Source organism: Trichosurus vulpecula, chromosome 2 (genome assembly GCF_011100635.1).
Source record: "Trichosurus vulpecula isolate mTriVul1 chromosome 2, mTriVul1.pri, whole genome shotgun sequence".
Taxonomy (NCBI): Eukaryota; Metazoa; Chordata; class Mammalia; order Diprotodontia; family Phalangeridae; genus Trichosurus; species Trichosurus vulpecula.
In genome coordinates this window covers 85241010-85385188 of record NC_050574.1, presented here as the reverse complement: position 1 = coordinate 85385188, position 144179 = coordinate 85241010, and the positions used below count along the sequence as shown (strand labels likewise).

Below are 144179 nucleotides of genomic sequence, written 5' to 3'. Positions count from 1 at the left end.
AACTTTTTGAACTTCAGTGTCCTCCTCTGTAAAATGGGGCAAACAATGCCTCGCAATACCCCCCTCATAGAATTATTGGGAAGATTAAATGAAACAATATAGAACAAATGTTGTGCAAACTTTGAAATCTTACACAAATATAGCTCTTAATATTACTTTCATTATTACATATCTGTCTCGGGAGGTCTGGATGTTCCACAGTCAGGAATGACTGGAAGTTGAGGAAGGATTTCAAACAATATAAATAATATCTTTTTTGCATTAATGATATGGAGTCAGGCAATCATATTATAGGCAAGGGCTAGATTAGATATTTTCAGAGATCTCTTCCAGAGCTAAGATTCTCTGCTTCTATAGCTCAATGAATACTCATGTGTTTAAAATTAAATGATGTGTCATTTTTTCCTTCAGATCATCTTTTTCCTACCTTCCACAAACATGTACTACCATCAAGGTTCAATTCCTTACCCCTTTTTTTCCTAGGAATTATAATTCCCCCTTACCTGGTTGTTTTATCTGCTCCCATTTTCTCCCCATTTCTAATCTATTGTATATAATATGGCTGGCAAAATAATTTGCCTAAAACATAGTGTTGGCCACGCCATTTGTTTCTTCCAATACTTTAAATATTTCCCTAACACTTGTAGGATAAAGCACAGAATCCTAAGTTTGACATGTAAAGCCAGGTTTTATTTTCAGACTAAATAGACATTAACTTTGCTTGTTTGCCCTCTAACAGTCAAATTATCTTTCTTGTTGTTATCTAACCCAGCTCTCCATTTCCCAACACCACGATTTTCAATAGATCATCTTTTATTCCCATAATGAAATCTTTCCTTGCCTCTTAGAATCCTTAGCATCCTTCAAGGCTGAACTCATATGCCATTTCAACACCTCTTACAGGAAGCCTTTTCTGATTTCTCTTTTTTATGGCTCTCTCCCTCCAGTTCTCTTATATATAATTACTTGTATCTTCCCAAAAGAATTGAAGTTCATTAAGAACAGGGATTATTTTTTTTCATTTCTTTGTATTTACAAGCCTGTAATAGTGATTTTGTAAGTCTAGTACAATGGATTTGAACACAGAATTCCTGTGGTCAATCCTCGATTCTGCTACTTTTTAACTATGTAACTTTGGTAAGTCATGTAATAGTCATTGACTTCAATTTGCCCTTTGGTTAATTGAAAGTGTTGGACCAAATGCTTCCAAGGCATCTTCTGGCTCTGAAAAGATAAAATGTAATAGATGCTTCATAAAAACTTGTTGCATACATGCTTTAAATGTGACTTATTGTATGATATAGTGGAAGGAGCCCTAACCACACTTGGTGTTCAAATATCTATGCAACCTTGTGCAAGTCACTTAAACTTTCCAAGCCTTAGTGTCCTCATCTGTTAAAGGGGGCTAGTGATATTTGTATTGTTTTCCTCCTAAATCTGTTTTAAGGATCAAATCACAAAATTTATATATGTAGAGCACTTTATACACCATAACAATAAACCATCTAAATGTCATCTCCTGGCACCAGCTTGATGTCTTAGAGAATCCTTAATTTCCTTCCAAATTCAGCTCAAATGTTGCCTCCTACAGGAAGCCTCTCTTAATCACCCTACCCCATCCCAGCTTCTAGTGCTTTCCCTCTCCAATTATATTTATTTTGTACATCTTTTGTTTATATGGTTTTTTTTTTGTACAGGCTGTCTCCCTCATAGAATATAAGCTGTCAGAAGAAAGGATTGTTTCTCTTTTACTTTATATCTCCAGTGCCCACCACAGTTCCTGGAACATCATGAGCACTTAATCAATCTTGTTGATTGATTGATTGAATTGACCAGTGATTGAAAAAACTTTCACCTGTTCTCCCCAACCACCACTCCCACCCCTCTCCCTACAAATGAAGCCATATAGCTTCCACTGGTTAACTAAAAAGACTTAGTCATTGTAATTTAATACACGGTGACGTCTGAGTGGTGCTGGAGAAATTTCTTGATTGCCCAGGTGTCTCTGTGACCAAATACCTGTTTTTTCTGGGATGCAAAAGATAAGCCCTGTCTATTGAAACTGATGGTAGGAAATACTACTGCACTGTGATTAGAAACAAAATCTGTTGGACTGTCCAAGGAATTGAATGTGCCCGAAGCCCTTAGAATCAATGCTTTTCAATCTGGATCTCAATGCTTATGGAAGTTGCTTAGGATCAAGGAATAACAGTTCACCATTCCCAGCTCTCATTTCCGTCAGGATAGTCCCTAAATTCTTTGACCATACTTAGATATTACAATATGGAGAGTTACCTGCAAGTCCTTCAGAGCCCCTGAGCCACTTGTGCCACTTCTATCCATTTCTGACATCTATTTAAAAGATTTATTGGGTTGGATATGAAATATTTGCATATACTTCTCACCAGCTGAGGTCCCAAGAGTATGCTAGAGGAAGGGAAGAGGGAGGGGGAATCTAGGAGTAGAGAGGGCAACACTGAATCCATGTGCAGCAATCAACTGGAGATTCTATCCATAGGCTGGGAAAGGGGTACAACTAGAAATTACTTGAAATGAGACCAAGCCATATTGGGGGGTGGGGGAATGCAGAAAAGAAAAAAAAAAGTTCCCCAAGGAAAAGGAAAGAAAGAGTTGTGTCTGGCTGAGCCTGAATCCTCAGGGAGTGTGATATGTTATACCCTTAGGTAAAGCTAAATATCAGCCAATACTGACTGTCTAGCCCCTGGTGCCAACAGCCCATTATTTTATCTCTAGTGTGGTAATATTCAAAGTGCTAACGATTCTTCTAAGTTGGCTCTGGTATTCAAGGGAATGTAAATATCCTGTACCTGTTCACCTTTATGTTTCTTGGGAGTCTTTGGTCTGGGGAAAAAAAGGCCTAGGGAAATCAGATCACTGGCTTCTAATATTTGAAAAATTAGTTTATAGAAGACGAATTTTGCTTTTCTGCTTAGCCCCAGAGGGAGCAAATATGCTCGAGCAATGGTTAAAATTTGCAGAGAGATAGAATTCCATTCAACATAAACAAAATCTCCTTTTCCTTCCTTCCTTCCTTCTTTCCTTCCTTCCTTCCTTCCTTCCAGTCTGTGTCTCTGTCTCTCCCTCTCTCTCTCTACCTCTCTGTCTCTCTCTCTGTCTCTCTATTTCTTTCTTTCTCTTTCCACTTTTTCTTTCTTTCTTTCTTTCCTCTTCCTCCTCTTTCTCCTCCTCCTCCTCCTCCTCTTCTTCTTCCTCCTCCTCCTCCTCTTCTTCTTCTTCTTCTTCTTCTTCTTCTTCTTCTGCTTCGTCTTCTTCTTCTTCTTGTTCGTCTTCTTCATCTTCTTCTTCTCCTTCTTCTTCTAAAACCATTGTTAGAATGGGACCATGGGGAATTTGGTGGAAATAACCATTCCATTTTAGATTTCATGATTGAAAAAGAAAAGACAATGCTCATCTGATATGCGAGCTAGAATTTGAGAGAGTAGCCTTCAAAAGATTTTAAGAAAGCATAGGTTGCCCCCAGAAGAGGAATGAAATTCTCTCAGGAAAGTTCTGAAGACAGGAAGAACCATCAAAATTCTTTAAAGAAACTAATATGGATGCACAAGGAATTTTACTAACCTACTTAGATTAAAAAGAGAGGGAAAGATAAATAGACATATATGTACGTAAAATGGAAACAAGGTCAAGCAAGAGGGGATGATTACCAAAATATGGTCAGTGTCATAATAGTGTCCAGAGTACCAATGCTCAAAATGGGTACTGGTTGGAGAAGAAGACTAAGAATGACAAAATACTTTCTTTGAATTATCTTAGTGAAAAGGAAAGTACCAAAGATAGCTCAAAACACTGGATGTGACAATGGTTTCTGAAAACTGCTGTTCGTTTCTTGCAATTCTTATATTCTCAAATAAAAAATCTTTGGATTGGAAAGATGAAAATAAATGGTTAATAGAGTGTTGATACTCAGATGAATCAAATGATACTCAAATTAACTCTTTCTTGTGGATGTTCCCTCCAGTGATGGAGAGAACCCATCCATGCCTGCCCATCCTATGGTCCCCTTTGTCTGTGTCTCCCATAAATTTTTCCTCAGAGTGTCTACCCAAATAGCTAGGAGGATTGTCTCCTCTTCTGACATACTGAAGATTTCAGTACAGTAAACATTCATTATCCCTTGTCCTTCCCACATAACAAACCAATCTTTTTGATAATATGTATTTCAATATCATCATTTATTATACTTATTTTCAAGTCCTTACTTCTTATGTGTTATATCATGTTCACACCTATCAAGCCCCTCTCCGTTATATTTTGTGTGATTATAGTTCTGACACTAGAGTGTTCATGATGCCCAGTTATTAAAAATAACACTCACTGGAATATTAGTATTAAAAGATAAGCCTTTTTCTTGCTTCTGGGGAAAAAGAAACTTTAGGGCCATCAAATAAGATTTTCCAATTTACTGAAATTGTTACCCAAGTTAAGCAGGGAAATAGGAAGAGAGAATGTTGATGCATTCAACTCATGAAGATTTAAAGTTTAAACAAAATTTCTTAGCAATTGGAGTTATCTTAGAGTAAAATGATATGCTTTGGAAAATAGTGGGATACCTTTTAGTGACAGGATTTAAAGAAATGTTGGATGCCTACTTACTGACTGTAGTATTGATGTTGTTTAGGGTTAGAAAACAGGTACTTCATTGTTCCTTCAAAATCTGAAATGGTATTATACTGCAATTTTTCTATACTAGCTTTCTTCACTTGGTATCTTTATTCTCCACACTTCTGAAGAACTGTCTGTGAGTACAGTCCCTTCTGACAATCCCTTCCATCTACACACCAGATTCTTCAACCTTATGTCTAAAAAAACCAGCATTTTGTAATGAGAAAAGTACTAGACATTGATTCCAGAGATCTGGGCATATTTTTTAACTCTGACATATGTATTCCTAGATATACGTCCTAAATATTCAAGCTCCTTCATCTGGAGATAATAATACTTTGCTTGTATTGCTTACAACATAGGGTAATTGGGATAAAAGTCTTTCTTGATCCTTAAAGCCTTACATCAATATTAATTGGTAACCCAGGAGCCAACATGCCCAGTCCATTGCAATCCTTCTTGGAGTGCCCTCCTCCAACATTTATGTGGATCTAACTCATATGCATCCTTCAAGGAAAAGATAAATACTCGGTTTTCAGAGAAATATTTCCTATGTGACAAAGTTGGGATTTGTGTGAAGGTCCTCTGACTTCAAATCAAGCATTATTTTACTGTACCATGATGCCTCTGAGGTCAATCAACCAGTAAATGGCAACACCGTGATTTCGACCCAATACATAAGCATCTTGACTTCTATTCCAGGCCTAATTTCATTACAACAATCTTTTTCCCAGTATCTTCTTCATGGACCTTTTATTCTTCACCTGCCCTAGTTTTCTTAAAAAATCATTGTTATGATATCATACCGGTCAAATGTAAAGAAATTCATTCGCCAATAGATATTAACAAACAGTTCTCAAAAGAAAAGTTGAAAAATTTTCACAATCATTGAAATGATTGCTTCAGTAATAAATAACAAACAACGTGAAAATTGAAACCATTCAGATTTCACTACTCCCATTTCAATTGGAACAATGGTAAATAGAATGCTGAAAGATATGCTCACCAATGTAGCATTGGGAGAGTTTTCAGCTGATCCAACCTTTTTGGAAAATTATTTGAAATTACAATAAGCATGACTAAAGTTTCCATACCCTTTGACCCAGTGTTCCTACTGCTAGGCTTAGAATTCAATACTGAAGAGCAAAAATAATCATAGTGGCACTTATCTAGATAGCAGAGACCTGGAAACAAAGTAGATGAAATGTCTAAACAATCTGCTGTTCACGAAGATAATGGAAAATAATTGTAAGAATGGCATGGTAAGAATTCAGGGAATACAGGGGTATTTTCCATGACCCTCTTATTAAAAAATAACATCCATAAACACTGACTTAATCTACATAAAGTCTCTTCTTGGTTAGGATTAATTTGTTAGGAAAACAAGAAGGAATAATCTATGTGCAAATATGTTCTCAACATCAGCCTACCCAACCATTTCTAGTCTCTTTTTTCCCTCTCATGCTCTGGGAATTCTAGCTGGCCTGACTGCCCTCCTGGGACAGTGGGGAGGTAAAAAGCACAGGGCAACATCTAGGAGAGATCAATGCTCCAAGTTGTAAGGGGATCCTTGCAAACTTTGCCACCTCCTTTGAGCTCAGTGGTGGGTTCCAGTTTAGAACTCTGTGTATTGCACAACCTGGGTGAATAAGGGGCATGGAAACTGCAGGCCATGGGAAATGGTAGAAAAGTTGGAAAGTGATTGGAAAGGAAATCATTTGGACTTTTTATAATATATAAAGATAAACATAGTTGAACATAGAATCTAGAGCTGTAAGAAACCTTCGAGATTGCCTAGTCAAACTCTTTTATTTTATTTTTTATGTTTTCCTGTTATTTTTTATTTAATATTTTTAGTTTTCAGCATTAATTTTCACAAGAGTTTGAATTACAAATTTTCTTCCCATTTCTACCCTCCCCCTACTCCAAGATGTATGTAATCTGATTGCCCCGTTCCCCAGTCAACCCTCCCTTCTGTCACCCCATTCCTCCCCATCCCCTTTTCCCTTACTTTGTTGTAGGGCAAGATAGATTTTTATGCTCCATTGCCTGTATATCTTACTTACTAGTTGCATGCAAAAGCTATTTTTTGAACATCTGCTTTTAAAACTTTGAGTTCCAAACGCTCTCCCCTCTTCCCTCCCCACCCACTCTCTGTAAGAAGGCAAGCAATTCAACATAGGCCACATGTGTATCATTATCTAAAACTCTTCCATAAAACTCATGTTGTGAAAGACTAATTATATTTTTCTGCTTCCTATCCTATTCTCCTTTAACCAATTTTCTCCCTTGACCCTGTCCCTTTTCAAAAGTGTTTGCTTTTGATTACCTCCTCCCCCTATCTGCCCTCCCTTCTGTTGTCCCCCCCTTTTTATCCCCTTCCTCCTTCTTTCCTGTGGGGTAAGATACGCAATTGAGTGTGTATGTTATTCCTTCCTCAGGTCAAATCCTATCAGAGCAAGATTCACTCATTCACCCCTCTCACCTGCCCCCTCTGCCCTCCCAGCAGAACTGCTTTTTCTTGCCACTTTTATGCCAGATAATTTACCCCTTTCTATCTTTCCCTTTCTCCCTCTCTAAATAAATTCCTCTCTCATCCCTTAATTTGATTTTATTTTTTTAGATATCATCCTTTTGTATTCAACTCACCCTGTGCCCTCTGTCTACATATATATATATATATATATATATATATATATATCTACATATATATAAATATAAAAATACACACACACACACACACACACACACACACACACACACACACACATATATATATATATATATATATATATATATATATATATATATATATATATATATATATATTCCCTTTAGCTACCCCAATACTGAGGTGTCATGAATTATACACATCATCTTTCCATGTAGGAGAGTAAACAACACAGTTCAACTTTAGTAATTCCCTTATGATTTCTCTTTCTTGATTACCTTTTGGTGCTTCTATTGATTCTTGTGTTAAAAGTCAAATTTTCTACTGAGCTCTGGTCTTTTCACTGAGAAAGCTTGAAAGTCCTCTATTTTATTGAAAATACATATTTTGCTTTGGAGCATGATGCTCAGTTTTGTTGGGTAGGTGATTCTTGGTTTTAATCCTAGCTCCACTGACCTCTGTAATATCATATTGCAAGCCCTTCAATTCCTTACTGTAGAAGCTGCTAGATCTTGTGTTATTCTGAATGTGTTTCCACAGTACTCAAATTGTTTCTTTCTGGCTGCTTGAAGTATTTTCTCCTTGACCTGTGAGCTCGGGAATTTGGCAACAATATTCCGAGGAGTTTTCTTTTGGGGATCTTTTTCAGGAGGCGATCAGTGGATTCTTTCAATTTCTATTTTACCCTCTGGCTCCAGAATATCAGGGCAGTTCTCCTTGATAATTTCTTGAAAGATGATATCTAGGCTCTTTCTTTGATCATGACTTTTAGGTAGTCAAATAATTTTTAAATTATCTCTCCTGGATCTATTTTCCAGGTCAGTGGTTTCTCCAATGAGATATTTCATATTGTCTTCCATTTTTGAATCCTTTGGTTCTGTTTTATAATAGTTGATTTCTCATAAAGTCACTAGCTTCCACTTTCTTCAGTCTAATTTTTAAGGTAGTATTTTCTTCAGTGGTCTTTTGGACCTCCTTTTTCATTTGGTTAATTTTTACTTTCAAGGCCATCCTCTCCTCATTGGCTTTTTGGAGCTCTTTTGCCATTTGAGTTAGCCTATTTTTTAAGGTGTTATTTTCTCCAGTATTATTTTGTGTCTCCTTTAGCAAATCATTGACTTGTTTTCGATGGTTGTCTTGCATCATTCTCATTTCTCTTCCCAATTTTTCCTCTACTTCTCTAACTTGCTCTTCCAAGTCCTTTTTGAGCTCTTCTATGGCCTGAGACCAGTTCATGTTTTTCTTGGAGGCTTTTGATGTAGGCTCTTTGACTTTGTTGACTTCTGCTGGTTGTTTATTTTAGTCTTCTTTGTCACCAAAGAAACATTCCAAAGTCTGAGTCTGAATCTGAGGCTGTTTTTGCTGCCTGGCCATATTCCCAGCCAACTACTTGACCCTTGGGTTTTTTGTTGGGGTATGGCTGCTTATAAAGTAGAGAGTACTTTGTCCCAAGCTTCAGGGGTTGCACTGCTGTTTTCAGAGCTATTTATATACAGCAGGTTTTGCCGCAGCTGTGCTTCTCCTCCGCCAAGTACCGCCAACCCAGACCTGACTCAAAACTTAAACAGGCTCTGCACTCCCGCCCAGATCAGCTGCTTAATTCCACCCATCAGGTGGGCCTGGGGCCAGAAGTAACTGCAGCTGTAGTTCTGTCCTCAGAGCTGCATCACCTGTGCTGCCCCCAGGGAGGTGGCTGAACTGTGAACTCCTTTCACTCTTTCCCAGAAGCTTTTCCTACTAACCTTCTCTGTTGTCTGTGGTGTTTGTAGGTTGAGAAGTCTGGTAGCTGCCACAACTCAACAGTTCAGGCTAGGGCCTAATCTGCCCAGCTCCTGGTCTGGTTGGTCTGGGCACAGCCCATGCTGGGCTCTCCTCCCCTCCTCTCCCAGCTCCGTGGGATAGACCTTACCCAGCAACCATTCAGGCTGTCCTGGGCTGGATCCTTGCTTCCCTCTGCTATTCCGTGGGTTCTGAAGTTCTAGAATTTGTTCAGAGCCAGTTTTTATAAGTTTTTGGAGGGAACTGGGAGGGGGGGAGCTCACACAAGTCCCTGCTTTCCAGCTGCCATCTTGGCTCGGCTCCCCCAAATTCTTTTGTTTTAGAGATAAGTAGGTGAGGTTTACAGAGAAATAAGAAGTTACGTGAGGCAAGGTCTCAGGGATTAGAAGCAGGTAAACTATGATTTAACTCAGGCCATCGCAAATGAAAATGAAATTGTTTTTACATTACTCTGTCCTCCTGGAATTGCTCCTCTTCCTGCTCTTCTTCCTCCCCCCTCCTTCTACTCCAGATCCTTCAAGGCCCAATTCCAATTCTACTACCTCCGTGAAGAAAGCCTACTAATACTACACTTGTATTAACTTCTTTCCATCTCTTCTTAACTACAAAAGTCAATATTCAATGCTATTATATATGTATACCTCTTTCACATGCATATATCTCAGTTCCCAACTAAAATGTAAGCATCTTCACTTCTTTTATATCTCAGAGAGAGCTTTACACAGTACTCGTCATATAACAGATGCTAAATAAACACATCCTAATAAATTGGTTTATTCTTTCCTCTTTCCCCTCACTTAGGACTCCTTTATGTACTTCTGTAAAAGATATGTGTCTTCATAATTGAGCTCTCTATACTTGTTTTTTATTTCTATGGTCCTCTTTTTTCTGTTTTTATTTTCTTTTCCCTTCTTTGACAAGGGTTAGTGAAATCATAAACATAATAACTAGCTCATACAGTGTTTTAAGATGTGTAAAGGACATTGTAGCTATCATTTCTTTTGATCCACAGAAAACTAACCCTGAGAGGAAGGTACTATTATTCTTCTATTTTATAGATCAGTGAACTGAGGCAGAAAATAATTAAATGGCTTGCAAGTGTCTGAGGCTGAATTTGAACTCAGGTCTTCCCAATTTTAAGTTCATTGTTCTATTTACTATATCACCTAACTTCTTGCTAATATCTCTAATGTTCATCTGACTCTAAATCAATCAGGCAGCACAAGACAGTAAAAAGAATATTGGATTTGAAATCAGAAAACATGGGTTTGAAATCCAACATTACCAGTTATGAATTGGGTAACTCACTTAACCTCTCTGTGCATCAGTTCTTCTGTAGTTGGACTAGATGGCCTCCAAGTTCCTCTTTGTTCTAAGTCTACAAATTTGTGAATTATTTTTAATCAGCTAATACTGTAGAAGAAAGATATTGGACCTGGAATCAAGGGATCTGAATTTTAGTACTGGTTCTGCCCCTCACTAGCTATGACATTTTGGGCAATCATCCATCTGAGACTCTTTACTATTAACTACAATTAATGAGTTATAAATTGTTTGTAGTTGATATTATACTATTAAGTTAATAGTACTTGACTAAGACCATTTCAGAGGGCTGATAGGAGGTTCAACTGAGAAAAATATCCTCTGGAATGAAAAAGCTAACTAAATATATTTCAGAAGTTGTTAATGTTAATGTTGGAGAAATGTACCAGGTGATGGAGAAGGAAGAAGTGTCACAATATCTACAAAAGACATGTGGTCCCTGATTTCATGGAGGTCATGGTATAGTAAGTGGATTTAAAATATGTACATTTAATTGTATCACAATACAATGGGATGAGAGTCTATTAGAGATGATGTGGCATTTCAGATGAGCATTGTAAACATAGAGAAAGACAGAAACAAGGGAAGGGAGTGACAAATTCACAGAGCATGCTCGATGGACATCAAGTCTCCGAGTTTCGTAAAGTGGAGAAGGCACGGAAGATAGATGCATGAACTAAGGCTAGAATGTAGCATTGTATCTGATTATAGGGGATGTTTAATTCCATATAAAGGGGAAAGAACTTTTTTTCTGAATTCAATATTTACTCGTCAAGGCTCTGAGGCTCAACAATTACAACCTCAATGTTTTTTTTTTCTTTTCTTACAAATGGTCAACTCAAATATCTAATTTATGGTGGGATACATCTTGGCACAATAGAGGACTAGCTTCAGGATCAGATGAACATGTGTTCAAGTCCCAAAATAGACCCATACTAACTTTGTAAACATAAACAACATATTTGACTTCTCATTGCTAGAGGCAACACTTGAAGTTATGATTCAATTGCCAAACAGGTTGTTGAAAGGAGTTTTCACAGCCAGAGTCCATTAGACTAGATGAAATCATAGGCCTAAGACAGAAAGTAGCCACCAAAGAATCTCAGTGACACTATTATAGATTTGTACACTGATTTGGGTAGAAAAATTGGTGTGATTAGTGTATAAAGAAGAACGGAAACAGGAAAGAAGAGGAAAACAAATAGATCTGTCAGGAGACTATAATAATAGCTCAGGCAGGTTACAGTAAAGAACTATACCATGTTGGAGGAAGTGGCATTAAAATAAAGAGGACAGGTATGAGAAATGTTGAAGGGTTTAACTGGTTCATTGTTAAAGATGAAGGGGACAAAAGATTCAAAGCTTCTCCTGAGGTTCTGAATGAGACATTGGGAGAATAGTAGTGCCCCTGGAAAAAACTAATTTTTGTTTTTAACATTGTTTTGTTGTTATTATTCAAGAGAAGCAGGTATAGTAAGAGGAAAAAACTAATGAACTCAGTTGTGGAAATGTTAAGTTTTTCCTGCAAGTGGACCATCGTGATAAAACTATCTGTTGAGTATTTTGGGATTGTAATCCTAAGATCAAAGGTAAGAGACTGGTGTTTACAGATCTAGAGTCATAGGAAGAAAGATCGTACCTCAAATTGTGTAGCTTAATGAAATTACTAAGCAAGAGAAGGTGGAATAGTAAGACAGGTCTTGGAGGAACGCCCACATCCAGTGGTCAGGAAGAGGATCAGGAACTAGGAAAAAAGGAAGGAAAAAGCAGAGACTCAGGAGACTTCAATATCTCTGAAACCTAGAGAGGAGGCATTATCTAATAGGACAGGGTGGCCAGCAATCTCAAATGTTAGATAGGATTCAAGGGGTATGGAATTTTTTTAAAAGGGCACTAGATAAAGTGATTAGGAGATTTTTGAGAATCTCCTTCCTGATTATGTGATAAAATGGTTAGAACCCTGGAATTGGAGTCAGGAAGACGAAATCTAGCCTTGAGCACTTGCTGGCTCTGTGACTCTCACAACCTTATTTGTTTATTACTTATAATAAATAGAAGTTTGTTATTTATAATAATATAAATTATTGTATTATACATTATTATATTACTACATTATAATTATTATGTTATGTAAAAGTTATTATAACCTCAGTTTGTTGTTCATAAAATAAGGATAATAATGTATGTACCTTACAGAGTTGTTTTGAGGATCAAATGAGATACACTAAAAAGAACTTTGCAAAATGTAAGAAGTTATATGAATTAAGCTATTATTATTAACTGTGAATCTGGATTCTTAAGGTGAGAACGAACAATTAATATATAAAGTCAAAGAAGAAGCTAATAAGAACAAAAGGATTATTGAGCATCACTGAGGGGGGCCAGCTGAGGTTATGTGCCATGAAAATTTATTACCTGTTAGTAATCCCTTTGAGCCAGATGTTAGAGACTGCATGTAGAAATCCTTGCATGACCCCAAAGCACATGAGAAAACAGTCATGTGGTCATTTTCTGCTCTTAGTTCTGGGTGTTTGAGGAAGACAGTACTAAAACAAGACACTCTGGATATGGAGTTTAAAGGCCTGGGTTTGAATCCTGGCTACCTGCATAACCTTGGACAAATTGCTTAATCTATCTGGGCCTCAGTTGCTTTTCTAGTGTAGCTGGTGGAGTATAGCATTTTGAATCAGAAGAACCTGAGTTCAAGTTCCACCTCTGATACAATTATGAGACCCTGGGCAAATCACCTAACCTTTCTAAGCTCCATTTCCTCATATATGAAATGTAAAGATAATATCAGCAACCTTACATAGCTCTCTTGGCTCAAATAAAATAAAACATGTAAAATGATAGTATTAATAGAGTTTTCTCCAATTACATGTAAAGATAGTTTCCAACATTCATTTTTATTAGATTTTGAGTTCCAAAATTTTCTCCCTCTCTCCCTCCTTACCCCCTCCTCAAGACAGCAAGCAATGTGATATATGTTACACATGTGTAAAATGATTTAAAACTGAAAGTGCTCTGCAAATGCTAAGAGAAGAAATGTTGTTATTCAATCCTTCAGTTGTGTCCTTATTATGGGGGTTTTCTTGGCAAAGATACTAAAAAAGTTTACTTATTCCTTTTCCGGTTGATTAAGCTGAAGAGAGGTTAAGTGACTTGCCTGTAGTCACACAGGTAGTAAGTGTCTGAGGCCTGAATTTTACTCAGATCTTCCTGACTCCAAGCCTAGCACTCTATCTACTGAGCCATACAGCTGCCTCTAGCAGAAGAGCAGAGTTAGGAAAATGAAGAAAATTGACTAGATGATACATAAGGTCCCTTCAGTTAAATTCAATAAATATGCACTTTAAAGAAATGAAAAAGTGTTTGCTCTCAAAGATATATTCTACCTGAGGAAAATAAGACCATCATAGATGAACATAAACAAAAATATGCACAGTAAATTTGGTTGAAGGTGAAAGCAAGAGGAGATCAGAAAAAGATCTGAGGGATACCTGAGCTATGCTTTGAAGGAAGCTAGGGAATGAGGAGAAAGGGCATTCTGGTTAAGGGCAGAGCCACTGCAAAGGCTGAGAAATGAGAGATGAAATGTCACGTACAGGAAAAAACAAAAAGGCCAGTTTGGCTAAGACATAGACATCCTAACAGAGAGTACGCAAGACCAGTCTGGAAATATAGAGTGGAGCCAGACTGCAAATTGCTTTCAGTGCCAAACAGAGGAGTTTGGATTTAATGCTAGAGAGAGCAAAGAGTCACTAAAACTTCCTGAGCTGGGAGTGTAAGATCTGAGGAATATCATTTTTGTACCTATGTAGAAATGAACAGCACAAGATAAAATTTTGAAGCAGGGAGACCAATTAAGAGGATGAGAGCAGTAGAATAACTGTAAATCCCATAAAACCTTAGGCAAGACTGGAAACCAGGATACTTTTGTTTTACTATCAGCTGAAAGCTCTGAGCCTTCACTATAATGTGAGCGACCAGACATCACAAAATGAGACATTAGTGCCATGGAAAACATAATTTTTGAAGTCAAAATATGCACATTAAAAACTACCTCATATTAAAAAATTATCCTCTTACTCCCTCTGTATGTAGACATCCCCTACACACACACACACAGACACGGACACACACACACACACACACACACACACACACACACACACACACAAGATGACTGCTAGCTTGCTTAACACTCATCCTACAGCTGAAGAAGGACCTTTTTTTTAGATAATTGCATTAAGAGAACACTGAGAGAGGGCTTTTTTCCTGTACGAATATGAACAGACCAGAAATTTTCCTTGTTTCTGACTTTGGATGCTGTTCTTGGTTATTTCCCTATGCCATGGTACTAAATCTTCCTTGGCCAGTGACATTTCAATCAAAAAATGCTAGAGTGAGCTCACATGCAGTTATATTTTTCTGTAATCTGCCTTCTGACTTCCCTTTCCGTTTAGATTCAGTGTCATGCAGATGTTCAGTGGTACCTGCTACCAGCCCATCCATTTCCTCCTTTCCAGTATCCCATGGCTGGAGTCCAGGCATATCTGGATCTCCATCCCACTGCATGTCATGTATGTGATTGCTCTTCTGGGAAACTGAATTATCTTCTACATTGTACAGAAAACCCCTAGCCTGCATGAGCCCCAGTATATCTTCCTGTCCATGCTGGCAGGAACAGACATGGGCATGTCTGCATCCACACTGCCTACACTGCTTAATATCTTCCCCTTTAATCACCCAGAGATTGAGTTTCACAGCTGCCTGGCCCAGATTTTCTTCATCCACACATTCTCTTCCATGGAGTCCGCCATCATTCTGGCTATGGCCTTCGATCACTTTGTGGCCATACTCAACCCAATGCACTACACTGAGGTCATGATCCATCCTCGAATCATTGGAATGGGGATGGTAGCTGTTATGAGGGGTATGGCCCTGATGGCACCTTTGCCCATACTGCTCAAGACACTGCCCTTCTGCAAGAGCATCATTCTCTCCCATTTCTTCTGCTTCCATCCTTATGTGATGAAGGTGGCCTGTGGTTCCATCAGGGTCAACATTATCTATGACTTGGCCCTGGTCTTCTGCTCCTTTGTTATTAACTCTGTGTTCATTGTCCTCTCTTATGCCCTTATCCTCAACACAGTTCTAGGCATTGCTTCCCAAGAGGGACGACTCAAACCTCTCAACACCTGTGTCTCACATAATCTCACTGTTCTCATCTTCTACGTACCACTCATTGCCTTGGCCTTGATCCACAGAATTGGCAAATATCACTCCCCCCTTCCCCACATCACCATGTCCAATATCTTCTTTTTCTTCACACCTGTTCTCAACCCATTGGTGTATGGCATGAAGACTGAACAAACTAGAGTTGTTTGATTTAGGTTGCTGAAGACCAGAGAATACGGGGAAAAGGGAAAAGCAGTATCTCATTAAAGAGACCAATGAAGTTACTCTGTTGGACTGCACTGAGAATTGGAGAAGAAGAATGGGGAGCTGTATTTTTCTTTCAGAATATTCTTTCTCTTCTATTTGACATGAGATTCACCTTCAAAATTCATAAGGTCACAGAATTTTGAATCTAGAAGTAAATTTGAGATTTTCTAGTCTTTGGGTCTTTAAACCATGCCCTGCCAAGAAGTCCATAGATAGATTTCAGGGATCCCACAAACTTGCAAATTTTAACATTTTTTACTTAATATTTTTAGTTTTCAGCATTAATTTTCACAAGAATTTCAATTACAAATTTTCTCCCCGTTTCCACCCTCCCCCCACTCCAAGATGGCATATATTTTGATTGCCCAGTTCCCCAGTCAACCGTCCCTTCTGCCACCCCATTTCCCCCCATCCCCTTTTCCCTTGCTTTCTTGTCGGGCAAGAGAGATTTCTATGCCTCCTTGCCTGTAAATCTTATTTCCTAGTTGCATGCAATAACTTCTTTTTGAACATCTGCTTTTAAAATTTGAGTTCCAAATTCTCTCCCCCCTTCCCTCCCCACCCACCCTCTGTAAGAAGGCAAGCAATTCAACATAGCCCACATGTGTATCAATACGTAAAACCCTTCCATAATACTCATGTTGAGAAAAAAACTAACTATATTTTGCTCCTTCCTATCCTACCACCCTTTGTTCAATTTTTCTCCCTTGACCATGTCCCTTTTCTAAAGAGTTGCTTCGAATATCTATGTATATATATATATATATATATATATATATATATATATATATATATTCACTTCAGCTACCCTAATACTGAGGTCTCAAGAATTATACACATTATCTTTCCATGTAGGAATGTAAACAAAACAGTTCAACTTTAGTAAGTCCCTACTGATTTATCTTTCTTGTTTACCTTTTCATGTTTTCTTGATTCTTGTGTTTGAAAGTCAAATTTTTATTCAGCTCTGGTCTTTTCACTCAGAAAGCTTGAAAGTCCTCTATTTTATTGAAAATTCATATTTTGCCTTGGAGCATGATACTCAGATTTGCTGGGCAGGTGATTTTTAGTTTTAATCTTAGCTCCATTGACCTCTATAATATCATATTCCAAGCCCTTCGATCCCTTACTGTAGAAGCTGCTAGATCTTGTATTATTCTGAAAGTGTTTCCACAATAATCAAATTCTTACTTTCTGACTGCTTGCAGTATTTTCTCCTTGATCTGGGTGCTCTGGAATTTGGTGACAATATTCCTAGGAATTTTCTTTTTGGGATTTTGAGGAGGCGATCGGTGGATTCTTTCAATTTCTATTTTACCCTCTGGCTCTAGAATATCAGGGAAGTTGTCCTTGATAATTTCTTGAAAGATCATATCTAGGCTCTTCTTTGATCATGGCTTTCAGATAGTCCAATAAATTTTAAATTACCTCTCCTGGATCTATTTTCCAGGTCAGTGGTTTTTCCAATGAGATATTTCACATCATCTTCCATTTTTTCATTCCTTTGGTTCTGTTTTATAGTATCTTGATTTCTCATCAAGTCACTAGCTCCCACTTGCTCCAATCTAATTTTTAAAGTAGTGTTTTCTTCAGTGGTCTTTTGGACCTTCTTTGCCATTTGGCTAATTCTGCCTTTCAAGGCATTCTTCTCCTCACTGGCTTTTTGGAGCTCTTTTGCTATTTGAGTTAGTCTATTTTTAAGATGTTATTTTCTTCAGTATTTTTGGGTCTCCTTTAGCAAATCATTGACTTGTTTTCAATGGTTGTCTTGCATCACTCTCATTTCTCTTCCCAATTTTTCCTCTCCTTCTCTAACTTGCTCTTCCAAATCCTTTTTGAGCTCTTATGTGGCCTGAGACTAGTTCATGTTTTCCTTGGAGGCTTTTGATGTAGACTCTTTGACTTTGTTGCCTTCTTCTGGCTGTATATTTTGGTCTTCTTTGTCACCAAAGAAAGATTCCAAAGTTGAGTCTGAATCTGAGTCCATTTTCACTGCTTGGCCATGTTCCCAGGCAACTACTTGACCCTTCAGTTTTTCACACGGGTGTGACTGACTGTAGAGTAGAGAGTACTTTGTACCAAGCTTGAGGGGTTATGCTGTTGTTTTCAGAGCTATTTCTACACAGAAAGCTCTGCCTCACCAGTGCTCCTCCTCCCCCAAGAACCGCCAACCAGGATCATAACTCAGATCTTAAGCAGGCTCTGCTTAAGGCAGGCTTTAGCAGGCTCCCACTCTGATCTGCCACTTAATTCCTCCCACCAGGTGGGCCCGGGGCAGAAGCAACTGCAGCTGTAGTTCTGTCCTCAGAGCTTCACCACCTCTGCTCCCCCTGGGGTGGTGGCTGAACTGAGAACTCCTTTCACTCCATCCCCGAAGCTTTTCCCACTAACCTTCTCTGTTGTCTTTGGTGTTTGTAGGTTGAGAAGTGTGGTAACTGTCTCAGCTCACTGATTCAGGGCCCTAGAGCCTGTTCCTCCCAGCTCCTGTGCTGGTTGGTCCAGGCACAGCCCATGCTGGGCTCTGCTCCCCTCCTCTCCCAGCCCCATGGGATAGACCTTACCCAGCGACCATCCAGGCTGTCCTGGGCTGAATCCCTGCTTCCCTTTGCTATTCCATGGGTTCTGCATCTCTAGAATTTGTTCAGAGCCAGTTTTTCGTTTTCGGAGGGACCTAGGGGGGAGGTCACGCAAATCCCTGCTTTCCAACTGCCTTCTTGGCTCTGCCAAAACCAAACTTCTCAAATCAGGCTTCATTAAAAATGGCCACGGCGGCAGCTTTTTATTGCACGGGATAAAGCACTGGCTGTAGAGTCAGGAGAACTTTAGTTCAAATCCAGCCTCAGACATTTAACCCTTACTATTTATATGACCTGGGCAAGTCACTTAACCCCAAATGCCTAGCCCAAAAACTCAATTAAATTTTAAATGGCTTTGTTCTGACCCAGTTTGTATGCATACATATGTGTATACTCACACACACACACACACACACACACACATACGTAGTTACACATGTAGGAATAATTATGTTTCAGTGCACAGAAGGTGTTCATATGCATATATGTATACATACACATTAAGTGTATTGTGTACAGGCATGATGTATGTGATTTAGTGTGTATGTACCAAAAATACTATCCATGTGAATATGCATACACATATGTCAATGATTATCTGGATATGTATGCATGATTACGTTTATGGGTACAAACTGTATCAACATGCATATATCTACATGAGTATATATATGTCTCCAAATGTATTTGAGTGCATTGTGCACATTGGTTATGTGTTCATATATGTAGCATTCATAGAGGAGATTCCTGCATCTGTTGTTTTTGTTTAGTGATTTCAGTCACATCCAACTCTTTGTGACCCCATTTGGGGTTTTCTTAAGAAAGATATTAGAGTTGTTTGGCATTTCAGAAACAGGGTTGAATGACTTGTCCAGTATCACACAGCTAGCAACTGTCTGAGGCTGGATTTGAACTCAGGTCTTCCTGACTCTACAGCTGGCACTCTATCCATTGCACCACTTAGGTCCCCAGTGTGAGTTAAACTAGATGGCTATCAAGGTATCTTCTGACTCTAATTCTATGAGTGTATGTGCATGCACATTAGCATGTATATGTATGCATGTATGTAAACATGCATTACACATGCATGTTCACATAATGTTCTAAGTTTAGCCATATTAATGTATACTTAAACATTTGCACTTGTATTTAGTGCGTCACTATACGTGCATGTAATGGACTACTATGTCCAATAGATTATAAAATCCTTGAGTGCTGGAAATGTGCCATTGGTATCCTTATTCCTCCAATACTCAGTATAGCCTCATACACCTAGGAAATACTTTTAAAATGCAGTAGAACTAAATATTTAAGTGAATACATACATATTTATGTATTCAAGTGCTTTAAGTGTGCTTATATATTCATATCAGTTATCACAAATATATACATATATATAAGTTGCAATAAGTATTTGAATATATTGTATTATATTAATATATTTGAATGTGCCTATTTCATATGTTTTTTCAAATACACAACATACACATATTTATGTACATGTGTTATCATTTGACTATTCACATATACACATCTTATATTGTTTTATGTAAATGAAAGCACATGCACATTTACAAAGCTAAAATGTGTTTATGCATGTTCATTTGAACCACCTATATACATACATTTACACTTTGTGCATGTATTTCTGAGTGGGTTGTATGCATAAGTATCTTGGTCTGTGGGTGAGCCACAGAGAGAAAGAAGCTCTCACCATTAACAGATGTCATGAGGCTTAAGCTTCCAGTCTGTAACTGGTCCCTGGATATTCCTGATAGGTGAACAAGTGAAGGAGATTTAGTAGCAAGTCAACCTGTCCAATAGTTGTAAATTACAATTGTAGCCAAGGCTAGGGCGCCAGCATGAGGGCTGGCCATGAATGTTGTGTTTTCACTTGATGACTTTCCTCTTCTCTTTAGTACACTTCCCCAGCCACTCCCTACCTGCTGAGCTCTTACTTCAGTTTCCTGAATCTTTTTTCTCAGTCCAGACGCCTTCACCCTTTTCCAAGCTCTGACTTATGTTTTTCACTGTTGTTTCTTGTGTTGGCATTCTTTACTGCCAGGAAACTAAGTTCCTTTAGGTAAGGCTCAATAAAAACTTTTATACTGATTATTTTTATCATCATCTAATCATATCTCTCATGGTTCTGGAACATATTTCTATTCTCACAATATATTATTTCTTACATAAATGAGTTCCCATGCTTATTGGCAACTGCTCACCAATTGGTTCTGATTAATAATTGAAAGAACACATTCTCTCAAATTAATATTTAAATTTTCACTCCCTCTGCTTGGCCTTTGTTGACATTAATGAACCTTTGAAATTCTATACAAGGTCTTTATCAAGGAAAGGAATATAGGGCACTAAAGTCAGAGAACCTATGTCCCATTTATCCTTGGATGGCTAGAAAGAGGTCCTGTAACCCTTGGTCACTCATTCAGTCTCCTAAGATTACATCCTGGGTCTCCTCTTTTCTCTCTAGATAATCTCACTTGGTAATTTCATCTGCTCCCATGGATTCAACTTTCATCTCTATATAGATACTTCCCTAGATTCTCAGCTGCCAGACAGTTAAGGATTTCCTACTGCCTCTTGGACACCTCAAATTGAATCCTCTGTAAGAATCTTTGACTCAATATGTCCAAAACAGAACAAATTCTCTTTCCCACCAAATTTTCCTTTCTTAAAAAGTAGTTGCATAACACAGTTCCCAGCCCATAGCAGGTACTTCATAAATGTACATTGATTATTTGTTTGCAAGGATCAAATGACACAATGCATGTGGCCCAAAAGACACTTCAAATACAAATATAAATATTAAAATAAATATAAATATAAACATAAATTTTGTGGCTTGTAGCCATTAGAAGAGATGTTTTGGAAGATAGCAGCTATCAACTGAGTGCTGAGCATATGCTCAGAACTTTTCCAAGGTGCATCTTAAACCAGAAGTAATAAAGGCTCCTTCACATTCTGCCCTGATGAAATCTATCTGTGAACCTGGATTCATTGTAGTTAAATTATTCTCTCTGTTTCAGCTATTCTTGTGTTTGGTGATATTGAATTTATCACTCGCTCATCCATTTATCACTTATTCCATATCCTTTAAAGATACTCATATTGTTTTCACAATTCTGTGCTTGGTGTTGAAGGGAACACAAAGAAACATCAGACAGAGTGGTCAATCTCCTGGGATTTGAGTTATAGTTGGGAAATTTAAGACAGACATAAATTCAAATGCATTCAATTCAACAAATATTTGCTGCCTGCTAATCAGCCATATCAAAAGTTCATTTGCTGAATGCAATAAGAAATGTTTAATGTTTTACAATTTTTCAGATAGGAAGAAGATCACTTCCACCTTTAGGGTTAGGGGTATCCAAGAGGGCTTCCTGGAAGAGGTAGCATGTGAAATATCAAAAGCCTTGAGTTTTGGCAGGTAGAGGTGTATAAAATTGTCTGGTAGTTTTATATGTGTCAATTTTATCTCTTCAAGTTGATTGAAAGCTCTTTGGTTAAAGGTGCTGTGTTTTCTACCTCTTTAATATTCCTCAATCTCTGGCCGGGAATTGAACATATGTAAAAGACTTTCCTGAATTATGTTTCAGAGAAGGGAAGGAAAGCTAGAGAAATGAAATGATGTGCCATAAGTCTCAAAGGTAACAGGTATTTAGTAAAGGAGAACAAGGAGTTGAACCTAAGCCCCATGACTTCAGATTCAGAACTCTCTTTCCCATGTTGCATCTTACACATCTCTTCAGCACCCTCCTCAGTGCCCAACATCAGAAAGAATACATAGTCAATGCTCATTAAGTGTTTGGTGATTCTCTGGCTGATTGATTAGTCCATCATTTAGGGATTTCTCTGAATGTTTTCATTTAAGTCTCTTCTCTCCTCTGAAACACACTTCCTGCTGTGCGAATGGAGTGACTACTCCCCTGGGGAATGGTAAACGGTAGCCAGGAGATAACTATGCCCATCAGGTGTTGTTGGCATTACCCACTCTGCCAATTATTGATTGATGTTAGCCCCCGCCTCATATTTCTTTCAGCTCTGCCCTCCTGAAAGAAAGTTTCTTAAACTGAAACACTTGCCCATTTCCCAATCCCATGAGGATAAGAAGAGGGAGAAGGTCATTCTCTTTAAGCTGGTGCCTTAACACACTCTATCTAAGAAATTAAATCATCCATTCATAGAATAGAATAAAGCAAAGAACGTTGCATAACGGAGCAGGAAAAAAAGTTTGATAACCCCCTCAGCTTCTCCTAGATGTCGATGAATTTTTGTTTGTTTGTTGGCAAGGCAATTGGAATTTAATGGCTTGCCCATGGTCACACAGCTAATAAGTATCCAGTGTCTCAAGTCAAATTTGAACGCAGGTCCTCCTGACTCCAGGGCCAGTGCTCTATCCACTGTGCCACCTAGCTACCCTGATATGGACCCACTTTCAAAGAATTTACTTACTTTCTTTCATGAATGTAAGTAACAAGATATATTGAATTTCTAGACTAAGAAAAAAAAAACTAGGTAATTTGGGATTTCGTGTATGTCTTCTTTATTTGTACAGAATATCAAAAGTCTGATGCCATTTTGGTTCCTCTATAAGACCAAGAGGAAGAAAACTTCCTGCATAACCCCAAAGATCCCCATATCACAGGCTATGGGTGCAAGCTGAGTCCTAAAGCTAGACCATGGTATTCATTCCTCACAAATATTCACCTACAGCTCCATCTGTCCCTCAAAGCTTGGTTCATTCTCCAACTGTGACTCTCTGAACCCAGAGTCGCCTCTGTAGAGCACTCTGGATCTGCCGGGACTTGAGACTATAAACCAAAGGGTTAAGAAGTGGTGTGAGGAGAAGGTAGGCATTGCTCATAGTAGCATAGAAGAGTGGGGGCATTCCACGGGCATAGCGGTGCATCACAGCCAGGCTGATGAGAGGGAGGTAAAAAATGAGCACAGTGCATAGATGACAGGCACAAGTCTGCATAGATCGCAGGCCACTGTCACTAGATCCCAACTTCAAGACAGTGGTCAAGATTTTCAGGTAAGAAGCTATGATGAAGAGTGCATCTACCGCAAAGGTGCAGAGCACAAAAACCAGTCCATAGGCACTGCTGAATGTAATGTCCCCACAGGCCAAGGTCAGCAGGTCTGGGTAGTAGCAATAGGAGTGGGAAAGAATGTTGTCTCTGCAAAAGGAAAAATTGCTGAGGAAGAGGGGGAGTGGAGCCAGCAGTACAGCACCACGAATGAAGGCAGCCCCGCTGAGGCAGACAATGGCACGGCTAGTTAGGACTCGGGAATATCTTAGAGGGGAACAGATGGCTACCAGTCGGTCAAAGGCCATAGCCACAAGGATTCCTGACTCCACAGAGGAGAGTGTGTGAATGAAGAACATCTGAACCAGGCAGGCAGGCAGACCAATCTGGTGAGCATCAATCCAGAAGGTGCCCAAGACAGTTGGCAATGTCGATAGGGAGAGGCCCAGGTCAGTGAGGGCCAACATGGCTAGCAAGTAGAACTGGGGCTCATGTAGGCTCTGCTCAATCCTAACAAGGAGAAGAAGAATAGAATTTCCTATGAGGGCCATGAAGTATAGAAGGCAGAAAGGAATGGAGATCCAGATGTGTAAGTTTTCTAGTCCAGGGATTCCAATGAAGATGAAGGCAGGATGGTCATCAGTGGTATTGTTGGGAGCCAGCATGGTGGGTTGATATTAGAACTGGGGCTTAGGTAGTTCCAAAACCTGAAAATAAGAGTAAGAGATCCAAAGAGATAATACATTGAAGATATTTTGGAGAGAATTCTAACTTGAAGGGGTTTCAATGAGGTAAGAGAAAGCTATTCAAAGGAGGTTTAACTAGTCACTGATTTCAGATGTTATCAGATTGGCACAATTGTCTGGGAGGACAGTCAAGGACATATGTTTTCCTCAGTGCTCACCTATCCTCCAGGAAATCTTCTGTTAGATTCTGATAACTCTAACATTATATTCCAGGTTATTACATTCTTTTGAGCTATTACTTCACCAAGTGGTTTCATTACATTCAGTGCATTTCATCTCCCTGACAAGGCTATGAACTCTATGCACTTTTGACAGGGTATGATTGTGACTGATTGAATGTTGGTTGGGCAGGCAAAGAGAATTGGGTGGCCTAGCTGCACAAAAAGGGAAGGAAGGAGAGGATGAGCTCTGTCCATAGCTAGTATAATCAGCAATGCTAAGGTACAACGTTGGAAAGCTATAGAGACAGCCACCTCCAGAGGTCCTTCACCTTAGGCAACTATGGAACAAGAGAATGTAGATGAGAAAGTTGAGGCCTTAGAGGAGAAATCAAACCTAAAAGGTCTGATATGCTTAAGGTCAAAGGCCAAGTCAGGACAAGAATTAAAACCAAAACCTAAGTCTCATGAATCTAAATCTAATGACTTTTCCATGCACACACTCCAATAGCTAGTACCTTCCTTCTGGTATCAGCTTCTATATATTTACATTGTAAATATCTTGTGTGCACAATTATTTCCATGTTTTCTTCCCATTATAAGCAAATGATATTTAATCCATTAGGACAGAGATCTATGAAAAAGTGACTTGTGAAGAATCTTTTGTGAAACCCTGATATCCAATCAGCCATTAGTACTAACTTATAGTACCATTATCAACAAGCATTTGTTAAGTGTTTATATTAATGTGCCAGACAATATATATGAATATGTATATATATGCATATTCCTATATATTGTCCGGCACATTAATATATATATATATATATATGTGTGTGTGTGTGTGTGTGTGTGTGTGTGTGTGTGTGTGTGTGTGTGTGTATCTATACCCACATATATATTGTGCATTGTGGTATACATTGTTGTATAGTATTTTTAAGGATGTAATTTAAGTAAGTGATTTGTTCTATCTTTCTGCTAGACTGTGAGTTCCATTAGGCTAGCTGCCTGTGTTTATAACTTTTTACACCATCTCTGGAATCTGGTATAGGGTTTATGGATGTTAGGAAGGATGGAAAGAAACAAGGAAACACGTATATTAAGCATCTCCTATGTGGCAGGTATTGTACAAAGTGCTTTACACTTGTGATGATTATCTCCATTTTACAGTTGAGGAAACTGAGGCATGGAGAGGTTAAGTGATTTGCTTAGGGTCACACAGCTAGGGAAATATGTAGGGACAGATTTGAATTCAAGTTTTCATCACTCCATGCTCAGCACTCTCTCAACTCTGCCACCTAGCTGGATTTCATTTATCCTAATTAATAAAGGAATTTAACCTGAGCTTGAACTCAAACTTTAGCTTTAAACACAATATCTCACTGTAAGACAACTTTACACATCTTATTTGATTTTCTCAATTATCCTGTGAAAAGGGAAGGCAGGGATTAGTGAATGATGAAGATATAAACCCCAAAGACTTCAAGAGACTTTCTTAAAGCCAAGCAGTGAGTCAGTTTTGGAACCAAAATTAGAAGCCAGGGTTTTAGTCTCTGGATCCAGAAGTTTCTACTATACTACATTTCTTTATCTGTGTAGGGCATGAATTTGTGGCTTCATTTGCTATAAGGAATTTCCAGATTAGAAAACTCCCTCCACCAATGCAGATCAGGATCTTCTCTGCAACTTGTAGTCTTAGAAAATTGCCTAGAGCATTGAGAGATTCTGTTACTCTGGCAGGGCTGCATAACTAGTACATTTCAGAGGCAGGACTTAAACTCAGGTCTACCTGACTTGCTCTCAATTCTCTGAACTTCACTGTCCTTTGTACCTAATTTGCTGAAAGCAAGGAGCCTTTAAATAGCATGTAGAAAGACCACTGGATGTACAATTTGAATGATTTGGATTAAGTCTTGCCCTGCCATTCTGGCAATCATAAATCTCTTTGTGGTTCTATTTCTTCTTTTATAAACAAGGGATGAATACAGTTCCATTGCCTATTCTCCAAGGGTGTTCTGAAAAGTGAATATGATGATGGATATAAAGCACCCAGAAATCAAAACACAATATTATTGAATTATCACCACCATCATCATCATCTTCGTCATCTTCATCATCACCATTATTTCTCCACTTAAGATTAACTCCTATGTATACTCATGTCATGATGGTAACACTGAGTTGTTGAAGACTACAGCAATAGGATGTAGTCTCTAGATGGTCCAGTCAAGTTAGAAAAGCTTTATTTGCATATCTACTAATATATTGTTTACCTGTTATCCCAGTACTACTCTATCCAAGTTCAGAGAGGCATATCACTAGAAGGGTCATCAAAAGCTGATGAAGTTGAAGGGTGATAGCAATTCATGAAGTTGGCCTACAAAGATATATAGGGACCCAATCTATATTAGTATGTACTGCTCTATGCTGAGGAGAATATAAAAGGCTTATAAGACATGGTTCCTGCTTTCCAATATCGAAGAGTACAAGGTATAACAAAGAACTATATAATTTTCATAGAGAGAGAAATAATATCAGATTAATGGTGGAAGAAAGGTGCAGAAAGCTGACAAAGAGAGAAATCAAATTAATGTTCAGAGTGGTGAGGGAAGGCAGATAACTGGTTGATCCGTGAAAAATTAAAGATCAGAGGAAGGCGAGACTTCTTGAAGGAGGTGACATTTTAGTAGGCTTTAAAAAGATGAGTGGCAAAGATTACAAAATGGAAAATGATAAGTGTTGCAGGGGCTGTGTTAAAACAGCCACATTGATACACTCTTGGAGCACCTGGAAATAGTTCCAAACATTCTGGAAAGCAATATGAAATAATGTAAACATTTACTCAACAGTACATGTCCTTCAACCCAACTATACAATTGCTAGGCTCAAAACCAAAAAGAGATGAAGGGAAAATCTCTCTCTCTCTCTCTCTCTCTCTATATATATATATATATATATATATATATGTATATGTATATGTATATATGTGTGTATATATATATGTATATATGTTTATATATATGTATATATGCATATATATGAAATTTTTTTCTCAAATATTGAATATGTATATTTATTTTTATCCTCTTATTCCCCCCTCCCAATGAATTAGAGGCTGACAGGGAGAAAAATATACTTTTGTAAGATTTTTAATAGAGGAAGTAGAGTTGTGCTACAGATATGAATTGTTGCATGAACTTTCAGATGAGTCTATTGTACTCTTAGTTTTACTTTCTTTTTTACATTATTACAAGAAACCTCTCCCCAAGTGGGAACTATCTGAAAATGTATTATAAAAATGAAATACATCAATAAAACTTTTTTTAAAAATATATAAGGGACATGAAGTAAGGGGCATATGCCATTTCCTTTATACCTCCAAAGCTGGAGATCTGTTTGTCATTCCAGAGGTTTGCAACAACCATCAGTCTACTGATGAGCCCAGGTATATAACTACTGAGTATAGAAATGATCCTAAGCAAGTAATTTCTGTTTTCAAGTTTCACTTCACACAAATACTAACAGTTGACATGTACAAGTCACACAAACTATCAGAGCCTCATTTCCTCATCTATAAAATAGTGATTTTAACACTTGTATATCCTGTTCCTGTGAAGAAAGAACTTTGCCCACTTCACAGCACCACAGAAAATTATATTATTATTATTATTATAATTATTATTGATTTTACTCTCTTTTGCTGCTGTTTCATTTCCAATTACTTATACATACACATCCTTGGGTAGCCTCTTAAACAAGAATTATAATCTACTACCTTTATGCTTTCGTTTACATTCTTCCCAGTGCCAGGAATTCCCTCTCTTGTTTTTGGAATGATATGTTATTATCCATCCTTGAAAGTCCAACTCAGACTCCATGCACTCATGAAACCTTCTTTCCTTGAGTTCCTCAGTCAATAATGGTCTTCTCCTTGGACACTACACAGGACTGACTTTGCATATCACCAAGGCATTTATCATATATCGGTATTATTTCTATTGATATGTCTCCCTTTTAGACTTTAAGCTCTATGTTACCAAGGATCATGTCTTACACAAATTTTGTACCTCCTCCATCACCACAAAAGGGCTTTATACACAATAGGGACTCAATAAACCTATGTTGAATTACTGAATATAAATATGCTCCTAGCTATTTTCTCTGCTTTCCCTTGCTTTCGCTCATACAAAAGCAAAACTCAGTTCTGTCCAATTTTCATAGAATGGCTACAGATCATGACATTAGTCAGGACTGTGACACATTTTGTCACTTACCTGTGACCTGGCATGAGAAATCCTGGTGAGCTGTAGTGACTTCTCAGAAGAATCACAGGATTTAATAAAATGTAGGTGTATGACGGTAAATGAATGTTCGGATAAAAATGATAAACTGCATCAGTCAGGAAAAGAATCAGAAAATGACAAAGCTGGAAGTGAACTTATAAATTATTTAACAATTCCTCCCACCCCAGTTCTCCCTATTTAAAGAAAAAAGAAAAAGAAAACAGGCTCAGAGAGAAGTGATTTACCTAATTATCACACAGTGAGTAAGTTCCTCCAATAGAACTACAATCCTGCCCTCTTAATTCTCACCACATGCTCTATCCCGATGAACAGTCTTGGGATACATCTCTATACACCAGGCACTGGGATCAGACAGACAAGATGAGAGGCACTCTCTATCCTCAAGTCGCTCACCATCTGGATGTTAAGGTACCACTCACAGATATGTGGAAGCAATGACTGGAGCATAGCATAACATTGTTAATCGAATAATGAGATACTATAGGGCAAATAATTAAACCCAAGTGACTGACAAGTAAACAGCACCAAATCATCCACCCCTGAAAAAAAAATTGAAACAAATTGTTGCCCAGAGGAAAACACTGGTGCCCACCAGTGGCTGACCTTCCCATTCTTATCAGCCTTCCCCCTCTCTATTGCTACCCTTCACACCTGATCCTAGTATTCAGAGGCATAGCCAAAGCTCTGTTCTTTACCTTCTGAGGCCAGTAATGTTTATTCATTCCAACTTCCTGGAATGGGATATTTATCTTCTCACTTACCACCTCTCAACTTCTTTTAACCTCTTTATTCTCTTGTATATCCATGATTCACTTTATGCCAGATACCCACATCTACTCTATTAAGGAACTAAACCCCTACCCGAGATGGGCAGGATCTTACTTGAAGCTTAACTTAAGGCAGGATGGAGGATAGAGACAAAGCCTACTCAGGAGACTTGGGGGTTCTATTGAGATTAACTGAAGCCTTACTGATACAAAAAGTTTTCAGTATTCACATACCAGTTATTTATATTCAATGAAGTACCCAGAAATATTGGGGGGAAAAACCATTGGTCTTCAGGGCACTCTTTAAGATGAGAGGTCGTTAGGGGATTACCATAGTTGGTGGCAAGAGACACAGTTTTAATGTCTGGCTCCAAAGGGTAATAGCAATGTGACCACCTCTCCCTCGTCATCTATACATATGGGTTTCCCTGTCTTCCTTTAAGTTCCATTTAAAATCCCATGTTTTACAGGAATCTTTTTCTAACTCCTCTTAATTCCAGCACTTTCCTTCTGTTAATTATTACCTTCTTTTCCTGTGTATAGTTCGTTTGAATATATTTGTCTGATTATTGTGTCCTCCATTAGATTGCAATATTCTTGAGATCAGGAACTGTCTTTAACCTCTTTTTGTACCTCCAGTACTTAACACAATGTCTGGCACACAGTAGGTACTTATAAATTTTAGTTGTCTTACTGACCTAGGGAAAATCATTTACCTTTACTGACCTTCATTTTGATTATGTATAATACAGGAATACAACTTGTACTACTTATCTCACAGGATTACTATAAGGAAAATACTTTGGAAACCTTAAGGCTCTCTTTAAAAATGTAAATTCCTATTGATGTCATCCAAGGTAACCAATGTCATGTATATTCTATTCACTGTAGCTGAAAGGATTGGTGAATGGGTCAAATATGGAGATTAAAGATAGTACTACACAAATATTGAGTTGTCCAATTTGGTGTCCAGATTCAGAAAATTCAGACCTTCCCAACATCTACACTCGGGATTTCCTTGGGGTGTACACTGCCATTATAGTAAAGAGACTAAGTCAAGTACCATGCCAAATGTCTAGGACAAGGGTTGTGATAGTTTTGCTGAGTTCAGCTCTGGATGCCATATTTTAGGAAGAAAAGTTACAAGCCAGAATACTTTCAGAGGGAAAATAACTCAGGAAAAGTAAGATAGCAAAACATTAGAAACAAAATAGATGGCCCATAATTGGGGGATGGTTATACACTTGTAAAAAATACAATGGAAACCTGCTATAAAAACAAAAACTATGAATATTATAATATATAGGAGCATAGAAAAAATGTACATAAAATGATGCAAACTGAAATAAGGAGAGTCAGGATGTGATAAAAACAATGAAAATTCAGCCTGCTGAAGATGTAAGCCCAGTCCGGGCTGGGGGTTCTTGGGGAAGGAGTAGTGCTTGTGTGACAGAGCTGGCACCTTCCCCCCAAACATGGAACATAGAACTCGTTAGTCTACAAGCAGTCATACCCCACTGAAAAACTCAAGGGTCAAGTTAGTTGGTTGGGAATATGGCCAGGCAGCGAAAGCACACCCAGATTCAGTCTCAGACTTTGGATTCTTTCTTTGGTGACTAAGAAGACCAAAACATACAGCCTAAAGAAGACAAAAAAGTCATAGAGCTTACAACAAAAGCCTCCAAGAAAAACATGAACTGGTCCCAGGCCATGGAGGAGCTCAAAAAGGATTTGGAAAAGCAAGTTAGAGAAGCAGAGGAAAAATTGGGAAGAGAAATGAGAAAGATGCGAGAAAACCATGAAAAACAAGTCAATGACTTGCTAAAGGAGACCCAAAAAAATACTGAAAAATACACTGAAGAAAACAACACCGTAAAAAATAGATTAACTCAAATGGCAAAAGAGCTCCAAAAAGCCAATGAGGAGAAGAATGCCTTGAAAGGCAGAATTAGCCAAATGGAAAAGGAGGTCCAAAAGACCACTGAAGAAAATACTACTTTAAAAACTAGATTGGAGCAAGTGGAAGCTAGTGACTTTAGGAGAAATCAGGATATTATAAAACAGAACCAAAGGAATGAAAAAATGGAAGACAATGTGAAATATCTCATTGGAAAAACCACTGACCTGGAAAATAGATCCAGGAGAGATAATTTAAAAATTATTGGACTACCTGAAAGCCATGATCAATAAAAGAGCCTAGATATCAACTTTCAAGAAATTATCAAGGAGAACTGCCCTGATATTCTAGAGCTACAGGGCAAAATAGAAATTGAAAGAATCCATCGATCACCTCTTCAAATAGATCCCAAAAAGAAATCTCCTGGGAATATTGTCACCAAATTCCAGAGCTCCCAGATCAAGGAGAAAATACTGCAAGCAGCCAGAAAGAAACAATTTGAGTATTGTGGAAACCCAATCATCATAACCCAAGATCTGGCAACTTCTACATTGAGAGATCAAAGGGCTTGGAATATGGTATTCTGGAGGTCAATGGAGCTAGGATTAAAACCTAGAATCACCTACCCAGCAAAACTGAGTATCATGCTCCAAGGCAACATATAGATTTTCAATAAAATAGAGGACTTTCAAGCTTTCTCAGTGAAAAGACCAGAACTGAATAGAAAATTTGACTTTCAAACACAAGAATCAAGAGAAGCATGAAAAGGTAATCAAGAAAAAGAAATTGCAAGGGACTTACTAAAGTTGAACTGTTTTGTTTACATTCCTACATGGAAAGATGACATGTATGATTCATGATACCTCAGTATTAGGGCAGCTGAAGGGAATATGCATATATATATATATATATATATATATATATATATGAGAGAGCAGACACAGGGTGAGTTGAAGATGAAGGGAAGATGTCTAAAACAAATTAAATCAAATTAAGGGATGAAAGAGCAACATACTGAGAGAGGGAGATAGGGAGAGATAGAATGGGGTGGATTATCTTGCATAAAGGTGGCAAAAGGAAGCAGTTATGTGGGAGGAGGGGAGAGGGCAGGTGAGGGGGTAATGAATGAACCTTGCTCTCATCAGATTTGGCCTGAGGAGGGAATACCGTACATACTCAGTTGGGTATCTTACCCCACAGGAAAGAAGAGGGAGGAAGATAAAAAAAAATAAAAGGGGGGGATGATGGAGGTGAGGGCAGATGGGGGTGGAGGTAATCAAAAACCAACACTTTGGAAAGGGGACAGGGTCAAGGGAGAAAATTCAATAAAGTGGGATGGGTTGGGAAGGAGCAAAATATAGTTAGTCTTTCACAACATGAGTATTGTGGAAGGGTTATACATAATGATACACACGTGGCCTAGGTTGAATTACTTGACTTCTTAGGGAGGGTGGGTGGGAAGGGAAGAGGGGAGAGAATTTGGAACTCAAAGTTTTAAAAACAGATGTTCAAAAAGAAAAAAAAGGTTTTGCATGCAACTAGAAAATAAGGTACACAGGCAATGGGGCGTAGAAATTTATCTTGCCCTACAAGAAAGGAAAGATAAAGGGGATGAGAGGGGAGAGGGTGATAGAGGGCAGGGCTGACTGGGGAACAGGGCAACCAGAATATATGCCATCTTGGAGTGGGGGGGAGGGTAGAAATGGGGAGAAAATTTGTAATTCAAACTCTTGTGAAAATCAATGCTGAAAACTAAATATGTTAAATAAATAAATTTAAATTAAGAAAAACAAATGAAAATTGAAACAACCACAAAATAACCAAAACAGAAAATTGTAGAATTAAAAAGAATTATGACCTCAAAGAAGAAATATGACATAATACCTGCTCCCACTCCTTGTGAAGAGGTGACAGGAGTGGAATTTCATATATTTCAAGTTTTTTTTTAATTTGATTGTCTTTTTAACTAATATTTTCTCTTTTTCCTTCTTTTAAAAAATTTTGTTTTAAAGGATAGCTCTCTGGGAGGAGGGGAAAAAGGATACAGAGGAAATATAGGTGAAATAAAAATCAGAAATATCAATAAATATATATTTAAAGTAAAAAAAAAAGAAAGCAAGAAAAAATGATAGATGCAGAATAATCTAATTTTGCCATTCTTAGAGTGGACATTAGTGTTTTGATGTCATTTTGGACAAGGGTCTCCAGTGAAGTGTCAAAGAATTAATGCTTGGCCCTAATCAGTTTACAATTTTTTAAAAATATTTAACATAATTATTAATAATTTAAAATAAACTTTATCTTTTCTCAATTACATGTAAAATGCTGTAAATCACTATTGATTAGAAAATGGGAATGAAAACAACTATGAGGAACCATTTTACACCTAACAGACTGTATAATCTGACAGAAATGGAAAATGAGAAATGTTGTACATGATATGAAAAAATTGAGAACTAATGCACTGTTGGTGGAGTTGTGAATTGATCTAACTATTCTGGAGAGCAACTTGGCACCACAACCAAAGAGTGATAAAACTGTGTATACCCTTTGACCCAGCAATAATACTATTAGGTCTCTTTCCCAAGTTTATCAGGGAAAAAGGAAAATAACCTATATATTCTAAAATATTTATAGCAGCTCTCTTTGTGGTGGCAAAGAAGTGGAAATTGAGGGGATGACAACCAACTGGGGAATAGAATTGTGATAGAATACTACTGAGCTATAGGAAATGATAAGCTGATTAACTTTAGGAAAAAAAAAACATGGAAAGGTTTACATGAAATAATGAAGAATGAAATGAGCAGAACCAAGAGAATATTGCACATAGTAATAACAATATTGGTCTAAGGACAATTTTGAATGACCAAGTCATTTAGAATACTATAAATACCCAAATCAACTACAAAAGATCTATGAAGGAAGATACTGTCTACATTCAGAGAAAGAATTGATAAAGAGAAGTATGTGTAGTATAGCTTTACATATGTATACCTATTTCTGCTTACTGGTGGTCTTCTCTCGCATGGGGTGGGGAAGAAGAGAGGGAAAAAAAGTTAAAAGTGGACAGCAGAGAACAAAAGAAAACTTAGAATGAAGCACAAAAAAGCAGGATATCTTTGAAAATGATGTGTATTATTTATTTACATAGATTTTTAAAAAGTAAACAGTGTGAAAAAAATCCATGATTTTATATTGAAATTCTGTTTTTGTTGTATTCTGTAGATGGAATTATTCTTTTTGTCTTTTTTAATTTAGGTTCAAAATGAGTAAAAAACAATAAAAAGAAAACAAATGCATGTTGCATAATTGAAGCTTAATTGGTATAAATCAATTTCTAGAATATGATCCCCAAAAATCATAATGAACCATAGTCAGAAAATATTTGACTTAACTGACAAATGGAGAGATGTGGTAGCCAAAAATATGGTTTTAAAAATATAATTTCCTTTGTAAAGCTTTACCAAAAATGATGATGAATCATTATGAGTATTATCACCTCATAAGGCAAAAAGAAACATTCGTAGGTAAAAAGAGGTATACATATACATATATGTATATGTGCGTTTGCCTCCTAAATATTTCTGACCTGAAGGTACAATAGGTTAAAACAAAAGAGTCTTCTAGCCACTATCCATTAGGGAGAAAAAGAATATTACAAATTTACACCCAAAGGATGAATTCCTTCTCACCAAAAGCTAGTTATACAGATCATCACAAAGAATAAAAAGCAAGAAAATCCTTTTATTCAACCAAATAGTAAACAAGAATCAGACGTATTATACAGATGAGATTATGACAGACAATATAAAAAGTGAAGGAAATATCTAGATTGGAGTGAGATGAGATCTCAGCTCAATTAAAAAAGGCCTTTCTCTCCCAGAGAGAAATGTTTTATGAAATTCCTAAGAAAGCAAGATGAAAACCAAGAAGATTTTGAGGGGACATTTTGAAATTATGATGATATCTAAAATCTTTCCATTTGTTTAGAGCTGGTTCCCAACAGAATCTTTAAACACTCGAGCTTATCTAAGAAGAAAAGTCTTGCTCCTCTCTTAAGCACTCACACCAACTTTTCCCCTCATTCAGGGATGCAGCTTATGTCATCATTCTCTCTACCATTTAGGAAGAATCTCATGTAAAATACTGCAGGTTTGTCTAGTAACCTAAGTTACCCAATGTTGTCCCTATTTTGAAGGAACTTCAATTCTAATGTGGGTTCTGGAAATTGATTTCGGAGATACACGCTTTGTGGTATGGATTTGAATGTCAGAAAATTGTTGTAGAAATGAGGAACCAAGCACAATAAGGCCAAAGCTGAGCTTTTAATGTCCCAGGTGGTTCCAGGGATTGAATTTAGTTTCCTAGTGTGGGAAAATGGAAGGATGACAATAAATAGAAGAAGGATAAAAATATTTTTATAACAAACTATTTTTCCATTCAATTAGATTTTCCTGTGTAGGTAGTCAGAGTAAACTCTTCTAAATTATTAATATTTATATAAATATTTAAATAAATATATAAATAATATTTATATATCATACAATACATATATTTATATTATGTATAACATATATTTTATATATTTATAAATAATATTTATATATTTAAAATAAATACTATATACATAAAATTTATATAATTTATATAAAATTTATATTATCCCACAGCTTGTTATAATGAGCATAATATAATTTGAAAAGAAATAATCTTCAGGCTTCACTCTCATCATGTCTTTTCATCTTGAATTCTATGCTTGCTTTCTTCCAAGGCTGTAACAAAGATCTATGGAACCATATATCTCCTTCGTGTATGCTTAACCTAATGATTATAGTGAAAGTTTCAGTAAATAAGGTTATTTATTGTTTAATTTTTCTAGGAATCTTGAATGACTTAGATATATGTATAGGAAATACCTTAAGAGGAAAGCCTTTAAGGTGTGATTTTTCGCTACCCAAAGAAATACCTTTTCACTGTCAACAAACAATAAACACAACGGATTCATGAATTTCCTCCACCTTTAAGTCAGTTGTGAAATGGTTACGATGTAGTTGATTGTAGAATACTGCTTGTAAAAACCTGCTTTTCCACCATCTAATACCATCATCAAAGGTTACGCTGATTTGTGTAGTTGAGCTATGTAGAGATTTTTTGAATAAACAATGTTTACTACCTCAAATATGAAATTCAGCTGGATGTAAAATCTATATGGTTTGCCACATCAGTAAGTATTTGTGTATGTATGTATGTGTGTATGTGTGTATACACACATATGTGTGTATATGGTGTTATGAATGAATGATTGAGTCCAAAATTAAGTAGCAGTGAATTGCCTTCATGATATTGGAAATACCTTCAAGTATTATAAGTTTCCCCAGAAATAAAGGCCCATTTTTTACTACCTACAGTATTACCAATAATGCTGGATGGCTGTGAAAGGTGGGATACAAGAGTATCATTGTGTATCCACCTTATAATCTTCCCATTACTATTAGGTCAGGTGATGAGTAACTAGATTTTCTCTCATTACAATGTTTATAAATATTTTTCACTTATCTCAGGAGGTTTTAAGCAAGCCCTCTACCTTCAAAGCAGAATGCTACTGTTCAAGGATATTTGGGTTGTTATTCCCTTCCTGCACACAATTGAAAAGAGAGGACGGTCTTGAACTCTCCAGCCTCATCAGTAAGAGAAAGCTCCTTCAATCATCCTGCTCATGTCCCTTTCCTAATGTCTACTTTTATATCTGGAGCTGAAAAAAATATTAGAAGTTCATAAGGGGGTACATTTAACTGATAGCTATATTAGTAGGAATTCTATATTAAGACAATGTTTACCACAGTTTTAAAGATGAGTAATCGGAGGCCCTAAAGGTCACAGATATATTCTGTTCTTGATTACCCTGAAATTTTTAACATTAAATATATTTCACTCTAGTCTTTGGAATCTTACCCACGATGGTCTCATCTTCCCCACAGCTCGGTCCATTGTGGATTTAAAATAGATATTCCTTTAATTGAATCATTGAATTTAATTTAGGTCTTTGCCAATGTTACTACTTTTTGGACAGAGATGACACTAAGTCTTCTAAAGTCTACCTGTGCTCAACCTTCAAGAGAAATTGTTTTGTTCTAAATTCAAACATTTTCTGCCACCGCGGCCACAGGCAATCTGTTATTCTCTGAGTGTCACATTCTTTATATATTAAATAAAGGGCTTAGACCAGAAGATTTCTAAAGTCCCATCCTAGTGTAATCTTCTACACTTTGGGAATGTAACATGACAATTAAATTTCATTGTTCTTAGGCTCACTGCTTGCCTCCTTGTGCTGTTATTCTCCTAAACAAATGAATTTTTCTGGATTCACAAGACCGTGGTTTTAATGCCAAATTTTCCCATTGACTTGTACTGAGTGTTCTTTTTTCCCATTATATGACTATACGTTTATCATTGCAGTGTTCATCACTAATAATAGGAATCATCAATTATTACAAGCATTGCATTTGAGGGTTTGTGATGTTACTGAAAAAACCCTGGAATAGGAACCAGAAAACCTGGGCTCTTAGCTCAGAGGGAGGGAGGGAAGGAGGGAGAGAGAGAAAAAAGAGAGACTGAGAGAGAGACAGAGACAGAGAGAGAGAGAAAGAGAGAGAGAGACAGAGAGAGACAGACAGAGAGACAGAGAGACAAAGAAAGACAGAGAGAGACAGAGAAAGACAGAGAGAGACAGAGACACAGAGACACAGAGGGAGAGACAGAGACACAGAAAGAGAGAAATATGAGAATCCTCTGCCACTCTCTGATCCAACATTTGTAAACTCTCATAAAACATGTTTATACCTGTGAAATGAAGAGTTTCTACTGAATGACTTCTAAAGCCTTTCTAGGTTTAGCATTCTATGATCTTCCCTTAGTCTGTGAGTCATAATAAAGCAAGTTGTTTTGATTTCATTTATCTCACTATCTGATTTTCTGCTAAACTGATGTAGGTATATCAGGATTGGGGAGGAGGGCACTGGTGTCTATCTCCACGGTGGAATAACACAGTCCCATTGGGGGACATGGTGGAGAGGGTTGATATGATTTATTATTTGAATCAGATAAGTAAAGGAGAATTCTCCAAGGCTGAGGCTATCTCCAAAGGGAAACAAGCCAGGTAACGATAAAGCTACTTCAGCCAATCCCTGGTAAATCAGAACTTGGAAATGGATGGATGAGAATGATGGACATGTAGGACCCCAGGATAGCCTGGGCTGTCCCCATTGTGAAACCAGGTGAGTATGGGCCATTGTATATTTCATAGAGCAAAGACTCATACCAGCTCCTAGAAGATTAGGATCTATATCTATATATCCCTTTACACATGCACATAAACACACACATGCACACACACACATACACACACACACAAGCAATAGAAAGTGAATGGCTCATGAGGTTGAGGATGATGTGTTTGGGAACATTTTTGACTACAGAGGTAACACTGTTGGAAGTATCTTCTTTAAAACCATTCCTTTTTTCCCTGGTCATGGACTTCTGATTTGTTCTCATTCCTCCACGAACAGGAGACAGAGAGGGCTAGCCACTCCAAGACACATCAACAAGAGTTCTACAAGGGAATATTTTTCCCAGTCAATTTTAGAAGGTTGTTTTCAGGGCACAAGTTGTGAGGGAAGTTCGTATTACTGAAATAGTTTTTTCCCCTAAACTCTAACACTTCAAAGTCCTTCCCAAATTCTCCTGGGGTCAGGATTTAGAATACTGAATGAAGAATGAAATCCATGGTGATACTTTAGTTATGGAGGACCTTGACTTTTTGTAGACCCATACTTTAGGTTGGGGTGTGCGGAAATGGTCCCAGGCAGGACTGGGGGATGTGTTCAGCAGCTTAAGGCCACTATACTTTGGACTGTGGAGAAAATCTCCTCTCCAGAGTTTTCTAATATTTTGTTTTGTATTTTTGAAGTTATTTATTTATTTTTAGTTTGCCACACACGGTTCTACATAATTTTGAGTTCCAGATTTTCTCCCCTCCCTCCCCCTTCCCTTCCCAAGACGGCACGGAATCTCATATAACTACCATGTATAACTTCACATTAAATTAATTTATACACTAGTCAAGTTGTGGAGAAGAATTATGACCAATGGAATGAATCACGAGAAAGAAGAAACAGAACCAAAAAAAAACCCAAAAACAAAAACAAAAGAGAAGATATATGGATTCCGTGAGGACCAACCCGGACATACTTCGCTCTTCTCAGCAACCTAAGGTGCAAGGATAACTCCAGGGGACTCACAATGGAGAATGCTATCTTCATCCAAAGAAAGAACTGTGAAGTTTGAATACAGATTGAGGCGCACTACATGCTCACCTTTTTTGCTTCTCTTTTGTTTTTGTTTTTGGGTTTTTTTTTTTGGTTCTGAGTTTTCTAATATTTAAGAGAGAACTAGCTTCAAGGAGTCTTAGAATGTGTCCACCTTGGAAATTCCTCAGGTCATCCTGCCCTGGCTGTAATCTGATTCGCTAGCAACACACAAATTGACAGGTATGTGTCTGTTTTTCTGTGTACATTTTTGAAAATGTACTCAATACAATGAGCAAAATCAGAGTTTATAGAATGTTAGCTGTCATAGTTTCAGGGAGAATTCTCATTAGCAACCCATTTTTCTCTCACAGGAATAGCTGATCAGGATGATCCCCCAGAATACCCCCTGAATACTTGTCCCACTGCATGCCTGAGCAACGTTTACTTGTTGTTCAGTCATTCTTTCAAGGATGTCTGACACTTTGGGATCCCATTCGGGATTTTCTTGGAACAGATGCTGAAGTGGTTTACCATCTCCTTCTCAAGCTCACTTTACAGATGAGAAAACTGAGGCAAATAGGGTTAAGTGAATTGCCTAGGGTCACAAAGCTAATGACTGTCTGAGGCCAGGTCTGAACTCAGAAAGATGAGTCTGCCTGACTCCAGGCCTGGTACTCTATCTGCTCTATTGCCTGGATGCAACATCTATCAAAAGACTACTATTTGCCAAGCACTGAGCTAGGTACTTAGTCTATAAAGACAAAGAGGAGAGAGATCTTGTATATGCTAGCGGGGGGAAGCAACATGCCCAAAGATGAGTGAACATACAGTAATCTGAGAATGAACAAGCAGAAACAACTGGGTAGGGGCTACAAGAAATGCTTCATATAGGATGGGGCGTTTCATTTGAACTTGAGGGGGTGAAGGTATCAAAGATGAGGTGAATAATAAAAACATTCGAGGTATGGGGGCCAGCTTGTATGAAAGCATGGAGCTAGGAAAAGGTGTCATGTGCTTGATTGCAAATGCATGTGAGTTGGGTGTTGGATGCAGTGTTAGTGTGTATACAGATGTTGGTATGAAGCTCCATTCAGCACACACATGTGTTTTCCTTACATGCTTTTCAAAAAGTTTCCTGAATTTAGGAGCTATTGAACTTGGCAATAATTCATCTTGGTATATTGGTATATAAGACTCACATCAATGGTATTTCTTCCCTCAATACACAAATACACACACACACACATACACACACACACACACGAACTTTTTAAGCAGATAGATTGAAACCATATGTTGATAACTTTGAAGTTTTATCTCAAAGACAAATATGGAAACCATTGTCCATCTATACTAAGTTGACTCAATTAAAAGTACCTTAATGGTCAAAAATAATAATTTTAAAAATTTGTAATTAAAAGAATGAGACTTCTTAGTTCAGTGGATAGTGCTCCTTAAGACAGCAAACAAGCAAAAAAACTAGTGGTTAAGTCCAGTCTCTGAGATAAACTGCTTATGTGACCCTGAGAAAAGTTCTTTACCTCTCAGTGCCCTAGAAACTTTCTAAGACTACATTGAAAAACAAAATACTTATCTCCATTGGTAGGAACAGTTTTCTCAATGGGAGTTTCCCATACCCATAAACGCATAGGTTTGGAAAACAAAACAAAACAATGTCACAAAATAGTCTCTTCAGAGACGATGCATATCCTGATGAATAAAGAATATGGGTGGTAGGGTGAAATGCTGATGCAAAAACTAATAGAAAAATAGGTAAAGTGGAAGTTTCAGCTTCTTCAAGGAAAATACTTCCTGGAAGATAGGACAGAGAAGAAGTATTTTTTCCTGGAAATCCCCTTGTACCACTCTTGTGGGATGTGTGGATAATCCTGGTTTAAGAGAGAGTATATCACTTAGCTTCTCAATATAAAAATAAGGAAAGCAAGCTTCAATAAAAGAAAGAAAATAATTAGAAATTGTGTACTTGCATGTGCTTGTTTATGAGAGAGATCATTCTAAAAGATTATTTTTATTGATTTTTTTAAACTTGTAGTTCGTAGCCTGTACTTTCCAGTGGAATTCTTCTTACAATCCCAGGGAACCACCCTTTAATAACAAAGAATAAAAAAAAAGGCAAAAGTTCAGGGCTGTGTGTGTGTGTGTGTGTGTGTGTGTGTGTGTGTGTGTGTGTACAAGTACCCTCATATATGTATATAGAGAGAAAAAATAGAAAAGGATGAATAAATTCATAATTTATCAAGTATTTGCTTGTATTTCTCAAGTATTTATAAATATCTACAAGTGCAAATCACTGCGCTAAGAGCTCGGGCTACAAATAGAAAATTAAGACAGTCCAAGGCAGTCCCTCCTCTCAAGGAGCTCACATTCATATGCATACATACACACATACATGCATGCATACATACATATGCACACATATATACATGTGTGTATATGTACATGCATACGTAGTCAAGTGATATAGCCAGAGTGGGAGATGGCATGTCAGTTTTGGAGAACAGCTAGCAAGACAGTTTAGCTGGCATATGGAATGTATTGAGGATAATGTGAAATCATGCAAGAAAGGAGAAAAGAACCACATTTTTAAGGGCTTTAAATAAAAACTGTGGAATTTGTACACAATTCTAAAGACAATAGGAAGCCTATTGAAGATTCTTTAACAGTGGGCAGAAAAAAAATCACCCCTTTGTTCTAAGAAAAATATTTGATAAGATTTATGTAAGGAATTTGAAAAGAATTATGAGATATTTGTAATAATTCAGGCTAGTCCATGACAATGTTAATAGTAACATCTCATATTTATATCATGTTTTATTATTTCCTCACAGTAACACTTTAACGTGAGTAGCAGACAAAGATATTCGTGTCGAAAGAGTTGAAACAACCTACATAAAGTCACACAATGAGGACTACTTACTCCTAGTGCTTTCCACTACTGGATACTGTCTCTCTCAAGTATTTTGGGGTATGTCCTGAATGCCTAACAATAACTTTAGGGAGAAAAACTCTTGCATATCCCTAAGTATACCCTTGGGGTGAGGAGAAAATGTGTTTGTTCTTGATCTTTTCCCTGCTGACTCCACAAGTCATACCTTCCTATGTCCTGACCCATGCTGATGAATGAAGCTGAATGCAGCCATTCCTGTAGATCTTCAAAAATTTAAGGACATCGGATATTTTTCCCATATTATATCATGTTTATCAACCAGTCAGCAAGTTGTTAGTCATCATGTACCATGTGCAAGAAACTGAACTAGACACAAAAATATAAATGAAACAGTGTCTGTCTTCAAGGAACTTAGGTTCAGTTAATTTCTGTATGAAATGATATTCTATGACTAGCTCTTTCTCAGACCCACTATTCCATTTTAAGTGCATAAAGCTTGTCTTCCATGCCAAGAATGCTGTCCAATGTCACCTTCACATTTCTGGATCTTTGACTTCCATCAACGTGTAGCTTTACCACTACCTCCTCTATAAAATTTCCCCCAATTTGAGCTCTCATTCATTTCAACAAGTGTGAAAAATCACTTTTGTACATGTTATATCACATGCTACAATGAGAATAGTATGTAATTTACTGCTTTTTTTGAGGGCAGAGACTATGGGTTGTATGTCTTACTATCTCCAAGGAGAAGCATTACGCTTTTCACTAGTAGATTCTTAAGAAATGCTTATTTTTTTAAATTTAATTGAATTGAACAAGTCTAGTGGTCATTTTGTCTCTAAGATGAGCATTGTAGTGTCCAAATTTCAATGTGTGTGAATCGAGGTCATTCCATCTTTTCGCAGGGGAGATCAATACACAGTTTAGTGACAAGCCATGGGCATGATGCCTCTTCTCAATAGCTCGGACTTCACATTCTCCACCTTCCTGGTGACAGGAATCCCTGGACTAGAGGCCATGCACATATGACTTTCTATTCCCTTTAGTGCCATGGTTCTAGTGACCCTGGTGGGCAACATCACCATCATGTTGGTTATCTGGACTGCGAGAAGCCTCCATATACCCAAGTACCTCTTCCTGGCAATGTTGGCAGCCTTAGACCTGGGTTTATCCATCTCCACATTCTCTACTCTGCTAAGGATCTTCTGGCTGGAGGCCCAGGAAATGAATTTCCCTGCCTGTTTCATCCAAATGTTCTTCATCCACACCTTCCAGAAATTTGAGTCAGCTGTGATTCTGGCCATGGCCTTTGATTGTTATGTGGCTATTTCTAGACCTTTGCACTATGCTTCCATCCTCACTGGTGGGGTAATTGCTAAGAATGGTCTGGCCATTTTCATACGGACTATGGCAGTGCAGATCCCAGATCCCCTCCTTCTGAGGAGGCTACAGTTCTGTCGTTCTAATGTGCTATCCCACTCCTACTGCCTTCATCCTGATATCATCAAGCTCTCCTGCTCAAACACCAGAATCAACAGTGTCTACGGCGTGTGTGTTGTTGTTTCCACTCAGCCTTGACTTCCTTCTAATTCTCCTTTCCTACATCCTGATCCTAAAAACTGTTTTGAACATTGCCTCCTTTGGGGGTTGCATGAAGGCCCTCAATACCTGTATCTCTCACCTCTGTGCTGTGGTCCTTTTCTTCACACCCATGATTTACCTGTCCTTAGTACACAGGTTTGGACCAAAGCTTCCTTCCCATGTGTATGTACTCATGGCTAACATGCACTTCCTCATTCCCCCTGTGATGAACCCCATTGTCTATGTGGTGAAGACCAAACAAATTCGGGATAGGATCATTAAGGTATTTCTCAAGAAAGGATCAAGGAAGTCTTAAGTAAAATGTGCAGAAAATAAGGTGGTGCCTTGGCTGTAGAAAATTTAAATCAGGAGAAAACTAAACACTAAAATTTAGCCTACTTTTTTATTTTCACCCTATGTAGTCAATTTAGAATAATATCAGTGTCAAAATACTGCTCTCAAAAAACAAAAACAAAACCTTCTGCTGGCCTAAGTATTAAGCAATTGCTGTGGTTCTGTTGAGTTATAATAGTATATAGATAACATTCAAATCAGCATTTTATAAACTTATCTTTTAACAAACATTATTATACAAATGAAAGTAAATCCACAGCATTCCATTTATACACACCGTCAGCTCCCCCAACACATCAATTCAGCTATATAATTCTTTTTAGAGTAAATCTATAAATCTCAGAATCATTTGTTTCTTCAGTTGCAGTTTATATCTCCAATGCCCCGTCACCACATATTATTATTTCATTTAAATTATTGATTCTAAATAAACGGGGACAATAAAGTGATTATAAAGTTGAAGAAATGGAACATAAGCTACTTTAAGTTCATCTTTCTATGTGACCATTTGTATTGTTTATGATTAAAAATTTACAAGAATGAAACAAAGTATGAACTCAGGCATGGCAGTTTTGTTTGGTAAGTGCAGATTTGAGCTTGCACATGAAATATTTAGTGAATTAGAATAATATCTTTGAAAGTATTCATTGATTTTTATATATTTATTTTTAAACATGAAGATCTTAACTACAAAACATTATATGACTGAAATAATTTATTAGTTTGTAAGATTGTCACTTTTTATATTTTTCAGTTTTATTAGAATACTCTTATGAAAAGAGATTCTTAAGAATCTCTCCCAAATTAATCATTAAAGATTTTCCTAATCATATGTCCGTTGGTAAATGTGAATTTTTTGAAATTAATATTAATTAAGTTTTTTATTCAACTACGTGCAAAGATAGTTTGACAACTATGGCTCTACTGAGTATTAAATATGAATACAAATTTTGACAATCATTGGAAAATTCTCAGAAATTAATATTGTTATATTATTCATTATTGTGATAGACCAATATCTAGGTTAAAATTTCCCCTTATTTTTTAAAAAAAAATATTGCAATGCAACTAAAAGTTTTAGTTACTTTTTTTTCCTTTGAATTATAAAACTAATATGATTCAATTTTTTTTCTCTGATAACTGTATCTAAGAAGCTCAACAAAAGAAAATTTTAACTGCCTACATTTCTATTGTTATTATTCTTTTTGTTACATGATTGCTACTGGAAATAATTTTATCACAAAAAGAAGATAGATGTAAAAAGATGATGTGCTCCAGGTGTCAAATATCCTAATTACACCAGTGCTGGCTTACACACTGATGGTGTTGATGAGTAGAGTCAACCATTTATCAGGAAATTCTATTTTAATCTTTTTGAGGCAAATTTCAAAACTAGCCTCCTGTGATTCTATGATTATAGTTTTCTAAATGAGAGTTATAATCCACTTCTAAGTGAAGAAAGAGTAGGTCTTGCTTTGGTAGCAATATAGAGTGGATGAGAAATTCTAGAGCGATTATGTTGGAATATAGTCAAACATGTGAATCTAAGAGTGTTACTAGTACTAAAAAAAAAGCAGAAAATGTTTTCACAACATGAACAGTACAATGAAAAGCATCCTGGCTTTGGAGACAAAAATTATATTTCAATCTTTGCTTTTTCACTTTTTATTATAATTTTTTATTGATGTCTTTTCAAGTGCCATCATATTTTCCCCAGTATCTGTCCCCATCCCCAGAGTTATCACTATCTAACAAATACATTTTTAATGACAAAAATGAAAAAGAGGAAAAATCAGCACAACTATTTACTTCATTGAAACGATCTGAAAATGTGTTCAATGAACAAGACCTATGGACCTCCCCTCTCCACCAAAGGGTAAACTAGGAGCATACTCTCCAATCTCTCCCTTCCAACCACACAGTTTTTTATATTTTGCAACATTCCCTTTTGATTTTTCATTCTTACATTTTTAACACCAGTGTCATTAATTGTACTGTTTTCTTGGCCCTGCTTACTTCACTCTGTATCAGTTCATGTAGATCTTTCCATGCTCCTCTACATTCATCATATTCATAATTTCTCACTGAATATTGCATTACATTCCTGTACAACAGTTATTTAGCCATTCTCCAGTCTCTGGACATCTACTTTGTTTCCAATTCTTTGCTATCACATAAAGTGCATCCATAAATATTATATGTAGAAAGAATCATTAAAAAGAGTCACTTCCTTGGGGTGTAGGCCCAGGAATGGAATCTCTGATTCAAAGAATACAAACCTTTCAGTAACATTATTTGTGAAATTCTTAATTGCTTTCCAGAATGATTGTATTAATTCACAGGTCCACCTACAATATATCAGTGTGTCTCTCTTGCTACCACCCATCCAAGATTAATTATGGCTATATTTTGGTCATTTTTGCCATTTTTAAGGTGTGAGGTAAAACTTCAGGGTAATTTTGAATTATATTTATCTTAATATTAATGATGTGGAGCACCCTTTCATTATTTTTTTTCTTCTGAGAGGCTTAGTTTACACCTTTTGACCACTTATCAATTTGAGGATAACTATTACAGAGATACACACTACACACACACACACACACAATACAAATATAACAAATAATTTAAAATATATTTATAATGACTGCCTTTATATATTCACATAAAACAAATAGTTTAATAAAAAGTTTAATGGTTTTATATATGTATGTTAATTACTTATATATCTATGTTAAGAAATCCTTATTGAAAATTTCGAAGGAAAGATTTTTTTTTTACCCATTTGAATGTTTCCTGTGTCACACAAAGACTACTCCCCAAACTTAAGGCAGAGACTTGTATGTCTTGAAAACAGAAAGAAGTTTATTATTTTCTCATGAGAAGGGGTACACCACTCGTTGCCTTAATGGCACCTTCCAGGGAGTAGCGTTGGGAGCCCCACCCTCTGCTTTTTACCCATAACCAAAAACCCGCCCTAACCCTCTGCCCCTTCATCCCATTGGCTGGGCTTCAGGGCGCACAACCTATTCACGGAAATCTACCCAGCAACAGAGGTTTTGCCCTTTGCTTGTCATATAAGGAAATAGGGTACAAAGGGTGATGAAAAACCACAGAATTCTGCCCAGGGACAAGGGATGAGGGAGTGTTTTGATAGTTTGTTTCTGCCATGTGCTCAAAAACAGGGTCCAGGTGTGTGGGGGAGGGTCGGGTATAATACAGGATGTGCTGAAAAACGGGTTTTTGCAAGGTTAGCTAGCTGCAGGTGTTGTTTTTGTACGAGAGTATGTTTTAATATTTACAGGGGGCACAAGAAATTATTAACCCTTTGAGGAGGTTTCTCTCACATTCCCTTTTAATCCTAAGTGCAGTGCAGAAAGGCTTTTGCCTTAACATGATCAGTTATCTATTTTATCTCTTATTTCATCTATCATTTATTTGCTTAATATTTCCTTCCCATAGCTGTGAAAGGCCTATTATCTACATCTCTTTCATTTAAACAAACATAGAATGATCTTTTTATATCAAGGTCAAATAACCATTTGGAATATATATAAGATGTTTGGTCTGAGCCTGATTTCTGTTCCACTGCTTTCCAGTTTTCTAAACAGTTTTTTAATCTAATACTTGTAAGTAATTTTTTGAGTGTGTGCTCAGGCTTTGAGAAACTGAATAATGAATGAAATGAATGTGGAGAATATAGGTAGAGAGGCGTCTTTTGTACTCATGAGTTGAAAAGAAGGACCCACAAGAAGGATTGAGGGATGTGTTCAACATATGAAATCTATTGTACTTAGGGATGGGAAGAAAACTTCTCCCTCAGTCTCTCTTTAATCTCAGGCGAAGAAGCCAACTTAAGGGTTCTTATGACTTGAATACCTTTAACATCCTTAGATTTTCCTGGCCTGACTGTAGTCTGATCCACTAGAGACGTATGAATCAAAAGGTTTGTGTCTGTTTTTCTCTGTTTGTCCCTGAAGGCACATTCAATCCAAAAAGTATAATCATTGTATTAAGTAGAATGTTGACTAGTACACCATAGGAGGGAACTCCAATTTGCGCCTCCCGTTCCTTTCAGGGGAATAGCTATTAGGAATACTCCCCCAGGAAGCCTCTGCACATATGACCCACTGCCAGCACATACAAACATTTATTAAGGGACTATTTTTGCTAAAAGTAAGCAAGACCCAGGGGCTACAAATGTCAAAAGGGAAGAGTTCCAGGACCTCATGTATCCTACATGCTACAGGAGGGAAACATAATGTACAAAGATAAGTAAATAAAATTTTTTGGAGTGTGAAGGGGCTGGGAAGAAAAAGGAAAATGCTTGTATAAGATATAATATTTTAGGTGAGATTTGAAAGGGGTAGGGCTTCCAAGATGAGGAAGAGCATGCAAAGTATGGGATACAGTCTATGGACATGCATGTAGGGAGGAGATAGAGGGCTTATGTAAGTTCTATATTGGTTGCAAGGTAAACATGTCTTTCAGTGATGTTATAAAGCCCATATGATTGCTTTAATTTCTTTTTAGGTGTAATATGAATTTTGAAGCTACTGAGGTTGACAATTATGTATTGTCATATTTTCAAGACAACAATATATTGTCAAATTGAACTGAAAGTCTCACCCCCATAATGGTCTTTCATTGAAAACATGGGTGAACTTGTTAAGTAGAGAGAATTGAATTATGAAGTGATAACTTTCAGGAAATTGTAGTTTAAATACAACTATGAAAACCAGTATCCATTAATTCAGTTAAAAGTTATTTTCAGACAATAAAAGAATCAACTAATGGCACCTTAAAGCATGAGAGTCAGCTTGGCTTAATGTACTGACACCTTGTTAGGAAAGGAAGACCAATTCTTAATTCTTGTCTCTTACATATATTAACTATCTGACCCTAGAAAATTTTCTTTTCTCATCAGTGCTTTGGCAACTTTCTGAGATTCTATGTTACAATAACAATAATAATAATAATAATAATAACAAATTAAGTTTTAAAATGCTTATCTACTTTGTTGTGACAGTTTTCTCAGACAGAGTTCCATATATTTAGGAAATTTCAGGTTTGGATGTAAATTGCGAACAAAACATAGCATCGTCTTTCAGAGAAGTAGTATATCCAGATGAAAAAATAAGTAAACAAAATGAAATAGAAAAGCAAATCAGGTGGAAGATACAATTTGCAGGGAAAACATCTCTTGTACAATATGACAAAGCAGTAAAAAAACAAACAAACAAACAAAAAACTTCTTTACTGGATGTTCTTTTGGAGCATTCTTGTCTGTTGTTTTGATATTCTGAGGAGTAGAAGAAAAGTGGATATCTGAGTTTTCCAGCCTTCAGGATAAGGAAACTTCCAGGAAAGGAAGGAGAGAGAAAGAGGAAGAAGAGGAGAGGAGGAAAGAGAGAGAGAGAGAGAGAGAGAGAGAGAGAGAGAGAGTACTACATTTCCCAACACATCTCTCATCTTCAATCTTCTAGAGGGCAATTTCTTAATAATAAAGAATAAAGGGCAAGGTGAACAAAGGGCAGAAAAGCAAACTACTACACTAAAAATACTACATTCAGTGTTCCATATCCGTATTTTACAACCTCCACAAAAGAGAGTATCCTGGTACTTTATCATACTGCTTCTTTCAGGAGAAGCTTTGTCTTCATTATTCCATGTAATTGTGTTTCTATCATTTGATTGTTATTCTTTGTATTTTTATTGTTAGTCATGTGTATCATTTTATTGAACTTTGCATCTGTTCATCTATATTCCTATTTCTTTGATTTGCTCTTATCCATTGTTCCTTATACTACAGCAATTCAATTCATGTACAAGATGAACTCGGATAGTGACTTCCTCAGGAGCTCCCCCGAGACTTTTTTGTTCCACTTTTTATTTTCCCTTCTGCTCCATTTTCATATAATTCAGAGTTTGATACCAAGCTCCCTTTGAGTGAAATATATATTCCCTAATCTGACCTTCCTTCTCTAAATACATATTCTGTCCATAGTGCTTCATAAATACTGTCAGATTGAATTATGCTGTGTTTACCCACCATTTCTAATTTCATCTTCTAAAACAAGGCTGTTCAACCTTAGGTTTTTATTGAAACAATAGACAATATATTTTAATTTGCCATTCTAGTGAGAGCTCTTCAGTAGCTCGGCATTTATGTGAATTTCTATGCTTGTAGGTGGGTCTTATAAATTGTACTTCAGGCTGCATGCAGCCCCCAGGCCTCATTTTGGACAGCCAAGTTGTAAAGTATAAGAGAAAAGAACATGGACATCTCTACTTTCTACAGAGATGTACAAGAAGTGCTCCCTGTTATATCATTTTTCTCTCTGCTTCTACTTCTCACTAGCAATATTGTAGGAAAGAACAATATTTATTCTACACACTTTGGGGTCCAGTCAAACGATTCTTACTGTTTCTTTTATGGGATAACTCCACCTCCAGTCTTTGTGCCTTCAAACAGGCTGTCCTGTATTCCTAAAATGTGCTCCTTCCTTACCTTTACCTTGTGGAATGACCAATTTCATTCAACATTCACCTGAACTCAACTGTTCCCTGAGGTTTTTATTTGGCACCCCTCCCCTCATTTCTAGTGCCTCGTGCAATCTATTATTACCTTGTATTTTTATATTTTTGTGTATATGTACATTTGTCATTTATACATATATATACATATATATCCATGTATATATGTCATTTCCCCAGATATAATCAAACAAGTTCCTTGGGAGCAAAACTGACTTTATTTTCTTTGTATCCTCCAAACCTAGAAGAGTACCTGGCATACAATTGACATTAGTTGGTTGATTTATTCTTGCTCTATTCAATAAGAATTGATAAAGTATTTTCTTTGTGCATCACGTTTTAGTGGATATGGAGCCAGAAAGACAGAATCATAGAACCAAAGAAAAGCATCCTTCCTATGGCATAGCTAACACTTAAGTGGTCATCAAAGCTCTGCTTAAACTCCTCCAAGAAGGAGGAGCCCATTACCTCTCAAGGCAGCTCATTCCACTTTGGGGCTGTTTTAATTCTGAGAAATTATTGGTTTCAATTTAATTCTTACCTCTTACACAAACTAACTGTGTTGCCAAGGGCAAGTACTTTCACCCAAAGAAATTTCTAACTAAATTACAGGCATTAGTAGAGATAGTTTGCACACTGAGTGTCCCTGAAACTGTTGGATTCATAGATCTGCAACTCTAAAACCTTAAATGTACAAGTTACAGCAGTTGGTGTTATAAGCAAAAGAAAAAAAAATATCATGTTATCAAGAAGCTTACATTCTCCTATAGCTATATATCATTCATTTGTCTCTATCTATCTATCTTTCTATCTATCTGTCTGTCATTTATTTCTTTATTTTAAATGACATTTTCCTCTAATTACATGAAAAGGCAATTTAAGTAGTTAAATAATTAAACATAACTTGAGGAAGAAAAGGGCTCGAAAATATGAGGATTAGGCAAGATGCTAGTAAAAAGTGGTACCTTAGTTATCCCTTGGAATATTATATCCAGATTTTTCATCCTTTAGCTATCATTAAGGGTTTCCTGTGTGCCAAGCACTGCATTAAGCACTAGGACATAAATAAAGAGGAAAACCAGGGCAGGCAATGGAAAATCACAGGGGTAGGAAGGATGTAGCATGCCAAATTTGAGTACCAGCTGGCAGTCCAGTTTGGTTGGCACATAGAGTGTATTCGGGAGATTCATGTAAAATCATTCAGAGAAAAGAGGTTAGAGATAAACTTTGAAGGGATTGAAATGTGAAGCTGAGATATTTATGTGTTATACTAAAGATAATAGGAAGCCACTGAAAATTCTTGAAGAGTAGAGTGGTGTGTTTGCATGTTTGCTTTAGGATTATTTTGTTAGCTTTGTGCAGAATAGGTTGAAAGAGTTACTGACAGGAGGAAATCAATTGAGGTGGTGGTGTAATAAACCAGATTAATCCACAATTTATTATTCTATCAATAATTAAATAATAATAATTTATATCATTCATTGTAAAGAATTTCCTCACAATTTGTTGTTCAGTCGTTTCAGTCATGTTCGACTCTTCACGACCTACCCTGGCTCATTTTACAGTAGAGGAAATTGAAGAAAACAGGGTTAAGTGATTTGGCCAGGGTCACACAGCTATTAAGTGTCTGAGACCAGGTTTGAACTCAGGAAGCTAAGTCTTCCTGACTCCAGCTTTGACCAGCACTCTATCCACTGTGCCACCTAGCTACCTGTCCTCACAATTACATTGTGAGATTTGTAGCAGATAAAGAAAATGAGGCTCAAAGTGAAGACATAACTTAAACAAGATCACAAGATTAGGAATTCTGACTCAAAGACCAATGGAGTCTTCATTACCCCACACTGCCTATCTTAGGGGGATAAGCCCTAACAAATGCCTGCAGGGAGGAGAACTAATGCATCTTTCAAGAGACTCTCATTCCCTCCTGATAGGAGGTAATTCCTTTGTTCTTTAGTCTTATCCATACTGACTTGATATGTCACAGGTTAGGGAATTCAACTCGTGACCAACAGTGATGAATGGGATTAGGTAAAGTCACTCTTACAGTTTCAAAACCCCAAAGTCATGAAACAGTTTTTCTGTCTTGTATCATACTCATCAATGTGTCATCAAGATTTCAATACACAACTACTATGTGCCAGACACTGGGAACACAAAGACATAAGTGAAACTGTCCCCAAGGAGCTTACAGTCAGTTAGTCTCTGCTTTGAAGGACACTTGAATACTAGTTGTTTCTCAAATTCAATAGTCCATGATGCATGTAGGTGGCCTGGTAGATAGAGCACTGGGCCTGATGTTAGGAAAACCTGAGTTCAAATTCAGTCTCTGTCCCTCAGGTAATTAATAGCTCTGTGACTTGAAACAAGTATGTTATTAATAAATACTTATTTTTATTGAGCTGGATTATTTAATATATTTGTCAGTCTTTCTAGAGGCTGAACATTGTAGCATCAAGTTCCAATGCCTGTGAGTCAAAAAAATTCCATCTTTTTTTTTCCAGGAGAGACATACAGAATTTAGTGACACACAATGGACATGATGTATCTTCTCAATGCAACAGAGTCCAGATTCTCTACCTTCCTGGTGACAGGAATCCCTGGACTAGAGGCCATGCATAAGTGGCTCTCTATTCCTTTTAGTGCCATGTTTCTAGTGACTCTGGTGGGCAACATTACCATCATGCTGGTTATCTGGACTGAGAGAAGCCTCCATGTACCCATGTACCTCTTCCTAGCAATGTTGGCAGCCTCGGACCTAGGTTTGTCAATCTCCACATTCCCCACCCTACTAAGGATCTTTTGGCTGGAGGCCCGGGAAATAAGTTTCCCTGCCTGTTTCATCCAAATGTTCTTCATCCACACCTTTCAGGATTTCGAGTCAGCTGTGATTCTGGCTATGGCCTTTGACCGTTTCATGGCCATCTCCAAACCCTTGCACTATGCCTCCATTCTTACCAGTGGGGTAATCCTGAAGATTGGGCTGGCCATTCTGATACGAACAGTTGCAGTGCAAGTCCCCCTTCCCATCTTGCTGAGGAGGCTATGCTTCTGTCGTTCCAATGTGCTCTCTCACTCGTACTGCCTACATCCAGACATCATCAAACTCTCCTGCTCAAATACCAGGATAAACAGCATTTTAGGCCTGTTTGTTGTCCTCTCCACCATGGGCCTTGACTTCCTTCTCATTCTCCTGTCTTATGTCCTGATCCTAAAGACAGTGCTAAGCATTGCATCTCATGGGAGGCGCCTCAAGGCCCTCAATACCTGCATCTCCCATCTCTGTGCTGTGATTCTTTTCTTCACTCCCATGATCTGCCTGTCTATGTTGCACAGGTTTGGACCAAGGCTACCTTCCCATGTGTATGTGCTCATGGCTAACATGCACTTCCTTATCCCCCCTGTGATGAACCCCATTGTCTATGTGGTGAAGACCCATCAAATCCGGGATAAGATCATTAGGGTCTTTCACAGAAAGGGACCAGAAGAATCCTAAGTAACATTTATAAAATGCCCTGTTAAGGGACAGAGGTTTCTTAATGCCAAGATTATCTGAGCATCGGATCATTAGTCTAAGGAGATGAAGAAACTTAAGCCAAGGGAAGTTCAATTGCTTGACTGAAGTGACACAAAGAGAAATCACCAGAGGCTGAATATGAGCCCAGGGCTTCTGAATGCACATCTTCTGTTCTTCTTGGTGTAGCCTGCTTCCAGGATGGTGGAGAAATTTAACTAAAGGTCCCCTGGTGTTCCATCAAACTCCTAAGAGTCTGAAATTCAGTGATGAGAAGGATGAAATGGCCATTTTCCCTGCCTTATTGTTTTCTGTGCTCAGGTTGCCTCATCTTTCTAAATCTGACCTGGTTGCCTCCCCATCATAAATCCATGTAGGAATATAGGATTATATAAAACTTCTGGGGATGTTGGCAAGAAGATTCATCCATGCATCAGGGAATTCGATTTGTCACCTTTTGCAGTTGATTTCAGACTTAGTGTTCTGTGATTTTGTGATTATAAGTTGAATATAGTTATATGATTTTAATGCTCTTAACCCAAGATAAACTGCACCTGGCTAGGGTAGGGAGGTATAGAGTGGATGAAAGATTCTTGGGCAATTATGTTGGATAATGGTAAAACATTTGCTTCTAATGGGGTTACTAGAACTCAAGAAAAGCAGCAGATGTTATCAGGATGTGAGCAGTTACAGTGGAAGATATGCTGGATTTCGAGACAGAAGAAATGAGCTGGAATCTTGGATCCTCCAGTTACTAAATGGTTGATCTTGGGAGAGTCATTAAATTTCTCTAGATATCATGTGGTCCCTTTCATGTCCACATCTATGATCCTGTGGAGACTTTTTGTTAAAGAGGTATTAATGGAAAGTCTTCTCCAGAGCTACTCCAGAAGGGAAGCCTGCTGCCTATTGCCACTGGAACTATAAATAAATAAATACATACATACATACATAAATAGATGGATGGATGGATAGATGAATAGACAGGAAATTAGATAGATAGATAGATAGATAGATAGATAGATAGATAGATAGATAGATGAATAAAAAATAACACCTGAAAACACCCACAGAAATACACATACTTAGCCAGTGCATCCCTCACCAATCTACATTGAAAGTGATTGTAGTCATTATATTGATTTAACTCAGATGATCTAAGTCAACTTTTTTTTCCATTTTTTATTTAATTTATTTAATATATTTAGTTTTCAGCATTGATTTTCACAAGAGTTTGAATTATGAATTTTCTCCCCATTTCTACCCTCCTGCCCACTCCAAGATGGTGTATATTCTGGTTGCCCCATTCCCCAGTCAGCCTTCCCTTCTGTCACCCCACTCCCCTCCCATCCCCTTTTCCCTTCCTTTCTTGTAGGGCAAGATAAATTTCTACGCCCCATTGCCTATGTATCTTATTTCCTAGTTGCATGCAAAAACTTTTTTTTTGTTGTTTTTAAACATCGGCTTTTAAAACTTTCAGTTCCTAATTCTCTCCCCTCTTCCTTCACCACCCACCCTCCCAAAGAAGGTAAGCAATTCAACAAAGGTCACATGTATATCACTATGTAAAACCCTTTCTACAATACTCATGTCATGAAAGACTAACTATATTTTGCTCCTTCCTAACCTATCCCCCTTTATTGAATTTTCTCCCTTGACGCTGTCCCTTTATGAAAGTGTTTGTTTTTTATTACCGCCTCCCCCTATCTGCCCTCCCTTCTATCATCCCCCTTTTTTATCTTCTTCCTCCTTCTTTCAGTATTTTTTTGGGTCTCCTTTAGCAAGTCATTGACTTGTTTTTCATGGTTTTCTCACATCATTCTCACTTCTCTTCCCAATTTTTCCTCTACTTCTCTAAGTTGCTTTTCTAAATCCTTTTTGAGCTCTTCCATGGCCTGAGACCAGTTCATGTATTTCTTGGAGGCTTTTGATATAGGCTCTTTGACTTTGTTGACTTCTTCTGGCTGTATGTTTTGGTCTTCTTTTTCCCCAAAGAAAGATTCCAAAGTCTGAGTCTGAACCTGAGTCTGTTTTTCACTGCCTGGCCATGTTCCCAGCCAACTTACTTGACCCTTGAGTTTTTTGTCAGAGTGTGACTGCTTGTAGAGTAAAGAGTTCTTTGTTCCAAGCTTGAGGGGATGTGCTGTTGTTTTCAGAGCTACTTCTATACAGCCAGCTCTGCCACACCAGTGCTCCTCTTCCCCCAAGAACCACCAACCTGGACCTGACTCAGGTCTTAAGCAGGCTCTGCACTCTAGCTCTGATCCGCCACTTCATTCCTCCCAATAGGTAGGCCTGGGGCTGGAAGCAACTGCAGCTTAAGTTCAGTAGTTGCACCACACCTGCTGTCCCTGAGGCTGTGGCCAAGTTACAAATTCCTTGCACTCTGTCCTCCACAGCTTTTCCCACTAACCTTCTCTGTTTTCTTTGGTGTTTGTAGGTTGACAAGTCTGGTAACTGCTACAGCTTTCTGATTCAGGGCACTAGGGCCTGTTCCACCCTGCTCCTGGTCTGGTTGGTCCTGCCGCCGCCCATGCCGAGCTCTGCTCTGCTCTGCTCTCAGCTCTGTGTGTGTTAGACCTTACCCCATGACCATCCAGGCTGTCCTGGGTTGGAGCCCTGCTTCCCTCTGCTATTTTGGGATTCTGCAGTTCTAGAATATGTTCAGAGCCATTTTTATACATGTTTGGAGGGACCTGGAGGGGAGCCCATGCAAGTCCCTGCTTTCCAACCACCATCTTGGCCCCGCCCTCAATATCTCTCCTTTCTGATCAATCTTCTTTGCCACTACCAAGATAATCTTTAGAAAATTGAGATGTAGCCTTGTTGTTTCCTTGCTCAAGTATTTTTAGTGGTTCCTTATTGCCTCTAAGATAAAACATAAAGCCTTTATGTTAGCATTAAAAGTTCTTCATAATTGAATTCCAACTCACCTTTCTAGAAAACTATCTTACTCCACTTGACACATTCTACTTTTACTGTGAAACAAGCTCACTTGTTCTTCCGTGAGCTCAACATTTCAAACCTTTATTTCTCTGTCTTTTGATAACCTACTGGTCTCTTTGCTTAGAAAGTACTCCCTCTTCACCTCCACTCTTAGCAGATTTAGCTTTCCTCAGGACTCAGTTAGTTGTTATATCTTATTTTTGATCCCCCAAGTTCTTACTGCTTACTCTGTGCTCATATTATTTTGTATTTCTCTACCTATGTCAATTGAGTTACCTCCAGTAGAATGCAAGGTCCTTGAAGTATCACATTGTGTTGATCTTATCTTTGTATATCCAGCATGTATAATAATGTCCTGCACATAGGTGATGCTTAATAGATGCTTTTGGAACTGTTTTTTTCTTTTTTAAATAATATTTGTGTTTTCCCAAATTACATGTTAAAATAACTTTTACGCATTTAAAAATGTTTTGAGTTCCAGATTCTATCCTTTCTTCCTTCCCTCTCTTCTTCCCTCCCTTCTCCCTGAGATGGTAAGCAATCCAATATAGGTTATATCTATGCAATCATGTGAAACGTTGTCATGTTAGTCATTTTGTATAAGAAGAATTAAATTAAAAACAAAGAATGAAAGAAAAAAAACAAAGTGGAAAACAGAATGCTTCAGTTTATATTCAGACAATATCAGTTCTCTCTCTAGAGGCAAATAGCATGTTTCATTGTGAGTCCTTTGGGATTCTCTTGGATAATTGTATTGCCCAGAATATCTAAGTCATTCACAGTTTTTCAACAAAGAATATTGATGTTACTGTGTATAATGTTCTCTTGGTTCTGCTCACTTCATGCTGCATCAATTAACGTAAGTCTTTCTGGGTTTTTTTTTTCTGAAATCATTCTGCTTGTCATTTCTTGTAGCACAATAAAATTCCATCACAATCATATACCACAGCTTGTTCAGCCATTCCACAAGTGATGGGCATCCCCTTGATTTCCAGTTGTTAGTCACTACAAAGAGCTGCCTTGAATATTTTTGTACAAATAGGTCTTTTCCCTCCTTTTAAATCTTATTTAATATTTAATTTTTCCCAATTATATGTAAAAACAATTTTAACATTTTTTTTCAAACTTTGAGTTCAAAATTCTCTTCTTCTTCCCTTCCCTCCTCATTAAGATGGCAAGCAATTTGGCATAGGTTATACATGTGTAGTCATACCAAACATATTTCTTTGTAAGTCCTTTGAGGATCTATGTAGTTAGGGAGTCTGAGAAAAAATAAATAGGTATGTTGAAGTTTCCTAGTATGGGATTAGGAGTTAGGGAGGAAAGAAAAATATTGAGTTAAGTACCAAATTAATTGAGGAAGGGGAGTAGCCTCGGTATCTGTAGATCATAGCTACCAGGATTTTGACTGGATGGTAAATATTCATAGCTTTACTAAGAATCTGTGAAAAAGTCACGGTTTATAGTATATTCTGAAAAAAAAATGTTCCTTATGATAGCTGAAGAGGTGGGAAAAAAGAACTTAGGCAATTTATTTCCTGAGAGAAGGTAAATCTAATTCCTGAGGAGAAATAGGAGTATTCTTGGGAGATTTTAACTCATATATTGAATGAACTGAAATGATGTAATTATATTATTAGAAGTGAATGAAGCCATTTCTTCTAATACTGAGGGTTTAAAATAAGTCTGAATGTGATCTTTTGCACAGGTAAAATATTGTGAATACTTACTTATGTCTTTATTTCATTTTATTTCATATATTAGTAAAGTATATATTTAGTAAATGCAATATTTAATCATAAAACATTAGGGAGTTTAATATGTAGGTAGAGAGTACTATTAGGAAAGGAAGTTTTTTTTTTTCTAATTTAATAAAAAAATTGCATAGGGGTTCAAGTGAAAACAAATGAAATAAAAATGAACAAATAAAAAAGAGGATGCAAATTTATTCATTAATGAGGAATTATCAAAACATAATCCCTGGATGATTCTATACCTCAAAATGACAAAATTAAATATGGGACCAGGTAAGTGGCAGAATGCAGGGTGACCTATAAGTGAAGTGTGGTCAATCCCAATATACTTGCTTAAATATGGTATGTATTGCATTTATCTTTATCTTTATCATCATTATCGTCATCATCTTCATCATCATCACCACCACCATCATCATCATCTTCTTTGCTTTTGTCCTTTTTTTACAAGACTGTAAGGACCATGAGATCAGCGTCATTGTCTTACCTAATACTGTATTTTCCCTGCTATGTACACAATTCATATTTAATAAATGTTAGATGAATAAACAAAGTAATGATTAATGAAACTAGATGGAGACTCCAAGCCCTAATCACCTGCTTTCCTTCAAGTGTAGCTCTGCTACCTCTCATACCTTAATTATGACTTCTGCCATCCTACCTCTTCTACCTCCAGCTCATTAATGGCCGGATTCTCCTGTATCCCAGCCTGGATCCATCCTTGGTGAAGTTGCCTTCACAGTAGAAGAAGGAACAAAAAGAGAAATAATCAGTGAGTTTCTCCTGGAAAAAGTAAATTCCCAGACATTGTGCTATTATCTTTCTTACTACATCTTCTCTACTCTCTATAATGTCTATCTTGGTAAATTTTACATAGGAAATATCGTTATGTTACTGTTATATTTATATTAAAGCCCTTCTTGTTAGCTTTGTAAGACTCCAAGCACAGGTATTCTTGTTAAGTCCTCCCTTCTTGGTCAGCAATCCTATATTTTAAGTCATGATATAAAAATCCAAATAATACGCTCAGACACCATCTTCCTAACCAGAATAGAATGGATTTATTTACAAAGAGAGTTTCCCTCAGCTTTAAGACATGACAATCCAAAATAAAGCATAGGAAAATAATTCTCTCCAATCCACATAGTAATATGCATGTATTTTCAGGATAGTTCTCTTATAAAAAAATTAAAGCAGACTTATATGTTTTCATGGTGATGCTGTATCTTGAAGTATCATCTTTGATGATTCCAATTTCTGACTGCTACAAAGGGCAAAACACAGGTACATAGTGGGTAAACGGAGGCTACAGGATATTTCCAACAACAACTGTCATCAATCCCAATATATTTGCTTAAATATTGTACATATTTTTTATTATAATAATCTCTGCTTTTGTCCTCTTCTTACCAGATTACAAAGACCATGAAGTCACTACCAGCACAGACACAGAAACCTAAGGGTGACCATGAGACGAATGTGTGTAGCACAGTGGAAAAAGAAACATAATACACAGTAGGATTTCTTCATCCCCACGGATCTTGATGTATTAATTATATAAAATGCAATGAGGCTCTCATGAAAATGATTGTGCAGTATTTCAATTACATGTGCACATAGAATAGATAGGGATGCTAGGGCTGAGACATGTTGTTTTGTTGTTTTTTTTTTCCTATACTCATATGGTGAAATTTAGAAATTTCTGAAATTGTCATGGGAGGAAGGTAACGGCATTCCTGAAGGCTGAGGTTTCATTCATGGATATTTCAAAGTATCCTTGAGGTTTTCTCTAAAGAGGATTGCTTCTTTGGAAATCTACTCCTAAGATTTCATGGAAGCAATTATTTATTAACAAAACACTATAATTTTAATGATCTGTTTGCTATCTATGAGTCAAAGTTGTTAGATTGTTACCATACTAATAGATGGCTAATGTAGCAATCAATGACCTAGAGAAATGCTAACATGATAGTCAGGTGATCAGTAGGTCTTTCAAATTAAATTTTCATGAAATTCATGGAATCCAATAGATAGGCACACCATTTATCAATTTATCAAAAAACATGAACATAACAGTGATATCATTATCTCCAGGGCCTTCCTTATTTCTACTAGGTTACTATTTTAGTGAATCAGAGACTATTAGCTATTAGGTAATAATTACTATTAGCGTAAGTTTCTCTCCCTTGCCTCTGAGCAACTGTTGCTTTCTTTCCTCCTATTTTGCCTGAAAGAGCCTAAGGACATGGGTGCGAATTTGATTGTTCTTGATACAGTAGACAATGGGGTTGAGAACAGGGAGAATCAGCAAGTAGACATAACCCATAATGATGTGAATCACAGGAGGGAGGTACTTCCCAAAGCAGTGGATGATGGATACACCCAGCATGGGGATGTACACCAGCAAGACAGCACAGATGTGGGAGACACAGGTATTGAGGGCCTTGAGCTGCTCCTCATGAGAGGCAATGCCCAGAACCATGATGAAGATCTTCAGGTAGGAAAGAAGGATGAACAGAGAGTCCATAACAAAGGTAAAGATGATGACGATGAGGCCAGTGATGATGCTGATCCAATTGTCAGAGCAAGAAAGCTTAATGATGTCTGGGTGCAGGCAATAGGAATGGGAAAGGACATTGGCCTTACAAAATTTAATTTGCCTAATGAGCCATGGTGCTGGGAAGATTGCTAAGACAGCTCGAACCAGGATTCCTAAGCCAATTTTCATAATGGTGGAATTAGTCAGGATAGCTGTATACTGGAGAGGATTAGAGATAGTCACATAGCGATCAAAAGCCATGGATACGAGGATGCCTGACTCCATGAGGGAGAAGACATGGATGAAATACATCTGGACAAGGCAGGCATCAAAGTTGATTTCACGGACATTAAACCAGAAGAGCTTGAGCAAGGTGGGCAGGGTAGTGGCACAGATGCCCAGGTCACTGGCTGCTAGCATGGAAAGGAAGAGGTACATAGGCTCATGCAGCGTCTGTTCCTCCCAGATCACTACCAGGATGGCTCCGTTGCCCACAATGGCAGTCAAGTAAAGAAAGCAGAACACTATAGAGATATGTGGATGAGATGGTTCCCAACCAGGAAACCCAGTCAGAAGAAAGGGTCTGAAGTGACTGTTGTTGAATGAAGTCATCATAGTCAGATGTCAGTGTAGCATTCTCTAAGTCCTGGGTCCCTACAGTAAGAGAGGCAAGAGTTAGTCTGCCTTATTATCATTATTTCTTCTAAGCAGGCTTTCCTTGCCATCTATTTGTGTGAGGCTTTGTGATGGTCACTATACAGATATACCTGTTCTTATACTGTCAGAGGTGAATTGTGAGTCAAGCACAGTGGCAAAAACTAGCATATAAATAATAAGTAGTGAAGACAACTAGGAAAAATTACATTTTCCTATATTTGTAGCCCTTAGCTCCAAGCTGTATCCAAATTAGATGCTCAGTCAATAAGCAGTTAGTAAGAGCCCACTGTGTGCAAGGTATTGTGTTAATCAGTGGATAGCAACACAGAAGTGAGACATTCCCTCACCTTAAAGAGTTTACATAGTCCAGGTGCGGAGCAGAGGGGTTTGATACTGTGTTCACAGGTAAATAGAGGTTATATAATAACAATACCATAGTAATGGTGGGGAGTACTACCAGTAACTAAAGAAATAAGGAAGATCTAAAAGAGGTGAAATTTGAGCTAAGCATTGGAAGGAGCTAGTGATTCCAAGAGGCTCAGAGGGAGAGTATTCCAGGCTTGTGAGATAACCTATGCACAATCATCAAGGTGGGAGATGGAATGTTGTATATAGGGAGCAGCAACCAGGCCAATTTGCCTGGATCACAGTGTGTATGAAGGTGAGTAATGTTCAATTAACTCAAAAATAAGCTAGAGCCGGATTTTAAAGAGCTTTAAATGCCAATGAGAGGAATTTGTTTAATAAATGAATTCAATCTTGCCATTGCTGACACCTTCAATCAAGAGAAATATTATTCTGTACCTTGTTAATGTGCCTGAAATTATTTTCATATCTCTGTCTTGTAGTCATAAACTTATTATGTAGTGTTGGTAAATATTTCTACTCTTTCCCATGAAATTAGTCAGAAAAAAGGGAGAGAGCTTCCTAACAAGACAAAGAATGTTTGCCTTCTTTAGAAGTATGAAGCTCTTCTCATAACCCTGGTAAATACATGTCCCTCCACAGAATGGTGGCCAGTTCTTTGGATCTTTCAAGATATCCTCTTGTTAAGTATGTAAATTCATGATGAAGAGGAAACAGAGTTCACATTCCTCTGAGAATATTGTGCTGTAACTTACTAATTTTCCCTGGGAAGCAGCTGTAATGAACATTGTATATCATCTTTGTGAATATTTTTTTTAAATTTACTTATTTATTTTTAGTTTACCACACACGGTTCTACATAGTTTTGAGTTCCAGATTTTCTCCCCTCCCTCCCCCCTCCCTCCCCAAGACGGCATGGAATCTCATATAACTATCATGTATAACTTCGCAATGAATTAATTTATGCACTAGTCCAGTTGTGGAGAAGAATTATGACCAATGGAATGAATCATGAGAAAGAAGAAACAGAACAAAAAAAAAAAAAAAACAACCCAAAAACAAAAACAAAAGAGAAACAAAAAAGGCGAGCATGTAGTGCTCCTCGATCTGTATTCAAACTTCACAGTTCTTTCTCTGGATGAAGATAGAATTCTCCATCGTGAGTCCCCTGGAGTTGTCCTTGCACCTTAGGTTGCTGAGAAGAGCAAAGTATGTCAGGGTTGGTCCTCACGGAATCCATATATCTGTGGCTGTGCACAACGTTCTCCTGGCTCTGCTCCGCTCACTCAGCATTATGTCGTGTAGGTTTTTCCAGGTTGTTATGAAGTCTGCATCATCCCCATTTCTTATGGCACAATAGTATTCCATCACCTTCCTATACCACCGCTTGTTCAGCCATTCCCCAATTGATGGGCATCCCTTTGATTTCCAATTCTTGGCTACCACAAAAAGAGCTGCTATAAATATCCTTGTACATATGGGTCCTTTTCCCGCTTGTGTGATTTCTTTGGGATACAACCCTAGAAGTGGTATTGCTGGGTCAAAGGGTATGAACATTTCTATAGCCCTTTGGGCATAGTTCCAAACTGCTCTCCAAAATGGCTGGATTAGCTCACAACTCCACCAGCAATGCAACAATGTTCCAATTTCCCCACATCCTTTCCAGCATTTGTCATTTTCCTGTTTTGTTATTTTAGCCAATCTGACAGGAGAGATGTGGTATCTAAGGGTTGTTTTGATTTTCATTTCTGTAATCAGTAGTGATCCAGAGCATTTTTTCATATGCCTATAGATAGCTTTAATTTCTTCCTCTGAAAACTGCCTGTTCATATCCTTTGACCATTTCTCAATTGGGGAATGGCTTGTATTCCTATATATTTGGCTCAGTTCCCTGTATATTTTAGAAATGAGGCCTTTATCAGAGATACTAGTTGCAAAGATTTTCTCCCAATTTTCTGCTTCCCTCCTAATTCTTTGTGAGTATTAAAGAGAAAAAAATAATAAAATTCTTATTTTAGACACCAGAGAACTATATCTAGGAGCCTGGCAATTCATAAGAACAAGATTCATATAAGATGATGGGTATTCACCTTCAACTTCAAAGGGCTAGTGGCTAGCCTATATTATATAAGGATTAAAAAAGGAATAGACACCTGCAGGCCCTAGGGAATTGATAGGAACAGGATTCATATTGTTTACAGAAGGTTGGTGGATATTGCCTTGCAGTCTCCAGGGCCTCCTCTAGCACTGGGCCATCAGGGCTCATACTGGGCCAAGACCTCACCATTCACTGCTTGGCTTCTAGTTCCCAGGGCCTAACTTTCACAGACTTTAGCTATTTCATAATAGGGCTCTCATATTTCCCAGCCTAAGACCTCTATTTCTCTCCCCTATAAAGCTAGCTTCTCAGGGCCTCACAAAAAATAACATCACCACTTGCCACAAGCTTTGACTTGAAGGGAAGACCTTGAAGTATAATCTCCTGCCTCTTTCAGTGGCCCTTTACCCTGCTACTGATACTCTTCCTGGAATCATTCTTCAATAGTTAGCATAATCCCACAGTCATCCAACTGATTTGGAATCTCCAGCCACTGATATGCAAAGACCATCCTCACTGCCACTCCCTCATTCCCAACAACTACAAAGGAGATTCTGGAGTTCTGAAATGCTAGTCCCTCAAAATGCATACTCTGGAACAGAGTTAATATCATGAACAAATTTCTGTAATGAACAAATTTACTGTAATCATTGCCCTTTTCCATTCCACTCTTTCTACCTTATATAGCCCACAAAGACTTTGGGTTTCGTTTTTTTTGTTTGTTTGTTTTTTTTTGCATTGCGTTTTTTTGTATTCTCGGTATTTAGCATTGTTCCAGAAACAATATAAGTGCTTAATAAATATTTATTGATGGACTGATGTTGACTGAGTGACTGTTTCATTCACTTGGCTGATGGGTTACAATGAGATTTCAGGAACTGTGACACTTTTATTCTTTAGACTAGTAGTCTATCCTGACCCCAACTCACACAAACATTTCTCATTGCTAATGATAATCATTTAATATGAATTTGGTAACTTCAATAAGGGCCAGCACCTGAACTAATAATCAACCAGAAGAAGGGCCTGAACTGATTGACCAGAAGAACAGTCTGAACCTAACAATCTCTTTATTCTCTGAGTAAACTCAAAGAATACCTCTTCCTACATCAACAAGGCCAGATCAGCTAACTTAAGAGCATTCTCTCCTCTGTCTATTAGCCATTAAGGATGAGATTCTTAACCCTAGACATTGTCTTTAATAATGTGACTTCTTCTTCTTTTATGGGCATATGCTATGTTATGGTGTGTTGATGGTAAATTAAACATAGAGATCCTGGGTTGTAATTTCAATTGAAACTTCATCAACTCTCTTATTTTATTGTATTTACAACCTATTCAATTAAGAAAAGCCCTTTTCTTGTATCATGGTTAAACATGCATGGGGATTATAAAATTGAGTAACACAGGCATACTGAGTTGGGACTAAAAATGTTTTTAAACCTTCTCATTCTTTTGTTCAGTCAGAACTTATGCTCTGGCTCCTTGTACGTACAAGAAAGCTAGCTGTAAGGGAAGAAACACTATGAATTTATATATCACCTAGCTTGTTTGTCTCCTTTAACCAATTAAGGGCGACACTAACAACTCTTAAGCACCCTAGATGTCTTCCTCAAACACATCTATCTTCTTTCCTTTTCCATTTTGCTCCAAAGGCAAACCCAAGCTTAGAAGTTTGGGAACGAGATCAAGGTTGGGGCATGACTCAATATAATTCTTTCACATAGTGAACTCTAGGCCTACATTAAGTTTTAAACAAAGAGGACAAAGAATAGAGAAGGTAGGAGAAAGTTCTCACCTTTCTGCTTATCGGTCTTGAAAGGCTTATTGAAAGTTTGGCAGCAGTCTAATAGAAGAGAGCCAGAAAGTCCATTAATTCTGCAAATAGTTAATTCACCCTCCAAGGAATCAAACAAGTGTTTAGGCTTGAGTCTTTTTAGGCAAAAGTATTTAATGAGTCCCCACCAATTGCCCAGGAGCAGCTAACATAGTCCCCATTTTCAGTTTTTATATCTCTTTTCATACTGGAGATATGGATACTGTATTTAGCATCAAGATGCAGGGCTCCTGGTCTTGTGTGTGTATGTGTGAACATAAAATAAGTTCATAATTTCATATAGTCTTTTTTTGCTCTTTGCATATTAAAATATTTATTTTTGCCAATCTTTAATTTAATAATTAAAAGTGATCCCAATTTAGTTCCATATCTACCACTTATTAATTGTGTGACATCAGGCAAGTTGCTGGACCTTGTGGAGCATTGCCTCATCTGTAAAATGAAGGGGTCAGGTCTTGCATCTGTTTTGACTTGCTTTGGTATATTAGGTAAGTCCCTTCTGTCCTCCGTTTCCTCATTTGTGAATGTCATGCCTCCTTCACTCCAGTTTTTTCCTGCTCTTCCTTCTCCTGCTTGAACTGATGGCCAAAACTTTGGAATCCTGGCCTTGACTGATGAGTTTTCACTTAATTTTGCCCTTACCCAAATCCACAACTATCACTTCCCAGTCATTCCTCTGCTTGAATTACTATGCTCATATTTACTCTAACCCCTTCAAACTGCATATAGTCTTTTCCCCTTAGAATTAAGGCCCCCTTAGAATTTATGGGCAGGAACGATTCTGTTTGCTTACATTTGCATCCTTAATGCTTAGCAGAGTCTGGTACATAGTAAGGAAATAATAAATATTTTTGACATTGATTCATTCTTTTATTTTTGTTTTTACATTTGATGATTCTAAAAAACAAAATAAAGCCAATCTCATGTCCCTGAGATAAATGAAGGTTATAAAAGGCAATGTGTTTTATTGGGAAGGACTCTGGATTTGGAACAAGATGACCTATGTCAAATCCTACCTATATGACCTTCAGCAAATCATTTAACCTCTATGAACTTCAATCACCTCATCTGTAAAATAAGGTTGAATTTTAAGACCCATTCCAGCACTGAATCTTTTGATATTATAAAAATAATTCTGCCAGCAATCACAGATGGAATTCAAACACGTCTTCTCTCCCTCTGGGTCCTTCCCTCTTCCCACTATTCCAAGCTGCCTCTATAGATCTCATTTACTAACATCCTCACACCCATATGTAAACCTAGAAATCTGTAGGTTATTTTCAAAGTATGAATGTTTTATTATAAGGAGTTTAAATGTTAAAATTATTAACTATCACAATTAAGACTCCAGTGGTTTCTCCCTTACATGGACTTGGCTGAGGGAAAGTGTTCTGAATGGAAAGGTCTATTCCCCCAGATTAATCGCTATCTGGAGATAGGTCCTATCTCCTTGTGACAGATAGGTCACTTACCTGTGGAGTCAGGTATGAAAAAAAAAAAGCTAGGTTGATATCAGAAGAGATGAAGGAGAAGTTCTCAATCTCCAAGACTCATGTTTTCCAGTGACTGTTACCAGGGAATGGGACTTTACATCCTCTCCTGGTCCCCATTAGCAGGAGGTAGGAAAAGAGAGGGGACCTCCTTAGAGCATTCATAATCCCTGGAGTGCTCTTGATGTGTCTATGGGGAGAACTATCTGAGGTCAGTGGATATCTCTATGCTGGAGATACCCCAGAAATCACAAAACCTAAGAATTGTGGTCATGTAATCTCTATCTTCATAGCTTTTGAAGTATAATCTATCAATATACAGTAAAAGCTACAAATTTAATTGCATCCTTTGGCTTAATAACTCAGTCTTGAGGACATAACATAAACCATTATTCAAAATAACAACAACAATAGCTATTGCTTTACAGACATTCAAAGCTTATTCGAAATAACTACAGAACCTGGAAAACCCTTTAAGGACCCAATTAGACAGAAATGTGTAAATAAATTGGGGTACATTACTGTAGTGGAATACCATAATGTTAAATTTGTCAAGGATAAGTACAAAAAGAAAATATGGAAAGGCCTTTGTCAAAGAGTGCCAATTTGAAAAAGCAGAAATAGAAAAAAATGTGATATATTTACCATTGACCATTTAATAAAGGAAAAATGAATGGGAATGAATCCCAATTGACACAGAGTGAGGGAATGAAAAGTTATGATATTTTGGAGGCTGTATTTCAATTATTTATATGTAAACAGCTACAAAGTGATTCTTTGTAATGATGTTCAATGTTGGTAACTTTTTTTTTTTAAACAGTGGAAAGGCAATCAAAAGACCTGGGCTCTTGTCCCAGGTCTATTAATGAGTCACTGTGTAACTTTAGTCAATCATTTCATGGTACTTCAGTTTTCCTTCCTATAGCACAAAGGTTGCCGGTACTGCTCAGTATATGCTTATATAATGACTTATCAAATTCTTTCTAAATTCCTTGTGCCTTCCTCAAAAAGCTCTATATATTCTTCAGTCCCTGGACCACGCAGTCCCTGCTTTGGCATCCAATACCTTCCTGGGTAAAGGGAACAAAGTAGTTACACAAGGGTTATCTCAGGAGACATAGATAATATGGTATGCATGAATATGAAATCTAGGAAACTCCACCTTCAACACTATTGTGTAATATGTCAGTATGGGCAGCTAGGTGGTTCAGTGAATAGTGTGCTGGGCCTGTAGTCAGGAAGACTCATCACCCTGAGTTCAAATTTGGCCTGAGAACTTGGTAGCTATGTGACTCTGGGAAAGTCACTTAACCCTATTTGCCTCCATTTCCTCATCTGAAAAATGAGCTGGAGAAGGAAATGGCAAACCGTGCCAGTATCTTTGCTAAGAAAACCCCAAATGTGGTCATAAAGAGTCAGACACAACTTAAAAACAACAACAACAACAACAACAACCAGTGACAATTGTAAAATCTAAAAGGTTTAATTTCAGTCATGAAAAGCTCCAGAGAGCAGTAGTTTTATGGTGTTTAGCACAGAGAATTAGTCTTATATGTGTGGAAACTTCTCACAGAAACTGACAGTTACTCCTACAAGAGGCCCTGCAAAGCCCATCCTCCACAAATAGCCACCACGGTGCAATTTAAAGGTGTTTGACTGATAATCAAAATATCTGGGTTCTGTTTTTAGGCAGAAGGTAATCTCTCAGAGAGTAGGGTCTGTTTTCATATTTGCTTTTGTATACATACAACCAGTATGTGGCAGAGATGATATGTCTCTATGTATACATATACATCTACATATAGATATATTTTCCAAATAAGTTTTCTTTGATTTCACATATATATATATATACATATATACACACATATACGCATATATATGTGTATATATATATATATATATATATATATATATATATCAGTAGGTTAAATGAAACTTTAAAAAACAGTTTTTTTCCAAACTACAATCGAATAAATTTTTTACATAACAATTGTCTCCTGGATACTACATCAGCCCATGTGGGAGCTTTCCCTGAGTTACTAAATTTCTGGTTGCCATTGCCACTAATGAGATATGATAAGATTCTTCTTGGAGTTGGGATTGAAGGGTTCAGATAATGTGAATGGGGAAGGCAGAGCAGTTACTGTTGTTGGGATCAGGCTTGCGGCTTATCAAGTGGTACTATGTTTGAACCCAATATAAAATAAGGAGACTGGAGAGGCTATGGCTACCAGTGATACTTAGATTATACGCTGATTTTTAAAAATCCTATCTTCTCCTCTAACGTTACCTTCTTCTACCTACTTCGTACGTATTTGGTATATATCTGCCTACATAAAACTCGTGTCCTCCAGGGAGGCCTGGTTGTGAATGAATGGAGCATGAACGTCTCCAGCATAGAAATTGCAGAATCTCAGGAAAAAGGTAAGGGGTGGTGTTGAAGACCAAGATAAGAGGCTTTCTGTCTCAGGAGAGGCTTGGCCAAAAGAAAGCTAGGAGCAAGGGAGGTTTGGATGGTCTCACTATCCCAACTATTTGTAACACTTTTTACTATGTCTGTGGGCCTCTTCATTGAGAGCTTGATCCTTGCCATCCAAGCTCAGGGATGGCTGTCTTTATTCTGCATATATTCCACAGAGAAATTTGAAGTGAGCAGTTAAGGAGACATAAGAGTCACTGGAAACTTCCATGTTTCCTTCAGATCTCGTGCTATTACCCATCATACTTTGGCCCTAGAATTAGTTCCATTCCTTCTCAATCCTATTATAATCATGGCTTCACTCTTCCTGTGTTGTCCAGCCTCTATACTGTTTTAAACGGATTTTTGTTTTGTTTTGTTTCCCTTAGTAGTATTATTTTTTCAAATTACCAGTAAAGATAATTTTCAACATTCATTTTTGTAAAATTTTGAGTTCCATTTTTTCTCCCTCACTCCTTTCCCTCACCCCTCCCCAAGACAGCAAGCAATCTGATATAGGTTATATGTGTACAACCATGTTAAACATATTTCCACCTTAGTCATGTTGTGAAAGAACAATAAGAACAAAAAGGAAAAACCATGAGAAAGAAAAAAATTTAAAAAGTGAAAATAGTATGTTTCCATTTGTATTCAGACTCCATAGTTCTTTCTCTGGATGTGGGTAGCATTTTCTATCAAGAGTCTTTTGGAATTCTCTGGCATGTTTGTATTACTCAGAAGAGCTAAGTCTATCATAGTTGATTATCGCACAATGTTGCTGTTACTGTGTACTCTATTCTTCTAGTTCTGCTCACTTCACTCAGCATCAGTTCATGTAAATCTTTGTGAAGCTAATTTTAAAGAGTGAACTGAATATCTAATTCAGCTCAAGCCCTTCTATCTTCTAACTGCTCCTTCTCCCATAAATTTCTCCCAAGCCAGCTCCGGCCCTGAGGCACTAGGATTCTTATGCATTACATTTGACCATATCTAGTAAAATCTCCCATGCTACTCTCTGCCTAGCTTAAGCATCGCTCCTTCTTTATGTCTTGATCACCTCTTTTTACCCTCCCCTACCCCTTTACACTCACATTTTCTATCTCTAGCTCTGGGAAAAGAAAGCAAATCAACAATCCCATCATTCTTGGAAAAGATAAGTGAATCAATTGTCCATGGCTCCACTCATCATCAAGACCAAAATATTCTTCCCTGATGATCACTTCTCTCTTGTATTATCTTCCCCTATTAGACTGTAAACTTCCTGAGGGCAAGGACTACTTTGATTGCTTATATTTGTATCTCCAACATAGTGCCTGGGGTAGAGTAAGTCCTTTTCTTCCCCATTCATTCCTCTTTGTACTCCATATTTAGGATCTTGACATTTGCACCAATATATTGTCTTCTGCCACCATTTCCTCCAGTTACAGCATTGTGTGAATCTTGTCTCACTAACTGGACTATGAAACGCATGGGACTCAGTCCACATTTCCTCTGTTAGCTATTTTTACCCCTTAATGGCTGAGACAAGGTTGGGACAGATCAAGCTAATGATGATGATGATAATTAACATTTATTTAGTGCTTACTGTGTGCCAGGCATCGTGCTAAGTGCTTAACAATTATTGCATTTGAGGGCTACAACAACCCTGTGAGGTAGGTGCCATCATTCTCCTCATCTTTGCAGATGAGGAAGCTGAAGTAAACAAAAGTTAAGTGACTTATTCAGAATCACACAGCTAGTCAGTGCCTGAGGTCAGATTTAGATTTAGGTCGTCCTTACTCTAGGCATGATGTTCTATCCACTCTGTCTTCTAGTTAACACCTGCACACTAGGTTATTGTTTGAGTCATCCTGTCTGGCCTAGTATGTACACAGTTAACACAGCTATAAAGCCCGATGCCTCTAGAGTTTAGAGTTGGTCTCCTGGGACTCTTAAGTCTGAGAGTCTCCTTAGAGAGAACAACCAGGACTGCATAAACTTGTTTGTCTCACAGCAGGGTCAGCCCTGAAAGCCCTGGATGTTTTCCAGGCCAATGGCATTTCTGTCCTTCATTCACTCTACAACTAGTGAGTGACAAGGTATGCTCTCCAGAGGTGAGTGTGTGAGTCACTGGATTTCAATTTTCTTGATTCCACCAAGGTTCTGAGAACATCTGGGGAAGAAATTTCCAGGGTGGTCATGGAGAAGGGCACTGGAAAGCTCTAGATAGAGCCCCCCACTCCACTTGGGCCATCTGTACCTAGAAGGAGTCTAAGCTTAGTACTTTGGGCAGACTCTCTCATGATCACATTATTTCTCCTCTAAATCTCTGGGCTTGAAAAATGATCCAAGTCAGAGCTCCTATGTTACATAATTTTATATGTATGTATGTATGCATGTATGTATGTATGGATATATGCCTGTATATATAAATATAAACACATATATGTATTTATGTGTATATACACACATATGTATATGTGCCTGTTTGTGTGGTTATGCACACAAAAGGATATATATGCAGAGATATACTTGCACATATGTGCATATTTGTACACACTTACATATACATGTATATATTGGAGAACACTCAGGAAGGGCATATGTGAAGCTCAGTTCTTGGGGCACCAGAATGCCCATTGTCTCAACTAAGAAATTGAAGGTTGGGGTAAATCTCCTGCTTCTGAGGTTTAGAGTTTTCCTTGACTAGAAGGGAGGGAAGTAGATATAACCTTCCATCATTGACCTTTCCTGTGGAGGAGGAATCATAGAGCTATTGGTGGCTGGATTTCATGTCCAGGCTTCCTGGAGTGACCTGTGCTTTCCCTTTTAACCTTGCAGTCCTGATTAAAGGCTCAAGCCCCAGTTCCGTATAGCCTTTGGAGTTTTGACTCATTTTCCCATGTCTTATCATATTCCTTTCTTAATTCACCAACCTTCATTGATCCTGATGACTAATGTGATCCTTTTTACTCTAGTTCCTGCATAAGCAGTACATCCTGGGTCTCTACTACTACCCTTGACTTCTATAGTTACCCATTTCTTTCCATCTGGCTACCACAGGAGCTCAGTATATCAAAGTCAGGACATGGGTATTCCTTGGAAACCTTAAGAGTTCTATAAATCGATTTGAAAACTAATGCTCCCCCTGTCTATGCTTGGCTTGGAGAGAATGGAGACCAGAGTCCCCTCTGCCCTAGGCTTTTTAACCCTGAGTCGCACATAATAAATTTGTTACTCGTCCATTCTGGACTCCAGCTTTCTTCTCAATTCTAGGGGAGTGTAGAGGTATCTGTTTTCTGTCCTAGAGGGATGAGTATGTCTCTTGCGCACTTCTCAAACCCAGAGGAGAGGTTACAATGAATCATCATGTTCTGGCCTCTATTGCAACTACATGGGGGTCCCAGGGTTTGTTCCTAGAACTGGAACCTCAGGGTACTGTTATAGTGTCAGGGAGAGAAGTAGTTTGTCCTGTTCAGGATCTATGTCTCTCTCCTACCCTGGGTCCCTCATTCTAACCCCTATGTCCCAAATGGGTCTATCCCTCAAATCTTCTGAGACTTCTCCTCTTGGTTCCCTGATAGCCTTTACTTAGGATCAGGCTTCCCTCTCCTTTTCCGTGTAGTAGCTTCAACCTGTTGCTTTGTACCTGTCACTTTTATCTTCTACCTCTCTCTCTTCCCTTGTTTTAATAGTCTTCTGCTTTCCTTCTTAGATCTTGTTACCGCTTGTATACTTGTTATCACTCAATTAGCTTGAGCTATTAGCTCCATTGTTTGAAAATCAGCACCCATCTGATTCTGCTACTCCAATGAGATACTGCACACAGTCGAACTACTGTCTGAGCACAAAATGTGCCTTACCTTCAGAAACTGGCACCTTGGGATAATGAATAGAGCTGGCCCCAGAGCCAGGAACACTTAGGTTCATATCTCATACAAACTGGATGTGTGAAGCCATGGGCAAGTCATTTCTCAGTGCTCTAGATCAGCAGGGCCAAACTCAAATAGAAACAGGGCCACCCAACTGTACATAAGGATCCAGGCTAGCTACCTGCTGCCTTAGAAAACCACATATTAACATCATATATGTCCCATTGTATTTTTATTTATTTTGTTAAATATTTACCAGTTAGATTTTAATTTGGTTCACTACACACTTAGAGGTGCTGGAGGCCTGACAAGTATTTGGCACTTCTGTTCTAAACTATTCTCTAAAATTGTAAATTACAGAGAAGATGACTTCCATTCGTCGGAGCTTCCCCTCCCAGGACTTCGCTATATTAATGAAACCATAGATCCAGACTCTATATTAATCCCTATCAATTCAATAAATATTTATTAAGGTAGTATTGAGATGGAATATGGCCCTCTGATCCAGGAAGGCAAAAGGGAGATGATATAATAATAACTAGTATTTATATAGCACTTTAAAGTTAGCAAAGGTCCTTACAAATATTATCTCATTTAATCCCCACAACAATCCTCAGAGGTAAGTTCTTCTATTACCCCCACTTTGCAGAGGAGGAAACTTAAGTTGACAGAATTTAAGTGACAGCATCACACAGCTAGTAAATATAAGGCAGAATTTGAACTCAGGTTATCCTGACTCCAGGTCCATCTTTTTATCCACTGTACTATGCAGCTACCTTTATTTTACAATGTCTACTTCCTGAAGGCATGTCACTGTTCAGTCTATCCACCGTTCAGAGAACAGACATTATTTTATTGTGAACTATGTTTATCCATACAGCCATTTCACCAATAAAATTGAAAATTTTTACTTTGGTGCTTGCAATCTGAAGTCTCTGCTTCCTTTCTTAGCCTCAATGATACAGCAAAGTTTGCAGTGCCTGGGACCTGGCACCGGTACCACCCCATGAAAACAATGAAGATTCTACTGTCCCAACTTACACTCGTTGATGCTATAATTAAAACTTATCCCCACAAATATGCTACTTCTTCAATGTATTTTTATGCTTAAATTTTTATCTTTAGGTGAGGAATAAAGATCTTGTTTAAAAAAACAATGAAGCCAGCAAAAGAGCTTTTGTAGGTCTGACAACGAGGTTTTTTTTTTTCTTGCTTCTGAAGCCATAAAGGACTGATACTTGTTTACTAGGAAAGTCCCCTTTAATGAAAGCCAAAAATCCAGAAAAAAAGTATTCTCTGGATACCAACTGTAGTTTCCTGACTGCCATGCTTAGGTACTACTCTTGTTAAAGGAACAGGTTTTTGAGTCTTTCCATGGCTTCTTGTGTTACCATTGAGGCATCAAAGAGGCAGAGTAAATAGAGCTGTGGACCTGGCCTCAGAAAGATCTGAGTTCAAATACAGTCTCAGATACTTGATAGCTGTGTGACCCTGGGCATGTCCCTTAACTTCTGTCTGCCTTTGTGCTCTCATCTGTAAAATGGAGATAACAATATCATCTATATCCCAGAGTTGTCACGAGGATCAGTGAGATAATATTTATAAAGCTCTTTGCAAACTTTAAAGCACTGTAAAAATGCTAGCTGTTATTATCATCATTATTCATTGATGTATCTTGTCTCCTTAGCATACTCTGAAATCTATGAATAGTATTATGTCGGAGTAAAATGGTACCTATCTGCCAAAGAGCACTCTCTTTCTAGCTCAGACTGCCTTGAGGATTCCATAGACTCCCTCTCCCTCAAACCCATCTAGAGCACTTATAGAACAAAAGGTACTAATAATATTATCATTGGATTGGGATCACCATACCTATGTTCCTGGCAACCTCTGCTGACAACCACAGGTGTTGTCCTATTGCTAATTTCTTTGTTTTTTAGAGCAGCCAATTCACCAAGAACTTTAGAGGCTGGATGTTGTACCTTTTACAATTTCAGGGTGCTCTTACCATCATTAGTAATAGTCATGTCATCAATATCATTCCCCAACATCTTATCCAAGCCAAGTGGATGAAGAGAAATATTTTACAATATTGGAAATAGAAACTGTAACCATAACATTTTAGGATCATTTTTTCTGACAGAGCCCTGAGGTTCCCGTAACCATTGTGGCCAAGATGGAACACTCATCTGATCTGCTTAATGGTATATATGTTGAACAAGCCCCTTCACCCTGAGAAGTCCGATCTGAAGGAAAGGAAGATAGGTTTCATGCTTTAAAAATGTGGTTTAATTGTCATTGAAAGGATTATCATTAAAAGCTGTCTGTCTGGCACCAGAAAGTTACCATCAACATTTCTTCTTGGGTCAAATATCAGTATGTGTTTTATGGTATTGGGCATTACTTCCTAAAATTAGCAGAGTAAATTCAACTTTTAAACAAACAAATACCCACACAACCTATATATATATATACACATATATACACATATATACATATATATACATATATACATATACATATATACACATATATACCTATATATACACATAGATACACAGATACATATATATGCATGTCATACATATATGTATGCCCACATATACATATATGAGTGTGTGTGTTTATATACATACATGTGTGTGTGTGTATATATATGTGTGTGTGTGTGTATATATATATACATATATATATATACATATATATATATATATATATATATATATATATATATTTCCCTCAGTAAAACAAAAACTATAGTCTGAGGTACTTTGCCTCCACATTACAGTGATGTCCCATTAAAGCCATATGAATAAGGTATAAACCCTACCCATTTTTCCTGAGTTACAGGAAATTATTTTTTTCCTTTAAAAAAAAGACAAAATTATGAAAACAGCTAAACTTCAATGTTAATAGCCACAGTGTCTTAATATAATGTTTCAGAATAGGTCTTGGGTCTTAGGTCAATGAAAAGTTTAATGTTTTGATCACTGTGTTATAACTTCTTTTGTACTCTTATGCATTGTATATTAGGCATTTGCATCTATGATTCTGAGCAGGGGGTTTTACTTAGCCTTCCATAGATTGCCTGCTAAAGTGTGGTCTCATGACACACATGAAAAAAAATGAAAATTCCTATTTTAAAGTAACTTCCATGGTAAGAAAAAGTTCAAGGTAGAATTTTGGATCACTCTCACTAATTAATGCCTGACTGTTATGAACATCTTTTCAAACTAATTTTGCATTGAGTTAAAAAGAAGAAGCTTCCTAAAATCCCTCTACCTCTCTCACCTTGCAGTTAAAAATCTTCCCAGTGGTTTGCCCTTAATCTTCCCATTGGCTTAGAGTCCAAATCCCCCTTTCAATCTTTTTTTGTTGGTTTGTTTTGTTTTGATCAGTAGCTATATGTGTTTCATAATCTGAATTGTTTCTTTTCTGATTACCCTATTTCAGTCCATGGTTGTAGTGATTCCCTATTATGTTCTCTTTTCTTCTGTTGTTTTTTACATTCAACAAAGAAATGAGGACTGATAGGTTACTAGGCACAGCAGCATTATGCTTAGAGCAGAACACATCTTTTGTTCCTTTCTTCTCTCGCTACCAGTACAAATTACTGAACTTTCTAATGAAAAGTTTTCTCTGAGTTTACATTTAATTTTTTTCTTTCTTTCAAAAGAAGTGAGAAGGCTTCCTCCACACTTACCTTGCAGGCCAGGAATAATCAGTCATTTTTACAACAGGCTTAATTATTTAATTAATAGACCTTCAATTAAGTTGTCCCAGCATTGTTTAGCAATTTAAAACATTTATAAGATTATTCAGTAAGAAAATTAACCAGATTTTTTTTCTAAAGAAAGTTCTTACAGAAGAGAATATTGAACAAAAATGAAATATATTTTAAAATTGCTTCATGACAAAGCAATCTAGTACATTAAACCATTATGTGTACTTGTCTATCTGAAGGAATAAGAAAGAATGCAACGACAGATGATCAATAAGGAAGGAGGATGGGGAGGAAAAAAGGGTAGACGTACTAAGAGCCACTATTTGTGAGCCTTGGTTGCTTTGTTGAAAGGAGAAGGGCCAACAAGACAATTTACCCAATTTTGCAATCGTGCTCAAGACCAACAATACCCTTATTCACCATGGTGATTTCCTACATTAGCAACAGCAGCTCCTTCATCTTCATCTTGATGGACCTGCCAGGGCTAGAAGATGCCCACCACTGGACAGCCATCCCAGTCTGTTCCATCTACCTCCTCTCTTTCCTAGGCAACATTGCCATCATGTACATTGTCAAATCAGTGCCCAGCCTCCACACCCCCATGTACCTCTTCCTCTCTATGCTCTCAATGGCAGACTTGGGTCTCTCTGCATCCACACTGCCCTCCATGGTGGCTGTCTTCCTTCTGGGCCATAGGAAAATGAATGCAGCTACATGTTTTGCACAGCTCTTCTTTATCCACACCTTCTCAGTCATTGAATCTGCTGTGCTTCTTGCCATGGCTTTTGACCGCTGTGTTGCCATTCGTGAGCCATTGCGTTATGCCACCATCCTTACCAACTGGCGCATTGGTGCCATTGGATTGGCTATTGTCACTCGAAGTGCTGCCCTTCATCTGCCCCTGCCTGTTCTCCTTAACCACCTGAGTTTCCAATCCATTAGCAAACTGTCTCATTCTTACTGTGTTCACCCTGATGTTCTGAAGCTGGCCTACTCCAACACTCGGATCAATAGTGCATTTGGACTCTTTGTGATGCTCTCCACGTTGGGGCTTGATGCTTTGCTGATCCTTTTCTCCTATGTGTTGATTCTCTATACCATCCTGAGCATTGCCTCCAATGCAGAACGGCTCAAGGCCCTCAATACCTGCATCTCACACATTTTTGCTGTCCTGCTCTTCTACACACCACTAGTCAGCCTGTCTATGATCCATCGCTTTGGGAAAAAGATGCCAGCCCAGGTCTATATGCTTCTCTCTTACCTGCATTTCCTTGTTCCGCCCATGCTCAATCCCATTGTCTACAGCATCAAGACCAAGGAAATCAGAGTCCGAATCCTTAAGATGCTCCATCCTCAGAAGTTCTGAAGTTCCAGACATGGGAACCAGTAGGGGATCTTGAATATGTGTTTTGAACAAAACATCCTAGGAAGACAGGTCAGGAGGGATATTTTTGTGGTTTGCCTCACCAGTCAAGCAGACCATGGTAATGACTGATCCTGTATGGCTATCTGCTTGCTATGTAAGATCCATTAGGAAAGAGAAAAAATGGTTTCAGCCCTTGAGGAACTCCTAGTGTGATGGGGAAATCACACTTCCTGACTTCATGGATGTCCCAGTCTAGTGGGAGGAAGGGAGAGACATACACTGAGGAAAAATATAATTTATCCCAAAAGACAAATACAACACAAGAGCATTTTGCAAATTAAATACAAGATGCCTTCCCTTTACAGAACACATACACTGGAAAACTTTGACAAACATAATCTTATTTTATTATTCTCTAATAAAGTGGAAAAGAATTTTGGAAAATAATTGGTGCCAGTAAATATTGGACTTCAAAATAATGCAAACATAGTTTGCTGTTGTTGTTATCATTTTTATTTCTCTAAAAGAAGCAAATTGTCATTTTATTTTAAAATATTTATAATAGCAATGTTCATAATATGGAAATGCAAAAGATATATCTACATTCCAATACTACATTCCTCCAGGGAAATAGGCCCTGGGGAAGGCCATGCCCTTTAAATACAGATGAAGCAGATCTTCCTTTGGGTTAATCATTCAGAAATCCAAAGTAAGACAATAAACAAAAATTTAATTGTTCATCATGTGTCAGATACCGTGCTATGCGGGAGATATAAAGAAAGGCAAAAGGATCATTCCTGCTTCTTTTTGCTTGGATATTTTTGAAAAATCCATTAATTGTCTTCTTTGTTAGTTTATTCATTTAACTAAGATTTTACCTAGAGCTATAAGAAACGATAGCTAATATGCATGTAGAACTTAGGTGTCAGGCAGATGAAAATTATTTGAGTTGCCTCATTTGTAAAATGAGGGGGCTGAAGTGATGACAGGGGGACAGAGAAAAATGGAAGGTTTTGAATTCTCCAGCTCCACATTCGAAGCAGCATTTACCAAGTCACTTTCTTCACTTGAAATCAACCTCTCATGGTCTAAGTCCCTGACTTCTCAGTCATCCCAGGTACATCCAGAATGCTCTCACACCCTAAACGCTAGCTGTCTTTCTCTGCTCCTGTAATTATCACTCTTAAGTGGGCCTCTGACCATTCATTCTAGCGTCACTAGCAGCAGTCAGGCTACTGTTCTGAATCTTATTTGGTCCCTTAGAGTGATGGGCATGTGAATCCTTATGAAGTCTCACAGGTAATAGGATCACAGAATTCTAGAGCTGGAAAGGACCTCAGCTGGAGCCAGCTCCAACAGCCTCTTAGAAACTGTTAAATTTTCAGTGTCAGCATTTAGACATCAAAAGTCAGTAAACACGAGAAAGCAGGGCTTGATATATTGTTTTCTTGATTATCTGGACTTGATAGAGAAAATGTTAATAATGCTGATTAAAATCAAAAGTGTGTCATGCTACTTTTTTTGAGAATTGTTAAACATTTAAGAGCTCCACTACAACAAACCCAATGATATGTGCTGCCTTGGGTGTATTGTAGTTGAGGTTCTGTGAATCTTCTGCCTGGGAGGCTTCATGGTAAGTCATGTTCCTGTTTAATGATACAAACATAGCCTCACTAATATTGGTTGAATAAGTAATTAAAGTTCAATTTAGAGAGTGATGATTATGGAAAGAAAGTAAAAAAAAAAACAATCATGATGAGCAAAATTTTTTAATAAGAGTTTACTATTTTTTTTTAATTTATTTAACATATTTAGTTTTCAGCATTGATTTCCACAAGAGTTTGGATTACAAATTTTCTCCCCATTTCTACCCTCCCCGACTCCAAGATGGCATATATTCTGGTTGCCCTGTTCCCCAGTCAGCACTCCCCTCTGTCACCACACTCCCCTCCCATCCCCTTTTCCCTTCCTTTCTTGTAGGGCAAGATAAATTTTTATGCCCCATTGCCTGTGTATCTTATTTTCTTGTTGCATGCAAAAATATTTTTGTTTGTTTTTGAACATCTGTTTTTAAAACTTTGAGTTCCAAATTCTCTCCACTCTTGCCTTCCCACCCACCCTCCCTAAGAAGTCAAGCAATTCAACATAGGCCACATGTGTATCATTATGTATAACCCTTCCACAATACTCATGTTGTGAAAGACTAACTATATTTTGCTCCTTCCCAACCCATCCCGCTTTATTGAATTTTCTCCCTTGACCCTGTCCGCTTTCGAAAGTGTTTGTTTTTGACTACCTCCACCCCCATCTGCCCTCTCCTCCATCATCCCCCCCCATTTTTTTATCTTCTTCCCTCTTCTTTCCTGTGGGGTAAGATTCCCAATGGGGTATGTATGGTATTCCTTCCTTAGGCCAAATCTGATGAGAACAATGTTCACTCATTCCCACCTCATCTGCCCTCTCCCCTCCTCCCACAGAACTGCTACCTCTTGCCACCTTTATGGGAGATAATCCATCCCATTCTATCTCTCCTTATCTCCCTCTCTCAGTATGTTCCTCTCTCATCCCTTAATTTGATTTTATTTCTTTTAGATATCTTCCCTTCATCTTCAACTCACCCTGTGTCTGCTCTCTCCCTCTCTCCCTCCCCTCCCTCTCTCTCTCTCTCTCTCTCTCTCTCTCTCTCTCTCTCTCTCTCTCTCTCTTTCTCTCTCTCTCTGTATATATATATATATATATATATACATATATATATATATATATACATATATATACACACATACACACATAGATATATACATGAATACACATTCACCCATATATATACATAAACATATATGTATGCATATTCCCTTCAGCTACCCTAATACTGAGGTCTCATGAATCATACACATCATCTTTCCATGTAGGAATGTCAACAAAACAGGTCACCTTTAGTAAGTCCCTTGCAATTTCTTTTTCTTGTTCTTTTTCTTGATTACCTTTTCATGCTTCTCTTGATTCTTGTGTTTGAAAGTCAAACTTTCTATTCAGTTCTGGTCTTTTCACTGAGAAAGCTTGAAAGTCCTCTATTTTATTGAAAATCCATATTTTGCCTTGGACCATGATACTCAGTTTTGCTGGGTAGGTGATTCTAGGTTTTAATCCTAGCTCCATTGACCTCCGGAATATTGTGTTCCAAGCCCTTCGATCTCTTAATGTAGAGGCTGCCAGATCTTGGATTATTCTGATTGGATTTCCACAATACTCAAATTGTTTCTTTCTGGCTGCTTGCAGTATTTTCTCCTTGATCTGGGAGCTCTGGAATTTGGCGACAGTATCCTGGGAGATTTCTTTTTGGGATCTATTTGAGGAGGCGATTGATGGATTCTTTCAATTTCTATTTTGCCCTGTGGCTCTAGAATATCAGGGCAGTTCTCCTTGATAATTTCTTGAAAGATGATATCTAGGCTCTTTTTTGGATCATGGCTTTCAGGTAGTCCAATAATTTTTAAATTATCTCTCCTGGATCTATTTTCCAGGTCAGTGGTTTTTCCAATGAGATATTTCACATTATCTTCCATTTTTTCATTCCTTTCGTTCTGTTTTATCATATCTTGATTTCTCATAAAATCACTAGCTTCCACTTGCTCCAATCTAATTTTTAAAGTAGTATTTTCTTCAGTGGTCTTTTGGACCTCCTTTTCCATTTGGCTAATTCTGCCTTTCAAGGCATTCTTCTCCTCATTGGCTTTTTGGAGCTCTTTTGCAATTTGAGTTAGTCTGGTTTTTAAGGTGTTGTTTTCTTCAGTGTATTTTTCGATATTTTTTTGGGTCTCCTTTAGCAAGTCATTGACTTGTTTTTCATGGTTTTCTCGCATCCTTCTCATTTCTCTTTCCAATTTTTCCTCTACTTCTCTAACTTGCTTTTCCAAATCCTTTTTGAGCTCTTCCATGGCCTGGCACCAGTTCATGTTTTTTTTGGAGGCTGTTGGTGTAGGCTCTTGCACTTTATTGACTTCTTTAGGCTGTATGTTTCGGTCTTCTTTGTCAGCAAGAAAGAATGCAAAGTCTGAGACTGAATCTCGGTGCGTTTTCGCTGCCTGGCCTAATTCCCAGCCAACTAACTTGACCTTTGAGTTTTTCAGTGGGGTATGACTGCTTGTAGACTAACGAGTTCCATGTTCCACGTTTGGTGGGGAGGTGCCAGCTCTGCCACACCAGCACTGTTCCTTCCCCAACCCCCAACCCGGACTGGGCTTAGATCTTCAGCAGGCTGAGCACTCCTGCTCTGATCCGCCACTTAATTCCTCCCACCAGGTGGGCCTGGAGCCAGAAGTAACAACAGCTGTAGCTCCCCCACCTCCACTGCCCCCGGGGCTGGAAGCCGAACCTCGAACTCCTTCTACTCTCACAGCTTTTCCTACTAACCTTCTCCGTAGTCTTTGGTGTTTGTGGGTTAAGGAGTCTGGTAACTGCCGCAGCTTACTGATTCAGGGCGCTAGGGCCCCCTCCGCCTGGCTTCTGGTCTGGATGGTCCACGCCGTTGAGGCTGGGTTCTACTCTTCTCCGTTCCCAGCTCCTAGCTCCCAGCTCCGTGTGGGTAGACCTCACCCAGAGACCATCCGGGCTGTCCTGGGCTGGAGCCCTGCTTCCCTCTGCTGTTTTGTGGGGTCTGCCATTCTAGAATTGGTTCAGAGCCATTTTTCATAGGTTTTTGGAGGGACTCGGTACGGAGCTCACACTAGTTCCTGCTTACCAGCCACCATCTTGCCTTTGTAAACCAAGAGTTTACTATTTAAAGTGCAAGATTGGAGACTGAAGTATTTGGTCCATGGTGAAGGAGAATTAAGACAGAGTGCAGGGGATAGTGACTTGATGAAAACCAAAACAAGTGTGGAGTTGGGAAATTCAGAGGAGCTGCCTCTAATTACTCTCCCCATGACTCAATACTCTCCTTCTGACAGAGGGAAGAGTCAAAGATGCTTCCAAGGTTATAGTAAGAGGAATATAGAGCTACAGAATCCCAATAACTACACTATTTATAATATAACTTGCATATGCATAATGTACTGTTTTACAAAATCTCTTCTGCTACATGTGATATAATGAGTTTGTGTATGCCATAGGAGATTCCTGAATCTAGAGTCAGGAAAACCTGAATTAGAATTTTAACCCTGACATTTACTAGCTGTGTGATACTGGATGGGCAGCTAGGTGGTATGTCGGGTAAAATGCAGAGCTTGGCGTCAGGAGCACCTGAGTTCAAATTGAGCCTCAGATACTTAATAGCTGTGTGACCCTGAGGAAATCATTTAAACTTGTTTAACTCAGTTTCCTCATCTATAAAATGAGCTGGAGAAGGAAGTGGCAAACCATCAGTATCTCTGCCAAGAAAACCCCACATGGAGTCATGAAGAGGCAGAAACGACTGAAAAAATGATAAGCACAAAGTAACACTGTGTAAGTTGCTTCTTGAGCCTTGAGGTCTTCATCTGCAAAATAAGGGGAAGAGAAAGAAAAAGTGACAAGCATTTATATAGCACCTACTATGCACAAGGCACTATGCAAAGCTTAGAACAGTGATATCTACCTCAGGATTATTGAAAGGCTTAAGAGAAAATGTACTTACTTAAAGTGCTTTGGAAGTCTTAAAGTGATATGTAAACATCAGCTATTATTATCACTGGGTATTCACGAATGTGTTTTTGTCATAGCCAGGGAAGCAACGATACATTATCCTCATTCTACAAATGAGTATACAAATGATAAATGAGCTCTAGAAGCTAAGTGACTTGCCCAAGGTCACACAGCTGATGAGTGGCAACTGAGGAATTAATGGTGATGTTAACAAAGCATATGTAAAAAACATTATCTGCCAAGTATAGAGAGTAAAATGACGTTGGTGAGCAATTACCAACTACATCAGCTTACCTGGTCCTTTTCCACCTTGATCCCAAGTTCATAAACTCGACAACCAGGTGTATTTTAGGGAAATGAAAGGAACTACCTCACTGCAGCCCTAGCTAATTCCTTCCTCTCCACTGAGTCATTGGTATACTTTGACTCAGGCTACTAACTGAGAGGTATAATAAGTGTTACAATGAACTTTTGCTTAAGAGCTTAGTCAGCAATAGTCAATTTATTCATCCTTTGATTGAGTCTGTGAAATGTCTTTTGAACTAACGTGGGGACTAGTTAGTTTGGTTAGAGTAAACACACTGAGATGACTCTGATAATCTATGGTTTTGGCTAAAAGCTGACCCACAAATTAGTATTGAAATGGTAGCTTTTTGGCAAAGAATCTGTATGTAAAAAAGGCCACAGGTGCTATAAAAGTGCTTCAGGCTCATAAAAGGAAAAATAAATAGATTAAATTAAGCAAGTACTTACTGAGTGTCTAGGAACACAATGCCACTTGCAGAAGAAGCTTTCAATTAAAGTACTTTGATGCTCACATGACAATTGATCAATTAATCACGTGTCTAGCAACTTCATTCTGGAGAACAAAACAAAACAATGACAACAGTTCATCAAAACTAACCATACACCAACTAAGTCTGACAAAATATGTAATGTTGCACAACCATAGTTCCCTACCTCTGCAAAGAAGGGAAGGAGGTACATTTCATCATATGTACTCTATAATCAAACTTGATCTCTACAATTATACAATATTCAGTTTTATTGCTATCATTCTATTTATGTTGCTGTCATAATCGTGGTTTTATGTGTATATGCACATATATGTGTATGTATTCGATATATACATATATGTGTATATATCTATATATATGCATAAATATATGTATATTGTATATACGCATTTATTCTAGAGACAATAGGGGTTAAGCGATTTGCATAGGGTCACACAGCTAACAAGTGTCTGAGGCAAGAATTCAAACTCAGGTCCTCTTGACTCCAGGGTTGGTACTCTACCCCTTGCTTCACTTAGCTGCCCCATATTATATATATGTATGCATTGACACACGCATATGTGTGTTTGGCCTGGTTTTGTTTGCTTCTGTTAATATGAGTTCACACAAGTCGACCCATTTCTTTCTGAAGGCTTCAAATTCGTTGTTTCTTATGGTATTCTAATATTTCATTACCATTATATTCACCACTTGTTTAGCCATTCCTCAATCAGTGCATATCTACTTTATTTCCCCAAAGAGCACAGCTATGAATATTTTGGTGTATGTGTAACCTTACTCTTTTTCTGTTCTTGGAATATATGGTTTATCAGTGGGGTTTCTCAGTCAAAAGATATGCATATTTTAATCACCCCTTTTAAAGCATAGTTCTAAATCACTTTCCAGAATGGTAAGGAAAATGTAATATCCTATTACAGTTTATTGTATGCCTTTTTTTCTACAGTGTGATGTAGTGGTCAAAGTATGGGACTCAAAGTAAGGAAGAAATGGGTTCAAATTCTGCCACTTGCACTATCTGTGAAGTTATTCAGCAAGTAGCTTACACTTTCTGAGCTTCAGTTTCTGTATCTATAGAATGAGTGGGTGCCTAGATGACCTCTTCCGGCTCTAAATCTATGATTCTATAGTCCCCCCCCCAACATTGACTATTTCCATCATCTGTCCTCTTTGCTATTTTTTTAGGTGCGAGATAAAGTCATAGTGTCCCAATCCACTGAGGTGACAGACCCTACTTGCTATCCTCTGCTGGGTCAATGAGCATCTATTAAGCACCTACTATGTGCTAGGCTAGATTGCACATTGAAGAGAACACTGGGCCTGGAATCAGGAAGACAAAGTTCAAATCTGGCCTCAGATAATTGCTACCTATGCGACCGTAGGAAAATCACTTAACCTTGTTTACCTCACATCCCTTCTGTGTAAAATTAATTGGAGAAGGAAATAGCAAACCACTCTAGGAGCTTTGCCAAGGAAACCCCAAATGGAGTCATGAAGGGTAGGACTCGACTGAAATGACTGAACAACAAATGTACTAGGCACTGCTGGGGATGCAAAAGAAGCAAATGACAGTGCCTGATCTCAAGGGGCTCACAAAGAAGACATCTAGAGTAAGGGGTAGAAGGGTGGAGATTCCTAACAATTCTGGGGACCTCATTTTATGAAGGACAGTGAAAAGATTGAATATAACCAAAGGAGGATGACTACAATAGTGAAAGAGGCTGAGCTGATTCCGTACAATGATCAGTTGAAAGACCTAGGGAATTTTAGCTTTGAAAACAGAAGACTTAGGAAAGACATGATAGCTGTCTTAAGTATTTGGTGAGTTAAAATGTGAAGAAGCAATTATATTTGGTCTGCTAATGTCAGAGAGGTAGAATTAGGAGTAAAAAAGTAGAAGAGAGGAATATTTCAACTTCATGTTGTCAGGTAAAACAAAAACAAACAAAAAACCCAAAGCTCCCTAGGATCAGAGCTGTTCAGAGTAGAAGACCCATTAGGTTAACCTTTAGAGTGGTTTTTCATTCACATGCTTTATAATTACTTGTTTGATGTTTAGTAGAGAAGATTCCTGCTCAGGCATGAATTGGACTAAATGGCCTATGTCGTCCCTTCCATATTCAAAATGCTGTGACCTCTTTATTTGTCAGAGCCTCCAACATTTCCTGGGTGTAAGACAGAATCCCTGCATCCATGTTAAGGTATCTATGATAGGCAAGACAACAACATCTCAAAGCAGGTATAAGAAACAAAAACAGAATTAGCTTAAGAGTCATTAAAAAGACCTGATTGTAGGTCTATGATTGTGTCCAGGTTTGGTCCACAAGCAATTATGTAATGTTTAGAGCTTCCACTGTAGAAGTTACAGAATTTACTTGAGGGTACCAAGGTGTGGGAGTGGGTTGGAGGGGGCAGCATTTCCAGTGGTGAAATAGGCAGAGGACTGGATCTGATATCGGGTAGGCCTGGCTTCAAACTCTGCCTTAGACATTTACTTATCTGTACAACCCTGGGCAAATCACTTAACCACTCTCAGGGGTTGTTTCTTCCTCTGTAAAATGGGGGTAAAAATAATAACGTCTCAAAGGGTTGCTGAGAGGCTCAAATGAGCCAATATATGTAAAAGGTGAATTATAAACCTCAAAGCACCATATCAATGTTAGGTATTATTAGATACTATTATTCAGGCTTTTCTGGCTTTAATCTGGTCAGGTCACACTCTGGGACACCACCAGATTAGCATGTAAACAAACCATGAGTGGAAGTTAGTATTAATGCCAACACAACAAATTAATTTACAACTGCTTGAGAGTCCCTACACCGAGGCACAGTGTGTCAGTAGAGTAATTCAGGCCTGAGTATCTACAAGAAGATCCTTCAAGCTAAAGTGAGATGTGGGGCCCAAGGAACTTCCACAGTTTCTTCAGTCTTGAACTCTAGCCTGCCTCTGCAAAGAGGCATAGGATTTCCTGCAGAATAAAGCCAAACATCTGAGCCTGGAATTCAGGGCCCTCTACAGTGTAGCTCCAGTCTAACTGTATGCTTTTTTGTACATTATGTCCTCTCTGCTATTGAGAAACTGAACCACACTCCACTCCCTATAAACCTGTTCCATGTCCCACCTCTGCATCTTTGGTTATGGCATTGACAGGATAACAGAATTTCAGTTGGATGGGACTTCAGTGGCCACACTCCAAAAGAACTCTTGAAGATAATATATCTAATGAGTGGTCATACAGCTTCCAATGAGGGTGAATCCACAATATTCCAAAGTAGCCCATTTCACTTTTTGATATTTCTAATTATTAGCAAGTTGCTTTATCTATACATTTATTTATTTGTTTGTTTGTTTATTCATTTATTCATCTCTTCATTTATTTATCTATTTAGTTATTTGTTTATCTAGCTCTTTATCTATTTTTTATTTAAGAAAATTTCTTGACAACAGGCCTAAATTTGTCTTTTTCATTTCTGCTCATTTTTTCCAGTTTGTGCCCTTGGGGACCAAATGAAGCAAGTCTTACCTCTCTTCTACATGCCCAGATCTCCAATATTCAAAGATATCTATTATAATTGCTCTCCCCTCTCCTCACCAGTTTTTCTCCAAGATTAGCATCCCCAATTTATCTAACTGAAATAATTCACCTATAATATAATCTCAGCCTGTTTAAATTATAATAGAAGCTTATTTCAAATTCCACCTGCCTCATGAAATTGCCTCACATTCTCGTAACTGTAAATGATCCGAACTTCATAGAACTTTTTTTCGTTACTTTATTTTCTCTCTAATCCCCCATATTAGACTGCAAGCCCTCTAGGTTAGGGACTGCCTGTTACTGACCCTTATATCTCCCTCAGCCTCTAACACAAGGTCTTTCACTTTGGAGAAGTATAAAACCTATTCACATGATTCTCCTCACTATAACCTCAGCCTAAGTTTAGCAGCAAAGACGGGGTAAGAGAGCCTTGTTGACCAGTCCCCTTAGCAGGGTAATACTGAATCTCACCTAATTTAATCTGTGAAATCAAGAGTTTCAGAAAGTCAAAGTCCTGTTTCTTAATGGTCTTGAGAGCTCCTCTGTGGCTTCTAATAACACCTGTTTGGCAGTGATGGGGTTAATGCCAAGATCCCAGTGCCCCAGTGGTATCTTCCTGGGGGGTAGCAATGCCCAGGACACTGTGTAATGACTGCAGTGAAATTGCTGCTCTTCTGAGAGCTTCTGACCAACTGCCTTTTAGAGAAGGTAGAAGGGAATCTGTACCTTGGTCTGTGGTTTTCTGGTGAGGTAATGATGCTGTGTTTGCAGAGGAATATGAGAAAGCCATCTTTGAGATTTTATATCATTGTTGAGGTATTTGTGAGGCATAATTGTAGAGGGGGGAGAAGAAACCCAGGGATGCAGGGATCCCAAACCAAAGTTCCTAGGGTGAGGCCTCCTGGAATGAATTCACAGACCCAAGCATTCTTTAAGTGAAGGAGGCAAAGATTTGTTATGCTTTTTCAGTGGGCAAGAGTTCTTAGGGAACCTGCAACCATAGAGGGGTGCAGGGGGAATTTTCATAGAAGCTTCTAGGGGATTAAAGGGGGGGACATGCCAGTTAGGTGTTTGGGGGTGGGATTAGGGAGTGGTTGAGGAGTGTTCAGAGAGTGGTTAGTTCTTAAAGGAACATGCACATTTAGTATCTATTGCGCAGGGGTATTGCCCAGACTTCTCTAGGAAATAGCCCACAGAGGGGTTACTGGGGGTGTCTGTTTTTACTGTGAAACGTCACTAAGTTTACTGTTGGTCGGGGCTAAAGGGGAATATTTTCTCATCCAGTCTTTTGTTAGACAAATACTATGTCTAAGGTACATGTTAGAAAGGTCAGTGAATAGTAAATATGGTTATGCCTCAGTGTACAGTCAACTATCAGCATCTATAAATCAATCTATAAGTGGGAATAGCTGCTTACTGAGGAAAAAGCAGAGATAAGTTGAGTCAGGCTGTTCTTTAGCTAGAGAAAGACAACCTGAGAGAGAATATATTTGGAGAGCTAGATGTGTTTATGACAACTGGATGTGTTTTGGAATTGGGTTTCAGGCACAGGCACCCAAGCAGAGGCTGTTAGAATTTAGGGTCCAAGCACAAGCACGTCATCATAACTACAGGCTGCAGTAAAACCATAGGAAAAGGCTAAGAAGCAAATGGAAGCCAATAGACTTAGAGGAGAGTCACTCAAACTGGAATTACAGAAGAAAAGTTTCACCTTCTGATGCCTAAGTTACTTTATCTCTCTAATATTTGTGTCTATGATCAACCTGAAAGGCAGCATGGGCAGACTGGATAGAGACATGGATTTGGATTGAGACAGAACTGGTTTTAAATTCCATGCTGGACTGACATTATATCTACATGATCCTGTAAAAAATAACTTAATGTCTCCAAGGCCGCCTTTCCTCCAGTGTAAAAAGAGAATAGTATTATTTGACTTCTGTAACCACAGAGATGATTGAAAGGACTTTATAACTTCTAGTGTTAGAGTCTTTTAAATATTGGCAAATATATTAATAATAATCATTTAGAGTTGTTTAGCATTTAATAGTAATTAATAGTAAAGTAATTTAGCATTCATTATCTTTCATTTCCTCCTTACATCACTCCTATTAAAGAGTTAGGACAAGGATAATTTTCCTCATTTTATAGATGAGGAATCAGGGGACAACAGCTAGTAGCTAGTACCTAAAGACAACTTGGTAGAGTTTATGTTTCTTATCCTAGAATCCATGAACTTGGTTTGAAAAAACATTGGAAATTGTATTTCATTATAATTACTTTCTTTTGTAATCCTATGTATTTTATTTTGTGCCTTTAAAAACATTATTAAGAGTATGGGTTTATACTTTTCAGTGTATTTTCAGGGGAGAGAATGACAAAAATGCATAAGAGCTCCTGGTATGGGGGATAGAAAACTGGACTTGTAGTCCAAAGACTTGAATTTGAATCCTTCCTCAAACAGTAGCTGTATGATGCCAATCAAGTCACTTAACCTCTCTGATCCTCAGTTTACTCATATGTAAAATAAGGATGTGGGACTTAACGACTTGTCTGGTTCCTTTTAGTTGTAAATCTATGATCATCTATAAGGTAGCAGAGTAAATTCTAGTCTTTTGACTATGAAATTAGTACCCCTTATATCATGCCACACAGTTTCTTGAGTCACTTCAAACAGGGTGCACCTTGATTTTATTACTGCCCCAAACCTAGTGTTCATATTTGGCTACTTGTAGGATGTGATCCAAATGTCAAAACCCTCATCCTCTTTTTCTCTAAAACTTTCTGTCCTCTATAGAGAGCCAAGAGTAGCAATCCTCTTAATCACTTTAATCACTTGTTTAGAGTGCCAATAATAGGCTGTGTGAGGAATCTATATGTAAATCGGGGAATTCCAGGGGATACAGTACAGGCATAGCATCTATCATTCCAAGACTGGGAGATGAGTCTTGGGGATATTCTCAGTTCTAGAAGCTTGTACTTTCACTTCCAGTCCAGTCCCACCTTTGCTTGTTTACTTCCCTCTCCTGTTTAACTATTGTCCTCCTCAACTCCCCAAGTGTATCACCTCCTTTCCTGATGGTCATCTGGGCATGACCAAATTCTTCGGTGTAGAGATCTCCAATATTCCAAAATATTTATCCTCTCCTTCAGTCCTCCACATTGTTTCTTCTCTTCATAACTGCTCTGAACTCTGAACATATTACATGCTCATCCTATGCCTCCTCCCCTTCTTCCTTAAATAGTGATAATAACACATTGATATTGAATAAGATTTTTAAATGACCTTACTCTTAAATAAGTCAGGAAACATTATTATACTCATTTTACAGGAAAAAAAAGAAATTGAGGCTCAGAAAAGTAAGAGGGCCACCCTTTTCTTCTACTTTGGTGGTATTTTCTGTTATTTTCCTTTTCTCTAGAACTGACCCCTTTCCTTCTTTTATCCATTTTCTTCCATCTGCATATATGTTTCTGTCTCCTCCCCCCACTTCCAATGTGATCCCATAACCAATTCAAATTTTCACCACAAATGCTTTCACTTAGGTATTCTGAGCAATAGAGGCCATGGGGCGATAGTACCTTCAACCCACATTCTCTCCTCTTGAAAACTTTTCCTGTTATCATCCATTTTCTGCACTTTTCTTATGGCCATGGAATAGCCATCCCTTATCCTCCCTGAGGCTAACACTTCTACTAATCATGCCTTAGTTCTAATTCCCATTAAGAATGTTATTATCTTTACATTTTTTTCTCTTAGTTTCTCCAGTGTCTAGCATGGTGCTTAGCACTCACTAGGTGCATTTGCAGAGTACTGAAGGACAGAGCCAGTGTGCCAAGCACCAGAAAGCGTTCAAGCTCTTCTGTGAAGATGACCAGACACCACTCTGTGTGAGATGTTGCCAAAGCCCAGAGCACGGGGCTCACAAACTGTCTCCTGTGGGGGAGGCTGCTCACAAGTGCAGGAGGAAGCTGCAGCACGTTCAGAGCCACTTGGCGAAGCATTTCGAGGAAGCCGAGGAACTTCTTGATCAGGAGGAGAGACCTGCTGTCGACTGGCACTGGATGATCGCAGGAGAATATAACAAGCTGCACCACTTCCTGATGGAGGAAGAATCCCGCTGTCTTGGAAGGATCAAGGAAGAGGAAAGGGCAAGCCAGGACAGACTATCCCAGCATAGGCAAGCCCTCCAGGACCTCATGCTAGTTCTGCAGGATGCGGGCCACCAACCCAATTTGGATCTGCTACACGAAGCCAAGCAGTTGCTGGGAAGGAGTGAGTCAGTGCTGTCCCAAAGGGCCAAGGCTGTCAGCCCAGAGCTCAGAGAATACCCCATCCCTGGCATGATCGAGATGCTCAGACGATTCAGAGTGGACATCACAATGGATCCCGCAGCAGCCAACCCCTTTGTGACTGTTTCTGAGGATCTGAAGAGTGTGAAGGCTGGAGAAGGCTGGCAGGTGAAGACCAAGCACCCCGAGCTTGCCGTTGGCAATTACGTCTTGGCTGAGCAGGCTTTCAGCTCAGGCAGACAGTACTGGGAGGTGGATGTGACTCGACTACCTCAGTGGATACTGGGGATCTCTAACCCCTCTTTGAGGAGGAAAAGGAAGAGGAACACGGAACCCTGGGCCTCTGCATTCCTGCTTCGCTGTGTCAAGAAAGAAGAGGATTACTTTTTACAAACCTATCCCGGATCGTTGGACCATCGAGTCAAAGGCCCTGTGCCCAGGGTCGGGGTGTACCTGGAATATTCTTCGGGCACTCTGGCTTTTTACAACGTCCTGCAGCGCTCCCTCATTTATAGGTTCTACCCCATTCTCTTCACAGAGCCCGTCACACCCGTCTTTTTCCCTGGTCCCCCCCTTCCAGGAATGAAGGCTGGTCCTATGACTCTCTGTCCAGTCGACTCTCATCTTTGAGCTTGCTGCTGTTCATCTCTCTGAGCATTTCTGCAGGGAAGAATTCTCAGCCCGACACGAGGCTCCCCGGCGGGCGGGTGAGGGGGATGGGGCGGGCGGGTGGGTGGGGGCCTTCCATTTCCAGCGTTCCCTACAAGAAGATGCGCATCACCCCCTTCATAATGAGGAGAGCTTCTCTGCTCATCAACTGGAGATTGTCTTCCACAGTGGAAGTTGATTTGACATTTGCCCAGTCCTGTCTCCTTGGAATTTCGGGAAACCCGACGTTGAACTCTATTTGATACAAAATGAAATAAATTTTATCTTTTCCTCTGCGTATGCACAGTTTCGTTTGTGGTTTTTTTCTTTATAATTTCACTTCGTTCCTGTCCACCACTTTGTAACCCATTTAGGTTTTTTGGGAAGTTTGAGCGTTTCTATTTTTTTTTTTTTTGGTTTTTTCTTAGCGAAGGTGATGGAGTGGTTAGGCATTTGCTTCTTCTCACCATTTCATGGATGAAGAAATTGGGACAAACGGGGTTAAATGACTGGTTCAGGGTCACAGAACTACTAGGTAGCTGAAGCTAGATTTGAATTTCGACAGATATGACTTCCTGACGCCAGGCCACCGTGTTTTCACCGTTTCCCGAAATCTAGCTGCCCCTTTATGCCCATCAGAAATAAAATGAATTTCAGAGGGATCACAGCTTTAGCTGGCAAGTATTCTCCATGCCCTGTGATTAACTTCCTCAACTCCCTGAGAATATTGATATCCCTAATTGGGAATGCCCGATGCATAAAGCGCCTGCACGGTATGGCTAATTTAAGGGCGCTCTTGGTCACTTCCAGGCAGAGAGGGCAAATCTGGGTAGAACGTTCCAGTCCAAATTTCAGAAAGAAAGCCTCCCTTTCATCACCAGTCATTTGGATGAAGATTCTCTTCTCTTTTCACTCATCTCCACGATGCCTCTTTCGTCTTGGAACGAAGGCATAGTAGGAAAGAGACATGAGTCCTGCTACAGAGCGTCCTGCTCCCTTGGCATTTGGGTTCCAGCAGCAATGCCATGGGTGAGAACTTCGAAAGGGTGGGAGACGAGCCAACCCCCCTTTCCCGTGTGCAGAATCTCAGGGTCTCCGGTTGGGGCTCCTTGGAAACACGGAGTTGCCTGATAGAGATGTTGCTTTGCTGCTGCTTCCGTTGCTGCTGCTGCTGCTGCTGCTTCTGTTGCTGCTGCTGCTGCTGCTGCTTCTGTTGCTGCTGCTGCTGCTGCTGCTGCTGCTGCTTCTGCTGACTCTGAGGGTGAAGAGAAAGAGAAAGCCTGAGGATTATGAACGACTTCCAAGCCACAAGAGAGAACAGAGTAGCAAGGATGAGGTCTCCCAGCTTTACCTTCTGTTTGCACCTCTAAGAACTTCTCGGATCCCTTAGCAATAGAAACAACTCATGCAAGCAGGCTCAGTGGATCTAGGCCCTCCAGATTGCCCTGAGATTGTAAGCTAAGGTTTTTGCCTTTAGCTTCTGGGGGATCCGAGAAGTTGGGGGATGTCGTCAGGGTCACGGAGGCAAAGCCTTGATCCCTTCTTCAGGATCTCTCGGCCAACACTCTAACTTCCATGCGATATTGCCAGTCCTCACAGATGAAGTGGACCGGGCGTGGCTGCAGCCAGAAGGAGCCAGGTCCAAACCCTCTCCTGGGCCACTTTTGGGTGTGTTAGCTCGGGGGAGTTACCTCACATATCATTTCCTCAGAGAATTCTTAGAGATCCTAAGTCCCAGAGGAGGTGCCCATTACTCTGTGTAGAGAAACTGCGGAAAGTCCTGGCCTTGAGTTGCCTGCATCATAATCCTAGCTAGCATTTGCATAGTGATTGAAAGTTTGAGCCAGTTAGCAGGGAGGCAGATGTGGAGGTCACTGCCATAGCAAAGAGTCCTGAGAACCCCAATGCGGGTGGCTGCTTTGCTCCTGCAGGGGAGAATGGACAGCCACTTCTTGCATTTGCTGTCCGGGGGATGGCCTTCATGTGTGGGTGGGACTGGATGGCTAGAGAGGTCCCTTGCTAATCTCCAGATCTGTGACTCTCAGTAAGTGGATGGCAAGGGAAGGATGAAAAGGATGCTTGAGAAGACTGGGGAACCCAGTGGGGGAGAAAGGGCAAAGGAGCGCAAAGGACCTGCCGATAGACTCTTCCGTCCACAGAGCGTCTGTGCACCAATGAGATTGGAAAATCCATTGCGCTCAACCTCCATGCTTTCGTTACATTCCTCCTAAGAGCATCCTCGGCTTGGTGAAACCTGTGGATCCAAAGGAGTCAATCAGAGGGGTCGACTCTGGGACTTCAGGGCTGCCGCCACCGGCAAGGCTTAACAGGGTTGTAGGCTACAGGAGTTGACTCCCCCTCTGGGAGGCCCTAAAGGGGAGGGACTACCTGCTATAAAAGGAGACCATCCTGCCCCTCAGGAGCACTGCCTTGAGTGGAGCTGAAGTCTCTTCATCTCAACCTCTGCAGCAAAGAAGCCCCTGGAGAGAGGAGAATGGCTGCGTTTTCGGAAACGCTGCAGGAGTTTCAGAGGGAAATCACCTGTAGCATCTGTAGGAGCTACTTCTCTGAGCCAGTCACCACCTGGTGTGGCCACAGCTTTTGCAGAGCCTGTCTCTCCCGGAGCTGGACACTTGGAACTGCGGCTTTCTCTTGCCCCGAATGCAGGCAAGTGTCCCCAGTCCAAGAATTCCCAAGAGTCAATGGGATCCTAGCGCAGCTGACCGACGTGGGCAAAGAGCTCTGCTCCCTGCATTTGCAGAGTACTGAAGGACAGAGCCAGTGTGCCAAGCACCAGAAAGCGTTCAAGCTCTTCTGTGAAGATGACCAGACACCACTCTGTGTGAGATGTTGCCAAAGCCCAGAGCACGGGGCTCACAAACTGTCTCCTGTGGGGGAGGCTGCTCACAAGTGCAGGAGGAAGCTGCAGCACGTTCAGAGCCACTTGGCGAAGCATTTCGAGGAAGCCGAGGAACTTCTTGATCAGGAGGAGAGACCTGCTGTCGACTGGCACTGGATGATCGCAGGAGAATATAACAAGCTGCACCACTTCCTGATGGAGGAAGAATCCCGCTGTCTTGGAAGGATCAAGGAAGAGGAAAGGGCAAGCCAGGACAGACTATCCCAGCATAGGCAAGCCCTCCAGGACCTCATGCTAGTTCTGCAGGATGCGGGCCACCAACCCAATTTGGATCTGCTACACGAAGCCAAGCAGTTGCTGGGAAGGAGTGAGTCAGTGCTGTCCCAAAGGGCCAAGGCTGTCAGCCCAGAGCTCAGAGAATACCCCATCCCTGGCATGATCGAGATGCTCAGACGATTCAGAGTGGACATCACAATGGATCCCGCAGCAGCCAACCCCTTTGTGACTGTTTCTGAGGATCTGAAGAGTGTGAAGGCTGGAGAAGGCTGGCAGGTGAAGACCAAGCACCCCGAGCTTGCCGTTGGCAATTACGTCTTGGCTGAGCAGGCTTTCAGCTCAGGCAGACAGTACTGGGAGGTGGATGTGACTCGACTACCTCAGTGGATACTGGGGATCTCTAACCCCTCTTTGAGGAGGAAAAGGAAGAGGAACACGGAACCCTGGGCCTCTGCATTCCTGCTTCGCTGTGTCAAGAAAGAAGAGGATTACTTTTTACAAACCTATCCCGGATCGTTGGACCATCGAGTCAAAGGCCCTGTGCCCAGGGTCGGGGTGTACCTGGAATATTCTTCGGGCACTCTGGCTTTTTACAACGTCCTGCAGCGCTCCCTCATTTATAGGTTCTACCCCATTCTCTTCACAGAGCCCGTCACACCCGTCTTTTTCCCTGGTCCCCCCCTTCCAGGAATGAAGGCTGGTCCTATGACTCTCTGTCCAGTCGACTCTCATCTTTGAGCTTGCTGCTGTTCATCTCTCTGAGCATTTCTGCAGGGAAGAATTCTCAGCCCGACACGAGGCTCCCCGGCGGGCGGGTGAGGGGGATGGGGCGGGCGGGTGGGTGGGGGCCTTCCATTTCCAGCGTTCCCTACAAGAAGATGCGCATCACCCCCTTCATAATGAGGAGAGCTTCTCTGCTCATCAACTGGAGATTGTCTTCCACAGTGGAAGTTGATTTGACATTTGCCCAGTCCTGTCTCCTTGGAATTTCGGGAAACCCGACGTTGAACTCTATCTGATACAAAATGAAATAAATTTTATCTTTTCCTCTGCGTATGCACAGTTTCGTTTGTGGTTTTTTTCTTTATAATTTCACTTCGTTCCTGTCCACCACTTTGTAACCCATTTAGGTTCTTTGGGAAGTTTGAGCGTTTCTATTTTTTTTTTTTTTGGTTTTTTCTTAGCAAAGGTGATGGAGTGGTTAGGCATTTCCTTCTTCTCACCATTTCATGGATGAAGAAATTGGGACAAACAGGGTTAAATGACTGGTTCAGGGTCACAGAACTACTAGGTAGCTGAAGCTAGATTTGAATTTCGACAGATATGACTTCCTGACGCCAGGCCACCGTGTTTTCACCGTTTCCCGAAATCTAGCTGCCCCTTTATGCCCATCAGAAATAAAATGAATTTCAGAGGGATCACAGCTTTAGCTGGCAAGTATTCTCCATGCCCTGTGATTAACTTCCTCAACTCCCTGAGAATATTGATATCCCTAATTGGGAATGCCCGATGCATAAAGCGCCTGCACGGTATGGCTAATTTAAGGGCGCTCTTGGTCACTTCCAGGCAGAGAGGGCAAATCTGGGTAGAACGTTCCAGTCCAAATTTCAGAAAGAAAGCCTCCCTTTCATCACCAGTCATTTGGATGAAGATTCTCTTCTCTTTTCACTCATCTCCACGATGCCTCTTTCGTCTTGGAACGAAGGCATAGTAGGAAAGAGACATGAGTCCTGCTACAGAGCGTCCTGCTCCCTTGGCATTTGGGTTCCAGCAGCAATGCCATGGGTGAGAACTTCGAAAGGGTGGGAGACGAGCCAACCCCCCTTTCCCGTGTGCAGAATCTCAGGGTCTCCGGTTGGGGCTCCTTGGAAACACGGAGTTGCCTGATAGAGATGTTGCTTTGCTGCTGCTTCCGTTGCTGCTGCTGCTGCTGCTGCTTCTGTTGCTGCTGCTGCTGCTGCTGCTGCTGCTGCTGCTGCTGCTGCTGCTGCTGCTGCTTCTGCTGACTCTGAGGGTGAAGAGAAAGAGAAAGCCTGAGGATTATGAACGACTTCCAAGCCACAAGAGAGAACAGAGTAGCAAGGATGAGGTCTCCCAGCTTTACCTTCTGTTTGCACCTCTAAGAACTTCTCGGATCCCTTAGCAATAGAAACAACTCATGCAAGCAGGCTCAGTGGATCTAGGCCCTCCAGATTGCCCTGAGATTGTAAGCTAAGGTTTTTGCCTTTAGCTTCTGGGGGATCCGAGAAGTTGGGGGATGTCGTCAGGGTCACGGAGGCAAAGCCTTGATCCCTTCTTCAGGATCTCTCGGCCAACACTCTAACTTCCATGCGATATTGCCAGTCCTCACAGATGAAGTGGACCGGGCGTGGCTGCAGCCAGAAGGAGCCAGGTCCAAACCCTCTCCTGGGCCACTTTTGGGTGTGTTAGCTCGGGGGAGTTACCTCACATATCATTTCCTCAGAGAATTCTTAGAGATCCTAAGTCCCAGAGGAGGTGCCCATTACTCTGTGTAGAGAAACTGCGGAAAGTCCTGGCCTTGAGTTGCCTGCATCATAATCCTAGCTAGCATTTGCATAGTGATTGAAAGTTTGAGCCAGTTAGCAGGGAGGCAGATGTGGAGGTCACTGCCATAGCAAAGAGTCCTGAGAACCCCAATGCGGGTGGCTGCTTTGCTCCTGCAGGGGAGAATGGACAGCCACTTCTTGCATTTGCTGTCCGGGGGATGGCCTTCATGTGTGGGTGGGACTGGATGGCTAGAGAGGTCCCTTGCTAATCTCCAAATCTGTGACTCTCAGTAAGTGGATGGCAAGGGAAGGATGAAAAGGATGCTTGAGAAGACTGGGGAACCCAGTGGGGGAGAAAGGGCAAAGGAGCGCAAAGGACCTGCCGATAGACTCTTCCGTCCACAGAGCGTCTGTGCACCAATGAGATTGGAAAATCCATTGCGCTCAACCTCCATGCTTTCGTTACATTCCTCCTAAGAGCATCCTCGGCTTGGTGAAACCTGTGAATCCAAAGGAGTCAATCAGAGGGGTCGACTCTGGGACTTCAGGGCTGCCGCCACCGGCAAGGCTTAACAGGGTTGTAGGCTACAGGAGTTGACTCCCCCTCTGGGAGGCCCTAAAGGGGAGGGACTACCTGCTATAAAAGGAGACCATCCTGCCCCTCAGGAGCACTGCCTTGAGTGGAGCTGAAGTCTCTTCATCTCAACCTCTGCAGCAAAGAAGCCCCTGGAGAGAGGAGAATGGCTGCGTTTTCGGAAACGCTGCAGGAGTTTCAGAGGGAAATCACCTGTAGCATCTGTAGGAGCTACTTCTCTGAGCCAGTCACCACCTGGTGTGGCCACAGCTTTTGCAGAGCCTGTCTCTCCCGGAGCTGGACACTTGGAACTGCGGCTTTCTCTTGCCCCGAATGCAGGCAAGTGTCCCCAGTCCAAGAATTCCCAAGAGTCAATGGGATCCTAGCGCAGCTGACCGACGTGGGCAAAGAGCTCTGCTCCCTGCATTTGCAGAGTACTGAAGGACAGAGCCAGTGTGCCAAGCACCAGAAAGCGTTCAAGCTCTTCTGTGAAGATGACCAGACACCACTCTGTGTGAGATGTTGCCAAAGCCCAGAGCACGGGGCTCACAAACTGTCTCCTGTGGGGGAGGCTGCTCACAAGTGCAGGAGGAAGCTGCAGCACGTTCAGAGCCACTTGGCGAAGCATTTCGAGGAAGCCGAGGAACTTCTTGATCAGGAGGAGAGACCTGCTGTCGACTGGCACTGGATGATCGCAGGAGAATATAACAAGCTGCACCACTTCCTGATGGAGGAAGAATCCCGCTGTCTTGGAAGGATCAAGGAAGAGGAAAGGGCAAGCCAGGACAGACTATCCCAGCATAGGCAAGCCCTCCAGGACCTCATGCTAGTTCTGCAGGATGCGGGCCACCAACCCAATTTGGATCTGCTACACGAAGCCAAGCAGTTGCTGGGAAGGAGTGAGTCAGTGCTGTCCCAAAGGGCCAAGGCTGTCAGCCCAGAGCTCAGAGAATACCCCATCCCTGGCATGATCGAGATGCTCAGACGATTCAGAGTGGACATCACAATGGATCCCGCAGCAGCCAACCCCTTTGTGACTGTTTCTGAGGATCTGAAGAGTGTGAAGGCTGGAGAAGGCTGGCAGGTGAAGACCAAGCACCCCGAGCTTGCCGTTGGCAATTACGTCTTGGCTGAGCAGGCTTTCAGCTCAGGCAGACAGTACTGGGAGGTGGATGTGACTCGACTACCTCAGTGGATACTGGGGATCTCTAACCCCTCTTTGAGGAGGAAAAGGAAGAGGAACACGGAACCCTGGGCCTCTGCATTCCTGCTTCGCTGTGTCAAGAAAGAAGAGGATTACTTTTTACAAACCTATCCCGGATCGTTGGACCATCGAGTCAAAGGCCCTGTGCCCAGGGTCGGGGTGTACCTGGAATATTCTTCGGGCACTCTGGCTTTTTACAACGTCCTGCAGCGCTCCCTCATTTATAGGTTCTACCCCATTCTCTTCACAGAGCCCGTCACACCCGTCTTTTTCCCTGGTCCCCCCCTTCCAGGAATGAAGGCTGGTCCTATGACTCTCTGTCCAGTCGACTCTCATCTTTGAGCTTGCTGCTGTTCATCTCTCTGAGCATTTCTGCAGGGAAGAATTCTCAGCCCGACACGAGGCTCCCCGGCGGGCGGGTGAGGGGGATGGGGCGGGCGGGTGGGTGGGGGCCTTCCATTTCCAGCGTTCCCTACAAGAAGATGCGCATCACCCCCTTCATAATGAGGAGAGCTTCTCTGCTCATCAACTGGAGATTGTCTTCCACAGTGGAAGTTGATTTGACATTTGCCCAGTCCTGTCTCCTTGGAATTTCGGGAAACCCGACGTTGAACTCTATTTGATACAAAATGAAATAAATTTTATCTTTTCCTCTGCGTATGCACAGTTTCGTTTGTGGTTTTTTTCTTTATAATTTCACTTCGTTCCTGTCCACCACTTTGTAACCCATTTAGGTTCTTTGGGAAGTTTGAGCGTTTCTATTTTTTTTTTTTTGGTTTTTTCTTAGCAAAGGTGATGGAGTGGTTAGGCATTTCCTTCTTCTCACCATTTCATGGATGAAGAAATTGGGACAAACGGGGTTAAATGACTGGTTCAGGGTCACAGAACTACTAGGTAGCTGAAGCTAGATTTGAATTTCGACAGATATGACTTCCTGACGCCAGGCCACCGTGTTTTCACCGTTTCCCGAAATCTAGCTGCCCCTTTATGCCCATCAGAAATAAAATGAATTTCAGAGGGATCACAGCTTTAGCTGGCAAGTATTCTCCATGCCCTGTGATTAACTTCCTCAACTCCCTGAGAATATTGATATCCCTAATTGGGAATGCCCGATGCATAAAGCGCCTGCACGGTATGGCTAATTTAAGGGCGCTCTTGGTCACTTCCAGGCAGAGAGGGCAAATCTGGGTAGAACGTTCCAGTCCAAATTTCAGAAAGAAAGCCTCCCTTTCATCACCAGTCATTTGGATGAAGATTCTCTTCTCTTTTCACTCATCTCCACGATGCCTCTTTCGTCTTGGAAAGAAGGCATAGTAGGAAAGAGACATGAGTCCTGCTACAGAGCGTCCTGCTCCCTTGGCATTTGGGTTCCAGCAGCAATGCCATGGGTGAGAACTTCGAAAGGGTGGGAGACGAGCCAACCCCCCTTTCCCGTGTGCAGAATCTCAGGGTCTCCGGTTGGGGCTCCTTGGAAACACGGAGTTGCCTGATAGAGATGTTGCTTTGCTGCTGCTTCCGTTGCTGGTGCTGCTGCTGCTGCTTCTGTTGCTGAGAAGCCTGAGGCTTGATTGCAGCCATAGAAAGTACTTCCACCCTGGGCCTGTTCATGTTAGGGCATTTTGCTCACCCAGTGCTGTCCCAGACCAGCACGTTGCCTGGATTTCTCTGCTGCTCCTGGTTAGTTTGTTCTGGTGCCCTTGGGTATGCCCGGCACTCCTGCCCCTCTCTGTCTACTAATAGCTTCTAACTCTCTCAAACCTGCTCAGATTCACTTTTTTAGATGTATCTGAGAGAATTTGTGAGAGAGCTCCAGTAGTTCCTTCTTTTCACCCACATCTTTTTCAAGTAAAAGGATTTGCTTGGCAAATGGAGAGGATGTCTGTATACAAAGACTCAGTGATCGGTAAAACTTCCTAATTAGAACTTTTCAAAAGTGGAATGGAATATTCAAGAAGGTAGTGAGTTTCCAATCACTTGAGGTGTTTAAGCATGTATGACTACTTTTCAAATATATTGCAGAGATTATTACTTCGGTACCATGTGGCTTCTGGGAGCCCTTCCCCTTCACTGAGATTTGTGGACACTACTTAAGAGTGAAGGCACAAAATGATGCTCAATTACATTGGTAGTTCTCATTTCCATCATCTATGATCACTAGGGATTATCCTTACCAATTGTTAAAGTGTTTACAAAGTTTTTAAAATCAAGAGCCAGGTATTCTTTTTCTCTATTCCTGCTTGTGGTACATTTGGCCATACATGAAAATAAAAAGGTGCATTTTTTTTGACAATTTAGTCTTTTTACTGTTAACTTGACTCTTTTTTTTTGGAGTGCAATATAGTAAGATTGGACTTTGAAAATTTTAGATAAATAAAGTTCAATGTAAATATTTAGAAAATATCCCCCTGTTCATCCTTATATAAACTAAAACCTCAAAACCTGTTATTTTCAATCCAATAAGAAGTAGATAACCATACTTATTTCCCTAGTAACATGCAACCTATATAAAAAAGAAGAGCTTGTATTTCTATGGTACTTTCGAGTTTACAAAGCACTTATCTCATAACAAACCCATAAAATAGGCACTGTTAGTATCCTGATTTTAAAGATAAGATAGTTGGGGCCCTGTGAGAGGAAGAGACATAAAAACATCATGGTTGTACAGTGGAACATCACCCTCATTAATCACCAAAGAAAAATAAGTTAGCTTTAAGAATGAACCTCCTAAAGCCTAGGATTCTTAAATACTGGAAGGGCACATTGAGTTGGGCTTGAGAATTCTCTTTCCTCGAGGTAAATGTTTACAGAGACAGATTTCTGTCCATGTGGATTGGAAGAAAGGAGATGTGTTTTTAAATTAAAGAAAGAAGCTACGTCGCATCATAGTAAGTAGAGCACAGGTCCTGGAATCATGAAGACTCATCTTTTTGAGTTCAAATCTATCCTCAGAGACATACTAGTTGTGGGATCCTGGGCAAGTCACTTAGCCTTCTTTCTCTCAGTTTGTTCATCTGTAAAATGAAATGGAGAAGAAATGGCAAATCACTCCAATATCTTTTCCAATAAAACCCCAAATGAGGTCACGAAGAGTCAGAAATGACTATAACAATCAAACTTAGCTTGTTTAGTACTTGGCCTAAAAACCCATAATCAGATATAGATTTAGAGCTGGAACAAAAGAAAACAAAATGAACAAATATTCCATTCAGAACCTTTATTTTATGTAGGAAGAAACTAAAAGCCAGAGAAGTCAAGGGAATGTTCCAAGGTAATACTAATTTATGGCTTAGTCCAGAGGTCCTCACTGCAATCAATGAGTTAATCAGGAATTACTTGATTTGGACTAGATTTGTAACTAGAGAACTGGGGTTCAAGCATGGGCCCTGACATGTAACATCTGTGTGATCATAGACAAATCACTTAACCTCTCTAGGACTCAGTTCTATGAAGTGAATATGTTGGAAGACATGATTTGAGAGACTCTTCCCAGCTCAAAATGATGACCTTTTGAGGTCAGTGAACATCTGCTGTGGGTCTCTTTCTGTTTTGAGGTACCATAGCTAATACAAATTTGATATGACATAGTTCAATGGGTACTGGATTTGGAGTCACAAGGCACGGATTCAAAAACTGCCTTGTCCATTTACTACCTGTGGGCCTTGGGTAAATCATTTCACTTCTCTGCCCTTCACTTTCTTCATTCATAAAATGAGAAGATTGGATTGTATGACCTTTATGATCTCTTCAAATGTGCAGTCTATGATTGTTCCTGTGATTGTTTTCTCCCCTCAAGAAACTTATAATCACTAATACCTTGAACTCACTGCATTTATTTTATTAAAATAAAAACAACATAACTATCCCTTTTCACATCTTCATCTCTATGTATCCTCTTCTGCCAAAAAAAAAAAAACAGAAAAAAAAGAGAAAACAACTGCTCAGGTTGGCCTTTGGATTTACAATTAGGGTTCAGTTTTTTTTTTTCCATTCAGTGTCCTCCTTTCTTAACCAATTTTACCCCATGACTTAGCAATGTGGTGTACCAGACTTGAACGGAATCATCAGATCTCAAGGAAGATAAGTTCTTGTAAGTGAACCAGGGGCTGATAAACAAGCAGCCCAGCTGGATTCAATAGCATTTATCATGAGGAAGAGGGGAAGGCCACTTTTCTTTCTTTTAGTGAAAACAATACCTATCCTATCATTAGTCTTTAAATGACACTGGCCATGTCTGTCCTAAGGTAACCTTGGATGGATTGGGAGCATGGTCTGGCATCTCTTCTTTCTTCCACTTATCCAACCACACTCTTCCTATATCTTGACTCAGACATGACTGGACCACTCCAGTGAGCAACCCTAGTAACATAGCCCGGAAAGTGAAACAATCATTGCCTCCACTTGAAGCAGATGACCATGGGTATTCTGGTAGGAAACTTCTTAAAGGAGGTTTAGGCATTATATACTTTTCAAACAAAGTCTTTTCAATGGTACAATGCTTTCAGAATTTGTGAAAATAGCTACCATGATGATGTCCTGGGATTTTCTCCTAAAATATTGGACAAACACAAAACCATGGAAAGCTTTTGTTATGCCTGTGACAAACCACATCACTGAAAATTCTCCAGTTTGTGTTTAACTTGAGTCTAATTAATGTTGACTATGGGTTGATTTGGTTGTTTTTTTTGGCTTGGAATTTCAGTCTTTTTGACTTTAAAGACCAGATATCAGAGTGTGAAGTGTTGTAGCCGATTAGCGGCTTCTGATAAAACTGGATCTGTACTTTCTAAATCATTGTGTCTTAGGCTATCACTGTTCATGTTCTTTTTCTGAAAAAGTCTGTGGTTCATACATGGTCAATGTGTTGACTTGTTTCCCTTGGCTACATTTTATCTTAAAAGGGTGAGCTTCTCTTAGTGACAGAGATAGTTAGTAGGTAGTGATAGAGATGGAAAAGTAAAAAAAAAGAAGAAGTGAAAAGCATCAATGAAGCATCAACAAACACAAAAGAGAGTAAAAGGAAATTAAGAAAGGGGACTTTAGAGAAGCAGGGGAGTTTTCTTACTACTATGTTATAATTAACATCCACTTAAAAATAAGGGCATAACAGAAGTTCATTTTTGTATACAATGGTCTTTTTATTTTTGTGTATCAAAATGTTATATTTGATAAAAAAGAAAATTTAATTAAAAAATAAAAGCCTTTGGTCAAACTATTTGTGTGACCACCATATTTTTCTTGGTAGAGGTCATGGTTCCTTGAAGTATCAACATGTGCTGAACTCAGAATTCCTACCTTTGGCTTGAAGGATAGCCTGGGAGTACCTCTCTACTATGGAAGCAGTTGAAACTATATGCTCCCCAAAAATTAAGTTATGCAACAGCTGGTGAAAAGTGAAGGTATTATTAGGTGTGTGTACCTCTTCTTTTGCAAATTTCCTTTTTTGTGAGTCACCTAGAAATACTTTTATTCAAACTTTATTTCCCTAGCACACTTCCCACAATAGTAATCTCAAACATTTCTTTCTCCCCACTTAATAGTATTTTATTTTTTCCGATTACATGTAAAGATAGTTTTCAACATTCACATTTATATGATTTTGAGTTCCAAGTTTTTTCCCCCTCCTCTGTCCCCAGGATGGCAAGCAATCTGATATAGGTTATACATGTACAATCATAGTAAACATATTTCCACATTAACATTAAAAACATTTCACATTAAAACCAATTTCTTATAGAGAATAATTAATTCATAACATTATTTTAAGAGCACTTTTCTCTACACTCATGGATCATGTGTAGCCATCTCCTACATCTCTCAGTCATTCATAACTGGGGCTTCTCTAACTTGGTTGATGCTGTAACAATAAGCTCCCCTCTCCACCTTGTGGCAGCTACCTGAATGTCTAAGCATAGTGCTTAGAAAACCACAAGTGAACGAGTTAAGAGAATGTGATTTGAAAATTCTACTTTTATTTTGGTATCTGAGAAATCAGAGGGGATGGTACAAGTCAGGGAATCTAACATCCTCAGTTTAGTCATGGAAGAAAATGAGGCCAAGGAGGTCCTATAGATAACAAGTAGTAAACTCAGATTCCTACACCTGAAGTCCAGAGCTCAGGTACCTGTGTGAGTGACTGCAGGCAAGACAACTAATCTCTCATTGTCCCTAGGTAACTCTTAAATCTGTTAAGTTGCAGATCAGGTACAAATATGTTGTTGATAGGAGACATTTCCTCACTGAAGTTCCACATGCAAATGAAATCAAAGGGTTGATTAAAAAAAATTGTAATTCACCATATTCTTTTGTATGGAAATCATGCCTTGTCATTTCTCTTCTATTACACTAGAGATTCCCTAAAGTAGGGGCCATGTCTCTCCCACCGGAATAGAGAGTGCTGCCTTTTTCTCCCCTCTCCTTTCACTCTCCTCTACCCTCCCCTCTTCCTCTCCTCTCCCATGCCTACCCTTCCCTCTATCCTTTATCCTTCCTCCCATCCAGTGGTGGAGAAGGCTGAGGAGGCCACGGACCTGCTGAGGTGGACATCACGGGGCTGTGCCAAGACATGTTCTCCAAAATGGCCACAGATCTGACAGGTGAGCTGACAGCCACCTATGAAGACTATAAGCTTCTGGAAAAGATGAACAATCTGGCTAGCTTGAAATGAAAATGAAATGAAAGATGTTGCAGTAAACTTAAGTAGAAACATAAAGGATTTAAACCAGGAATATGCAGCACTTCATCCTTATGTGGATGATATCACTGTAACAGAGGAAAAAGTAGCAGGTCTTGAACAGGCAGCCTATGAGTTGGAAGCATATTAAAAGAAACCAGGATCAAAGTTGAAGAAGTTAGAGGTGTTGAAAGAACTCTTTAGCACAAAAACATTAACTACACATGTTTCATTAAAGCTGAAATGTGGGGGATTGAATTTATTCAACTTTTACCTTTAATTCTGTAAAAGGAATTGGTACTGCTGACCCAAGAAGAATCCAGTCCCCAGCTTTGGTTGAATGTATACCTTAGGTCGTCCTTTGATGTTTTCCCAAAACTGCACCCCCTGGAACTTCATCTTATTGTGTGCCCTGGACCAAGGCTCAGAAATCAGGATTAACCCAGTCCAGAGCAAGCAAAGATGAGAGACTCTGTCTCACGGTCTCCTCCCTCCTCCCCTTCTTCTAGGTCTCCACCTTTGACTCTTGTTCTGAATGCACCCTCCCAATCCCCTCCATAACCTCTTCTTGAATTTAAACAATAAATGCTGATTTATGAAAAAAAAGAATAGAGAGCTGGATCTCTTAAATAAATTCAGGAATTCTTCAAGAAAGAATGTGATGAAATTTATGTTAAACCAAGGAATTATGTCTCCTAAATCAGATTAATGTCTGCAGAAAGGGGTCCATGTCACCTCCACAAATAGGAAGCTTCCAGAAGAGAGGGACTGCTATATATGTTCTCTCACATATGGGAATGGTGGTGATCATCCCCACCTTGCAAAAGGAAACATTGCCTTCTGCATTGTCTACCACCATTGTCCAATCCCAGCTTCAACCTGCTGGGGCTCACTGGTCTTGCCCAACCCTCATTCAGGGCCCATTAGACTGGAAGAAGTGGAGGATCTTCTAACATATCTGCTTGGTCTTGATAGTATAGACAATGGGGTTGAGCATAGTTGGCATGAGAAAATGCAAGTGGGGGGCGGAGCCAATATGGCAGCTGGAAAGCAGGGACCTGGCTAAAGCTCTCCCCAAGGACCCGCCAAACACCTGTAAAAATGGCTCTGAACAAATTTTATAACTGCATAACACACAAAATAGCAGAGGGAAGCAGGGCTCCTGCCCAGGCATGGGCTGTGGCCAGACCCACCAGACTGGGAGCCGGACAGAGCAGGCCTTAGCACCCTGAATCAGTTTGCTGCAGCAGATACCAGACTTCTCAAGCCACAAACACCAAAGACAACAGAGAAGGTTAGTGTGAAAAACTTCGGGGACAGAGCAAATAAGTTTATGGTTTGGCAACAACCACGGTGGAGCAGCAAAGGTGGTGCAGCTCTGAGGAACAACAGCTGCAGTTGCTTCTAGCCCCAAGCCCACCTGGTGGGAGGAATTAAGCTGTGGTTCAGAGCATGAGTGCATACCCTGCTTAGATATTAGTCTAGGATGAGGATGGCAGTCCTTGAGGGAGGAAGAGCACTGGTGTGGCAGAGCTTGCTGTATAGAAATGGCTCTGAAAACAGCAGCAGAGTCCCTCAAGCTTGGGACAAAATACTCTGTACTCTAGAAGCAGCCATACCCCACTGAAAAGCACAAAGGTCAAGTACTTGGCTGAGAATATGGCGAGGCAGTGAAAAAGGACTCAGACTCAGACTAAGACTTTGAAATCTTTTTTTTTTTTTGGTGACAAAGAAGACCAAAACATACAGCCACAAGAAGTCAACAAAGTCAAAGAGCCTATGTCAAAAGCTTCCAAGAAAAACATGAATTGGTCTCAGACCAAGGAAGAGCTCAAAAAGAATTTGGAAAGTCAAGTAAGATAAGTAGAGGAAAAATTGTGAAGAGAAATGAGAGTGATGCAAGAAAACCATGAAAAACAAGTCAATGACTTGCTAAAGGAGACCCAAAAAAATACTGAAAAAAAAACAACACCTTAAAAAATAGACTAACTCGGAACTGAGGGGGCGGAGCCAAGATGGCAGCTGGTAAGCAGGAACTAGTGTGAGCTCCATACCGAGTCCCTCCAAAAACCTATAAAAAATGGCTCTGAACCAATTCTAGAACGGCAGAACCCACAAAACAGCAGAGGGAAGCAGGGATCCAGCCCAGGACAGCCTGGATGGTCTCCGGGTGAGGTCTATCCCACACAGAGCTGGGAGCTGGGAGTTGGGAACGGAGTGGAGTAGAGCCCAGACTGAACGGCGTGAACCATCCAGACCAGAAGCCAGGCGGAGGGGGCCCTAGCGCCCTGAATCGGTGAGCTGAGGCAGTTACCAGACTCCTTAAGCCACAAACACCAAAAACTGCGGAGAAGGTTAGTGGGAAAAGCTGTGGGAGTAGAAGGAATTTGAAGTTCGGCTTCCAGCCCCAGGGGCAGTGGAGGTGGGGCAGCTACAGCTGTTGTTACTTCCAGCTCCAGGCCCACCTGGTGGGAGGAATTAAGTGGCAGATCAGAGCAGGAGTACTCAACCTGCTGAAGATCTAAGCCCAGTCCAGGTTGGGGGTTGGGGAAGGAGCAGTGCTGGTGTGGAAGAGCTGGCACCTCCCCACCAAACGTGGAACATAGAACTCTCTAGTCTACAAGCAGTCATACCCCACTGAAAAACTCAAAGGTCAAGTTAGCTGGCTGGGAATATGGCCAGGCAGCGAAAACGCACCCAGATTCAGTCTCAGAATTTGGATTCTTTCTTTGCTGACAAAGAAGACCAAAACATACAGCCTAAAGAAGTCAATAAAGTGCAAGAGCCTACACCAACAGCCTCCAAGAAAAACATGAACTGGTCCCAGGCCATGGAAGAGCTCAAAAAGGATTTGGAAAAGCAAGTTAGAGAAGTAGAGGAAAAATTGGGAAGAGAAATGAGAAGGATGCGAAAAAACCACGAAAAACAAGTCAATGACGTGCTAAAGGAGACCCCAAAAAATACCGAAAAACACACTGAAGAAAACAACAGCTTACAAAACAGACTAACTCAAATGGCTAAAGAGCTTCAAAAAGCCAATGAGAAAAATGCCTTGAAAGGCAGAATTAGCCAAATGGAAAAGGAGGTCCAAAAGACCACTGAAGAAAATACTACTTTAAAAATTAGATTGGAGCAAGAGGAAGCTAGTGACTTTATGAGAAATCAGGATATTATCAAACAGAACCAAAGGAATGAAAAAATGGAAGACAATGTGAAATATCTCATTGGAAAAACCACTGACCTGGAAAATAGATCCAGGAGAGATAATTTAAAATTATTGGACTACCTGAAAGCCATGATCAAAAAAAGAGCCTAGATATCATCTTTCAAGAAATTATCAAGGAGAACTGCCCTGATATTCTAGAGCCACAGGGCAAAATAGAAATTGAAAGAATCCATCGATCGCCTCCTCAAAGAGATCCCAAAAAGAAATCACCTAGGAATATTGTCGCCAAATTCCAGAGCTCCCCGATCAAGGAGAAAATACTGCAAGCAGCCAGAAAGGAACAATTTGAGTATTGTGGAAACCCAATAAGAATAACCCAAGATCTGGCAGCTTCTGCATTGAGAGATTGAAGGGCTTGGAATGCGATATTCCGGAGGTCAATGGAGCTAGGATTAAAACCTAGAATCACCTACCCAGCAAAACTGAGTATCATGCTCCAAGGCAAAATATGGATTTTCAATAAAATAGAGGACTTTCAAGCTTTCTCAGTGAAAAGACCAGAACTGAATAGAAAATTTGACTTTCAAACACAAGAATCAAGAGAAGCATGAAAAGGTAATCAAGAAACAGAAATTGCAAGGGACTTACTAAAATTGAACTGTTTTGTTGACATTCCTACATGGAAAGGTGACAGGTATGATTCCTGAGACCTCAGTACTAGGGTAGCTGAAGGGAATATGCATATATGTTTATGTATGTATATATATATATGTATATATATATATATATATATATATATACATATATATATACACACACATATATATAAGTGAATGTGTATGTATGTATATATCTATGTGTATATGTATGTATGTGTATGTATGTGTATATATATAGTGTGTTTATATATTCATATATATACACACACACACACACACACACACATATATATATATATATATATATGTAAAAGAGAGAGAGCAGACACAGGGTGAGTTGAAGATGAAGGGAAGATATCTAAAAGAAAGAAAATGAAATTAAGGGATGAGAGAGGAACATACTGAGAGAGGGAGATAGGGAGAGATAGAATGGGGTGGATTATCTCGCATAAAGATGGCAAGAGGAAACAGTTCTGTGGGAGGAGGCGAGAGGGCAGGTGAGGGGGGAATGAGTGAACCTTGCTCTCATCAGATTTGGCCTGAGGAGGGAATACCATACATACCCAATTGGGAATCTTACCCCACAGGAAAGAAGAGGGAGGAAGATTAAAAAAAATAAAAGGGGGGATGATTGAGGGGAGGGCAGATGGGGGTGGAGGTAATCAAAACAAAAACTTTCTAAAGGGGACAGGGTCAAGGGAGAAAATTCAATAAAGCGGGATGGGTTGGGAAGGAGCAAAATGTAGTTAGTCTTTCACAACATGAGTATTGAGGAAGGGTTATACATAATGATACACATGTGGCCTAGGTTGAATTGCCCGACTTTTTACGGAGGGTGGGTGGGAAGGGAAGAGGGGAGAGAATTTGGAACTCAAAGTTTTAAAAACAGATGTTCAAAAACAAAAACAAAATAAACTTTTTGCATGCAACAAGAAAATAAGATACACAGGGAATGGGGTGTAAAAATGTATCTTGCCCTACAAGAAAGGAAGGGAAAAGGGGATGAGAGGGGAGGGGGGTGATAGGGGGGAAGGGTGACTGGGGAACAGGGCAACCAGAATATGTGCCATCTTGGAGTGGGGGGGAGGGTAGAAATGGGGAGAAAATTCGTAATTCAAACTGTTGTGAAAATCAATGCTGAAAACTAAATATGTTAAATAAATAAATTTAAATTAAAAAAAAATTAGATTGGAAAAACTGGAAGCTAGTGATTTTATGAGAAATCAAGATATTATAAAACAGAACCAAAGGAATGAAAAAATGGAAGATAATGTCAAATACCTCATTGAAAAAACCACTGACATGGAAAATAGATCCAGGAGAGGTAAATTAAAAGTTATTAGACTACCTGAAAGCCATGATCAAAAAAAGAGCCTAGATATCATCTTTCAAGAAATTATCAAGGAGAACTGCCTTGATATTCTAGAGCCACAGGGAAAAATAGAAATTGAAAGAATCCATCGATCGCCTCCTCAAATAGATCCCAAAAAGAAATCTCCGAGGAATGTTGTCGCCAAATTCCAGAGCTCCCAGATCAAGGAGAAAATATTGCAAGCAGCCACAAAGAAACAATTTGAGTATTGTGAAAACCCAATCAGAATAACCCAAGATCTGGCAGGCTCTACTTTAAGAGATCGAAGGGTTTGGATTACGATATTCCGGAGGTCAATGGAGCTAGGATTAAATCCTAGAATCACCTACCCAGCAAAACTGAGTATCATGCTCCAAGGCAAAATATGGATTTTCAATAAAATAGAGGACTTTCAAGCTTTCTCAGTGAAAAGACCAGAACTGAATAGAAAATTTGACTTTCAAACACAAGAATCAAGAGAAGCATGAAAAGGTAATCAAGAAAAAGAACAAGAAAAAGAAATTGCAAGGGACTTACTAAAGGTGAACTGTTTTGTTGGCATTCCTACATGGAAAGATGATGTGTATGATTCATGAGACCTCAGTATTAGGGTAGCTGAAGGGAATATGCATACATATATGTATATGTATATATATGGGTGAATGTGTATGTATGTATATATCTATGTGTGTATGTGTATATATATATATATATATATATATATATATATATATATATATATATATACAGAGAGAGAGAGAGAGAGAGAGAGAGAGAGGGAGAGAGGGAGAGAGCAGACACAGGATGAGTTGAAGATGAAAGGAAGATATCTAAAAGAAATAAAATGAAATTAAGGGATGAGAGAGGAACATACTGAGAGATGGAGATAAGGAGAGATAGAATGGGATGGATTATCTCACATAAAGGTGTCAAGAGGAAGCAGTTCTGTGGGAGGAGGGGAGAGGGCAGAGGAGGGGGGAATGAGCGAACATTGTTCTCATCAGATTTGGCCTAAGGAGGGAATACCATACATACCCAATTGGGAATCTTACCCCACAGGAAAGAAGAGGGAAGAAGATAAAAAAAAAATTGGGGGGGATGATGGAGCGGAGGGCAGATTGGGGTGGAGGTTGTCAAAAACAAACACTTTCAAAAGGGGACAGGATCAAGGCTGAAAATTCAATAAAGGGGGATGGGTTGGGAAGGAGAAAAATATAGTTAGTCTTTCACAACATGAGTATTGTGGAAGGGTTATACATAATTATACACATGTGGCCTATGTTGAATTGCTTGACTTCTTAGGGAGGGTGGGTGGGAAGGGAAGATGGGAGAGAATTTCGAACTCAAAGTCTTAAAAACAGATGTTCAAAAACAAACAAAAATGTTTTTGCATGCAACAAGAAAATAAGATACACAGGCAATGGGATGTAAAAATGTATCTTGCCCTACAAGAAAGGAAGGGAAAAGGGGATGGGAGAGGAGTGGGGTGACAAGGGAGCGTTGACTGGGGAACCAGCCAACCAGAATATATGCCATCTTGGAGTGGGGGGAGGGTAGAAATGGGGAGAAAATTTGTAATTCAAACTCTTGTGAAAATCAATGCTGAAAACTAAATATGTTAAATAAATTAAAAAAAAAAAAAGATTAGAACTGAGTCCTGAAGGAAGCCAGGAGGTAGAGGTAAAGAGGGAGAGCATTTGCAGGCATAGGAGACAGCCAGTGCAAAGGCATGGAGCATTGAGAAGGAAGCATGAAGAAGGAAGAAGGAAGGAAGGAAGGAAAGAAGGAAGGACGGAGGGAAGGAAGGAAGGAAGGAAGGAAGGAAGGAAGGAAGGAAGGGAAGAAGGAGAAGGGGTTAGTGGGAAAAGCTGCGGGAGTGGAAGGAGTTCACAGTTCGGCTTCCAGCCCTGGGGGCAGCAGAGGTGGGACAGTTACAGCTGCTGTTGCTTCCGGCCCCAGGCCCACTTGGTGGGAGGAATTAAGTGGCAGATCAGAGCAGGAGTGCACAGCCTGCTGAAGATCTAAGCCCAGTCCTGTTGCCGGCCGGCCAAGTTAGAGCTGTGCGCTGTCCTCCTCAGACCTCCAGGCCCAGGGGCCTGCTGAGATAAACTCAGGGCTTTGGGATGTGGGTGGAGCCAGGAGGAGGGGTCTTGCCTTTGTTGCCTCCCTGGCAATTCCAGGTCTTTGCCCCTGCCCGGACCTGCCTGACCACATAGAACTTCCGCCTGCCTGACCACGTCGAACTTCCTGCTGCCTGACCACGTGGAGTTTCCGGTTCTTTGCCTGAACTGCCTGCCCGCAGGGAGCTTCGGGTAGTGCGGGAAGAGAAGGGGAGGAGAGTAGACGGAGTCGGGACGGTCCTAGGATCCAGGTGTATTTGAGTTTTACCTCTCCTTCACCTACGTAACCAAAGAATGTACCTACGTCACTAAAGCTATAAATGTGCTGCTTGCTGAAAGAATAAACGGAGTTCTTCACCATCTTCCGGCTCCTGCCCCATACATTGTCTTCGAGATCAGGTCCTTTGCTTAGGCAAAGGCCTGGGGCTTGGGGGGAACCCTGGGCATAGTTACGAGGCTTCAGAAGCCTGTAACACAGTCCAGGTTGGGGGTTCTTGGGTAAGGAGTAGTGCTGGTGTGACAGAGCTGGCACCTCACCCCCAAACGTGGAACATAGAATTCTTTAGTCTACAAGCAGTTATACACCACTGAGAAATTCAAGGGTCAAGTTAGTTGGTTGGGAATATGGCCAGGCAGCAAAAAGGTACCCAGATTCAGTCGCAGACTTTGGATTCTTTCTTTGGTGACAAAGAAGACCAAAACATACAGACAGAAGAAGTTAACAAAGTCAAAGAGCCTACAACAGAAACCTCCAAGAAAAACATGAACTGGTCCCAGGCCATGGAAGAGCTCAAAAAGGATTTGGAAAAGCAAGTTAGAGAAGTAGAGGAAAAATTGGGAAGAGAAATGAGAAGGATGTGAGAAAACCATGAAAAACAAGTCAATGACGTGGTAAAGGACACCCAAAAAATACTGGAAAATACACTGAAGAAAATAACACCTTAAAAAATAGACTAACTCAAATGGCAAAAGAGCTCCAAAAAGCCAATGAAGAGAAGAATGCCTTGAAAGGCAGAATTAGCCAAATGGAAAAGGAGGTCCAAAAGACCACTGAAGAAAATACTACTTTAAAAATTAGATTGGAGCAAGTGGAAGCTAGTGACTTTATGAGAAATCAAGATATAAAACAGAACCAAAGAAATGAAAAAGTGGAAGACAATGTGAAATATCTCTTTGGAAAAACCACTGACCTGGAAAATAGATCCAGGAGGGATAATTGAAAAATTATTGGACTACCTGAAAGCCATAATCAAAAAAAGAGAACTTCCTTGATACTCTAGAGCCACAGGGCAAAATAGAAATTAAAAGAATCCATCAATCGCCTCCTCAAATAGATCCCAAAAAGAAATCTCATAGGAATATTGTCGCCAAATTCCAGAGCTCCCAGATCAAGGAGAAAATACTGTAAGCAGCCACAAAGAAACAATTTCAGTATTGTGGAAACATAATCAGAATAACCCAAGATCTGGCAGCTTCTACGTTAAGAGATCGAAGGACTTGGAATACGATATTCCGGAGGTCAATGGAGCTAGGATTAAAACCTAGAATCACCTACCCAGCAAAACTGTGTATCATGCTCCAAGGAAAATATAGATTTTTAATAACATAGAGGATTTTCCAGCTTTCTCAGTGAAAAGACCAGAACTGAATAAAAAATTTGACTTTCAAACACAAGAATCAAGAGAAGCATGAAAAGGTAATCAAGAAACAGAAATTGCGAGGGACCTACTAAAGTTGAACTGTTTTGTTTACATTCCTACATGAAAGATGACATGTAATATTCATGAGACCTCAGTATTAGGGTAGCTGAAGGGAATATGCATATATATATATATGTATATATATATATATATATGTTTATGTATATATGTAAGTGAATGTGTATGTATGTATGTATCTAGTGTGTGTATGTATGTGTGTGTATGTATGTGTGAAAGAGAGAGAGCAGACACAGGGTGAGTTGAAGATGAAGGGAAGATACCTAAAAGAAATAAAATCAAATTAAGGTATGAGAGAGGAACATACTGAGAGAGGGAGATAGGGGGAGATTTAATGGGGTGGATTATCTCGAATAAAGGTGGCAAGAGGAAGCAGTTCTGTGGGAGGAGGGGAGAGGGCAGGTGAGGGGGGAATGAGTGAACCTTGCTCTCATCAGATTTGGCCTGAGGAGGGAATACCATACATACCCAATTGGGTATCTTACCCCACAGGAAAGAAGAGGGAGGAAGATAAAAATGGGTGGGTTGATGGAGGGGAGGGCAGATGGGGGTGGAGGTAATCAAAAACAAAAACTTTCTAAAGGGGACAGGGTCAAGGGAGAAAATTCAATAAAGGAGGATGGGTTGGGAAGGAGAAAAATATAGTTAGTCTTTCACAACATGAGTATTGTGGAAGGGTTATACATAATGATACACATGTGGCATATGTTGAATTGTTTAACTTCTTAGGGAGGGTGGGTGGGAGGGGAAGATGGGAGAGAATTTGGAACTCAAAGTGTTAAAAACAGATGTTCAAAAACAAAAAAATGTTTTTGCATGCAACTAGAAAATAAGATACACAGGCAATGGGGCGTAGAAATTTATCTTGCACTACAGGAAAGGGAGGGAAAAGGGGATGGGAGGGGAGTGGGGTGATAGAGGGAAGGGCTGACTGGGGAACAGGGCAACCAGAATATATGCCATCTTGGAGTGGGGGAGAGGGTAGAAATGGGGAGAATATTTGTAATTCAAACTCTTATGAAAATCAATGCTGAAAACTAAATATGTTAAATAAATAAATTTAAATTAAAAGGCAAAAAAAGTATTGGACTACCTGAAAGCCATGATCAAAAAAGAGCCTAGATATCATCTTTCAAGAAATTATCAAGGAGAACTGCCCTGATAGTATAGAGCCAGAGGGTAAAATAGAAATTGAAATAATCCAGCTTCTTGAAAAAACTTCCCAAAAAGAAAACTCCTAGGAATATTGTTGCCAAACTCCAAGCTCCCAGGTCAAGGAGAAAATACTGCAAGCACCCAGAAGGAAACAATGTGAGTATTGTAGAAACACAATTAGCATAACAGAATATATAACAGCTTCTACATTAAGGGATCGAAGGGCTTGGAATATGATATTTCGGCGGATAATGGAGCTAGGATTAAAACCAAGAACTACCTACCCAGGATAACTGAATATCAAGCTTCTAGGCAAAATTTGGACTTTCAATAAAATAGAGGACTTTCAAGCTTTCCCAGTGAAAAATCCAGAGCTGAATAGAAAATTTGACTTTGAAACACAAGACTCAAGAGAAGCATGAACAGATAAGCAGAAAGAAAAATCATAAGGGACTTACCAAAGTTGAAGTGTTTACTGTTTTTTTTTTTACATTCCTACATGGAAAGATGATGTGTATAATACATGAGACCTCAGTATTAGGGTATATGTGTGTGTCTATACATACATACATACATACATATATATATATACACACATACATATACATACAGAGGGCAAAGGGTGAGTTGAATATGGAAGGATGATATCAAAAAAAATTTAAATCAAATCAAGAGATGAGAGAGGAATATACTGAGAGAGGGAGAAAGGGAGAGATGGAATGGGATAAATTATCTCACATAAAAGTGGCAAGAAAAAGCAGTTCTCTAGTAAGGGAAGAGGGGAGAGTGAGGGTGAATGAGTGAATCTTCCTCTCATCAGATTTCACTTGAGGAGGGAATACCATACACACTCAATTGGGTATCTTACCCCACAGGAAAGAAGGAGGAAGGAGATAAAACAGTGGGACAATAGAAGGCTGGACAGATAGGGGAGGAGGTAATCAAAAACAAACACTTTCGAAAAGGGACATGGTCAAGGAAGAAAACTGAATAAAACAATAAGGATAATACTAGCACCTACCTGTGTGGACCAAATAAGATAATAAATATAAAGTACTTAACTATATAAATCTTACCTATTAATATTTTTTGTGTAGGAAACATCCAGTAGGAAAATAGCCTTTACTAATGTGGACAGCCACTTGGCCAAGGTCACACAAATGCCTGTTGAAAGACCAAATCTTTCCTATAAAAGTCCTCCCTTTGTCTTTTAGCATGATCTGGAGGCATACCTATTTCTTTTCCAAATACTGCCATTGTGCAAGATCTGATCAGGACTATCAAACAGTAAAAATCTTTCTAAATGGATTGGGGGTTGATTAGTCTGAAAGCACATTTTTTGAGGGCATGCCCCACTAAGTTCATCACCAAATTGGCATAGGGGCATGGCTTTTTCACCAAAGGAACTCATGTAGAGGAGAGGAACGACAACCTTGCTTTGCCACCTGGACTCTAGACCTCCTCTGCTTCCTCAGGTCTCTGATACCATTTTCTTGCTTTACCCAACTTCCTGCTCTTCTCTGCACTGACCACTGGTCATGCCTTCCACTTATTTTGTTTTCCCAGATCCCAGACCCTTGGCTGAACTCTGAACTCAAACATCCCAACCTCCACATTCACTGTCTCAACTTCTGGGTTCCCAAACATTTAGTCTGCCTCTAACCCCTGGCAAAAGAAGGGCCTTCATGTCCTAGCTTGCTTCTATTTTCCTGGATTTCCTTTTATTTCAGTCTTCCTCAATTGGACCCCGTTCCTTCTTCAGGCTATATCAAGGGAGGGATGACTACATACCAATGAAACACAGATCTCTGCATGCTCAGGAGAGGTTGAGTATGTAGAAATCTTGGCCTTCTGGCCAATAACACAAGATGTGCCTGGGGCAAGCAGCATGAAAGGGGAACATCTTGGACCTCAGGGTATGAAAACCAGCATGGGGAACTGGGTTCAGAAATCCTGGGATATCACCTTCTGATGGGAGGTAGAGACCCTGGAACATGCTGAGGCTGCTGTTATGACATTCACAGTTGGGTTGAAGAAGAGCTAAGTGTGCCATCTGATAGTTTTCTATTTTAACTAGTTTTTTTTAAATCTATCTGCTAGTCTCAACTGTTCCACATATTGAAGGAGTTCAAGTGATATAAGCATGTTCTAAATTTCATCCCTCCTGTCAAAGCCCTGCTTAACTTGTCTAGTTATGTATTAGATCATATGTATTCAATAGGGTCAAAAGATATGTTGACTGTTTATAGTGCTGGTGGATCTCCCTGAGATGAGAATAATTTAGATTATCTAATCCAGATCTCTCATCTTAAAGGTAAGGAAACTGAAGCCCACATAGAGGAAATGACTTGTCCAAGATCACACAGTAAATGACCAAAGTGGGATCTGAACACAAGAACTTTTATTCCAAACCTAGCACTCCTGTCTTTGTGGCTCCCTCAATTTCTCCCCTGGGTTTAATAGATCACAGAAGCCTATAATTTGAGCTCTGGAAGGGACCTCAGTGGCCATTCATAGTTTTGTTGAAAATATACAAGAAAGCTACAAAGTAAATGTGGAATGAGACTGATGTAGTTTGGGGTGCTGGGAACCCTGAAGTGTAAGGATGGAGGGTGAGTCTGCCTGGAAAGAATTCAAGCACTCAAGCTTTCTTTCAGTCAAAATGGGAAGCTTTTATTGTAATGACAACAGGCAAGATTCTTAGGGAATTTACAACTTGATGAGAGGAGACTGATACTTACATACAAAAAAGGGGACAGTGAAAAGATCTGGATGGGATTAAGGAGTGGCAAATAGCCTGGGTTGGCCTGGGGAAACAGTTAAAGGACAAGAAATAGGCTAATTAGGTGATTCCCCTAACTACTAGTGCCCCTCTCCCAAATTCTTCTCTATTGAACTACTTTGTGCATATTTGTATTTATTGATTTTATGTTCATGACATATTTTTATATTTATTTATCTCTCCATTAGAATATGAGCTACTTGAGAGGAGGTACTGTTTCATTCTTCATTTTGTGTCCTCAGTGCCAAGGATACTTCATAGCACATAACACTTAATAAATCTGTGTTCGTTGGTTAATTAGTGGCAAAGATTGACCAATCCCACAAAACATCATAGCTGAAATTTCAATTCCTTTTAAACAGTTTTTATGTTGAGCATTTACTTACAAATGACTACTGTTGACCCCACTTACAAAGAGTGTTTGAGACTATAAATAATCAACTCTGTAATATTGGGAGCTTCTCCTCTGATCTTTAAGCTGTGGATGTAAGAACACATTCAATAATCTGTGATTGAGACTGGGCTCAGAGATAGTGTTGAGATTGAACTTGCTGGATGAGGGGTAGGTTGCATTTTCAGCCTGAATCGTGCTGGCAGAATTGCTTTGCAGAAGCTTTCACAATGTCTTCCTACTGGTATTCACACCACCACCAATTGGAAAATGCCAAATTCACATTGATTAAAATAAAAAGCTAAATTTTAACTATATTGATGGTGCTTGGGCAGGTCTCCAAATGGAGATAAAAAAACTCCAAAAATTTCAGGCCAGAGCTAGGCTGGGGTGGGGGGGCCCGCTGCCATTTATCTGTGCTTTCTCTGTCCCTGTTTGTGTGTGTGTGCGCGTGTGTTTGTTTCTTTGTTATTAGCTGCCGCCTGGAAAGGTGGAAGTCATGGCTCTCCGTGTTACTAGGAACATGAAGCTCAATGCTGAGAATAAACTGAAGGGCAATGTCCCAGGTACCAAGAAGGTGCCTGTACCCACAGCTGCCTCCAAGCCTGGGCTGAGACCAAGAATGGCCCTGGGTGATATTGGCAACAAAGAAGCCAAAGCTCCCATAGCAAAAGTAGCTGCTAAAAAAGCCCCCAAACCGGTAGAAAAGATGCGTGTGCCTGAACCTGTTAAGGAAGAGAAACTAACTCCTGAGCCTATTAAGGTGGACTCTCCATCCCCAAGCCCAATGGAAACATCTGGGTGTGCACCTGCAGAAGAGTTTCTGTGCCAAGCTTTTTCCAATGTCATACTTGCAGTAAAAGATGTTGATGAAGACAATACAGCTGATCCAAACCTTTGTAGCGAATATGTGAAAGATATTTATTGCTATCTTAGACAACTTGAGGAAGAGCAGGCCATCAGACCAAAATACCTGGTGGGTCAAGAAGTCACTGGGAACATGAGAGCCATCCTAATTGACTGGTTAGTACAAGTGCAGATGAAGTTCAGGTTGCTACAGGAGACTATGTACATGACTGTGGCCATTATTACCGATTTATGCAGGATAATAGCGTGCCTAAGAAGCTGCTGCAGCTGGTGGGTGTTACAGCCATGTTCATTGCCAGCAAGTACGAAGAGATGTACCCACCTGAAATTGGAGACTTTGCCTTTGTAACTGACCACATGTATAGCAAGCATCAGATTCGGCAGATGGAAATGAAGATTCTAAAAGCTTTAGACTTCAGTCTGGGTCATCCTTTACCCCTGCACTTTTTACGCTGAGAATCTAAGGTTGGAGAGGTTGACATTGAACAGCACACCTTAGCCAAATACCTGATGGAACTCACAATGGTGGACTATGATATGGTCCACTTCCCTCCTTCCCAGATTGCAGCAAGTGCATTTTGCTTGGCATTGAAAGTCCTCGACTATGGTGAATGGACCCCAACTCTTCAACACTACATGTCCTACACGGAGGAGGCCCTTCTGCCTGTAATGCAGCACATGGCTAAGAATGTGATCCTAGTGAACCGGGGCCTTACAAAGCACATGACTATCAAGAATAAGTATGCCAGCACTAAGCATGCAAAGATCATCAGTATTGCACAACTGAATTCTGTACTAATTCAAGATCTAGCCAGGCCACTAACAAAAGTATAACTCTTGATTTTGAATTGTAGTGAAATCTGCAATAAAATCGGCACCATGTGCCTTTTTGTACATATTATAGCTCCTAAATATTTGTCATAATAAAGTTTTCTTTTGTCCCTTAAAAAAAAATTTCAGGCCAGACAGACCATACTAGACTTCCATGCCAAAGTATAGAGGAAGAGTGATGAGGCAATTATACAGAGTAATCTTGCCTCTAGCAAATCCATCTTCTTTTATCTCCTATGATAACTTGATAAGACAGATGTTTTGACTTATTGGCCCAAGTAATAGAATTGTTTCAACTCTGTCCTTTATTTCAGATTTTGAAAAAATGGTCTTAGGATGGAGTGATCATGCCACTCCATTGTCACTGGTTGATTAACTTGGGTCAGCTGATCCTGAAAAATTCAAAAATTTGCTTGAGTTTCCATAGACAGAAGATAGCAATTTTTGTTTCTACTCTATGTAGCCCCTGAGTACCTGAAGTGCATTGTTGGTTACTATCAGGTCTGTAATACTTAAAGAAGTACTTGTCTATCTCATTCTACCACTCATAAGCCCCGATTCTTACTGACTATACCCCACTCCCATACCAGGCCAGAAGAAATCATGCACCATTAAAGTTAAAACAAAAGACATGTACTTAAAACAGAACTCAAGATAAATAATGAGGAATTGAATCAAGCAGTGACAAAGTAAACCAACATTATCAAATCATTCATAGCAACCAGACTGCCTCCCCTATACTTTTAAGGGATATGGCAAATCAGTTCCTCCTTTCATCCCCCCCTCCCCACATCTCCAGCCCAGCAGGAGAAGACCCAATCAGTTTAAACTCATGGTAGGATACAAAGATTAGTGTTGCAAACACTTCTACTGGAACTCTTTCATTGCAATCTCCCTGTAGTGACCTCCCAGGGACTGATGCTCCAGGAAATCATAGTCAGGTTCATTATGCAGACATCTCTATTCTGCTTTGCTACCAAGCCCCCTCACCTGCAGCTTACCATTGCTCATTTGCTGGCTATACCAACTCTGGCCTCCATTCCATCAGACTAGGCAGGCTAAACGAATGCCAACTTCTGGGAGATGTTCAATGACTCCTGGTCACTCAATTGAAATACCAAATTTGTGCCATGTGGAAGCAAGACAAATCCATGGCATTGTTTCTCTTGAGATGTATTCTCTGAACAAGATAATGCAGCTATCAGATCTCACTTCCTAAACAAAAGAATGTTCCTCTATTGCTTCTTAAAATCTTTCCCCAGGGTGAAATTGGCACCTGTGCATCATGACATTTGAAGGTCTGTGGATCTTTCAGAATATGCACCTCCTCACGAGTAGCAAGCCACCCACCAAGGAGGCTATTAGCAATCTTTGTAGTGAATGGGGAGTCTTTTGTGGTCCAATATTTTGTGGATATTAATGCCACGCTATATCAAAATGTAAATCATTCCTCAACAAGATCAACAACAGCTTTTACAAGCACCACATTGACATTCAAGGTATAGAACTTGGGGACGATAAGTCATCACTGAATCATTATCATATCTGCAGTAGGATGGAGGAGAGGCAGCCAGGTGAAGCTGAAGGAGGGTCAGTGTTAAGGAAGACTTTGCTACAGCTCCTGACTTCCTTCATGACTTGGCTCACATACCATTTTGAGCCAGAGGCCCATCTTTGGAGTTCCTTCACCCCACTCTGAGGTGGTGCCTTTCCTCTGAAATTGCCTTCAGTCCACTCTGTTTGTATCTTGTTTGTATATAGCTGTTCATTTACAATCTTCTCTTTTAGAATGTCAGCTCTTGGAGGTAGGGGAGTGTTTGTTTGTTTCCTGGTATCTCTGCTGCTTAGTACACAGTAAGCACTTAATAAATTCTTGTCTGCATGATTGATAGAAAATTTGGCCTCTGACTCATGGGGTTGTTTGACACCAAGACAAGTCACTTAACCTCTCCGTGCCCAAGAAACTCTGCAAGCCATTGAACTGCAGACAAGGTATGGAACAGAGGTTTCCAGGCCAAGAAATTTAGTGTTTTCTCTTTTTTTGGAGTTGAAAGAGACTTTACTGATCATAATCTAGTCTAATCTCTTACCCCATTCAGGAATACAAGTAAAGGAAGGAGAGATTCAGTACCCATTTTTACATAGTCTTAATTCTTAGACAAAGTGTGCTGAGGAAGAATCTAACTCCTTAGTTTTAACCTTTTCATCCCAGTTCTGTCATCCAGAGCTACACAGACTAAATTTAATCACTCATCCTTGTGGCAACCTTTCATATATTTGAAGACAGCTGTCATATATATTCTCTCATCAAATGATAGTCAGCATTGGAAAGAGCATTGGATTTGGAGTTAACAGATCTAGGTTCACATCCTATGTCTGCCTCCTGTTATGTTTGTGACCTTAGGCAAGTTAGCTAGCCTCTCCAGCCTTGTTTCTTTGTACAATCTGGCAGCTGGATTAGATGATGTGTCTACAGTCACTTCCAGATCTAAATCTATGACTCAACAAGTGCAATAAACATGTATCACGTATGTCTGTTGAATTACAGTGCATGCCTTCTTTACTTAAACGTTTCCTCATCCAACATAGTTTTAAATCCCTCTGCTGGTAGTGTGTCAGTGTTCTTCTTCCTGTGGTGTCCAGAAGTGAACACAGAATCAATCCTAGCATTTTCAAGTCTAGTTGGAGCCATAGCTGAAAGAACTCCTCACCCTAAGATATATTCCACAAGCAATTATCTAGCCTCTGATGAAAACATCAAAGGGTAGGGAATTCACCACCATTTGGGGACAGCTCTAATTGTTAGGAAGTTGTCCTTGATTTAAAATCTAAATTAGTTTCTTTTTAACTTCCGCTGTTCCTCCTGGTTTTGCTCTCTGGAACCAAACAGAATAAATCCGATCCTTCCACATGACAGCCCTTAACATGTTTGCACACAGCTACCATGTCACCCCTGGTTACTTTTTTTCATGTTAATCACTCCTCATATAGCATGGGCTCCGGGGCTTTCCTTGGTCCTTCCCACCTCAACAATTCTCCATTCTTGCAAACATTAAAGAAGTTCAATAATCATGACTGAAGTCTTGTCAATGTCATGTCTTAAACTACAGCACTCAGAACTGAACAGAGTAACCTAAATGAAGTCTGATAAGGGTAGAGCAAAATGGGACTACCCCGTCATTATTCCAGGAAACTAGGTTTCTCTTAGAGTAGCTCAAGAGATGACATAGACTTTTATGGGGGACCACATTGGTGACTCTTCCTTGAGGTTACAATTCACTGAAACTCCCAGATTTTTTCCAAAATGCTGTCTCATCATGCCTCCCTTATACTTCTAAGATTGATTTATTTTTGTTCCAAAGCATAAAATTTTGCATTTATTTCTATTGGATGTCATTAAATTAGATTGAGCTCAATGCTTGAGTTTACTAAGAGTCCTTTGGATCCTGACTCTGTCTCTCAGTGTATTCACTACCTCTCCTAGTTCTGTGTCATCTTCAAATCTAATGAACATGTATCTGTCCCTTTATTCAGACTTGGTTAAGATTGTTAAATGGCTTGGCACCAAGCCCTATCTCCTGGGGCATTCTACAATTAATCTGCTTCCAAGGCAACATTGAACCCCTAAAGACTGCTCCTTTGAGTCTAGACATTCAGCCAAGTCTGAATTCATCTAATTAGATTATCGCTAGCTTGGGTCATCATTTCTGTTTTTTGCTATGAGCTGAGTATACTTTATTAAGTACTTTGCTCAGTTCTAGGTAAACTAGCTTCCTACAGCATTCCTCTGATGTACTCATTTACTAACCCTGCCAAAAGGAAGGAAAATAAGGTTAGCTTGACATGACCTGTTCTTGATGAAGCCATACTATCTCTTCATAATCACCACTTTGTTTTCACGGACCTTAATGATCCACCCAAGAATTTTTCCAGGAATCAAAGTCTAGCTTGGTGGCTTATAGATTGCAGAGTGTGTCCTCTTTCCTACTTTCCAAAGGATAACCTTTGACTTTTTCAGGTCCTTCCCTCCTCAACCATTCTCCATTCTTTCTAATATCGTAGGCAATGGTTCAGCACTGGTAACCACTATTTTTTTTTCTCTTTATATCCATAGAGCTTAGCATGGTGCTTTCCATATAATTAGTACTTAATAAATGCTTTAGTCATTCATCCATTTTTCATTGGCTCATATTGTACTTCCAGTGGACTAAACCAGTATGATTTGATAAAATGAGCACTGATTGCAAGTCAGGTGACCAGGGTTCCAGTCTTGGCTATTGTTGTTGTTTTTCAGTTGTGTCCAATTCTTCAGAACCCCATTTAGGGTCTTCTTGGCAAACACTGGAATGGTCTGCCACTTCCTTCTCCAGCTCATTTTACAGATGAGGAAACTGAGGCAAACAGGGGTAAGTGACTGAGGTAGAATTTGAACTCAGGACTTCCTGACTCCAGGCCCAGTGCCTGTGCACTGTGACACCTGGCTGCTCTAATCTACCACTAATTAGCTTCTAAACATGCGCTAGTCTCTCTCTATTCTGGGCCTTAGTTTCATCATGTGTACAGTGGTGGGAGTGATGGGAATTGTATTAGAAGAACTAAAACCAACCAGCAGTTACATTGCTTATGGACATATTTACAAATCACAGGCAAATTATCATCAATGAATTATAAATAGAAAAAATATGAATAGCTTTAATGTCAACAATCTCCAGTATGCATTATTGACTTGGTTTATGTCTTCTACCGCTGCCTAATACAATGTAAACCCCCGATGCCACTTTTGGTGGAGGTAACGGTAACTCTTACATTCTTTGTCTAAATCCTTAACAGATGGTTTTTTTCCATGCATTTATAGAACCTGAAATCTGACCTCAGCGGAAATGGGCAAAACAATATTCATTTTCTTTCCTTGATTTTTGTATCTCTTGACACTTTCTACACCCTTATTTATTTATTCAAAGTATGTTACCTAGCATGTGGCCCCAAATATGGAGGTTTATCTTTTAAAGTTTATTGCTAAATTAGAATCTATATTGCTTCTTGAAGTCTTCTTATTAGGTCCATCATTAACTTTGACTTTTGTTATTTCTTTTCTACCGAATATGCAAGCCATCACAGCTTTGAAAGAGAAAATTGGCTAGAGATACAGTCTCTTCTTTGTTGGTGTACTACAGCTAAACATTATCATCTGCGGATCCCTGCTTTGACCAATTATAATCAGATCACCCACAACACCAAAAGTACCCTTAGCAAAAAATGTGAAAGAGGTGTGGTATATGCTTGTAAGTTAGAAAACACACACCTCAATAGACTCCATTAACTCAGTAGTAAAATTAACTACCTCACCTAAAAACGTGCCTAGTAATGCCAATGCAGAGCCTGAGGCAAAGACTGACATAGAAATCCTGGTAAAATCCAGTGATACAAAACCAAGTGAAAAAGCTTCATTATTGGACTTTTCCCTTTTGAAAGAAAAGAGTTTTACTTGTTACATGCTTTTTGGTCTGTTTGCTACACTTGGATTCTTTGCTCCCCCTTGTACATCATTCCTCTGAGCATCAGTCTGAGTGTTGACAAGCATCGTTCAGCTTTTACATTATCTGCAACGGCAGTGGCAAAAATTTTTGGAAGAATTAGTGTTGGTTTTGTGCTTGATAGAAAGCCTATCTGTAAGGTCTATATTGAGCTTATCTGCTTCATTTTGTTGACTGTATCTTTATGTGCCTTTCCCTTTGCTTCTGGATTTTGGGGTCTTACAACCTGCAGCGCAGTTTTTGGGTCCATGCTTGGAACAGTAGCAGGTACTCATTTTCCTCTACCAGCTGAAGATGATATAGTGGGAATTGAGAAGATGTCTTCTGCAGCTGGAGTCTATGTCTTCCTTCAGAGTATATCGAAACTTGCTGGACCACCACTTTCAGGGAATTTAAATGTATATCTTGCTCTCTAAAATGTGCTATAGTTAGCTACTTTGTGGATTCTGCAATATATTCTTCACTATATCTGAGCCTTAGGTTTTTGGAGTTGGAGAGGACCTTAAGATTAACAAATTTGAATTCCACATATGTGAAGTGACTTGATCAAAGTCACAGACTGAATCATGGCACAATCAGGTCTGGAACCCAGAGGTTCAGTGCTCCTTCCACTATGCTGTCTTGCTGGCAAAAAAACCAAACTTGTGTGGACAATCCTTCACCAAAGCTGATTGATGGTTTGCCTCTGCTCACACAGTTAAGACTCGAACCTACATATTCCTAACTTCAAGGCCAACTCTCTAGCCAGTATACCTGTCTCTCATCTGACTAATGGAATAATGAAAATTACAAGATTTCCAAAAGAATGTTCCTTCTCAGAAAGGTTGTAATGGTCCTGGGTCTGCAGTTGTACACATATACTTGTTGACTGATTGCTGTAGTATAAGTCCTTGGAAAAAGGGGCCTGAATTGGTTTATAGCTTTGACATACAATGCATACTTAATGATGTTGTGATTCAATACATCATTAAGTGTGCTATCTCATTTTTTAAAGATGTGAATACGTTCGAGGGGAAAATTATATTTATTGGTTTCATAACTTTAAAAAAGGTTGCAAACAAGAATTCGTACTTTTTCCATATTCTAAATGACCCTCTCTGACACACAAAAGCTCAGCTATTTCTCCTTTTCTGTGTACAGAATATGTTTTGGCATTTGGGAGATATTTCTTTACATTACACATTATTTTAATTCTTCTTGAAACTAGTCCTATAGCTCTAATAGAGCTTTCTTCCCTCCACCATTTCTTTTAAAAGTTTCTTATTTTATTTTGCATTTGACAAATGTCAGCAAATGTGAACATTTCCAAATCCAAAGAATAGAAAAAATTATATATGAAAACATGAATCTCTATACTATGTATAGTTTATGATTTTTAAAGTACATATTAAATTTAACTCAGTAGTGCCAACATTGCCCAGTTTTCTATTGTCCTTTCTGAACTTCCTTCTGCTTTATGTATTTTTGTCTTTGTATGTTTAACATTTTTTGAATCAGTATCGCTACCTCCTACTCCCACCTACATCTCTCCTCCTACTAAAAATTAAAGTCTTCTTTTATAATTAATGAGTATAGTCAAACAAAATAATTTCCTATATTGGCTATATCTTATAATTCAAAACTTTTCTGCCAAGAAAGGGGAAAGTGTACTTCACTAGTTTTCTGAAGTCATGATTGCATCAATTAGAATTAGCCATTGTTTCAAAGTTGTTTTCCTTTATAATATTGTAGTCATTATAGAAACTATTTTCCTGGTAGCTTCACCCTGCATTTGTTCCTACAAGTCTTCCCTGGTTTCTCTAAATTTGTCCTTTTCATCCTTTCTTAAGGGTCAATAATAATCCATTACATTAATATATCATACTTCGTTCAGCCACTCCTCAACTGTTAGGCATCCCTCCCTTAATTTCCAATTTTCTGCTACACCAGAAACTGCTGTTGCTAAAATATTTTTGTATATATGGGTTTTTTTTCTCTTAGTCTTTAATGTCTTTGGGGAGATATGTTTCCATTTTTAGTAACATAAATCAGAAAAATTACAATGTTTTCTCAGGGAGATTTGGGGAAAGGTATCCACTGTTTCTAAAAAAAACTTCTTACGTATCATGTGGTCCTCCAGGTGTTCTAGTGCATAGCACCTACAAGTATGCGTCAGCTTTCTACTCCTGTGCAACTGGCATGTTAGTAGCAGCTACTTTTCTGACATTTGTGAGACCATGCAAAGTTGGACTTTGTCATTCTCCTCTACATGAAGCAAAGTCGTCTGATAGTCAGAAGTCCAAAACTTTACAAGATACACCTGAAGACCTTCTCGAAATGGACTAGTCAGTGGGCCACCCCACACATGCTTCTCTTCCTCACTGGAGGCCTGGACGTGGGTGCCTGTGAGCCAGACAGCTCCTTCCAGGCAGTCCAGGCTGCAGCCCAGGGGCAGCACCGAGGTCCACAGCCCACAGGACACTCAGAAGCACAATTCAGTGTTTTATATGAAATCATATGTATGTGTGTGTGTGTGTGTACATGGTATTCTCTGTCTCCCTTACACACATGCACACGTAAACGAATGTATATATATATATATATATATATATATATATATATATATATATATATATATATTTATATACATATGCATCAATTTCCATCTATCTATCCATCCATTCATCCATCCACCCATCTATCTATGTATTCATCTCTCTCTCTCCATTTCTCTCTCTCTCTCTCTCTCTCTCTCTCTCTCCATCCAGTCATCCATCCACTTATCTCAAACGTTTTATAAAGCTGTCCTCTCAAAAACCATGTGAAATATCACATGTACCTCTAAGGTATCTCAGAAGGTACCTTAGAAGTTATTTTCCCCAATGTCATTACTCTACACATAAAGAGATGGGGACTGGGAGGACAAGGTCATGCAACTAGTTAGCAGCAGGGAAAGGATTCAGATCTTGTACCTTTACCCCAATCCTATGAGGTAAATGACATGTCTAGGCCTTAGCTCCATTTTACAGAACAATAAACCAAGGCATGGAATGATTAAGTGGGGACATCACCAAGAAGTCTAAAAGTTTGGATTGAACCCAGGTCCCTAATGATGCCAAGTCCAATATGCTATCAATGTCACCATTCATTCACTTATTTTCCGCTGTGAAATAAATATATCTTAGAAAGAGCTGACAAAAGAAATTCCACTGTTTAATAACACTGACAGTCTTCTTTCAATGCATTTCAAAATTCAAAGAGGCACCTATATTTCCTATATTCTCAAGGATTAACTGCCCTTAAATTGCCACTCCCATCCATATATACATATATACACACACAGGCACACACAGACACACACAGACACAAACAGCTGTGTATGTGTATATATATATATATATATATATATATATATATATGTGTGTGTGTATATATATATATATATATATATATATACACACTCCTGGTATAGGCAGCCCATATTTACATCATGGGATCTGGGAAATGCAGACCCCTAGAAAGTATGAAAAGCTTGTCAAAGAGGATTAGGAATATTTAGCAATTGATTAGATGTTCCCTTTGAAGTTAATTAATAAATTTCTGATGTTTATAAGGTGGCAGCTTGAAGGCACATTCCATAGAGGTTCCGGCCTGGAGTCAGGAAAACTCATCTTCCTGAGTTCAAATCCAGCATCAGACACTTAGTAGCTTGGGAAACTCTTACCTTACTTTCAGTTACCTCATGTGTAAAATGATCTGGGGAAGGAAATGGCAAACTATTTCAGTATCTGTGCCAAGAAACCACAAAATGGGGTAAAAAAGAGTCAGATCTGAAAGAAATGGATGAAAAGTAATACAACATGCAAAAGCACAGTTAATGCTGGAATTTATTTCATTTAATATTAAATAAGACAAAAAGGAAGGTTTACTGCAATTCAATGGGTAAAGGACTAGAAAAGCTTTTAATCTGTGAATGTCTAAGGGCTGTGATGAATTCTAGGAAGAAAATCAAGCATAAGGGTATGGGGTCCAGAGGGACCATGTTTTTTTTTTTTTTTAATTTACTGTTGAAACAAAATTGATTAATTGTGAAAATTGATGGGCTGGAACTATTGAGAGTATAAAATTTGGAAATGATTCCCCTCAGCTTGCAATGTGGAAAGCAAGTCTTTAGTTCTGAGCAGGGAGCCTCTCCATCATAGAGTAGGTGATGGTCATCCTCTTCCAGGGAAGGCTAGAAATGGAAGGCCCCCAGCCAGGGAGCCTGGTGGTGGGCTGAGAATTCCTCCTTGGTGAAATACTCAGAGAGATGAATAGCGTCAAGCGGGAAGATGAGAGTCACCTGGACACAGAGTCATGGGACCAGCCTTTGTGCCTGGAAGTGGGGGGCCAGGAGAAAAGAAGGGTGTGATGGGCTCTGTGAAAGCAATAGAGTGGAATTCATAAATGAGAGAGCTCTGGAGAACATTGTAAAAGGCCAGAGTGCCCGAAGAATATTCCAGGTACACCCCAACCCTGGGCACAGGGCATCTCACTCGATGGTTCAATGATCCAGGAAAGGCTTTTAAATAGTAATCCTCTTCATCCTTGACACAGGAAAGCAGGAACACAGAGCCACGGGAGTTCACGTTCCTCTTCCTTTTCCTCCTCACATAGGGGGTATAGATGCCCAGTATCCACTGAGGTAGTTGAGTCACATCCACTTCCCAGTACTGTCTGCCTGAGCTGAAGGCCTGCTCAGCAAGGACAGCATGGATATCAGAGTTGTCAGGAAGCTTGGTCTGCACCTGCCAGCCTTCTCCAGCCTTCACACTCTTCAGATCCTCAGAAACAGTCATAAAGGGATTGGATGTTGCGGGATGCATTGTGATGTCCACTCGGAATCGTCTGAGCATCTCGATCATGCCAGGGATGGGGTATTCTCTGAGCTCTGGACTGACAGTCTTGGCCCTCTGGGACAGCACTGACTCACTCCTTCCCAGCAACTGCTTGGCTTCGTGTAGCAGATCCAAATTGGGTTGGTGGCCCGCATCCTGCAGAACTAGCATGAGGTCCTGGAGGGCTTGCCTATGCTGGGATAGTCTGTCCTGGCTTGCCCTTTCCTCTTCCTTGATCCTTCCAAGACAGCGGGATTCTTCCTCCATCAGGAAGTGGTGCAGCTTGTTATATTCTCCTGCGATCATCCAGTGCCAGTCGACAGCAGGTCTCTCCTCCTGATCAAGAAGTTCCTCAGCTTCCTCGAAATGTTTTCTCAATTGACTCTGAAGGAGCTGGAGCTTCTTCCTGAAATTGTGAGCAGCCTCTCCTACAGGAGACAGTTTGTGAGCCCTGTGCTCTGGGCATTGGGAACATCTCACACAGAGTGGTGTCTGGTCATCTTCACAAAAGAGCTTGAACACTTTCTGGTGCTTGGCACACTGGCTCTGTCCTTCAGTACTTTGCAAAAGAAGGGAGCAGAGCTTTTTGCCCATGTCAGTCAGTTGTGCTAGGTCCCCATTGACTCCTGGGAATTTTTTGACTGGGGACACTTGCCTGCATTCGGGGCAAGAGAAAGCCGCAGTTCCAAGCGTCCAGCTCTGGAAGAGACATGCCCTGCAAAAGCTGTGCCCACACCAGGTGGTGACTGGCTCAGAGAGGTAGCTCCTGCAGATGCTACAGGAGATTTCCCTCTGAAATTCCTGCAACTTTTTCAAAGTAGCATCCATTCTCCTCTCTCCAGTGGCTTTTTTTCTGCAGAGACTGAGATGAACAGACCTCAGCTCAACTGAAAGCAGTGCTTCTGAGGGGCAGGATGGTCTCCTTTTATAGGAGGTAGCCCCTCCCCTTCAGGGTCTCCCAGAAGAGGTGTCAACTCCTCTAGCCTGGAATCCTGAAGTTCAACCTGTTAACTCTTGCTGGTCCTGGCAGCCCTGATTCCCGTAGAGTTCACACCTTTGGTGAAGTTCTTTGGATGGACAGGTTTCACCTAGCTAAGAAAGAGCTCCCATGTCATTAAGGAGGTATGCTATGAAAACATGGAGATTTAACTCAATGAATTTTTTTTTCTTAACAAGGAAAATTGAAATTGTCTTTTATTGAGTATACACATATACACACAATAAAACAAAATAACTAAAATAAAGCACAATGGAAAAATGCTTTTTTAATTTTGATTTCAAACATCTATTAATTTAATTATTAATTATTAATTGTTATTGATAATTTGATTTATTAAATAATGTAAATGTTTAATTACTTTATTTTTTTGAAAAAAGGAAAAAATGTATACTTATATAATAGTCTGTTGCAGTAATGAATAATGTTACAATCAACTTCTGCAAATTTGAAAGTGACTTTTTCAAAAGTGATTTTACTTGCAAATTTATGCTCAATACATAGTATAGCCAGATTTCAGTCATAATAGATCAAAAGGCACTACTGGGGCCACTACTAATAGGGCTTTAAGTCCTTTGCACTTTTGTTTTTTATCTCTTTGGGATACAGATCTAATAACCCTGTTGTTTCATCAAAGGGCATAGTATTATAACCCTTTTGACATAGATCCGAATGGCTTTCCATTGTGGCTGAATTGATAAACAACTTCACTAGTAGTATGTTAATGTCTTAATCTTTCCACATGCCCTCCAACATTTGTAGTTTTCCTTTTCTATCATATTAGCCAATCTGACAGGTGTGAGACAGTAGCTCAGAGTGGTTTTAATTTGCATTTCACTCAACAATAGCGATTAAGATCATTTTTTTCATATGACTATAATTATCTTTGTTTATTTAGTCTGAAATCTGACTTTTCATATCCTTTGACAATTTAGCAATTCAGGAATTATTCTTATTTCCATAAATTTGACTCAGTTTTCTATGTCTGAGAAACAAAATCTTTATCAGAGTAACTATAAAATTTTTTTCACAGTAATGATTACCAACTATGTATTTCCCTCCACCCTCTTTCCCCCAATTTATCCTACTCTCTGTTTACTTTTTCCCTGTCCATTTTCTTTTTTTTTTTTTTCACACGGTTCTACATAGTTTTGAGTTCCAGTTTTTCTCCCCTCCCTCCCCCCTCCCTCCACAAGACGGCATGAAGTCTCATATAACTGTCATGTATAACGTCGCATTGAATTAATTTATACACTAGTCAAGTCGTGGAGAAGAATTTTGACCAATGGAATGAATCATGAGAAAGAAGAAACAGAACCAAAAAAAAAAAAAACCCCAAAAACAAAAACAAAAGAGAAGCAGAAAAGGCGAGCATGTAGTGTGCCTCAGTCTGTATTCAAACTTCGCAGTTCTTTGTCTCGATGAAGATAGCATTCTCCATCGTGAGTCCCCTGGAGTTGTCCTTGCCCCTTAGGTTGCTGAGAAAAGCGCAGTATGTCAGGGTTGGTCCTCATGGAATCCATATATCTGTGGCTGTGCACAACGTTCTCCAGGCTCTGCTCCGCTCACTCAGCATTATGTCGTGTAGGTTTTTCCAGGTTGTTATGAAGTCTGCATCATCCCCATTTCTTATGGCACAATAGTATTCCATCACCTTCATATACCACAGCTTGTTCAGCCATTCCCCAATTGACGGGCATCCCTTTGATTTCCAATTCTTGGCTACCACAAAGAGAGCTGCTATAAATATTCTTGTACATATGGGTCCTTTTCCCGCTTGCGTGATTTCTTTGGGATACAACCCTAGAAGTGGTATTGCTGGGTCAAAGGATATGAACATTTCTATAGCCCTTTGGGCATAGTTCCAAACCGCCCTCCAAAATGGCTGGATCAGCTCACAACTCCACCAGCAATGCAACAATGTTCCAATTTCCCCACATCCTTTCCAGCATTTATCATTCTCCTGATTTGTTATTTTAGCCAATCTGACAGGAGAGATGTGGTATCTAAGAGTTGTTTTGATTTGCATTTCTCTAATCAGCAGCGATCCAGAGCATTTTTTCATATGCCTGTAGATAGCTTTAATTTCTTCCTCTGAAAACTGCCTGTTCATATCCTTTGACCATTTCTCAATTGGGGAATGGCTTGTATTCCTATATATTTGGCTCAGCTTCCTGTATATTTTAGAGATGAGGACTTTATCAGAGATACTAGTTGCAAAGATTTTCTCCCAATTTTCTGCTTCCCTCCTAATTCTTGTTGCATTGGCTTTTTTTGTACAAAAACATTTCAATTTGACATAATCAAAATTATCCATTTTGCATGTTGTAATGCTCTCTATCTCTTGTTGGGTCATGAATTCTTTACTTTTCCACAAATCTGATAAGTAAACTATTCCTTGCTTTCCCAAATTACTTAGAGTATCAACTTTTACTCCTAAATCATGAACTCATTTTGACTTTATTTTGGTATATGGTGTAAGATATTGGTCTATGCCCAGTTTTTGCCCTACCATTTTCCAATTTTCCCAACAGTTTTTGTGAAATAGTGAATTATTAGCCCAGAAACTGGCCTCTTTGGGTTTATCAAAGAGTAGATTGCTAAACTTGTTGATTTCACCTACTTGTGTACCTATCCTATTCCACTGATCCACACCCCTGTTTCTTAACCAGTACCAGGCAGTTTTGATGGCTGCTGCTGTGTAGTACAGTTTAATATCTGGTGTGGCTAAGCCACCATCTCTAGCATGTCTTTTCATTAATATCCTAGATACTCTAGACCTCTTATTTTTCCAAATGAATTTTGTTATTATTTTGTCCAGCTCAGTAAAAACATTTTTTGGTAGTTTGATTGGTATGGCACTGAATAGATAGATTAATTTAGGTAGAATTGTCATTTTTATTATATTAGCTCGGCCTAACCATGAGCAACTGATATTTCTCCATTTATTTAGATCTGATTTTATTCGCGTGAAAAGTGTTTCATAGTTATGTTCATATAGGCCCTGGGTTTGTCTTGGCAAATAGACTCCCGAATATTTTATAGTGCCTTCAGTAACTTTGAATGGAATTTCTCTTTCTATCTCTTGCTGTTGGGCTTTGTCAGTAATGTATAGGAATGCTGAGGATTTATGTGGGTTTATTTTATATCCTGCAACTTTGCTAAAGTTGTTTATTATTTCAAATAGTTTTTTACTTGATTCTCTAGGATTCTCTAGATAAATCATCATATCATCTGCAAAAAGTGATAATTTAGTTTCTTCTTTTCCTATTCTAATTCCTTCAATTTCTTTTTCTTCTCTTATTGCTACAGCTAATGTTTCTAGTATCAAATTGAATAATAGGGGTGATAATGGACATCCTTGTTTCACCCCTGATCTTATTGGGAATGCATCTAGTTTATCCCGATTACAAATAATGCTTGTCGATGGTTTTAGGTAGATGCTATTTATAATTTTGAGGAAGGTTCCCCTTATTCCTATGCTTTCTAGTGTTTTTAATAGGAATGGGTGTTGTACTTTGTCAAAGGCTTTTTCTGCGTCTATTGAGATGATCATATGGTTTCTGCTAGTTTTGTTGTTGATATGGTCAATTATGCTAATAGTTTTCCTAATATTGAACCAGCCTTGCATTCCTGGAATAAATCCTACCTGGTCATAGTGTATTATTCTCGTAATGAAGTTGCTGCAATCTTTTTGCTAATATTTTATTTAAAATTTTTGCATCAATATTCATTAGAGAAATTGGTCTATAATTTTCTTTCTCTGTTTTAACTCTACCTGGTTTGGGTATTAGTACCATATTTGTGTCATAAAAAGAATTTGGTAGGACTCCTTCTTCACCTATTTTCCCAAATAGTCTACAAAGTATTGGAATTAGTTGTTCTTTAAATGTTTGATAGAATTCACATGTAAAACCATCTGGCCCTGGAGATTTTTTCCTAGGGAGTTCATTGATGACCTGCTCAATTTCTTTTTCTGATATGGGGTCATTAAGAAATTTCACTTCCTTCCCTGTTAGTCTGGGCAGTTTATGTTGTTGTAGATATTCATCCATATCTCTAAGGTTGTCAAATTTATGGGCATACAGTTGGGCAAAATAATTCCTAATTATTGTTTTGATTTCCTCTTCATTAGAGGTGACCTCACCCTGTTCATTTTTTATACTGGTAATTTGATTTTCTTCTTTCTTTTTTTTAATCAAATTGGCCAAAGGTTTGTCAATTTTATTGGTTTTTTCATAAAACCAGCTCTTTGTTTTATTTATTAATTCAATAGTTTTCTTGGTTTCAATTTTATTAATCTCTCCTTTGATTTTCAGTATTTCTAATTTGGTATTTAATTGGGGGTTTTCAATTTGCTCTTTTTGTAGCTTTTCCAGCTGTCTGCCCAGATCATTGATCTCCTCTTTCCCTATTTTATTCATGTAGGCATTTAGAGATATAAAACTTCCCCTAAGAACTGCTTTTGCTGCATCCCATAAGTTTTGGTATGTTGTTTCATTATTGTCATTCTCTTGAATGAAATTATTAATTGTTTCTCTGATTTGATCTTTGGCCCACTCACTCTTTAGAATTAAATTATTTAGTTTCCAATTAGTTTTTAGCTTATTTTTCCATGGAACTTTATTAAAAATGATTCTTATTGCATCATGATCTGAAAAGGATGCATTGACTACTTCTGCTTTTCTGCACTGGATTGTGAGGTTTTTATGCCCTAGTACATGGTCAATTTTTGAGTATGTGCCATGTACTTTTGAGAAGAAAGTATATTCCTTTTTATCCCCGTTCAGTTTTCTCCAGAGGTCTATCATATCTGCCTTTTCTAAAATTCTGTTTACCTCCTTAACTTTTTTCTTATTTATTTTGAGGTTAGATTTATCAAGTTCAGAAAGGGGGAGGTTGAGGTCTCCCAATATTATAGTTTTGCTGTCTATTTCTTCCTGTAACTCCCTTAACCTCTCCTCTAAGAATTTGTATGCCTTACCACTTGGTGCATATATGTTAAGCAATGATATTGCTTCATTGTTTATGGTGCCTTTTAGCAGGATATAATGTCCTTCCTTATCTCTTTTAATTAGATCTATCTTTACTTTTGCTTTGTCTGAGATTAGGATTGCTACACCTGCTTTTTTTACTTTAGCTGAGGCACAATATACTTTACTCCAGCCTTTTACCTTAACCCTATGTGTATCCCCCTGTTTCAGATGCGTTTCTTGTAAACAGCATATTGTAGGATTATGGTTTTTAATCCATTCTGCTATCTGCTTCTGTTTTGTGAGAATGTTCATCCCCTGCACGTTCAGGGTTATGATTTCTATCTGTGTCTTTTTCTCCATCCTGATTCCCCCTGTTTATGCTTTTATTTCTCCCTTTCCCCTTCTCCTCCTCAACAAAGTTTTGCTTTTGAGCGCCGCTTTCCTCAGTTAACCCTCACTCTTTATTCCCCTCCCTTATCTTACCGTTACCTACTTGCTACTTCTCCTCTTCCTTCTGCCCTCCCCCCTCCCTTTTCCCCCCTTTCCCTCCCACTTCCCGTAGGACAAGTTAGTTTTCTAAACTTATCAGAGTATGTTATTCCCTTCTTGAACTAGATCAGATGACAGTAAAGCTCAAATACTGCTCTTCTCCCTCCCTTCTTTCCCTCTACTATGTTTTTTTGCCACTTCCTTTGGTGTAATTTACCCTTTTCTACTAACTCGTTACCACTTCCCTCATAGCCCTCCCTTTATATCTCTTATTTATATTTTATATCTTTACATCAGTTAATTTATACAGGCATTCAAAACCTATATATATCCCTTTCATTTGTCATAATAGTTGTACCATTCACAAGAATGACTTATATATGTATATGTATATATGTATATATATATATATATATATACATAAAAAACATAAATAAGATGATATACTCCCACATAAATATGTAAACAACCTAAGCTTATTGGTTAATGAGGTTTGTGGGGTTTTTCCCCCTGGTTACCTTTTTATGTCTCTCTTGAGTTTTGTATTTGGAGATCAAATTTTCCATTGAGTTCTGGCCTTTTCATCAGGAAGGTCTGGAATTCCCCTATTTCATTGAATGTCCATCGCCTTGCCTGGAAAATTATGCTTAGTTTTGCTGGGTAGTTGATCCTTGGTTGTAGTCCCAGCTACTTTGCCCTTCGGAATATCATATTCCAATTTCTCCTGTCTTTTAATGTGGAAGCTGAGAGATCCTGCGTGATCTTGACTGTAGTTCCACAATATTTGAATTGCTTCTTTTTTGGCTGCTTGCAGTATTTTCTCCTTGAGTTTATAGCCCTGAAATTTGGCTATAATATTTCTTGGTGTTTTCAGTTTGGGATCTCTTTCAGGGGGTGATCGGTGAATTCTTTCAATGACTATTTTGCCCTGTGGTTTTAGGACCTCTGGGCAGTTGTCTTTGATAATTTCTTCGAAGATACTGTCAAGGCTCCTTTTTTCATCGTGGATTTCCAGTAGACCAATAACTCTCAAATTGTCTCTCCTGGATCTATTTTCCAGGTCAGTAGTTTTGCCAATCAGATATTTTACATTTTTTTTCTATTTTTTCATTATTTACGTGTTGTTTTATTACTTCTTGATGCCTCATAGATTCATTAGCTTCTACTTGCTCAAGTCTAATTTTAAATGAGTTAGTGTTTACATTTTGCTTTTGAGCCTCCATTTTCAATTGGTTGATTTCACCTCTCAGGGTGTCCTTTTCTCTCTCTAGATTCTGAATCTCTGTAGCCATTTCTCCAATCTTATTCTTTAGGGACTTGATTTCATCAGTGGATTTTTTCTCCCTTCTTTCCATTTTTTCCATATTTTCTTTTAGCTCCCTAATTTGGTTTTTAAAACCCTCCTTTAGCTCTTCCAGCAGTGCTTTTTGGGCTGGAGACCAGTTCATATTAGCTTTTGAGGTATCTGATGTATCTACCGTGTCATTGCCGTCCTCCTCCATATCGATATTTTGATTCTGGCTGTCTCCATACAAAGAATCTATTGTCCTCGGTTTTTTTGTATTCTTCTTCCTGTTTGTTGTTTTCCCTTTTCCTGGCGTTACAACGAACTTCTATCTTTGGGCTCTCTGTCCCAGCTTTCTTATTCTGGGTGTTGTGAGTCTAGAATTATAACCTTCAGTTTCCTGAGGTGTGGGGGAGGGGTCTGGCTCCCTGGCGTCTCACTCCCTGTGGGTGCTCTCCAGCACTTGCTTTTCAGCAATGGTCTCAGCTGTTTGTTGTCTGAGCTGATGTCTGGCACTTCCCCTGGGGGAGCAAGGTTACGTCTGGGCTCCTGGCGTTGACTCCTTTCTAGTATTTGTCCTGTGAGGCCCCACTACTCTCTCCTCTGTTTCACTTCTCTTTTTTTTTTCCCCGAGGAATTCTCTGGGTGAGGGGGGGAGGGATTAGAGCCTTTTACCTGGCCATTGAGTCTTCTGGAAGTTCAAGAAGCTGAGTTCCTGGGTTTTGCAAGCGTCAGGACTGGGTGTTTTCATGGCCGGTGGCGTTGCGCTGCCTCTCGTCGCTCCCACAGACTGCCGTCCTGTGTTGGGAGCCCTGGGGATCCCTGCCGGTTTCGGGCGCCCAGCTTTCTCCTAGCCTGTCTCCCACGTGGATTTCCCGGCCGGCTGCTTCCGCCTTGGTCTGGAGCAGCTCCGCAACGAGCACTCTCCGAGCCTGCAGGATCGTTCCTCCAGCCTTTCAGACTCTCCCGGCTCGGAAATTTGCCCCACGCAGACTGCTCGCGGTTTCTGACTCTCTCAAATCTGCTCAAATTCACTTTTTTATAGGAATCTACCAGACCTTGTGAGAGAGCTCCGGTAAGACACTGCCTTCATGCGGCCATCTTGGCTCCGCCCCCTTCCCTGTCCATTTTCAAAAGTGATTTGCTTCTGACTTTTACCTCCTTCATATTGCCCTCCTTTGCCCTCCCCTTCTCTTCTCCCCTTCCCTTCTTACTTTCCTGTATACTAAGTAAGATTTTCTACACCCAACCGAGTGCGTATAGTATTGAGTCTTTCAACCAGTTCTACTGCGAGTAAGGTCTGCTGAGAGATATTTCATATTTTCTTCTTTTTTTCATACTTTTGATTTTGTTGGATTGTGTCTTGGTGTCTTATAAAATCATTAGCTTCCACTTGCCCAATTCTAACTTTTAAATATTTTTTTTCTTTCATTTCTTGTTGTCTAAATGTTCTCTAGACATTAGAGACACCAGTTGATACACCAGATAAAGTGTTGGGTCTGGAATCAAAAACACCGGAGTTCAAATCTGGCCTCAGGCACCTAGTAGCTGTGTGATACCAGGCAAGTCACTTAACTTTTGTTCACCTCAGTTTCCTCAAATGCAAAGTAGGAATAATGATCACACTTACTTCACTGTGTTGGTATTGTAAGGATCAAATGAGACAAATCACAAAAAAGGAAAAAGAAGGAAAAATGCTTAGCATAGGTTATTATATAAAATGTCCTTCCCTTCCCTTCCCAATTGTTACTACAAAATGACATAGTCAGCAGGATCTGCAGATTAAAAGGAAAGCATGGAGTTTTGGGGTACTGAGATGGGGGTTGAATATTTTGCAGTTATTGAGTTGCTTTTTGTATTTGTGGTGGCTATGGTTCTGTGGTGCCCCAGGAACAACAGAGGCCTGAAGGAGAACAGACAAGTAGCAGTGATGGGAATGGTTTCCCAGAAGACCAGAGCAAGGGAGCTGAGAGATAACTTCTCCTTCCCTTTCCCTACCTCACTAGGACTCTGGAGGTGACGGTCCAGAGAAGAGGCTGTGGGAGGAAAACAAACAGAGGCTTGGGGAGGTGTGGATGGTGGGAACCATGGCTTGAGTGCATTATTAGCCCAGCTCCAGACTGTGCTGAAAGGATGAATGTTTTGAAATTATATGGTATGTGGAGTTGTAAAACAGGAGCATAGAACTGCCTTAGTACAGACTTGGGGGAAAAAATCAGAGAATGGCCTTCATGCAGATTTGGTAGGAGCAGCTGGTGAGGAAAGAGAAGAAACAGATGGTGGCTGCTGACATATTGACACACACAGAGTGTAAGACTGCTGACATGAGAACTTTGGAAAGGTGAGAGCAGTGAATTGCCTTGGAGCTAACTTT

At 39.4% G+C, this 144179-nt stretch overlaps 9 protein-coding genes and 3 pseudogenes across 9 annotated transcripts; 9 read left to right on the top strand and 3 right to left on the bottom strand.

The window, feature by feature from the left end:
• The first annotated feature begins 14893 nt into the window (after positions 1–14893).
• On the top strand, positions 14894–15808 carry LOC118836577 (annotated as a pseudogene).
• A 7389-nt stretch (positions 15809–23197) lies between these two features.
• LOC118836576 (olfactory receptor 51I2-like) lies at positions 23198–24154 on the bottom strand. The gene has a single exon (XM_036743823.1). It carries the CDS (start codon positions 24152–24154, stop codon positions 23198–23200), a length of 957 nt encoding a protein of 318 aa, XP_036599718.1.
• A 19357-nt stretch (positions 24155–43511) lies between these two features.
• Positions 43512–44472, top strand: LOC118835588 (annotated as a pseudogene).
• A 9108-nt stretch (positions 44473–53580) lies between these two features.
• Positions 53581–54543, top strand: LOC118839655 (olfactory receptor 51G2-like). Its single transcript, XM_036747153.1, has one exon. It carries the CDS (start codon positions 53581–53583, stop codon positions 54541–54543), a length of 963 nt encoding a protein of 320 aa, XP_036603048.1.
• Positions 54544–61479: 6936 nt separating this feature from the next.
• On the bottom strand, positions 61480–62412 carry LOC118836575 (olfactory receptor 51G1-like). The gene has a single exon (XM_036743822.1). It carries the CDS (start codon positions 62410–62412, stop codon positions 61480–61482), a length of 933 nt encoding a protein of 310 aa, XP_036599717.1.
• A 16293-nt stretch (positions 62413–78705) lies between these two features.
• On the top strand, positions 78706–79650 carry LOC118835567 (olfactory receptor 51G2-like). The gene has a single exon (XM_036742762.1). It carries the CDS (start codon positions 78706–78708, stop codon positions 79648–79650), a length of 945 nt encoding a protein of 314 aa, XP_036598657.1.
• A 5875-nt stretch (positions 79651–85525) lies between these two features.
• On the top strand, positions 85526–94519 carry LOC118836574 (E3 ubiquitin-protein ligase TRIM21-like). The gene is made up of 2 exons (XM_036743821.1): positions 85526–85534; positions 93407–94519. Exons 1-2 carry the CDS (start codon positions 85526–85528, stop codon positions 94517–94519), a joined length of 1122 nt encoding a protein of 373 aa, XP_036599716.1.
• A 2512-nt stretch (positions 94520–97031) lies between these two features.
• Positions 97032–98411, top strand: LOC118836573 (E3 ubiquitin-protein ligase TRIM11-like). The gene has a single exon (XM_036743820.1). The coding sequence runs from the start codon at positions 97032–97034 to the stop codon at positions 98409–98411; it is 1380 nt and encodes a 459-aa protein (XP_036599715.1).
• Positions 98412–100920: 2509 nt separating this feature from the next.
• On the top strand, positions 100921–102300 carry LOC118836572 (E3 ubiquitin-protein ligase TRIM11-like). Its single transcript, XM_036743818.1, has one exon. The coding sequence runs from the start codon at positions 100921–100923 to the stop codon at positions 102298–102300; it is 1380 nt and encodes a 459-aa protein (XP_036599713.1).
• A 20128-nt stretch (positions 102301–122428) lies between these two features.
• Positions 122429–123671, top strand: LOC118839457 (G2/mitotic-specific cyclin-B1-like). The gene is given in 2 exon segments (XM_036746926.1): positions 122429–123058; positions 123061–123671. Coding segments are annotated over 2 exon segments (1200 nt in total). The 5' UTR covers positions 122429–122469.
• Positions 123672–128770: 5099 nt separating this feature from the next.
• LOC118836571 lies at positions 128771–131527 on the top strand (annotated as a pseudogene).
• A 1973-nt stretch (positions 131528–133500) lies between these two features.
• On the bottom strand, positions 133501–134886 carry LOC118836570 (tripartite motif-containing protein 43-like). The gene has a single exon (XM_036743817.1). It carries the CDS (start codon positions 134884–134886, stop codon positions 133501–133503), a length of 1386 nt encoding a protein of 461 aa, XP_036599712.1.
• Positions 134887–144179: the final 9293 nt, after the last annotated feature.

What these genes read in the sequence shown, in the direction of transcription:
- LOC118836576 (XM_036743823.1), bottom strand. Translation starts at nt 24,154, where the DNA reads ATGCTGGCTCCCAACAATACCACTGATGACCATCCTGCCTTCATCTTC.
- LOC118836572 (XM_036743818.1), top strand. Translation starts at nt 100,921, where the DNA reads ATGGCTGCGTTTTCGGAAACGCTGCAGGAGTTTCAGAGGGAAATCACC.
- LOC118836575 (XM_036743822.1), bottom strand. Translation starts at nt 62,412, where the DNA reads ATGACTTCATTCAACAACAGTCACTTCAGACCCTTTCTTCTGACTGGG.
- LOC118836570 (XM_036743817.1), bottom strand. Translation starts at nt 134,886, where the DNA reads ATGGATGCTACTTTGAAAAAGTTGCAGGAATTTCAGAGGGAAATCTCC.
- LOC118835567 (XM_036742762.1), top strand. Translation starts at nt 78,706, where the DNA reads ATGGTGATTTCCTACATTAGCAACAGCAGCTCCTTCATCTTCATCTTG.
- LOC118839655 (XM_036747153.1), top strand. Translation starts at nt 53,581, where the DNA reads ATGGACATGATGTATCTTCTCAATGCAACAGAGTCCAGATTCTCTACC.
- LOC118836573 (XM_036743820.1), top strand. Translation starts at nt 97,032, where the DNA reads ATGGCTGCGTTTTCGGAAACGCTGCAGGAGTTTCAGAGGGAAATCACC.